This window comes from Chlorocebus sabaeus, chromosome 9, assembly GCF_047675955.1.
Source record: "Chlorocebus sabaeus isolate Y175 chromosome 9, mChlSab1.0.hap1, whole genome shotgun sequence".
NCBI lineage: Eukaryota > Metazoa > Chordata > Mammalia > Primates > Cercopithecidae > Chlorocebus > Chlorocebus sabaeus.
In genome coordinates, this window is record NC_132912.1 from 81,566,659 (window position 1) to 81,710,837 (window position 144,179).

Sequence of the window (144,179 nt, forward strand, 5' to 3'; positions counted from 1 at the left end):
CACAAGAGAAAGCAGGAAAGATCTAAAATTGACACACTAACATCACAATTAAAAGAACTAGAGAAGCAAGAGCAAACAAATTCAAAGGCTAGTAGAAGGCAAGAAATAACTAAGATCAGAGTAGAACTAAAGGAGATAGAGACACAAGAAAACCCTTCAAAAATCAATGAATCCAGGAGCTGGTTTTTTGAAAAGATCAACAAAATTGATAGATGACTAGCAAGACTAATAAAGAAGAACAGAGAGAAGAATCAAATAGATGCAATAAAAAAATGAAAAAGGGGATATCATCACCAATCCCACAGAAATACAAACTACCTTCAGAGAATACTATAAACACCTCTATGCAAATAAACTAGAAAATCTAGAAGAAATGGATAAATTCCTGGACACACACACCCTCCCAAGACTAAACTAGGAAGAAGTTGAATCTCTGAATAGACAGATAACAGACTCTTAAATTGATGCAATAATTAATAGCCTATCAACCAAAAAAAGTTCAAGACCAGACGGATTCGCAGCCAAATTCTACCAGAGGAACAAAAAGGAGCTGGTACCATTTCTCCTGAAACTATTCCAATGAACAGAAAAAGAGGGAATCCTCCCTAACTCATTTTATGAGGCCAGTATCATCCTGATACCAAAGTTTGATAGAGACACAACAAAAACAGAGAATTTTAGACTGACATCCCTGATGAACATCAATGCAAAAATCCTCAATAAAATACTGGCAAACTGAATCCAGCAGCACATCAAAAAGCGTATCCACCATGATCAAGTGGGCTTCATCCCTGGGATGCAAGGCTGGTTCAATATACACAAATCAATAAACGTAATGCAGCATATACACAGAACCAAAGACAAAAACCACATGATTATCTCAATAGATGCAGAAAAGGCCTTTGACAAAATTCAACAGCCATTCATGCTAAAAACTCTCAATAAACTAGGTATTGATGGAATATATCTCAAAATAATAAGAGCTATTTATGGCAAACCCACAGCCAATATCATACTGAAAGGGCAAAAACTGGAAGCATTCCCTTTGAAAACTGGCACAAAACAGGGATGCCCTCTCTCACCACTCCTACTCAACATAGTGTTGGAAGTTCTGGCCAGGGCAATCAGAAAAGAGAAAGAAATAAAGGATATTCAATTAGGAAAAGTGGAAGTCAAACTGTCCCTGTTTGCAGATGACATGATTGTATATCTAGAAAACCACATCATCTCAGCCCAAAATCTCCTTAAGCTGAAAAGCAACTTCAGCAAAGTCTCAGGATACAAAATCAATGTGCAAAAATCACAAGCATTCGTATACACCAATAACAGACAAACAGAGATTCAAATCATGAGTGAACACCCATTCACAATTGCTACAAAGAGAATAAAATACCTAAGAATCCAACTTATGAGGGATGTGAAGGACCTCTTCAAGGAGAACTACAAACCACTATTCAATGAAATAAAAGAGGACACAAACAAATGGAAGAACATTGCATGCTCATGGATAGGAAGAATCAATATCATGAAAATGGCCATACTGCCCAAGGAAACATGTAGATTCAATGCCATCCCCATCAAGCTACCAATGACTTTCTTTACAGAGTTGGAAAAAACTAGTTTAAAGTTCACATGGAACCAAAAAAAAGCCCACATTGCCAAGACAATCCTAAGCAAAAAGAACAGAGCTGGAGGCATCATGCTACCTGACTTCAAACTATACTACAAGGCTACAGTAACCAAAACAGCATGGTACTGGTACCAAAACAAAGATGTAGACCAATAGAACAGAACAGAGGCCTCAGAAATAACACCACACATCTAAAACCATCTGATCTTTGACAAACCTGACAAAAACAAGAAATGGGGAAAGGATTCCCTATTTATTAAATGGTGCAGGGAAAACTGGTTAGCCATATGTAGAAAGCTGAAACTGGATCCCTTCTTTACACCTTATACAAAAATTAAATTCAAGATGGATTAAAGACTTAAATGTTAGACCTAAAGCCGTAAAAACCTTAGTAGAAAACCTAGGCAATACCATTCAGGACATAGGCATGGGCAAGGTCTTCATGACTAAAACACCAAAAGCAATGGCAACAGAAGCCAAAATAGACAAATGGTATCTAATTAAACTAAAGAGCTTCAGCATAGCCAAAGAAACTACTATCAGAGTGAACAGGGAACCTACAGAATGGGAGAAAATTTTTGCAATCTACCCATCTGACAAAGGACTCATATCTGGAATCTATAAAGAACTTAAACAAATTTACAAGAAATAAAAACCAAACAACTCCATCAAAAAGTGGTCAAAGGATATGAACAGACACTTCTCAATAGAAGACATTTATGCAGCCAACAGATACATGGAAAAATGCTCATCATCACTGGTCATCAGAGAAATGCAAATCAAAACCACAATGAGATACCATCTCACACCAGTTAGAATGGCAATCATTAAAATATCAGGAAAAAACAGATGCTGGAGAGGATGTAGAGATATAGGAACACTTTTACACTGTTGGTGGAACTGTAAACTAGTTCAACCATTGTGAAACATAGTGTGGTGATTCCTCAAGGTTCTAGAACTAGAAATACCATTTGACCCAGTGATCTCATTTCTGGATATATACCCATAGGATTATAAATCATGCTACTATAACGACACATGTACACGTATGTTTATGGCAGCACTATTCACAATAGCAAAGACTTGGAACCAGCCAAAATGTCCATCCATGATAGACTGGATTAAGAAAATGTGGCATATATACACCATGTAATACTATGCAGCCATAAAGAAGGATGAGTTCATTTCCTTTGCAGGGACATGGATGCAGCTGGAAACCATTATTCTAAGCAAACCATCACAAGGACAGAAAACCAAACACTGCATGTTCTCACTCATAGATGGGAATTGAACAATGAGAACGCTTGGACATAGGGTGGGAAACATCACACCCCAGGACCTGTTGTGGGGTAGGGGACGGGGGAAGGATAGCATTAGGAGAAATACCTAATGTAAATGATGAGTTAATAGGTGCAGCAAACCAACATGGCACATGTATGCCTATGTAACAAACCTGCACATAGTGCATATGTACCCTAGAACTTGAAGTATAATTAAAAAAAGAAAGACATCAATAAAATCCAAAAAGTCAGTAAATAAACATATAAGAAATGAAACACTTAAAAAAAAAAAAGAAAAATATTTTTTTCGTGTACAATCGTGTACAATCTTGATTGGACAATCAGTCAAGCCTCTCTGCCCTTCTTTTCCTAAGGTTAAATAAATGGCTTAATTAGCAGTAGGAATTTCTCTCCAGGAATTTGAAACTTCAATGAAGTATCATAAACATAGGGAAAACAGTTGACTGATTTCAGTGGCAGTGACCTAAGGAAGCTGTCTATCTTCCTTTACCATGGGCTCTAGATCTACTTTCCTGGCCCAAGACTGCTATTCCAGCCCTCCTTTGAACTACCTGAAAGCCTTGCAATCAGTTAGCCAGACTTTCTGCTGCTGGCAACGTAAGCATGCTAACTGTTATAGGAGCAAATCCTCTAATTCTTTGGATGGCCCACAATGCAAAGCATTGTACTTGGCGCAAAGTAGGTGTTCATGAGTGATACTTTGAAGAACATAATGGAAAATTGAATGCTGACAAAAACAAAGACCAACTATGAAAGCATTTTGTAAATACATAAGAGGTATAAAAAATTCTAGTATAGAGGCCCAGGAATGTGACATTAGTGATAAAATGATTCAATAGTGACTCTACACAATCCTAACATCCACCCTAGCTACCTTTGCTTTGCTTATTAATTCTTTGAGACAGGAAAGCAGCACACTCTACTAAATCCCACTAAAATGCCCCAAACATGCTAGTTTTTTAAATTCTTACATCTAGAACTTATAGCACGTACTGGCCCAGAAGGCCCTCCCTTACCTCTTTTAAGGAATGATAAAGAAATTGATCTGAGCCAGGAAGAATGACACTCACTGGATCACACCACAGAGGTGTCCTGTTTTTCATTTTGAAATGGATTTAGCACAATCATGCAAATGTGTACTACCCAGGGTTGGAAAGAAATGAGGACAGAGCTCAGAGAAGTCAGGCAAAGGTCAAACATGAAACCAAAATAGAAAGTAATACCCACAGCAGTTGTACTGCTACACACATCAGGTAGGCAGCTGGACCGAATGACCTTTAAAGCCTCCTCCAGTTCAAGCATTCTTTGATTCTACTTCTTTTAGTTGTTCATGCTTATAACTGTCAGAATCAGCCCCACTAAGAAGCACTGGTAAGTGTAAAAAGACTGTTGAAAATGATGTTTCAACAGTTTTCTTTTAAAAAGAAAGAAACTTCATTAGTCTACGAGCTGAATTTTTCATTCATTAAACATTTACTAATGACATGTTATGCACAAATAACTGTGCTAGGAGGAAGGTGAGCAAAGACACAAACAAAATAATTACAGGTGCTGCCTTTAAATAGCTAATAATTTACTAAAAATAATGCTGGGCCACTTTGTGCTTTATGACTAAGACTAGTCATTGTAAACAGCAGCAATTTACAAATTCATCAGTGAAAAATGAAGAAGCCTTCTTACTCTCAAGGAGCTTTTTAGTTCTTTGTTCATTCACTGATTAATTCCACAGTCCTCACTGACTAAGCTCCATACCCTACACTATGTGTCATGGAGACCAATTACCAATATTAATAAGGTGTCTGCCTACAAAGAGCTCGAAAGGAAACGGGGTGACCTATGCCATCTACTTAGTTTTGTTATGCCAGTTCTTAGTCTTCTCCAAGTCTGTTCCTCCTGTAGTCACAGTGCCATTCTGATCAGGTCACACACACCCCCCACCGTACACACCCCTTATCCTTCCCCTGCTTAACACACTTTGTTGGCTTCCCTTGCTATATAACTCAAATCTGAATGGTCTTTAAATGGCAGGATGGCAACCTCTCATAATCTAATGCAGCCTAGCCTAGACAGATTGCAGTTGATGTAATAAGCAGGATGAAGTATTATCACCAAGCTTAGCACAAATACCCTGTGAGTATTCAGTCATCATCTCTACCCACACAATCCCCAAATCTGGCCAGAATATAGTGGAGATCCAGAATTGATGGCTGTGAATAAATAGATCACAGGCAGAAATTGAGACCAAATGATTTATGTTTTATTGCTCCAAGGCAAGCACTCTAGCCTCAGTCCAATAGATATGTGGATAGATGCAGACTTAAGAAAGGAGAAAACATGATATCCTAAAAAGATCGTTGTGGCAAGGATTTTTATCATGTTTCTAGACCTTTGAAGCATTCTCTGGATAGTTATTTGAGATGTTCTCAGGTCCTCTTAGGCCGCAATTGAAGACTGTGGAGAGATTTTGATCCTTTACAGGAGAGATGTGCTAGACCAAAAATATACTTTAAAGGGACCAACAATATTTATAAAATTCCTTAGAAAACTTATAATTCAGTAAAAATTAAGAACCACAATAGACAAACCAGCTCTATGGGCATAATTCCATTATTGAATTCCAGTTTTCTTTGCTAAGAAAGGCAAACTAGATTCCCAGGTGAGTATACAAGGCCAGTGGTCACTGAAATGCTAGCTTACTGAATAATGAAAAACTTTCTCTAAACCATGGTTTCCTTAGCTATAGTTGGGAATACAAATACTTATTTACAAGGTTATTATAAGGATTAAATAAAATAATGTGTGAAAAGCACTTGGCACAGTGCTTGAAACTTTGTAGACACCCAAAATGCTGTTCTTGCTGCTGTTATTTCTCTGTTTGTCACATGGAGTTAATGCCCATAACTTTACATTTTCCCACTGGGGTGCTACCACATGCCATTTCTATGCACCCCTTTTCCCTCTTGAAGAAGAACATTATTATACATCCTCAGATCTTTTGTAAAAATATAGAATATTAGTGCTGGAAAGAATTTTGGAGAAACTCTAAGAAATAGTATGCCAAGGCCAAAAACTTATTCAAGGTCTCCCAGCTAATTCGTGGTGTAACTATGTCTTGACCTAAGTCTTCCGTTTCCTAGTTCGGTGGCTTTTCAGCTGCATTATTATTATCCAAGTTACGAGGGGAACCTCAAATCAATACATTAATATAGTCTTATTGAGCACCTACCTAAAAGATGTAGAGCTGCACTGAAAACTTTGGACAATATAAAAGAAGTATGAGACACATTCTTGCTCCTCTCCTTGCAGACTTCTTTCCTCATTAATTTTATGTTAATTTTGAATGCTCCTTTTAATGCTCCTATCTTCAACTATAAGAATAAGAGAATGCAACTGTGTACACGAATTCTTAGCTAAGCAGTTTATGGCTGATTATTGCTACGTGGAAGTTCCATGGTTAGGGTCAGCCATGCATCCATTTACTTTACATACATTGTCCAGTTAAATTTCCCAACAATCCTATTTTATAGATGAAATGAAAAAAGAATGGAGACATGAAGTTACTTGCCCAAGTCTCTCTCTCGGATGCCAGACAAAGCCCCTGTTCCGGCCAAACAGACTCCTTTGAACTTTTTAACTTCAATATTAATCCTTTGAAGCAAAATAAATAAAAAAGGACAATACCCAAGTGGGATGCATATAAATTGCTTAATTAGTAGACATTTATTCCTCAAATATTTATTAGGTGCCAATTATTTACCAGACTATATCACAAGAGGGTAAAATCAGTGTCACGCAAACAGCCACAAATGGTGCTTTTGCACTTTGCCCATACCCTTGCCACAGGAGCTCTCACCCATGGGTCTTGCTGTGGTTGTGAGCTAGTCTTTCCAGCTGCCAAGGGCTCAGAGCTGTTGCTTCTTTTGCTGTTTCATCTTCTGGGTGATCAAGCTGGCTGCTCAGGCCACTGTGCCTTTGACCTTTTTAGGCTCTAGAAGTTGCCTCAAGGGGGAATGCTTAGTTCACCCAGAATTTAAGCCATTTAGAAAACCATGTGGACATGTGCTCTGAATGCGCAACCAAAGTGTGAGTGAAGGGCATTTCTCCTTCTTTTAATCTCATTTTGGGCCTTCCTCTAAGCCTGAGGCATGAGTCCCACAGTCTAGACCATGGAAAAGTTGAGTAGCAGATAAAGTGTGGTATTCAAACTCCTTCCTGAGCTTGGCCCATGGCCAGTAGTTGCTTGAACCTGGAAGAGTTCTTGCCTAAGAGACTCCTCAGGCCTTCTAATAATTAGGGGTGGCCCAGCTACAGAGACCTGTGGGTATGCCCAATCCTGAGAGTGAAGAATGTTTAAGTTCTCAAAGATTAATCCTGTTGCACTCTCCTATGGGATGTGGAAGTCCTGTGTATGCAAAAGAGAGTGGGACCCCATTCCCTCCAACAAGTTTTCCACTATTTTCACCTGCTAACTGAGGCTCCCAGATATCCCTTGGTTTTATCCACACATTAAACTCTTTCTCTAACTCCATGTCTGAAACAGTGATTCTGCATATTGTATGGCTGAGGAATCACCCTCTCTCTATCAAAACAACTTTCATTTGAAATAACATTAATTAGCCTATGGTGAACTGCAACTTAAAGCAAAATAACATATAATGAAACCAATTTTACCACAGGCTAATTGAAATAAACAAGAGTTAAATTCCTACAGCATATTTCTGGTCACAAAAACATCAGCAAACTTCTAAATAAGAACCAAAACATTTCTAGTCTAACACTGAAATAAATGTGAGCTATATATACATTGTCATGCACTTGTATGATTATCATTGAATCTACAAATTTTTACTTGATAATAATATTTATTTATTTATTCATTCATTCATTCATTTTCTATTCTGCTTTTTCTAGTTCAGGGTCACTGGTGGCCAGACCCTATCCTTGCAGCTCAGGCTTCAAGGCAGAAACCAGCTCTTGCCAGCACATTGTCCCATTACAGGGCATGCACACGCGTGTTCTCTCACATCCACACCCACACACAACATGCACCCACCCCCCACACACACATACACTCAGATTGGGACTATTTGGACATGCCAATGATACTAGGAGTCACATCTTTGGGATGTGGGAGAAAACTGGAGTAACTGTAGAAAACCCAGGCAGACATGGGGAGATCCTGTGAACTCCACAACGACTGTGGTCCCAGCGGGAACTGATTAAAACAATGTTATTTGAAGACCTGCTGTATATATCATTTAAACCTCAAAGGAGCATAATTGCTTAGGTATGAAAACGGAGGCTTCAAAAGGTTAAATAGTTGCCCTGAGGTCACCTAGGTCTTAGGTAAGAGAACTGGGAGCAGGATGAAAATCTGACCACAAAGACACTTTCCTGACAACTAAGCTACCTTGCCTTCCCTAAACTGCTTCTGTTTAATACTAACTGCTGAAATGCAAAATAGATAAAAGGATAACATAAGTAAGAGGAATACAAATGCATAATTAGCATGAATAAAGTGTACATTATCATTTTTTATGTCAAGCCCATTTCTGCGAATGTTCCATTATAAGAGCGTCTCAGTTGATAAAAATTCAAAGATGCACATTTGCTAGTTGAAGCAAGAAAATGTCAATAATCCCACTTTATTTTATTAATTTAGATATGGCTCAGGCAAGTACAGCTGGTACTGCTATTCTTAGAGCTGGAAGGAATGAGGGGGAAAATATTTCTGTTAACAGACAGACTCAATCAGATTCAGGAACTGACTCTACTCCCCCAAATCCCTAGTCATCCCACATCCTGCTCTGCCCCTAACAAATCATCCACTGCAAATTGCCAGAGAGATGAATGTGAGAATGAAATTAATCAAAATAAGATAAAAGACCAGCAGTCTATCCCAAGTGGCAGTTTGATTAATGAAAGCCAGAAAGCAACTAGTAGAATTTGGGAAATCAATGAGACCTAGGTGAAAGCAAAAACAACTGGAAAGCTCTAGTTTTCCCTAGGGGGAAAAATGCTTTGTATTTGTTTAGACCCTTTGACCTGAGGATGTCAAGGCATTTCACAAGCAATTTATTTTATTCTAGTTTCTGTTATGTGGAGAAATAAACACTGACATTAATGCAAGTTTTCCTCTGGGCTAACAGAGGAAACAGGAACAGAGAGAATAGAAAAGGAGTCACTGTACTCACAACTTTCCTTGTAATTGATGTCTCCATGAAAGATCAACCAGGCCTTTATGCAGTCATTTTGATTAATCTTGTAGTAGATATCTTTGGAGGCATCTGCCCAATTCAGAGTGGTCCTTCTCTGAGAACTATTCCCTTCACTCATAGAAGCAAATCCTATCTGCCATATCTGTTCTGAGTCCTTCCCTATCCCTATCCTGGCCATAGTGGATTGTATCAAGGGTGGACACCTGACCCACCTGGGGCCAATCATATTCTTTCTACAATAACTGGAATTGGGATTCAGAGAACCATTTAATATGGAAGTCAGCCACCATGAGTTGGGCAAGAGCAGAGGCAGTCTTCAAAGAGAAGAACGAAGCAGTTTAGAGAACTGAGCAGGTGTCTTGCTTGGTTCCTGATAGCTGTCCAGTTCCTGGTTCCAGCCCCCTGTGATGCCCAGTCACTTGGTCTGACTTTAGGTTGGGTTAAACACTCTTGAACACTGTTATTAGATTCTTCTCATCTACTTAAGTTAATTCAAGTGAGTTTCTGCTACTTGCAACTCGAAGTATCATCGTAAGTATTTCATTGCTGGATCTGCCAGGTTCACCTTTGTCTCAAAATATCTGCCTTGCAATCTCTTTCAGTTATTCTCCTTCCTGTCTATCAATTTCCATTCATTGTGCCTTTTGTTTCTGCTTGCTCATTAAATATAGGTATTCTCTAATGCTCTGTGCTCAATCTATTTCTTCTTCGCCTTCCTGGAGAATCTCATCTCCTCCATGGTTTCAGTTAATACCTATAAGCAACTAAATTCCACATCTGTATCTTCAGCCCATACCTCTTGGCTAATATTGCTAAGCCACTCTGGACAGACTTATGGGCTCCCCAAACTAAAAAAAAAATGTGAAATCACTCAATCATTTTTCCTTGAAAAATCTGCTCCTTCTCTCCTGATTTATATTAGAATATGGCATGGCACTCTTACCAGTCACTCAAGCTAGATGCCACAGAGTTATTTTCAAGTGTCTCTCTTATATTCCTTTTCATAGTTCTGTCTTCATCATCTCTCAATTGGACAATTTGCTGTAGTTTACTAAGAATTTTCCTCCTGTTACATAACTACCTCCAACCATTGCCAATCCATTCTCCATACTGTCAGAATTATGATTCTAAAACACAAACCAGCCAATGCCACTCATATGCTCAAAAAGAGTCAAAAGATCCATATTTTTAATAAAATAAAGGCCAAGATACTTTTTATGATACATAGGTCCTTTCTGAACTTGGCTTCAAATTCTTTTTAACTCCATTGCCTACTTGACTTTGTGCAACAATCACACTATTCTGTTATTTCTCAAACACTTTATGACATTCATGAACTTTTCCAACATTCATCAATCCATCCATCTGTTCATTAATTCAGTAAGAATTTACTGAGCACACCATAAATACTTTGCAAGGCACCAGGATTACAGGCACGACTTAGGCCTAGTATATGCTCTGAAGGCGCTGCCAGCCTAGGAAGAGACAGGTCATTTCAATTTAGTGAGCCTCCATACTATTATCCTATTATACTCTTTGTCTAGATATACTTCCTTAACTCCTAAACCCAAGAAAAGTCTACCCATCCTTCAAAACCCTAACTCAAATACCTGCTCAATCTCCTCGAGCCTGAATTACTCATTCACTATGTCCTCAGCACTTCTCAACGCCACTTTGTTGTAGTGTGGTCTGCATTAAAATTAGGTTAGTGTTATATCTATTTCTGTCTTTACTTGTGAGTTCATTGAGAGTAGTTTGTTGAAGAAATATTTGTTGAATCAATTTTTGTTAAATTTAGGACTAATTTATGACAAAAATTCCTTTTTGGATGTATCATGTTTGCTGAAAATTTCATTTTGAAGCCAATAATTTGCACTTTACCTATAGTCAAATTGGACATCTTAAGAGCAGGACCTGTCTCATAGTTTCCTGTGAGGATCAAATGAGTTAACAAATATAAAGCTATTAGAAAAAATAGCAGATACATAAAATAATTAGCTATCATTATTACTACTGTTGTGTCAGTGGTCAATATAACTAGAGAATTGCTCATTTCACTTTCCTAGGTTTTGAAACATGAAAATATAGAAAACCATGTGAGAATCAGTATAAAAGGGTTCCAATATTTCCACATTCTCATCAACATTTTTTATTATCTATCTTTTTTTAGTATAGCCATCCTAGTGTGTGTGAAGTCATATTTCATTATGGTTTTGATTTGCATTACCCTGATGGCTGATGATACTGATCAACCATAATACTGTGCTTGATTTCTGTGCTTATGGCCATTTGTATATCTTCTTCAGAGAAATTTCTTTTCAGATTATTTGCTCATTTTAAAATTGGATTATTTGTCTTTTTATTATTAAGGTATAGCTGTTCTTTATATATTCTACATATAAGTCCCTTGTCAGATATATAATTTGCCATTTTTTTCTCCTCTTCTATGGGTTGTCTTTTTACTTTCTTGATGGTATCATTAGAAAAAAACATATTTTTACTTTTGTTGAGGTCCAGTTTATCTATTTTTTGTTTTGTTGCTTATGCTTTTGGCATGATAGCTAAGGAACTATTGTCTAATTTAAGGTCATGAAGATTTACATCTATGTTTGCTTTAAGGAGTTTTGTAGTTTTTGTTCTTAGATTAAGTCTTTGATCAATTTTTCAGTTACTTTTGTGCAGAGTATGTGATATAGGTCCAACTTCACTCTTTTGCATGTGGATATCCAGTTGTCCTAGCACCACTTGTTGAGAAGTTTATTCTTTCCCCATTGAGTTATCTTGGTATCCTTGCCAAAAACCAATTGGTCTTAAATACGAGAGTTTGTTTCTACACTTAAACTTCCATTTCAGTAATCTATATATTTGTTCTTACAATAACACCATGCTATCTTGATTGCTATAGCTTTGTAGTACATTTTGAAATTGGTTGGAATTTGTGGGGATTTCCTTTAAAATGTAGATTTCCAGACTCCTTCTCTAGAAATTCTGATTTAATAATTCTGGGGCAGACTGTGGGAGCATGTATTGCAGGATTTAAAGAATGCCATAGAGTAATGGTGAAGAATGCAAGTTTTGGCCAGGCATGGTGGCTCCCGCCTGTAATCCCAACACTTTGGGAGGCCGAGCTGGGTGGATTGCTTGAGGCCAGAAGTTCAAGACCAGCCAGGGCAACATGATGAAACCCTGTCTCTACAAAAAACAAACAAACAGACAAACAAACAAACAAACAAACAGGCATGATGGTGCATGCTTGTAGTCCCAGCTATTCAGGAGGCTGAGGTAGGAGGACTGCTTGAGCCTGGGAGGTGGAAGTTGCAGAGAGCCAGGATAACTCCACTGCACTCAAGCCTGGGTGACAGAGTTAGACCCCATTAAAAAACAAAAGTGAGCCTGACTTACCAGACTTACCAAGATGGAATCTGACCTTACTTACAGGATGACTTGAGAATGACATTTACCTTCTGTAAAATAAGAATAATAATGAAACAGGAAAAGTTCCCTTGTCCCCCTCACAGGGCATGCGATGGGGATGTGGCTTGCTTCTTCCCTGCTCTGCTGCTCAGACCTCTAGGGGAGCATACGGTTGGGCAGGCTGTGGGGCTCCGGCCCCACGACACTGTCTAGGGGTGAATGTTTACAGCTGAAGCCTCAGTGGGCGTGTGTTACGGGGTGCTCTTTTAGTTCAGCCATCTGTAGGCAGCTTGTGTTAACTTGGCTTGTGTCAGTCAACTCAATTAGACTCCCTTCCTTATCTCAAGGACAGAAGGCTTTTTGTATCCTGGGATTTCTTGCCTTGATGTACCGGAAGAATTGGATCACTTGTGGGCTTGGGGAATGAGTGCAAGATTTTATTGAGTTGAAGTAGCTCTCAGCGGATGGGGGAGCCAGAAGGTAGATGGTTTTCCCATGGAGTCTGGCCACTCAGTGGCCCAGGCTCTCCTCCAACCTCTGCAGCCAAACTCTGCCTCCTTCTGCTGGCCACTGGTCGATGGCCTGCCGGCGTCTGTCCTGTGTCCTTCCCCTGGCATGCTCCCATAGACGTCCTCTCAATGTCCAGCCGCTCGTGTATTCCTTTTGACATCCAGCTGCTTGTGTCTCTGCCTACCAGGGTCTTGGGGTTTTTATAGGCACAGGATGGAGTCGTGGTGGGCTGGGATGGTCTTGGAAAATGCAACATTTGGACAGGAAGGCAGGAGTGCCTCTCATTATCTAGGTCAGTGGGCACAGGTCCGGGAGTGGAGCCCTCCCCAGGTACCACGCCCCCCTCTACCCAGCACTTCCCTGACCCCCTTCCATAGCAAAAACAGTAATACTTTTCACATAGAGGTTATGAGAACTAAATTCATCAATTCATGTAGGACAGAAGAGTGCCTGGAACTCAATAAATGTTAAGTAATTGGACTTCCTAACAGTTGGTCATAGGAGCAGAAAATGGGAAAATGCAGAAAGGGAGAAAAAAGTATGTGTCAATCTAATGAGATCAAAGAATTTTTCAGAGACTTTGAAAAATCTAGGAAAAAAGTTTTGAATAACAGGAAAAAAACACATGCCCTGATGAGTAGCTAATCTTTTCTTAAATTGTGGTAAAATACATATAGCATAAAATCACCATTTTAACCATTTTTAATAATTCAATGGCATTAATTACATTCATAATGTCCTGCAACTATCACCTGTATCTATTTCCAAAACTTTTCATCATCCCATATGGAAACTTTAACAATTACACAATAACTTGCCATTTTTCTCTCCTACCAGGCCGTGGCAACCTCTAACCCACTTTCTGTCTATATGAATATGCCTATTCTCAATATATCATATAAGTGAAATCATGCAATTTTTTTGTGTGTCTGGAATATTTCACTTAGTGTAATGTTTTTAAAGCTCATCCATATTGTATTGTATATACAATTTCATTCCTTTTTATTGTTGAATAATGTTCATTATATGCGTATACCACATTTTTAATACATGAAATTGCTGATAGACACTTGGGTTGTTTCTACCTTTTAACTATTGTGAATAGAGCTGCAATGAACACTAATATACCAATATTTTTGTGAGTCTCTGTTTTCAATACTTTGGGGTATACATCTAGGTGTTGAATTTGAGTAACTGACCTTTTACTAGAAATAAAATGGTGCTTTGGAGTAAAGAAAGCCCTTTGCTATCTCTCTCATAGCTTGTCCTTATACGAGGCTACTCTTGTCACTTCTTCCTTGACCTGCATGCCTTCAGCTCATTATAATTGCTGTCTGGGGCACAGAGATATGAATGCCTCTGGAACCAGGGCAGGCTAGGTAGGAAGTAAGTTAAGACAATTCCCAGATGACAGAAATTAGTGATAAGGCTCAAGGGAACCAGAGAGTCTGACCTGTAACCCTTCTTTGCCTCCTTCTCTGACACCTCTTGTTTTGACAGAATGTTTCTGCTCATCCAGAGAGACTAAGAGGTTATGTAAGAACTCAGAAAAGGGTGAAGAAGGACTGTATAATTGTGCACATCTCTTGACCCTGTCATCTGCCAAGGCTATCATTACAGCCAGCAGGAGCCATTTAGGGAAAAGAACAGGAGTAGGTGGGATGGGATCAGTGGGTCAAGGCAGCTATAGGTTGCTAAGGACGTTCCCAAATAGAAAGGAAGTCCCTGTCACAGTTGTCCTTTCTCATTACAGAAAGCCCACCTCAGACACTGTCCCAATGCTACTAGTTTTATCTTGACCCCAGACCTTGCACTGTGCCTCCTGGTGTTTCTCTGATTTCCCTGGCTCATAGTGACCTTTCCCCTTAGTTTGGGATGGGTGAATGGAGCGGGTAATGGTGTTATTGATCGTATCCTTATAGAGAAAGAGTGTTATTCTAGGCAATATGAATGAGAAATATACCTTATATTAGGTTCTATACATGAATGGCATAATTCATGTGGTTATCTACACTTAGAATACTTTATGACTTTTTTGGCATTATTAAATATATCAAGATGGTAGAATTAGGCAAAAATGAGCTAGTGAGTAAGAACAACAAACCTCACTACCCTATACTGGGTACACAGGCTTGATAAAGGAGAAGGAATTATACAGAAGTCATGAAGGGCTGTAGTAGGTTTCAGGGGAGTTGGTCCCTGTTACTAAAAACATTTGCACTGTGAATAAAAGATGATGCCTGAGTAACACATTTGAGACCTTCTTGGGCATCATCCTTGCCTGTTTTCCATTAGCTTAAGAAGAGGCATGAGTATAGTGATGTCTGTAATTGCCTGTCCTACCTGACATGGTCATTGAATGGCAGAATCCCTGGAATGGAGATGGGGAGCTGATTCTCCTGGTAGCTTGGGTCGCTGGCCTTCTTAGTAGCTTACTTACTTGAGTACTTGCCCTGCTTTTTGGTGGTGGCAGAAAGTCAAGCCCAGCTAGAAAGAGTTGGTCAAGAGACAAAAGGGAAAAATACAAACCAAGCAAATAAAATGTTTAAAAATGTTTTAAGAAATCATGATTTAATATTAACAGCATCCAGTACTTCATTGCCAAGTTTATTAAATGTTGTCAAAGACATTTAGCTGATGTAGATTAAAAGACCCTTAGGCCTCTGTTACTGTCTTCAATCCTATATTGTTAAAAGTGATCTACTTTTTTTAAAGTGATGCAGGATATACAAAAATGCTCAATCCCTGCTAGTACTTAGTTCATGTAGAGATGAACAGGCTCCATTTCTCCTAGACTGAGCTGCCATTACCTCCACACCCACTCTACCCTTTTTCATTTTTCCCTAATTCCCAACCTAAGGAAAGAGAGACTGCCCTACTTGGCCTCAAGTTTCCCCTTTTAAGCTTCAGGGAATTAAACATGAAGCATAAGGACATTGTATTTATCTCCCTGATTCTGAGGAACCAAATGTCCTATTCCACTCATAACATTTAAATTTTTTTCTTCATGTAGTTGTCTAAGGCATTTTACCTGACTTGATTTTAAGATGTCATTTATGTCTCAGAGAAGCAGAATAGTGAAATAGAAAGAACTAAGGTCTAGACTAGGGCAATTCTGGTCCCAAATCCAAGATCTATGTATAAGATATCTTCATCTCTCTAAGTCTCAGTTTCCTCCTATGTAAAATGAGATAATAATAGTTTCCAAGTTTTGGAGGAGCACTATGTAGGATAATAAATGTAAAGCACAAAAATAGGACAACATTAGGTTTCCACTCTTTTTCTTGTTTCCCCAGGGAAAGCTCAGCTTCCTCACATACTGAATATGTGATAAAGTCCATGTGGTCTCCTAAGATGAGGGTCATCTTACATATCCCAGAGTCCAGGTCATGTCTGCCCTGTTTTTCTGACATCAAAAGTTTATGCTCTTGTTGGGAGTCCACTGGAAATGATGTTTTCTTGAAGCGTATATAATGATATAAGAAAATGAACAGGCACTATTCATGAAAAAGTAAGATTGAAATTATGCAGTATAAATATAGTTTTTAGAAAATAATATATGTCCATACATTTATATATAGGACATTTGGTGGCATCACAATTTATCTCACCTGTGTAATATCAGGTAGTTGTTCAGGACGATACCAGACACTTTTCTTTTCTTGCTGACTTGCGGCATTTAAAATTGAAAAGAAAAGCAAAATTGCCTACATGTGGGAAATATTCAGAGGGAGAGAGGATTTAGCTAAAAGCTAAATAGAGAGCAGGAATTTTTAAAGCAAAATGCTGTGTGTTCTCTGAGGCTGTTTCTACCCTTTTCTCTCATCTGCTTGAAATTATCGGTAAAGTAGCAATTGCTCATCTGGTACAAATGATATAAGATGAGGGAGGGGAAAGCCACAGGCTGCTGATGGGCCCCAACTAAATCAAGAGGATTATAATCACATACTCATGCATGCACACACACATGTGCATTGAAAAAAAAAAGAAGGAAAAGACAAAGTTACCAACTTTGTGTAATGATATTCACTATTGAATTGCATTTTCCAAGTTTAAAAATGCTTCTTGGGCTTTATTTGACAAGCTGAAATAATAAACTGATCATGAGCCCCAAGAAAAACTAAAGCTGTCCTGGATTAGGGTTTTATTCTCTCCACTTCCCAGATCTTTGGTACTGACAGTGGATCCTCAATAGAAGAATAGGGTTATCAGATCTTGAGTTAACTTTTCAACACCCAGTCTTTTAAATCACATAACAATGTACTACACTAAGATGTCACTTTTCAGAGAGACTTACCAAAGGCCACACATAATTAGTGAAAAAACAACCTTGGAAGCCTTGACTCCATGTTACCTCTAGGTCTCTCTTCCTTCGTTGCTTTTATATGCATGAGCATTAAAAGAAAACAATGTGTGTTAATGCATATGTGAGTGTATGTGCATGTATGTGTGTGTGTGTAGAGATAAAGAGAAAAATAAGTGAGAGAAATTACATATATACACAGATACATACATGTATCTATATATTATATATATTTCTATATGTTTTTTATTTCTGAGGGTGCAATAGTCTTAATTTATACTTTACATTAAAGTGTAAATTAATTGTACTTTAATGCCAGAAATATCTCAAAACATCTGAACCTCTGTCAGGGTAATGACATGATGGAACTGTGACTTGGGAAGCCAACCAGGAAGATAGGCTCAAGAAGCAATTCTTAGGACTTAATGTTTCAAATAAAGGGCTTAATTATCATGTGAAACCCTCAGGGCCCAGGCCCAAGAAGAGCAAATTTCCTCTAAAGACTTCTGCTTGGTTTGGTTACTCTGTCAGGCACAGCTCCTAGTGTAGTCTCAGGCAGCCATTCTCTCTCATTTATAGCCCTGGATCTAGCCCCATTCTATGAGTAGACCAAGCTAGTTCCTTACATGACAAACTAGTTCCTTCCATTCAGTCCAGGGGGTGACTGAATGGGTTGGGGAAGGTCAATTTCTTAGTCTAACCCTCTTTCACTCCTGGGCCAATAGCTAGATCCAGTGCTCATTTCTCCTATTTTTGCTTCACCTGCCTAAAATTTCACCTTAGATTATATGGTGATCATCACTGGACACACCTCCAAGAGAAGGGTAGGGCCCTAGAAACCAAACTAACAAGAGTAATAGATCTGCCCTTCTAAAAATAGTGACTATCCTGTATTAATAAGTAAAGATCAGCAAAGGACAGATGCAAGTTTAACACCGGAATGGTCCTTAATTACAGATCCTCTAGACAGGAATTTCAAAATGCTTTCTGGTGCTCCATGCCTCTTTGGACTTGCTACAGATTTGTGAGTTGTTTTGTGAAAAGTCTTGGGCTCTCAGTGCTTTTGCGCAATTAGAAATCTTTCACATACTAAAGGGCTTTAGTTCTGTGTGCAACCTAATGCTCCTTTACAATTTCCAGATTATGTATGTTCTTGCCTTCCCTCTGGTTCAGGACACATTTCCGGTGCTGGAGCCGTATGGCATAATGGGAGGAGCATGGGCTTTGAAACTAAACAAGCTAGACTCCATTCTCAGGACTGCCACTCATTAACCTGTTGCTAGCAGCTCTGGGCATCAGTTTCCTCATCTATAAAAAAGTATGTTTTGGTGGGGGGCGGGGGGGAGATGTAAGGTAAGGATTAAGCAAGATTGGACAGTGCCTGCAATATGGTAAGAAATGTCTGCTACTACTACTATTATTATTATTTCTATTACTATTGACCCAAGTGTCTGAGCAAGATTGCTTTACATTGTCACCAGGAGGTGGAAAATTAATAGTTAATTTGACAGGCCTCAAAAAAGGAGTGACATGAAAAGGAATGAGAAAGATACTATAAATATCCACCCATAATCTTATTTTTAGTACTTCATTAACATTGTTATTATTATTTTTGGAGTCTCCCAACAATTTCTGCAGAATTTTTTTTTAAATTCATGGATCATAGGTTTCAAGCTGGCATAATTCTTGCTTTATTATAATTTGCCATATGTGGACATGTTCTCTATATTTAGCCTTTGAATATAAAAACTTTACCATCTTGCCGAAATGCCAGGAGTTTTGAAAATTTGAATATAGTCAAACTGTCTGGTTTGTAGAGGAAATAACAGGTCTACAAATTTTAACATACTTGCCAAAAAGCATCACAGAGCAGAATTTGGATTTTCTCATTTCTTAACAACTAGTTCATGGGAAACTAACATAAGACCCACAGAGCCTCAATTTTACTGAGATACACAAGAAGTGCATTTAATTGTGCTGTGAATTTGAAGCAGATACAACTTGAAAAGAATTGGAACTGTTCTTCACGTTGGCTGTATCATCCCAGTCCCACAGTCTCCTTTGAAGGACAACAGAAGAAGAAATAGCCTGAACAAGAATCCAGTACTTCTTTCCAAACTCCAGGCCAGGTTTTTCTTTTTGAATTGTGGATTTTAAAACAGAAAGAAAAAAAGGAAAATGAAGGGAAAAATCCCCTTTTTGTTATCTGATTTTCTCACAGTATTTTTCTAAGAATATCCCGTGGTTAGTCACTGTATATGGTGCTGTATTTATTTTCTCATATACCAAAAGGTTAGGAAGATCTTTTACATTTTAAAGATCTTTATATTTTTAGGAAGATCATTTATATTTTACAGATAATGTCTCAATAGCTACTTGGTTAAAACCTAGCTTCTGTTTTTAAAAGAGCTTACTTTTATTGGGATGATGGACTTGAGAGAGGGTTTTTAAAATTTTTTTCTTTTAGTATTGTTTTTATTGTTGTTGGTTGTTTGCTTGCAAGAAACAAGCTTATTTTTCCATAGAATCATCTTGATAATGTAGCTGTAGAAATATTTTAGGGATCTAGAGGAGACCTATGAAGAATGCTTTCTAAAAACAGTTCCTTATACTTTAGAAGATTGACACCACAGACATGTATGCGCGCGCGCACGTGCGCGCGCGCGCACACACACACACACACGATGACTCAGACAGCAAGTTACTGTTGTCAATAAACATGGCTAGGACCTTTTGCCTCATGCCTGGCCCCACCCACCTTTTGTCACTCTCCTTCTCTGGGCTCCTGATACCCATCTGCAGCCCAGTTATCTCCCTGGCTGACTCCCTGCTGCCAGAGCTCTCCAGGTGACACAGAATCACGGCATGTATCCTGCTAGTGTGTTTCTAACTATGAGCCACAGTTTAGTTGCAGAGTTCATTTGTTTCTGAGTTCATTTCTAACTCCTGACATAGTTCCAGGACCTGCACCCTATTTTGGTCCCCTGTGCCACAGTCTTTTTGCTTATAATCTATACTGCACAGCAGGTTTACCAGGATGGAGGCTCATTTTTATTCCTGTCAAACTAACCTAAGAACTAGAGTATTACCCCACATCTGGGATTTTGTTTCAAACCTTCCCAACAGCAGCTCCTAGACTGTTAGCCTGGATCACTTCCCATTACTTGCTCCTAGGCTTATTGCTGTTAATCCTGCCCTGCAATGTACTAAGCACTGATTATGTACCAGACATCATAATTGGAATTTACCTTACTATGGCTAATGTGCAATATTGTGGTTAAGAATACTTACTCTGAATGCCAGGTAAATTGTAGCTCCACCTTTTACTATGATTTACAGCAAGATGCTTAATGTTTCTATGCCCCAGTCCCTTATCTATAAACAACATAAAAACATCACCCACTCTTTAGGGTTCAGTAAGAATCAAGTGAAGTAATAAATATAAATCATGTCAACATGCTGAGCACTCAGTGAATGTTAGTTATGATTATCATATACTCAAGTCCATAGAAATTTCAGAACTTTATTCCATAGACATTTTATACCCATTTCATGTATAATTTTACTTAGAGATAAGTAACTTACCCAAGGCCAAGTAATAGAGCTAGGATTTGAAACCAGGTCTGTCTGACTCCAAATTCATTCATTCAACAAATGTTTGTTGACTATTCATTGCTGGCTTTGACAAAAGATGGCCTTTAATAAGCCAAGGAATCATTGATCATCAGAGAAATGCAAATTAAAACTACAATGAGATATTATCTCATCCCAGTTAAAATGGCTTTTATCCAAAAGATAGGCAATAACAAATGTTGGTGAGGATGTGGAGAAAAGGGAACCCTGTACACCTTTGGTAGGAATGTAAATTAGTACAACCACTATGGAGAACAGTTTGGAGGTTCATCAAAAAAACTAAAAATTGAGCTACCAAATGATCCAGCAATACCACTGCCAGGTATATACCAAAAAGAATCAGTACATGGAAGAGATAGCTACACTCCTATGTTTGTTACAACAGTGTTTACAGTTGCTAAAATTTGGAAGCAAGCTAAGCGTCCATCAACAGATGAATGGATACAGAAAATGTGGCACATATACACGATGGAGTACTATTCAGCCATAAAAAAGAGTAAGATCCTGTCACTTGTAACAACATGGATGGAATGGAAGATCATTATGTTAAGTGAAATAAGCCAGGCACAGAAAGACAAACATCACATGTTCTTACTTATTTGTGGGACCTAAAAATCAAATCAATTGAAGTCATGGACATAGAGAATAGAAGGATGGTTACCAGAGTCTGGGAAGGGTAGTGGGGATTGTGGAGGAGTTGGGGATGCTTAATGGGTACAAAAAAATTTAGAAGGAATGAATAAGACCTACTATTTGATAGCATAATAGAGTGACTACATTCAATAATAACTTAATTGTATATTTTAAAATAACTTAAAGAGTATAATTGGATTGTTTGTAATTAAAAGGACAAATGCTTGAGGGAATGGATACCCCATTCTCCATGATGTGCTTATTTCACATTATGTGCCTGTATCAAAACACCTCATATACCCCATAAGTATATACACCTACTATGTACCCACGGAACTAATTTAAAAACAATGAAAGAAAATAAAGTCAAGGAATATAGGTAGCCTCTAGAAGCTGGAAAAGGCAAGAAAATGGATTATTCCTCAGAGGCTCCAGAAGGGAATACATCCCTGCTAACACCTTGATTTTAGCCCAGTGAGACTCATTTTAGTCTTCTGACTTCCAGAACTGTAAGAAAATTAATTCATGGTATTTTAAGCCACTATGTCTGTGGTAATTTCTTACACTAGCAATAGGAAATCAATACAGGTGCCCATGTTATGTGTCAAACAACTTGTATTTCCATAATCATAGCATATCTCTGTGCCCTTACTTAATAACTTATATAGCATGTGCTTAATAAATATGAGTTGAGTTATTCCAGCTTCCTTCATTTCTATCTAACCATGAATATATCACGTTGGACATTGATAAAATGATCTCCAAAATCAGTTCCATCTCTGGTTATCTCTGGCTCACAGTCACATAAATAGATTTTTAATACCATCTTTTCTAGGACCACTTCTGGGAACACAGTGGCTGCTTAGTATGTAGTTGCAGAAGGGAAGAATGGGATGAATGACTCATTGTCACAAAGCAGTCTTTATTTATTTGTTTGCTTGCCAACAACCAAACACCCAACTACAGTAACTTTCAGTGGACTAGAGGAGGGGGCTAGAAAATCCAAAATAGAAGACTATGTCTCCAAAAGTATTATTTTAGTTTCAGAATATCTTTCTGTTATCAGCAGATCCACAATTATTTTAAAATAACTATTGGGGTTGTGCCCTTATGGTACAAGCTTTACATTATATATCTGATTTACTTCTCTAAATTAAATTTAGAATAAGTTGGTTTTTATAAAGATATTTATAATCCCTGATCACTGATACTTTCTTAGTCCACTGTGTTGGTTGGCGGAAAAGGAAGGAATAAAGGGAAAAGGTAAAAATAAGTCAGGGGTCATTGGCCGACAGTCCAGGGAAGCCTCAGGGACCACTGTGACTTTGGGTGGTGTCAGGGATAGCTATTGTTTCAGCTTTCTGCCTAGGCTCCATTGTTCCTTGATCTGATATCAGTACTGCTGCTATCTAGTTGGAAACTACCCCTCCCCCATTCTTCATCCTTAGGGGCTAGGAGGGTCCATCCCACTCTCCAGTTGCAGTGTAGTCCTATGATCCAAGTCTCTGCCCAATTATCACATTCTATTTTCCTGATCCCAGTGATTAGTTTGGGCTTAGCCACTTGATCCAAGTCAAGGCAATTAGATATTGGTCCAGGATTTTGATGAAACTGTTGGAAATAGAGATTTTCTCTTTTCTCGTTGGAATGTCTTAGAATTTAAGACTGATTTAGATCTACTGACAACCATTTTGTCATGACAAAGGAAAACCTGAATAAAAACAGGGCTAATAGAGGATAAAGCGGAGACTAGCAATAGAGAATACAGCATCTGCAATGGAATTATTCAAACTCCTGGATCCTGCTTGCCTAAACGTAGTACCACCTAGAACTTTTAAGTGAGCTAATCAGTTTCTGCATCTGCTTAAGCAAGTTTAAGTTGTATTTCTGTCTTGTGAAAACCAATTTTTTTTTTGGCTAATACAAGGAGTCATCACAGTCTTGCAGACACACAAACTTAAAACTGAGGTCTTTAGAAATGGTCAGACCCAGAGGAACTGACTTACAGTAACTGAATTTAAAAGAGACTGAGGTGTAATACAGAATAACTACTTCAATAGACATTTACAGATATCTACAGTATTAACATCTTCTACCTAGGACACCTACTTTCCAAAAGCATTTGACTTGAGAAGCCAAATCGGCAAACAAAAGATAGCCTCAAGATTCAGAATCAAAGAAGCTTGGCTAAATTGGACCTATTTTATCTGGACCAAGATGAAGACTTATGATCCACAATGCTGCCTACAAGAACACCTGAATTAGAATCTACTAGATTTGGTACATCCTTTCTCTGGACACTATTACATAATTCTCAGACTGCCTTTTTATGCTTCAAATTGGCTATCCTGCTTCTGCTCACAGAAGCTAATCCATTATATTGACTCTCTTCTTTCTCCAAATATTAAATTAAATTCCATTTCCCAAGTTGCAATCACGTTCTCTTTCTGCTTTCATGATCTATGTCCTGACCACCTTTGGCAACAGTACAGCTGTTTTAATGCTTTCCAGACTCACATGCATGGAAATTTCTTGGTCTGCACTAACAAGTAGCCAATTTTACCCACTGGTAATTTTCAGTAGTTTAACTCACAGAGGGCAACGGGAGAAGAGCACCTCATTGTTGTCCCAAATACTGTCTAGAAGGGAAAGTCTAACTGGGACCATGGAAGTTGCTGTATATTTGGACTGCCAACATTCCAAGTACCTGAGGCCCTTTTTTTTTTTATATTGAGGTAAAATTTCTAACAGCATAGCAACATATCAAGTCTTAGGTGCATAATTCAATGCATTTTAACAAGTGTATATAACTGTGCAGCCAATACCCAAATGAAGATATTCATAACTGCAGGAAGTTCACAGGTTTATTTATTTATTTATTTATTTTGAGATAGAGTCTTGCTCTGTCACCCAGGCTGGAGTGCAGTGGCACGATGTTGGCTCACTGCAACCTCTGACTCCCAGGTTCAAGCGATTCTCCTGCTTCAGCCTCCCAAGTGGCTGGGACTACAGGTGCGTGCTACCACGCCTGGCTAATTTTTGTAGTTTTAGTAGAGACAGGGTTTCACCATGTTGGCCAGGCTGGTCTCAAACTCCTGACCTCAAGTGATCCACCCATCTCAGCCTCCCAAAGTACTGGGATTACAGGAATGAGCTTGATACTCAAAGTTTCACAGACACCAAGCAATACTAGTTGTACTTTCAGTATCCATTGATTGATAAAATACATACAGTATTGACAGAAATATAATACCAATTCTGTAATGTTGTTATGTAATTATTTGTTTTAATAGCCACAATTGTATTGAAATATTTGAAAAATAGAACTGTTTAGAATAGAATGTTTGAGATATTACTTAATTTGTGAACAAATAATGCTTAGTGTCCATAAGGATTCAAATGCTTTTAGAAATAACCTTTCAACCACCACCATAGAGGCCTGTGTCTCACAGATTAATAGAGTCTGCTTTGGCTAATCCAAAATGTATATGGCCATGGGCATTTGGGTATGTAGCAAAGTACAAAAAATTTTCTAATATCATCATGACCATTGGCATAAACAGTTCACAGATGGGTAAAAGTAAAAACATGGGGGCTATGTATTCAGGGCAACCTGAATCTATGTCTCCCAGGCTGAAGTCCTCAATCTTGGCCCAAATTAATTATCTACTTATATTTTTTTTTTCCAAAAAAAGCATGATCCATCTCTGTCATTTATGACTTAGGTACAAGGGAAAAAAGCTAATTCTTTTTAAATCTTAGTTTTTTTCCTTCTATTAAATTACAACGATGACTTACCTTTTAGGGTTTTTGTGAGGATAAAGTGAGATAATGTGGGAGAATCTTGAAAACTCTAACTTTCATTCTTATTGCTACTCATTAACAGATAAACTGTTTGAAGGGATACTTACTGAAGTATTCCATTCATTGTTGTTTCATCTGGCAAGTAACATGCTAACTTATGTGGGTAGAATCCCCTAGCACAGTGCAAAATGTTTCTCCGGTTAGAAAGAAATGTTAATGGAATTTAATTCCAGTCAAAAAGTCTCAACTTAATCACATTAGACTTTCAGGATCTCAATTAGATAATCTTAGAACTGGACTATAATCTTAGCACTGGACTGTATATTCTATGGAGATACGTCTGAATTTTTCCAGTGAGGGGAAAAGACCAAAACCAGTAAGTGTAAACCATTACAATAGAGTGAGAACCCAAATTCAGTTCTCCTGACTCTTACTTTAGTACTTTTTTGCTGCTACTGATTAGTGAATAAATGATTTGAAAGGAAATGTTTTACTAAAACATTTTTCACTAGATCACTGAACACAACAAAAACTAAAACTTCTCAAATCCTTCTTTGATATGTGGAAGCATATCCCTACTTAAGGAAATATATCTGTGTAAAATTGCCTCTCTGACAGTTTCCATTCTTCTGGTATTTCTGTCTCAGGAGTATTTTAATTTCCCAAGAGTCTAAAACATTTATTCTCTCTTCATCTCTGTAATTCATTTGCAGGACAGAGTCCGCCCAGGATTAGTTGGGCAGCTAACCATCTCCAAAGGGCATCTCAACTTCACAAGTTCTGCCATTGCCACTCCCCACCTGTGAGTGAACCCGTTAAAATCACAGCTGTGCTCCACCTCTGAAGTCCAGGGTTTTAGTAACCACCTAACATACTGTGGAGTTCCCAGGGGAAATATTAAACTGGATGATTTCACAGTAACCAGAGTTGAATTGCGGTTGAAGCAACGTGCCTAGTTAAGTCATAAAACACACCTTCAGAGGTACCACAAGGAACAAGACATTTGGCTTTCTCTGTCTTCAAATCCACAGTGGTAGAAATGAGAGGGAGCATAAATGGAAGTCAATTTTATATTTCCAGCATTCAATTCATTTCTAGCCCTAAGGCTTGATGTGAAGGCAGCAGGGTTAGTAATTAAGCTGAGATGGAAATGAACAATGCTGCCAAGCTGGCCCCAGTGTCATTCGATATTCTATAATACCTGTCAAAGGGCAGATGGACAGATCTGATGGCTCCTAGGTGAGGCAAATGTACTTTTCATTAACCCAGGAAGGCCAGCAATATTCAAGTAACTTGGAAGAGATTCTGTTGGACAAACTTGACTACTAGAAATGCAATCAATAGCTGCAAGCTCAATGCCACTCATGATCATTCTATTTGGAGCTGCTCAAGATGATTAATAATAAAACTTACCAGATCCATTTGTACAGTATATTTTTACCCATGCTCTCAATATGACTGCAAATTGCATCAATTAAAACCTACAAATTACAAATTTAATTAAGCCCTGTGTAAGAGATTAAGTTCTGACTCACATTCCTATAAGTAAATTCTATCTAATAAAAATAGCTTCTATTTTTTGAGCACTTATTTGTCAGACAACAAAAAAATGAAAAAATGTATTCCGTATAGCGTATTATTCTTTACAAAACTCTGTAGTGTTAGTATTATCAACAGCATAAAGCTGAGCAAACTGAGGCTCAAGAAGGCTAAATAAAATTGCACACAGTTTCTAAGCTGGTAAGTGGTGGAGCCAAGGATAGGACCTGGGTGTAGCTGATACTAAACCCGGCCTTCTTTCAACCATATATAATAGCATTTGGCTACATGGGTATATGTTTCTATACCAGTCACTTATCTTTCAAAGGCTACCTCTAGTCCAGCCATTTCCATGAAAGCTTCTTTGAATATTCTCCCCTATTTCCTATACAAATCATAGGTTTCAGGCTGGGCAAGTTGGCTCTTGCCTGTAATCCAAGCTCTTTGGGATGCCAAGGCAAAAGGATCACCTGAGGTCAGAAGTTCGAGACCAGCCTGACCAATATGGTAAAACCCCTTCTCTACTAAAATTACAAAATTAGCCAGGTGTGGTGGTGTGTGCCTGTAGTCCCAGCTACTCACAAGGCTGAGGCAGGAGAATCGCTTGAACCCGGAAGGTGGATATTGAAGTGAGCAGAGATTGCACCACTGCACTCCAGCCTGGGTGACAGAGCGAGACTCCATCTCAAAAAAACAAAGGTTTTTGAGGTTTCAGAGTCTATCAGGCCTGGTTTGAGGACCCCAGCTCTGCTATTTGTTTACCATTTGACCTTGGATGATTCATTTAATCTCTCTGAACCTCACTTTCCTCACTATAAAATGGGGATAATAATACTACATCATGGAACTTTTCAGAGGATACAGGCAGATGCCAAAGAAGCATTCATGTAGTGTTTGGCAATTGCTAGTAGGTAGTTTTTGTTGAGGAGTTTGCACCAGACATTGTGCTAAGTGCTTCCCACTCCTTATCTCATTTAATCCTCACAACAACTCTATCATTTCCATTTCATAGATGGGGCAATGCAGCTTCACAATGTTAGATGCAACCACCAGCAAGTGGCAGAGCCATCCCAGCAGTTCTGACTCCAGAACCCATTCTCCTCTTCACGATAGGGTGATCTTTAGGCCCATTAGAAAGTCATAAGATCAAATTAGTTGTTCATTATCAGAATTATTTAATGAAATAGAAGTAAATGTATAAAATAGATTAGAATAGAAATTATCAGTAGGCTTCATACAGTAAAGATAAATATGAAAATTTATTTCATGTAATATAGAAACGTGTTTTAGGTATGTGTATATGTGTGTACTGGGTCATGATATAGTGTATTTCTTATTTTAACTTATGAAAATTCATATACCCTGCATTATACTCTCTCTAAATTATAGGTTATCCAAAATAGTTATCTTCCCTTACCAAGCATTATGTCACACTGTTTCATCCTTAAAGTCAAGCATAATGTTACTGTGGTCATTTTTAGTTTCACCAGGTCACATTTACTTTGATAACTGGTTATTATTCCATTCTAATATTCAGTGACAGTGACTTTAACTTGAGCTATTTCTTTCATTTATTTGTTGGTATATTTAATAATTATTATTAAATAATAGATGCATACTATGTCCCAGATATTAAATTAGGCCCAGGAAATTAAATGGTAAACAAAAACCACAGTTCTTGCCTCAAAAGAGCTTCCAATCCAGGAAGGAAACCAGGCATTAAACACACAATATAGGTAATGCTGTAAGTTCTCCACCAGAGTATGCAAGGGGTTCTGTAGGATCTTAGAACTTAGTACATAGGATAAAAGCAAAACAATACCATAGGTGAAGGTACCAAAAAAAAAAAAAAACATTGAATTAGTTCAGGGGTAGCATAAGAACTTCAAGGAGAAAAGATCATTTAAACTTGGATTTGAAGGCAGAGCAAGATTTATCCTGGAGAAGGGGAAAAGGAGATGAGTAAATATGCTGGGTAGAAGAAAAGAAGGAAAGAATGTCTAAAGGCCTATAAGTAAAAGAAAGAAGACTAAGCCCCAGGTACTGAAAATCCATCATGGTTGGAGTATACGGTATGAGGGAGCTGGAGAGAGTCCAGGATGTCTTTGGCTCCAGGTATTGTCAAGCCATCAGTAAGGAAATAAGCCACTGCTAACCACAAATTGCTGCAAAGATGCTCACCTTAGGGCATCCAAGTCCAAGACCCAGTCTTTTTTTATTTTCTCCTGGCCCATTGCCCCTGAATGGTCTGAAACCAGCAAATAGGAAGTGGCCTTGCCTTGTTCTCTCTCTCACCAACTCTTCACTTTAGGGGTTCTTTAAAAATCCATAAAATAATAGAATATGGAAATTTTTCCTTCTCTCTTTCCAACGTCTCTGTAGCTTTTGGAAGCTTGGTCTCTGGATTGAGACAGACCTTGCTCTTCACTCTGAATAGGTTGTTTGGTCTCTGTGGCCCTCAATTTTTTCACTTATAAAATGAGTAAAGCTGGGTGAGACGGCATGTGACTATCGTCCCAACTATTCAGGAGGCTGAAGTGGGAGGAGCTTGAAGCCAGAAGTTCAAGGATGCAGTATGCTATGATCACGCCTGTGAATAGCCACTGCACTCCAGCCTGGGCAACAAAGCAAGCTCCCATCACTAAAAATAAATAAAACAAAATAAAAAAAGAAGAAGAAGAAAGAAAGGAAAACAAAAGAAAACTGAGGGGACTAATTGTTCCTGTCTCAGGTACTGAGACCAAATGAGGTAACATATGTATAATAAAACGCTTGGCACATAGGATGTGCTCAATATACTTGAAGTGTTATTTTTAAAAACTTACTGAAAGTTTCTGCATATACTTTGGGGGGGATTTCATTTTATTATAAAGACTTTAATTTCAGGCTTTTTTTACTCTTATGCAAAGTTCACTGAGGAACAGCTACCTCATTCTGTTATATATATTTGGTTATATATTAAGCAGCACAAAGAGACACAAAAATCAAGGATGAGTCAAGTCCAATTAAGCTAAGGAAGTCAGTTTCATCTTTATCAATGGGTTGCAATACTGTATTGCTGTTCCCCTATTTACCTTACATACAAATCTTCCCACTTGCTGCTTTTTCTGGGATGTTGGAATGATGTATGATGAAGGTTTCTCAAGTACTAGTGAGACTGAAGCAATTTTCTACATAATGTACCACAAACAGATTTAGAAATGTCGATTTTAGATGCTATGATGCATACTCAAATTTTCCATGCAGTAGGTTAGATAGTAGCATGACTAAGTTGAAGGGCCAGTGATCTAAAATGTCTCATTGGTCTCTCATATACTGAAATATTAACAAAGTAGAGAATCAAAATGAGAGCAATTTAGGGATTCTCATGTCCCCCGATTACAGGCTCATTTCTGTGGGTCCAATTTCAGACAAAGAAAAGAGCGATAATGGAAAGGAACACAGTCGGGAGAACAAGAATGACAAAAAGCACAGAAAAAAGGGAATTGAAGCAAAATCACAGGGTCATCATCAAAAGACCCCATCTCCATAAAACAATACTATTACAATCCTCCCTCTTCGCAAAATCCTCAGCTGGGCTGCTGGGCTGCTCTATCAAAAAACTGGCAACCCTTGTATACTGCAGTGCATCAAGCACTATTTATTGCCAGTTGAAAAGAAAGCTTCAGTTTGCATTTTAGAACACTCTGGTCTGAGATGAATTTTCAGTGCTGTCTGAGAGCCAAGATCCCTAGGAGAATCACAGGGTCTCTCTTATCTCCACCTTTTCTTGGACCTGTTCAGTGGCGGAGACTGCCTTGTGCCTAAAAGTCTGCTGGTTTGCAAGAGAAAACGTCCAGAAAGTGTCCTGCTCCACACTGTGAGGGTCCATAAGAAAGTGAGGCTGTGGCAGTTTTGCTGTGAGAGGGTGGAATGTGGAAAGAAATAATGCAAAGATGTTGGTAAATTCCACTGGAGGCTGAAGGACAAAAGAACAACTCTGTATTAATTAGGTTTTGTTTGTTTTTGTTTTTCGAGACACGGTCTCACTCTGTCGCCTAGGCTGGAGTGCAGTGGCGCAATCTCGGCTCACTGCGACCTCTGCCTCTCAGGCTCAAGCAATTCTCTTGCCTCGGCCTCCCAGGTAACTGAGACCATGGGCACGTGCCACCACAGCTGGCTAATTTTTGTATTTTTAGTGGAGACGGGTTTCACCATGTTGCCTGGGCTGGTCTCGAACTCCTGACCACATGATCCACTAGCCTCTGCCTCCCAAAGTGCTGGGCCAGTTAGGCTTTTTTAATGGTGCCAGTAACAACACCATAGTTCAAGCCTGTAAGCAACAAAGGAAACTTGATTGACTCACATAACTCAAAAGTTAGACTCAGGAATATTTAGATCAGATGTTCAAATTTGTTTCTTTGGACTCTATCTCTATTTGCTGGGCAGCGGTCCCCTGTGCTGACTTATTCTTAGGCAGGCTCTCTCCAGTAATGGCAAAAGTGATCACAAGCCAAACCGACTTCTAACCAGTTTCAAAACCTCATCTGGAGGAGTTCACTTCCTTCCCAATAATTCCAGCAGCAATTTGGGGACTAGGTCTGGGCCACGTGCCTAGCAATGGGTATGGACGATTCTCTAAAGGAAAATTGAGGTCTTGTTACCAGAAGAAGGAGAGATGGACTTGGGACTGTTAAAACCAACTAAACAACTTACCCACTGGGCTCTTCGGATACTCCATTTTAATTATCAGCTAGAAGCAGAAGTTTTACAGTTGAAGATAGCCCTTTATTTATCTCTTTACACATTGACTCATAATCATCTACGATTTCTCCTCAGGAAACTATCAAAGACTATAATACACCAGGGCAGCTGAGTGTTGTGCCATTTTGAAGCTTAGACAGAATACCAGTAGAAATGACAAGTTCTTCCTGTGAGTTTGCTGACACGGGGTTCTTTAACACCCACGCCAAATCAAGCAACTAAATCAAGAGCTATTTCCCATAGCTCCAAGGTAAAGCAAGGATGTGTCAGCCAATTTCCTGAAAGAAATTGATAACTTTGGGTAGAGATCTCTCGCTTGTGTGTGTGTGTGTGCGTGTGTGTAAGTGCCTTCATATTTCGGACCCCTTTCATGTTTCTTTCCATTTTGCTGACCACAGGGAACCACCGTTATTTACATTAGCAATTCCTAGTTGTTTTTAAAAAGTGAGAATTCCTTTCTAACATAAGAATTCATAAATGTCTCATGATAGTAAAATCTCTTGCCTATATTTACATATTGAATAAGAAAATACATACTGTCAAATAAATTTGGTTAATGTTATTAAAACCATTTGTATCATATTGATTATAACACCTACTTACATGTGAAAAATGAATAGTATATGTATGTATAAGATGTATTATTGTTTTCTATCTACATAGGGATATGTAGATGTCTTGCAATAATTACATAAACCTTTTCTGTAACAGGGTCAAGGAATTGGGGTCAGGTGACAGAATGATTCTTTTGTAGCTCCAGTGTTTGTTTTAACCCAGAAGGCCAAGGCCTGCAGATGTTAGGTCAGAGACCTTCATTCTGCCTCATTTTTTGCTCTGTGTTTCCATGTCCTTCAAATAACCAACTCAAGGTCAAATTTTAACAGAAAGTGCACTGACCAGCAGCCAAGGGAGTTGACACGTGATTCGTGAGTCAGGAGACTTGAAGATGGTGACTTAACACAGCTTCCAGATGCTGAAAGCGAAAGTGACTCAAGGCATAGACTCCAGGTTGAAGGCATATGCCAAAAAGAGAAAAGTGGGAAGTGTGATTTGGGGCCTATCTTCCAAAGGGTAGTGATGAATCTCATCAGAGGCATAGCATTTCACTTTCAATCAGGATACAAAGATAGCAGGAAACATTTATACCAAAAGGGAAATTTGTTCAAAAAGTAGAAATTTATGCAAAGATAATTTTTTGAGGTGGCATTTTTGACAGTGGAGCTGGCAACTGTGTTTAGAGGTCATTCTCACACTCTGGGTACCACTCGTGACTGTCATGCTCTGATGAGCTCCCAATCTCTCTCCTAAATCCTTCCTCCCTCCAGCTTCACAGATGAGATAGAGTGGAGATGAAGAAACAGTCTCAAAATTATAACTGTGAACCATAGAATTGCCTCTGATCTTTTGGGTGCAAAAGGTAATAAAAATAAAATAATAAAAAATAAGAGAGAGAAATTTAAAAATTGAATTTCCCCTCCAAATCGCAATCTTTTATAGTTAGAAAATTTTAGTACTAATTTGTAGACAAGTGTCTAACATTTGGTAATCAGTATGTTAATACAGATATGGGTCAAAAATGGTACATTTAGCTGAAAAATTATGTAAAAAGAGAGTGTTGTGAAAGGATAGGGATGATTATATTTCTTATATCTGAACAGTATTAGTGTGTTTCAATGATCGCTTTATTCTCAGTGTAACCTCAGCCACTGGAGAATGCTGATACCTAAAAGTTATGATGATTAAGAATGTGGGCTTTGAGGTCGGGCACAGTGGCTCATGCCTGTAATCCTAGCACTTTGGGAGGTGGAGGTGGGAAGATCACTTGAGGCCGAGAGTTCAAGACCAGCCTGGCCAACATGGTGAAGCTGCATCTCTACTAAAAATACAAAAATGAACCAGGTGTGGTGGTGCGAACCTGTAATCACAGCTACATGGGTGTCTGAGGAAGGAGAACTGCTTGAACCCGGGGGATCAGAGGTTGCAGTAAGCCAAGATCGTGCCACTGCACTCCAGCCTGGGCGACAGAGGAAGACCCTATCTCAATAAAAAAAAAAAAAAAAAAAAAAAAAAAAAAGAAAGAAAGAAAGAAAAGAAAAGAAAAGAAAGTGGGCTTTGGAAAGAATCTGAGGCTGAGAAGTCCTAGTTCTGCTGTTTACCAGCCATGTAACCTTGGGCAAGTCACTCAGCTTCTCTAAAGTACACCTTCCTTATTCATACGGTGATATTACAAATTTGTGAGATAAAATTAGTTATTATGACATAATTTATGTAAAAACACTTAGCAAAATGAATGCAACGTGTTAACTACTAATAAATGTTAGCTTTTACTGTTAATTGTGACAGTATTAAGGGACAAAATCTCTTAACATGGCTGTAATTTGAGACTCCTGCCCGAACTCCACCTAATAAGAGGACTTGGTCTTTGTCTACTCAGATTCTTCATTTGCCCTTGCTTTCCTTCTAAGAGAATTTTGCCAAACTAATTCCTAAGCTTTTTGTAAGAATAGGCAGACCATGTTAAAGAAAACAAAACAAAAGGACAGAAAAAAACAAGGCAAAAGCAAACAAAAACGGTGAGGCAGTGTAGACCTGCAAACTGAAGAAGTTGGGTGAAGAACAAAAGCCCACATGGGACACAGGTTCTGTGAGAAAGTGTTGTAGGATTTGACATGTGAGAGTCTCTGGAGCAGCTTTGGAGTCTGAGAAACAAGAAAGGAAGCAAAGGCAGTTTGGGAGCCAGGGCATGGTGGCACATGCCTGTAATCTCAGCACTTTCCGAGGCTGAGGTGGGAGGATTGCTTGAAACCAAGAGTTTGCAGTTGCAGTGAGCTACAATCATGCCACTGCATTCCAGCCTGAGCAACAGAGTGCAACCCTGTCTCTAAAAAAAAAAAGGTGTTGAAAGGTGTTTTACCATGGATTGTAAATGGATCTACTATCATGATTTTTAAGAGATCAAAGAGCAGGTTTCAGTTGTAATGACTTTGGTTTCTGGACTGTGCTTTTTTATGGAGCATTATGTTGAGGTTGGGTCATGTGGGGCCTCGGTTTATACATGGTTTATGCAAGCACAGCTCCTGACTTATCAAGTGGCACTTCTCTAACAGTGCTGTGTCAGATTTGCCTGCTATGATCACTCCTTTTTCTGGCTTCTGTACTATTGGGTGAAGTATACTTTAAACTTAAACAAGTGAGTCTTTATTTTTCTTCCTTCACCACCAGGCTCTTCGCCACTAGCAACTCTTTAGAAAATGGCAGTAGCCTCAGCAAAGGAACATATAGTAATCAGTAGTGCAGTTACAAATGCTTAATCTTTATTGCCACCACCCCAGACCCTAAATCAATCCTTAGCCAGGTTGGGGGAAGCAAGCAGAGAAGGCAGATTATTACAACTGTTCCTCAGACATCAGATTTCTTCTACAACAATGAAGTGTTCAAGTAATTCCTGGCACCATTGTTTTAGGGTTCACTTCCCAAAAAATACAGTCAGGCTTTCTCTTTGGAAACATGCATTACAACTCTTCTTTATGGATCTGTTCCAGGTAATAACACTGTTTTACTCAGGACACAGCATCACCCGTTAAAGAACTTTGGTACTACTGAACACCTTACATTTATGTTGTAACCAACAACAGTATCAGGGATTACAGGGGGAACAGATCCCTTTCACATATTCTAAATACACAACTGAACAATCAACACAATTCCAATGTTGCAATCATTTCATTTATTCCTGCCCTGACCCATCTTTCAAATAGCAGACTCAAAACAGGTGGTTATTACATCAGCCTCTAAATCACTTTTGTATAATCAATTAACCTCATCACATTGAGGTATTCAAACAGTTTCCACCAACGGACAATTTTATCATGACCAACACAATTTGTTTTGTCTTACTAGCCTCACAAATGGCCTCCTGAAACTAATGCTTAGGGAACTATTGGAAAATTTCCTGTGCTGTCTCAGGGCTGTATACATTTGCCACACAGCAGCAAAATGATTCTATGTTATTACATATGAAGGCTTGGGATTATGCCTTTCCATTTGAAATGCATAAGCAAAACAACCCAAACCACCCCAGCCTACACAGAGAACTTCAAGTATCTAAGTACCCACTCTATTTTCCAAACAAATAATATCTATACAGGCTCCTAACACCAAGGACTTCATTAGGTTTGTTGTAAATAAGTCAGTGGATAATCATAAAACACTTCTTGGCAGTAACTAAATCAAGGAGATCAGTGACGGCTGGACTAAACCAGCTATAAATTTTATGGCAATTTTTTAATGAGGCAGAGGAAGGGAGCTTATCAGCATTTTGGTTTTCAGGGTCAAATGAAAGAAAGCAGGAGAGAGCAAGAGAAAGGAATCTAGGGTACCTGGTGCTAAGAGAAGGAAATGGGAAAAGAGTGAGTAAAAAAGGAAGAGAAAAATCCCCAACTGAGCAGAAGGCAAGAAGCTAGAGGCTTATACAGCCTTTAGCTTAAGGGCAGAAAGTTGTAGTTTGGTGTTTTCCTCAAGGGATGCCTGCAGAAAGATTTCTGTGCCAATGTGACCTTGGAAACTAAAAATGGATCACAGCTTTGGTGTTTGGGCTGAAATATACAAGAGAAAAGTGGGAAACAGATAAGAAGTAGATTGAGTAGAAATACCAAGTAGCAGAAGACAAACCATACCTAAAAGATAAAAACCAGGGCAGGTCGTCGTGATTATTAAGACCCATGTTTCTTTCACCAGTCCTCACCACTACAGGACCTTCTCTGGAAACAGGGTTTTTTGTTGTTGTTATTGGGGGGTAGGGCTTGAGGGGAGTGTCTGAGATGGAGTCTCATTCTGTCGACAGGCTGGAGTGCAGTGGCGCAATCTTGGCTAACTGCAACCTCTGCCTTCCTGGTTCAAGTGAGTCTCCTGCCTCAGCCTCCCTAGTAGCTGGGATTACAAGCACATGCCACCACACCCAGCTAATTTTTTGTGTTTTTAGTAGAGACAGGGTTTCCCCGTGTTGGTCAGGATGGTCTCGATCTCCTGACCTCGTGATCTGCCGGCCTCAGCCTTCCAAGGTGCTGGGATTACAGGTGTGAGCCACCATGCCTGGCTGGAAACAGGTTTTCATACTTCTTTGGAAATGGAAATGTTTTGCCAACTTAGTGGAGAAGGCTGGCATTTCCATAGGGACTATGAAAATTTATTCTGATTTAATAAAAACCTGAACAAGCCAAAGTGAAACAGAAGCTCAATGTTCCAAACTAAATTAAACATTTTATTAATCCAGTTAGAGGTCATTGGCCAGCTGAAATTCAGAATAGTGATTTGGAAAAAAGAAGAAGTGGGGAGGGGTAAAATACCCTGAGAATCTGACCTTCATCTGCAGCTGGGCCAGGTAGATGGGAACCTTGACAAAGGAATGATGCAGGTAGCTGGGCTGGGTGTGTTTAGTGAGTTAACAAGTAATCTTAAAGCAAGAATCAATGTCCGTACAGAAAGCAACTAGCCTCTACACAGCAAGACTCTGGCTGGCATCAAGCCTTGGTGTTCAGTTGGTTTGACCTTTGATGCGAAACTGAGCTCTGTTCCTCAAGATATCCCCACTAGCTTTTACGTGTGTTCTCACAGATGTTTCACGTCTTTGACTTTTGCCTTTACCGATGGCTTTAACTTTATTATTTAAGATCTTGTCTTGTCACTTTCGTTGTCTCAAAAAAAGGAGGTCACAGAAACCTTGTCTTTTCTAAAGAAATTTAATTAAAAAATCTGCAAACTTGTCACTGTTACCTAAGAGGCCCTTTTTGAATTTTCCATTATATGCCAGTGGGAAAAACCTAAGAAAACCTGAAGGAAGCCCAGAGTTTAATTTTTTAAATTAATCATCCATAAAATAAAGTAGATTGGTTTACTATAGAAACAAGGATTCCAGTCATATTTAACTGCAGTGTCGGGTGAGAGAAGAATGTTCAAAGTAGTGACGAAGGTGGTTAGGGATGGGGTAATGTACATATTGAGCTGTCATTTTTCCAGCATTCTATAGAAAAGATAAGAAATCAGAGATTTTGGATAATTATTAATGTCATAAGTCAGACAAAACTTAGGAGAAACAAAGCAAAAAAAATACCCTGTTATTTAGTCCCTGAAAATTTTTTACTTACCAAAAAAAAAAAAGATACCAAAGACAAGAAAAAGAAATAGCTAAATGAAGAGACAGATAATTCAAGCAATTTATTGTAAAGAAGAACAATCAATTTTCACAAAGAAAAATATCATAGAGATATAACTGGACATTGCAAACACTTTATGTATGGGTTCTAATTTAGAATTTACTTGCTTGAACCCAAATTCTCATGCTTCTATGTGCCCCGTGAAGAATGATAAGTTCTTCCCTCTATAAGTCAGATCCCAAGTCTGCCGTATTATTTCTGGTTCAGATTTTCTTCCTATAGGTCTGTCAAAAGCAAAAATAAAGAAGAATCACTGGAGTGGGAACTAGAGGCCTTAGGTTCTTGCCCTGCTTCTTGAACTAGCAGTTAACAAATATACCAGGTTACATTTTTGGGTAAAGGTTAGCCTGACAGATGAATCTTCTGAAGTGATATCCTTGGACAAATTGCCTAAATCTGGGCCAGCTTCATGGGCATAAAATCTGTGCGGTCACACAGAGTCCCATACTTAAAAGGGATTTGTGCTTAGTTTAATGCCCTGCTGTCACCATCTTAGTAATTTTTTAACAAGGGACTCCACAGTTTTGTTTTGTGTCCGGCCCATTAACTTATGCAGCTGGTCCTGCCTTAACACTGCGCAGTCTCTGCTTCCTTTTCTTTAAAATCAGAATTGGAAGAGCCCCAGGATCATTTCTGCTTTAGGAAGTGATGATACAAACCCTTCAGGGTTGTCTAGCATTTAGACAGCACAATGCCACAATCACAGTGAGGAGACTTTTCCGGAATCTGTTTCCAGGACATAGTTTCATTCTTAAATTGGCCACCATACCCCATGATGGAAACTGCAAGACCTACCATGCCAGGGATTATCCTGCTCCCTCTTTCTCCTCTCAGTGACCAACCTCTCATTATAGCACCACTGACTAGCCGAGTGTTGCCACAAGAATGCTGCAAACAACCACCCTCATAACTAAGAGGGTTAAAACAGCAGCCATTCTTACTGTTCTCAAGTTCACAGTTAGCTGGTGGGTTCTATTGATCTGGGTCAGGCCTGGCTGAGCATTTCTTTGACCATAGCCATCTCTCTCTCCCATGTTTCAGATGGCCTCAGCTGGCACACCTCAGCTCTGTGCCTGTGGTCTCTGTCCCTTCGGCAGGCTGGTCAGGGCTAATAGAAGCAAAGGTCAAGAGACGGAGCAGAAGCAAGCACGGCTTTCAAGGCATAGGCCTGGGACTGCATAGCATCACATCTGCTGCATTCTACCAACCAAAGCAAGTCTCAAAGCCAGCCCAGGTTTGGAGGTAGAGGAAGTAGACCTCAATGAGACCTCTTGAATAGACTTCTTGATGGGAGGAGCTACAAAGTTACATCCCATGGTGCTTGGATAGAGAGAAGAAAAGAATCAGAGCCCCTGTTGCAATAAATCTGCCACTCACATTAATCAAAAGTTCTACTAGCTGTATATATTCATCCCAACAATGTATCACTGTGTGAGCCTAAGAAAATCACTTGAGGTCTCCTTCCATTGCCGCATCTATAAAATGAGGGGAACCAAATTCACTCTAAAGCCCCTTCTGCTCTGACATTTTCCTAGTCCACAGGCTCAGTTCTCACTCCAACCAGTTTCCAACCTCCCCTTCCTCTTCTGAACCAGACACCTGTCTCTACATCCTATATAGGGCATTTAATCATAGACTGGTGAAAGTAGTCAATTTAACTTACTTTAATCTTTAGAGCTTTGTCAGGTCCTGTAATTCCTGTAATTCTCAGGGGAAGAAGTTTAAGTTTTGCTCAGCCATGCCAGAAACCCCCTTTCTAAAACTGAACGAGTAGCAAAAGGTGTATTTCCCAGATCCACGTCTACGTCTCGGTGGCTCCTTTGTCTCTACAGAGCAAAATCCTTTTTGATTTCAACGTTCTCCGCGCCACCCCCACCCTCACATCAGACTGCATCAAACACTCACAGTCCAGCCAAACCACATTGGCATGGCTCACTGCAGGCCTTTGAGCAGGGCAGCATTCTTTTAAATAAATGAGAGGGACAGTGTGTTCTTGCTGAAGCCTGCAAGGTCCTGTCAGCTTTACGCTTGCTGATTTACATGGCTTTTAAAAGACATAACCATAAAATTTCACTCCAAAATTCACTCTGTCCAGTCAGATCTTTGCCTAGGCCTGGCAATTTTAATTTATCAAAGTAACGAGATAATAGTTTAATTTTTCCCCTTGTTGGATGCCCCTATAATGTTCATAATTCATAATACAGCTGTTTCTCCCAGTAAGCTCTTTGATGGGAGTCTACGATCTAGATCTTGTTTTATTTTTTTCTTAAGAAATCATTAAAGTGAAGAAGCTATTCCTATAAGGATCTGTAATCCTAACGTGTAGAACCAGTAAATCAGCACAGAGTGGGATAGTGAAGTAAACATGCTGCATGTGGTTTTCTGGGCACATGCACTAGCTGCTTTTGCCACTGGTTCAGGGAACAGGAGCTAAATTTGGTCTGTATTATTGTGTTTTAAGCTGAAAACTGATTCTTGGCTGGCAGATATGCCTTTTCTTTTCTTTCTTCCTTTTCTTTTCTTTTCTTTTTTTTTTTTTTTTGAGATGGAGTCTTGTTCTGTCACCAGGCTGGAGTGCAGTAGTGCAATCTCGGCTCACTGCAACCTCCGCCTCTCGGGTTCAAGCGATTCTCCTGCCTCAGCCTCATGAGTAGCTGGGACTACAGGCGTGTGCCACCATGCCCAGCTAATTTTTGTATTTTTAGTAGAGACAGGATTTCACCATGTTGGCCAGGATGGTCTTGATCTCTTGAGCTCGTAATCCGCCCACCTCGGCCTCCCAAAGTGCTGGGATTATAGGCCTGAGCCACTGTGCCTAGCCAGATATGCCTTTTCTTTGCACATTCATTTGTGTTTCATTGTCTCAAAAATTAACTTGTCTTTTCAAATTAGGAAATCTTCCACTAAGCCAACAACAAAAAAAAAGAGAGGTGATAACAGAGGACCCGCCAGTCTGTCTCCTGTTTCTTCTGCAGTGGTTTTTGTCATTTTGCTGCATGTGTCCATGTTGGCATCAGGTTGGAGCAACACAGCAGGTTCTTTGGCTCTCAAGGTGGTCTTTAAAAGTGACTGATATTTGGTCCTTGATCACCTTGCCTACCCTTCAGTTGCTTTTCTCTATGAAATCTAGTGCTCTGTGCATTGTAGTGCTTTCTCCAATAATTAGAAAAGAAAAACAGAATCTCCAAGTTCCTAGATCAGGGTCTGTTAGGTGGGTATGGAGGGAGAAAAGGGGCAAAGACGGTTACAGCCAGCCTCACATTTACAAAAGTCTTCACATTTTCACTTTTCTTCCTTATAAATTAGTTTATATATATGAAACCACAAAGATACAGAATTAAAAGCAGGCATTTACCTTATGCCCCATTCTGGTTCCAATGTACTTTAATATTTATAAAATGATAATTATCTTTAAAATAATACTCTCTTACAACATACCTACTGTGACAAAAGTTTTCATTTGTTTAATGAAAATATTTAAAATATTCTGTAAACGTCATCACTTTATTCTGGCCTATTTTGTCTTTTAAATAAACCATGAGACTCAAATACTCAAGGTTGTTGGAACTTCTCTTAACTTCTGAAGGGCCCTGCTTTGGACAAATTAGTTTTGTTTCATTGTGCATTATTAACCTCTTCTAAAGAAAACCATAGAGTAGAAGAAATGTGGCTCACATGTTTGGGGTAGAAGAAAGAGGTGGGCACTAAATCAAGTAAAATATAATCAAGAGCTTAGGTCCTAGACAGGAGCTGGTATAGTCAGTTATAGAAAGATCAAGGCTGAGAACACACCATCTTGAGATGGAACCCTCTGAGCTCCCTCTGGATTTCCTTCCACAGGTCACTTTAGCTTTCAGAATGTTGTGTCAACACCTTGGCTTGACACACAAGAATCTTTACAACTTGGCCACTGACCACTGTCCAGTTCTTTCTCTCTCTCCACTCTTCTTCCCAGACCCTTTGCTTTGGTCCTATCACAACAATCTTAAAAATGCTATTGAACACTCCCAGGTCTTCATACATGCCCTTCCTCCTGCCCAAACTGCCCTTAAACTCTTATCCATTCATCATAAAGCAATCCATCTGTATCTTATGCCTCTGGGCCCCGATAGAACCCTGGGAATATTTCCACCACTTACGATTCTGTATTTTAATCTTTACTTTACCTGTCTGTTATATTTTTTGAAAGAAAGCCTATATTTTCAAAATTGTTTTATTCCTCGTTTATAGTAAAATATATGGTACATGACAGAGTCAATAGTGAACAAATGCATAAATGCATGAATAAACAAAGTAGACCAGAAACCTATTAGAAATACAGAATCTCAGGCCCCACCCCCAGATCTACGAAATCAGAATCTGCATTCTAACAAGCTCCCCAGAGAATTTGATTGCACATTCAAGTTTGAAAAGCACTGATCCAGCTTACTCTGCTCTCTCACTTCTGTAAACATCTGGAGTACTGATTGTCTAAGGTTCTGGGTTTGGTAATTGTTAATGTACCTGTGTTGCACTCTGCTTAACTGATTTGTGTGAGTGTGTGATTGTGTATGTTACTGTATGCTCACACACTTCCTTTCTTGTCTCCTCACCCAGAAGGCTGCATGGGGGGCACTCTTGACATTCCATCACTACTCCTCTCAGCACCCAGAACTAGGTACTACCCAGAATATTTTTAATCTTCCTGGAAAAATATCCCATAAAAAGATAAAATCTGCTACCCAAGCAATGGGCGAAGTGTTGGGGATGAGTGATAGACATGGAAAAGAGCACTAGCTTTTACTGAGATTCTACTAGTAGGAAGTACTGTTGACACTGTATGTACTATATCTCATTTAACCTTATGTAATGAATTAGGAATCATAACCCCGATTTTACCAATGAGGAAAACTAGGCTCCTAAGTATCCTCAGTCTCACACAGATAGTCATGGAACTGGCATTTGAACATTTCTTATTCTTCTTTTTTGAAATTGTCGTAAAGAACGCACAACATGACATTTACCATCTTAACCATTTTTAAGGGTAGAGTTCAGTATTGTTAAATAGTGATATATTTGCATTGTCGTGCAACAGATCTCGAGAACATTTTCACCTTGCAAAACTGAAACTCTATACTTTTGAATACCAGCTCCCATTTTCCCGTATCCCCACCACTTATTTTTATAACCTAGTCAGAGGTGTTATTTTGCTCATCCTTCCTTATCTTTCTTCCACCTTCTCCCCATTCTCATAGTACCAAATTTTACACAGCTCTGGCTTATCCCAATAGCAATGAAAGCAACCTGAAGATCCTAAGGTCTCAGGATGTTACCTTCCCTGTGGAGTCTGTGGAGTAAACAATAGAGTTTGCTGATGGAAGAAAATCAGAGGAAAGTGATTTGATTCTTGTAATCTTGGAAATTAATCTGTATTCTTTCTCTATGTTAAGGGAAGCTTTGAATACAGACCATTATTTCATTGAAAAAATCAGTCATGCCTGTCTAAAATGATCACTTTGCCATCAAGCCACATTCCTGAGGCCAGGATTCTAGTACTGTAGCCTTAGTGACAGCATCCTTCTGAAGCACCATGAGGGTAACACACATTCCCAGTCCAGAAAAACTCTGTCTGGTTGCCTTGCCTGCTGAATGGGATTGCTGCTGACACCAGACATACACTCCCTGAAGGTGAGGTAGAATGAGATAGAACTGTGGCCCAGGGTGCAGGTTTGCACATCTTTGAATTGCAGTGTTGTTATCTTATTCTGTCTGATATAATGTTTGTAACTCTGGCTTGTGTGATTTTTGCATAATTCAATTTAAATACATTTTTTATTAGAGATTCAAAAGCAGGAAAATATTTACATTGCATATTAGAAAGCAATATTGGCCTACAGAGAGCAGGTATAAATGCCAAGAGAGGAAAGAGATTTCCCCCAGAGCCTCCTGTCTCCAGAGTCCTGTGTCACTGAGGGCACATCATGCAGTGATGGGCTTGTACTAGGCAGCTGGCATCCCCATACTCCAACCTGTGGGAACACAAAGGTCATGTTTCCCCATTTTTTTGGATTTCATGTTACCAAAGATGACAGACTAACTAACTGTAGCAAGGGTCCACCAACCCTAAGTCACTTATTTTAGATCCTGCAGCTCCGTTGTCTGATTTTAGTGAGAGCAGGAATTTCCTGTCTGAATTCCAAAGCCTCAAGGGAATGCCTAAGTCAGCAGACCTGGGTTTAAACCTAACTTTACAAGCAATAGCTCAATGACCTTGAGTGACATAACTATTCTGTGATTCGGTTTATTAAATGAGATAAGTTGAAGGAAGCAAATATATTTCCTGAATCGCTTAATAAGTGTTAGCTATTGGTATTTTTATTATCTTATTATTGCCATTTTTAATAAGAAAGCCTGGACTAGAACTTATACTAAGGACTGAAAGCTATAGCCAGTGTGCCAAATCAGGCCTACCTGTTGTATAAATCGAGTTTCATTGGAATACATACATACCCATTTGTCTATATGTACTCTGTGGCTATTTTCAAGCTACAATGGCAGAATTGAGGAGCTGTGTGACACAAATCAGATTTAGAAGTCTAGACTTTGGAGTAAAAAGATAAAGGTTAAAGATTCACCTTGCTCTTCCCTAGCTAGATAACATTGCGTAAATCATTGCAACCTGAACTTAAATTTCTTTATTTGTAAAATGACGTTAATAAGAATATCCACATTACATATTAGTAGTGAGGACTAAATTAAACAACTCATATTTAAGCTGTATATAAGTACTTAAGTCCTATAAGAATTCATTCATTCATTCATGTGACAGACACTGGACCAGACACAGAAAATTCAAAATGAAAAAAATCAGAGAGAGTCTGTGACCATCAGGAGCTTATCTTCTGGGAGGGAAAATAGGCTGCTTGATACAAGGTATATTTCCTTATTCATCAATCTCATTATCATTAATTTGTAAGATGGTCAGTTTGAATTGTGAAAGCACATACTACAGGGAAATGCTTATACTTTATAATTCTGCCTTTGGCTCAGCCTGGGTCAGAGATATTAACTTGTACATTTTTCAGTATTTAAGTTGTTTATTTGCTTTTCTTCAAACAATGAATCAGCCAAGTCCTTCAAAAGAAACATATACACAGAGTTAGACAAGTTGCCTGGTGAATGTGACACATGCAGAGATGCCCACAAGATGATTTAAGCCTTTGTACACTTATAAAACTAAGTTCAACCAAGCAAAATGGTGCTCTGCAAGAAAAATGCACAGACCAAATATAAATACACATGAATCCAGCACAGACTCAAAAAAAAAAAAAAAAACAGCTGAGAAAAGAATATGCCATCGATTTTTTTTTTTTCTGTCGTTTTTTCATTTAGAGAACATTAGTTTCTGGAAAATTACAAAGAATAAGCAGGCAAAAATAACTTTGATTGAAAATGTTCACCTCTAAATAATGTTTCAGTTGAATGACAAAGAACTGCTTATTTGTTCTAATTCTAGGCCAATGTCCCATGACACTTTTATGTGTCAATTTACCTAGTATAAATATGCATTAAGAACACATCACTCTTCACTAATTTTATTAATAAGTTTCTTCTCCTTGAATTTTCACTACACTGGAGAAAGACTAATAGTGTGTTAAAGATTTATAATCTAATAAGAGATCTACCAATTTTTCTAATAAAAGAGTAACACTCTCTTAAAAGAAAAAAAAAAGGGCTCTCAGATGCTGATCAGTCTACAGGCGGGTCTCCCAAGTCAGTCATCTGACCATGATTTTTACGCCCTGTGCACAAAAGGGATATTTAGTATGAAAGCAGTAAACGAAAACTAGGGGCTGTTGTCAAAGTGTCAGCCATTGTGCTCATATTAATAACCACTGCAGCTGTCTGAGGCTCAAATTAGAATCTTTGAAACAAGTTAAACACTTCCAGCACTATTTAGAGCCATTTTAAAGAGAACAACAAAATTTTATGTTGAGATCTTTTACTAGGTGGCCTTTAAAATAAAAAATCTCTTTAAAAACCAAAACTAAACTTTTTGAGATGCCATTATCTGAGAAATCCTCATTTCCTATTAACTAAATATCCCAAAAGCTGGATTCAAAAGCATATTAATTTATGCACATGTGCTCACATGAACTCACGTAAATTCTTAGAATCTAAAAATAGAAAAGCACTTTCCCTGGGACTGGTATGCTTCTCCCATACAAAACATCCCAAACAGAGTAGTGTTATTCCCGGCTACCTATTCTGGCATTGGAAGAGAACAACCATTTTTAGCAAAGACAGTCATTCATGTTGGAGCCAGGTGACTGTGTGTCTCTGAACCTCCTGGGTTGAGGAAGAGGACCAGCATCCTTTCAAAGGAACTGTTCCAAATGCACATCAACTACAAAAAAATGCACCCATCTTGGGATTGAAGAAAACCTGTGACCTAATGCAGATGAGCTGGCAATGTGTAAGTCACTCACTCTGTCAGCTGCTTCAGAGGGACAGCATGAACTTCAAATCATACTGCTTAGGTTATTCAGATGGCCTCTAGGGACTTATAAGGGGAAAACGTTCTGTGTTAAAGTTCTGAAATAAACGTTTTGAATTGCACAGTGATAAGACACAGCCCAATACCTGGGAGCAAATAAACTGATTTCCCAAACATGGAGAGACAACTGAGTGTTTTATTCGAATGACAAGTCCATTCCCCACCCTCTGACAATTTCAGTCTAACTCGTTGAAGTCCAAACTAAGTAGATGAATGTGCTATTCCATTGTTCCCTTTAAATTTACACTATTGTGAAGCACCAGAGCTACTACTGGGGAGTCAGAAATCCTTGGTTCTACTGGTTTTGCCCTTACCCTTGTCTACCTTACGGGTATTAGAAGAACAAATGGATACTATATATAAAAGCATTTTGAAAAGTATAAAGTAATGATCTATTTATTAGATAAACATAGATTAACTCCCTACTAAGTACCAAGCATAACTGCAGATGTCATTCCATCCATCCTTAAAACAATGCTGCAAGATAAATATTATGACTCCACTTTTACAGATGAAGAAAATGAGCCTCAAAGAAGCTATGTAACTTGCCCCACATCATACAGCTATGACACGAAAAGCTGAGATTCAAATTCAGGGCTTTTCAGTCCAAATGTAGGTCTACTTGCTCCTATGTCAAGTCCCTTCTAAATTTACACTAATAAGTGAAAGAATGCTAAGATTTAACTGTCTTATATAAAACTCCAAGTTAGCAGGTGACCTATATACTTGAATTCAGGGTACCCTAACCTTCTAGTGTGGGAGAAGCTTCTTTTCCTTTCCTTGAAACCTGAAAGAATGGTGCTTACAGGGAGCTGGTCAGTACAAGTGAGAGAGAGGGCAGTGCTGTTCCTGCATGACCTGCCCCTGGCACTTTCAACCAGGAAATATGGTGCAGCAATGAAGATATTGCAGGTAATCAGCTTGGAGATCTGCCATGTAAGCTACAAAGTACACTGGTAACCTTGCATCTCTTAATCAAGGATCTCTGCCCTTTTGCAAGGAAGTGCAGGATGTAAGAATTTTATGGAGTCCTGGGGGAGAAGTTTGGGGAAGGAGCTTTTCTTGGGACCCCTTAAATCTCAAGATATACAAAATGCCCAGTAATGCCAACACAGTTGCCACCTAAAACTTTTGAGTATATTCATCCCATAAGCTATACAGGTATGACTTAAGTACAGGATACTTAGTTTTATATTTTCCCCAGTTCCTGCATAGCTTAACAACTCTCTTTCTTATTTTGAGCAGACAATGACATTTTAGACTCATATGCACAACCCTAAGGCCATAGAATGTATTAGTTTGTTCTCATGTTGCTATAAAGGACTACCTGAGACTGGGTAATCTATGAAGAAAACAGGTTTAATTGACTCACAGTTCTGTAGGCTTAACAGGAGGCATGACAGGGAGGCCTCAGTAAACTTAGAATCATGGTAGATGGTGAAAGGAAAGCAGGGAACTTCTTCACACGGTAGCAGGAGAAAAAGAGTAAAGGGGGAACTGTCACACACTTTTAAACCATCAGATATCATGAGAACTTACTATCATGAAAACAGCAAGAGGAAATCCTCCCCTATAAACCAATCACCTCCCACCAGGCCACTCCTCCAATTTGAGATTTGGGCAGGAACACAAATCCAAACCATATCATTCCACCCCAGCTCCTCCCAAATCTCATATCATTCTCACACCGCAAAATACAATTAACCCTTTCTCAACAATCCCCTAGTCTTAACTCACTTCATCATTAACTCAAAACTCCACAGTGCAAACTATCATCTGAGATAAGTAAATTCCTTTGGCCTATGAGCCTGTAAAATCAAAAACAAATTAGTTACTTCCAAAATACAGTGGGGATACAGGCATTGGGTAAATGCTCCCATTCCAAATAGGAGAAATTGGCTAAAACAAAGGGGCTACAGGCCCCATGAAAAAAAAAAAAAAAAAAAACAAAAACCAAGAGGGCAGTCATCAAATTTTAAAGCTCCCAAATAATCTTCTTTGATTCCATGTCTTACATCTAGAGCATGCTGACCCAAGAGGTGGGCTCCCAAGGCCTTGGGCAGCTCTGCCTCTGTGGCTCTGCAGGGTACAACACCTGCAGCTGTTTTCATGGGCTAGAGATGAGTACTTGTGGCTTTTCCAGGTGAATAGTGCAAGTTGTTGGTGGATCTACCATTCTGGGGTCTGGAGGACAGTGGCCCTCTACTCACATCTCCACTAGACAGTGCTTCAGTGGGGGCTCCAACCCCACATTTCCCCTCCACACTGCCCTAGTAGATGTTCTCCATGAGGGCTCTTCCCCTGCTGTAGATTTCTGCCTGAACATCCAGGTATTAGCATACATCCTCTGAAAGGTAGGTAGAGGTTCCCAAAATCTCAATTCTTGCCTTCTGCATATTCACAGGCCCAATATCATGTATAAACTGACAATGCTTGGGGCTTGCATCCTCTGAAGCCATAGCCAAGCTGTACCTTGGCCCATTTTAGCCATGGCTGGAGCTGGAGTAGTTGGGACACAGGGCACAATGTCCCAAGGGTGCACAAAGCAGCTGGGTCCTGGGCCTCACCCACTAAACCATTTTTCCCTGCTGGGCCTCTAGGCCTTTAATGGGAGGGGCTGCTGCAAAGGTCTCTGAAATGCCCTGGAGACATTTTCCCTATTGCCTTGGTTATTAACATCCAGGTCCTCTTTACTTACGCAAATTTCTGCAGCAGGTTTGAATTTCTTTTCTACCACATGGTTGAGCTGCACATTTTCCAAACTTTTACACTCTGTTTCCCTTTTAAATATAAGTTCCAATTTCAGATCATCTCTTTGTGAATGCATATGACTGTATGCTGTTAGGAGCAGTCAGGTCGTATCTTAAACACTTCAATGCATTAGAAATTTCTTCTGTCAGATGCCATAAATCATCTCTCTCAAGTTCCATGTTCCACAGATCTCAGGAGCAGGGGCACAATGCTGCCAGTCTGCTTGCTAAAGCACAGCAACCGTGACCTTTGCTCCAGTTCCCAATAAGTTCCTCATCTCCATCTGAGACCACCTCAGCCTAGATTTCATTGTCTATATCACTATCAGCATTTTGGTCAAACCCATTCAACAAGTCTCTAGGAAGTTCCAGACTTTCCCACATCTTCCTGTCTTCTTCTGAACCCTCTAAACTGTTCTAAACTCTGCTTGTTACCCAGTTCCAAAGTTGATTCCACAATTTTAGGTATTTTTATAGCAGTGCCTCACTCTTCTGGTACATTTTCTGCATTCTCTTCTGGTTCTAATCCGCTTTTATCCTGCTCTAAAGAACTACCTGAGACTAGGTAATTTATGAAGAAAACAGGCTTAATTGACTCACAGTTCCATAGGCTTAACAAGAAGCATGACTGGGAGGCCTCAGGAAACTTACAATCATGGTGGAAGGTGAAGAAGAAGCAAGGACCTTCTTCACATAGTAGCAGGAGAGAGAGACAGCACTTTTAAATCATCAGATCTCATGAAAACTCATTCAGTATCACAAGAACAGCAAGGGGGAAATCCACCCTTGTGATTCAATCATCTCCTATTGGGCACCTCCTCCAATTTGATGAGATTTGGGCAGGGACCCAGGACACAAATCCAAACCATATCATAGATGAATATGAGTCAAGCAATTCTGTTTAGCAGCATGAGTTGGCCTCAGAAACTAGCTTTCCTGAAGGCTTCTGTGTGCATGTGTATGATCACATGTGCATACACACACACCCACACCCACATACACACACCCCTGTATATCCACTGCACAACCTACCTTCTAGCCTCTCAAAGACATAATTGAGGACTGCAGAATCACCTGACATAGGCTCAGGATAAATTGCAGAACCAAGTGTACTGGGGGCTTCCAAGTCTATTCCAAGTTGCAGCTTCTTCTCAGGCAGCTGCTATGGCTCCCAAGCCGATATCAGAGGGCCCCATTACCACCATCAGCACAGAGTCCCTGATCCAGGCAATGGCCCTGAGGACTTCTTAGCAGTTGATATGTCCTGTCACTGGGAGGGAAAAAGCTGCCTTGTAAAATGGCTCCTTTCATTTATAACATTGACTCCACAGCCAGAATCAGAATCTGTTTGGATTTCCTTCACTCTTCAGCAAGTCAGTGAAATGCTTTTCATTTTCTCTCATCTCCAGGGAACTTCCTTTACAACATTTATCAATGAGAAAACAAAATAACTCTGGACTCACACCTGTAGGATGGAGCTGGAAGGTGATAAAATAGCATCCATTCATTCTGAAACAGAAGAATTTTACACATTGTATGGAGTTAATGTGTTTAGACTGCAAAAAGCAAAGGAACTAAAGTCCTGAAGACTTTTTCCCCTCTCCTTGCCCCTTCCCTTAAATATGGAAACAAAATCCACAGTGTCCATATGAGAGTTCCCTTAAATGAACTGCTTGAGTAAAACTTTGCTGCTGTGGGAAGCACCTTTGAGCAGATATCACCAGGACCAAGCAGGTCTGGGAGACACTAGGAATTCTCAGGGACGATTATCTGCCTTGATCCAATTTAGAGCCTTCAGCATCCCCAACCCTTCTGATTTTGATATCTGTTGCTCCTGACATCATTCCTCCTTATTACCTGCTTATTACCTCTACTTCTTTCCTCTCTATATCCTTATCCCTGTGATCCTGATCCTGGACTCTGCCAACCTGATTCTAAAGATCGTCTTCATTAACAACTAGGAATTAGAGCTGTCTACTTAAAATGCATTATGCCTGCAATTTCCAATGGAAATCAAAACTCATTGAGTAAGAACTCAGTCTATTCCTAGTCACTGACCAAATGGCAAAGATGTTTCTTTCTTTTGAGCATTTACAAGGACTTAAAAGCAATTGGCTTGACACTTGATTTGGGGAGTTCTTTCACAACAATTTGTTTTAACAGGCAAAAAAAAAAAAAAAAAGATCAAAATGTTCATGAGAGGCCACTTTGTCTTTCTGGAATTCTGTGCTTTCACATATTAATGTTCAGGTCCTGTGGACAAAACAAACTGATGTAAAGACAAATAACTTCTTATGGTCAAATAAGTATTCTAATATATGGGCAGGAAAAAGAGCTCTAAAATGAGGAACTGTCTTCACACGTACATTGATTGCTACTTTTGTTTTTCTCTCTCTCTACACACTGGCTCTTTGCTCCCAGGGCATCTGTCTTGTCAGTGTAATTTAATGCCTATCAGTGTAGTGATGGAGAAAGTAATGCTGTGTCACCATCCCTTCTGTCTTAGCCATACTTTTGCCAAAGTGGAAGTACTGCTCTAGAATCATTTATAGGTCTGTAAATGAAGAGGTAGGAAAAAATGGGTCTTTAAGGTGTGGCTGCTGCTGGTCTTCTGGGCAAAAACAACTTTAAGCAAAATGAAAGTAGCTTTGAACAAACTGTCGGTAAAGGTTGAATTGTGTCCCCCACACAGATATTTTGAAGTTGTTGGAACTCAGAACAAGAAGACCCGAAGTATGGCACTTTGGCATGCTGAGTACTTTAAACTTTAGGACACTGGAAGGGCCTCAGAAGCAAGGTCTCTCTGACCTTCTCCTGCCCTTCTGTTTACAGCCCCTCTTTCACTTCTGAAGCAAGTCATAGAAACTAGAATTTCTCCTCTCCAAGGTGGTTCATAAAAACTAGAACCCTTTTATCCTAAAGCAAACCATAAAACCTAGAAAGGTCTCTCTCTTCTCTTTTCTTCCTTGAAGACTTTCATTTTAGAGGGATTCTGCCCCATACCTGGGTAGAAAGAGAATGCTACGCAGAGAGGCTGAGAAGAATCTGGAAAGGCCTTGCTAGGTTCTCCACCTGAGTTTATTACCATTAGATCATACCCTTTTGCCCAATCACATTTCTGTGTGGCTGTCCATTCTTCATCAAAACTAAGCATAAAAACAGATTTCCCTGGGTCTTTTGGTTATAATTGCAGCAATCTCTTTTGTTGTGTAAAACTTTGATGAAATGCATTTGTTATGCATTTTTTTGTTGTTAATCTGCCTTTTGTTAAAGGAATGTCAACTATGACCCTTATAATGGGTGAGGAAAGTTACCACTCCTTCCTGCCCCTACAAAATCCTAAGTTTGGTACCTGTGAATTCAACTTTTGGAAATAGGATCTTTGAAGATGTCATGAAATTAGGATGAAACCATACCAGATTATGGTGGACTCTAAATCCAATGATTAGTGTCACTGATGAGTTTCATTCTAAATGACTAACTCAGGTACATTTGCATTGAAAAGTGAATACAGTTAGGTTTTGATTTTCACATAAAGCCCCCAATTTCATAGGTTGTTTATGCAAAATCCAAGCAGCCTATTCTTCTACATAGTCTGAGTCTCCTTGACAATGATCCCTCTGTCCCATCACCCTTCGCCAGTTGGCACCAATCCCTCTCTTTTCTGTCATTAATTGTATTGTTAATGTATCTCCTAATAGATCAGAACTTTCCAACGTCAAGTGTGCATACAACTCAGCTCAGAAGTGTGTAAACTGCAAACTTTTAGTCCTATGCTCAAAGATTCTGGAGTGAGTTTGAAGTGAAGAATTCAGCATTTCCCTTTTAATTTCTCTCCCCATTTATTTTTCATTCTGTTTCAGACTTTTCCTCCAATGATTCTCTCTCTCTCCCTTTGCCTCTTTCTCCATCTTAAGCCTAGTGAGAGACCCAAATGAATTTGAGGAATAGCAGGACTAAAACTCACAAACACCAAACATTTCTACTCACCAACATTATTGAGTATTAAAAACAAGTAAATAAAAAGTTATCGGAAGAGCACAGTCCCATGCTTCTCAGAACTGCTGCACAGAAGAATCACTTGGGGAAACATTTAGCAAACACCAATGCCTGGTCCCACCCTAGGACATTTAGATTAGAACTACCTAGTGGAGGAGGCTAAATGCTGGCAAATCTTACCACTAACCCGAGTGATTCCCCGTGGGCAGACAGCGTTGAGAATCCTTAGTGTAGTCAACAGATATAGCTGCACAAATATGGATTCACAGTGTTCCCTCTCTCTTCCTCACAGGGATGCCTCCAGGGTGGTCACAGTAGTGAGGGGTGAGGAATCTGCCAAAGCTAAGAAGTTCCTAAAAAGAGCTCCCAGACTTTTACTTCTGCCCCTCATCCCACTCATATCAGCACCCAGAAGTATCTTAGGCCAGCAGGTGAGGCAAACATAGTGTTACTCAGTAAGCCATGGCCCCAAGACCTACTTCCTGGAGTCCTGGATCTGACGTTTTGCTACAGCATACCAAGGCAGTCACTCTCATTCTACATCTGGGTCACAGTCATGCAGCCTCTTGCACAAATTGAATCTAGGGACTTTCCACTTATGTCCCCTTAAAGATTTTCCAGAGACATGCCTATCCATAACATACTTTTCTGAATAACTATCTTTTATGTCCTCTCTTTTTCACTTTCAGTGATGTACATTAAAGGGCAGCCACAATCTATTCACTCTGCCTGTCTAAAATTTAGTGAATTATCCTTCTATTGAATTATTCTTTATTATGATGAATCTAACTGGAGAGAGAAGTCACCACTCATAGTACCTTTCATCCTCCTGACAACTTTTTGAGATTTTGCCTAAAAGAAAGGAGACCTTGCAGCTATGCTATGGTCAAAACAAAGCTAATGTTTAAAACTCGTTACTTTTAAATTTTAACAGCTGCACAGTATTTTATTACATGCACACACCAAGTTTAATTAACCAGTACTATACTGATGAATATTTAGATTGCTTCAATCTTTTACCACTATAAACAATCATGAAATGAATGTTTCTACATATTTTGTATCCATATGCACTAGTATATGTGTAGGACAAATTCTTAGAAGTGGAATCTTTGAGATAAAGGGAATATGCATTTATAATTTTGAGAAACATTGCAAATTATCTTCCAAAGAATTATATTGTTCACTATTTCATCCCTGATGTCTAAAATGGACTACTCCTCATATCCTCACTAATACAATGCAATATGAAACTATTTTATCTTGTCATTCTGATATGTGGATATGAACTATCACTACAGTTTTAATTTGCATTTCTATTGTAATGAGACTGGACTTTTTCATATGTTTAAAAATTCTGTATCTTCCTATGAATTATTTCTTCATTATTTTCCAATTTTTCTATTGAACTTCTTATATTTTCTTATATCTAATAAATTAGGAAAATGAGTCTGTTCTGTATTATATATAATGTGAATACTTTTTCTTAGATGCCCATTTAACATTATTTGTTTTTTTTTCCTGAAGATTAAAACATTATTTAAATAAATGTATTGATAGCTTTTATAGTCACTGGATTTTACATCATACTTAGCAAGGCCTTCCACTCTCTACAGTGTATAAAAGCTGGGCGCAGTGGCTTATGCCTGTAGTCACAGCTACATGGGAGGACTGCTTGAAGCCAGCAGTTCAAAACCAGCCTGGGAAACATAGCAAGATCCCATCTGTGAAAAAAAAAAAAAATTAACCAGGCATGGTGTTATGGTGCCTGCAGTTCCGGATACTCAGAAGGCTAAGGCGGGAGGATGACTTGAGCCCAAGAGTTTGAGACCAGCCTGGGCATTATAGGAAAACTCTCTCTCTCTCTGTCTCTCTCTCTCTCCATAAACACACACACACGTTTTCTTCTAGCACTTTTCTGATTTCTTTCCTTTTCTTTCTCTACTTTTTAAAAAATGTTTACTGAACAATCCATTTTATGCCACTGATCAGCAATGTCACTTTTTTAGTAGACTAAATATGTGTATATCTGGATGTATTTCTGGACTGAATTGTAGTCCATTAATTTGTCTGTCTATTGATATGCTAGTACCACACTATTTTAATGTCTACCTTTTCATAATTTATTATTATCCAATGTGACTATATCTCATTCAATACTTTTCTATTTCACAGTTTCCCTGACCATTATTTCTTCCTAGTTTTTACATATGAACTTTCTATCAGTTTATCTAGCTCTATTAAAAAAAAATCCTGAGTCCCAGCATGATGGCCCATGCCCGTAATCCCAGCACTTTGGGAGGCTGAAGTGGATGGATCACCTGAGGTCAGAAGTTCAAGACCAGCCTGGCCAACATGGTGAAACTCCGTCTCTACTAACAAATATAAATATTAGCTCGGCATGGTGGTGCATGCCTGTAGTCTCAGCCACTCAGGAGGCTGAGGCAGGAGAATCGCTTGAACTTAAGAGACAGAGGTTGCAGTGAGCCAAGACAGTGCCACTGCACTCTAGCCTGAGCCACATAGCATGACTCTGTCTCAAAAAAATAAAAAAATTTATCCTGGTACTCTTTTAATTACAATTATATTAACTGCCTACATTAAATTAAGGAAAACTGACATATTTATGAGTCTTTCTTTTTTTTTTTTTTTTTTGAGACGGAGTCTCGCTCTGTCGCCCAGGCTGGAGTGCAGTGGCGCAATCTCGGCTCACTGCAAGCTCCGCCTCCCGGGTTCACGCCATTCTCCTACCTCAGCCTCCCGAGTAGCTGGGACTACAGGCGCCCGCCACTGCGCCCGGCTAATTTTTTTTTTCTATTTTTTAGTAGAGACGGGGTTTCACCATGGTCTCGATCTCCTGACCTTGTGATCCGCCCGCCTCGGCCTCCCAAAGTGCTGGGATTACAGGCGTGAGCCACCGCGCCCGGCCATATTTATGAGTCTTTCTAAAAATAAAGTATGTTTTCACTTGGTCAATTCATATTTTGAATCTCTCATTAACATTTAAAAACGTTCTTTACACAAATCTTGCCCATTTGTTGTTTAAGACTAGTTTTTAGTTATTTCATGTTTTTTCTCTGATGGTTGCAGAAAGATCTTTTCTTCCATTATAAAATTTAACTTGTTGAGATTCATATGTATGAGTGTTATTGATTTGTGCGTGTTATATCTGTATTCAGTATTCTCTTTCCCAGGAAAGACCAATGGGTGGCCCCAAGATAAAGCAGTATAGAAAGTCACAAGGGGAGTAGGAGGAAAGGATACAGACACTTTTGCCAATTTAAGAATATCAGGTTTCTCCTTCAGACCCTGAATCTTAAAAGGTATTTTTTTAGGACCAAGGCAAAAAAAAATTTAGACAGTAACCTTATTTGACAAACTAAAAATATAAATTGATTCCAAAGGGTTTAGACAGAATCACAGATTATAGCTCAATATAGAAAAAAGTGATGTAATGTGTTTTGCCTGGCACTTGAAGTGTTCTCTTGGAACACTTCCTAATACACTCCGGCTTCCCTGCATCACCTCCCATGCCAGTCATGGTGGTCTCCTTCCTGTGCCTGATCCCTGCTACCACTGTTCGGTGTGTCCTCAAAGCTGCACTTGTGTACAATTGCTGGTAGTATCTCACCAGGACAGGGTCCTTCTAAGTCTCCTCTATGATGCATTTGTGCACCCTTACTATTCATAGTCTTCTCCCTGAGACGACTCAGTAATTGTAGCATTGGTGTCTAAATAATTACCAGATTTTGGAGTTGAACATTCCAATCTTCAAGTTCCATCTATACAAATTACTGGATAAGTTCAGCTTAGATAAGTTCTTTAGCTCCTCAGAGCTTTGGTTTTCTCCTATGTAGAGTGAGGGTAATATGTAGCCTACCTCTCACCCATGGTCATTGTCAGGATTAAGTATTCTTTAAAATGTATCTAAACCATAAAGTGGTATCCAAATATCAAGTGTCAGGAATAACCCACAGACTAAAAATCACTCTACAAAGAGAAAGGAACAGAGCTCTTTTCCCTCTTAGTCTGGGATGGATTCAGAAAGGTGACAGAGGAGAGGAGTAATTGTTCTTTTGTTATTCAACTTATAGGGTCAGGCAGGCCATGGGCGGCATTCTTCTGCCAAGAATAGTAAATAGGCATTGTCACGAGTGCCAATGCTAAACCTATTATGAATGCCTGCTTGAACGCTATGTTAGGGGTCTGAAGACCCATCTGAGTAGAGAGGGCAGATGGCTGCGATCAGTTAGTAATGCTGCATGAGAACAACAAGGAGAGATGGCAGAACTAATGTCACATGTCTGCTTTTCTGTCCTCAGTTTTGGGTTCCCATCATGGGAAAGCAGTAGTTGAACTGCTACCACTATTGATCTTGTGACATTTTTCCAGTTTTCTCCATTGCCATAGCCTGAGTGTGTCTTAATACAGATTTCAGTTTCATTTGTTCCTTCAGTCTTTGACTAGAAATATAGGCCACCCCTGTGGGGAATTCATGTCAATGGGCACATTTCAGTCACATCAGCAATGATCTATTGTTCTTACAATGTTCAGGACACTCTGTGCTGGGGGCATGGGAAAACCAATGGCATTTATTGATACCTCCTACATGCCAGGCACTGTATCTGGTGCTCCATGAGTTTTTTGGGTTTTTTTTCCCCCCTCACCCCCAAAAACTTCTACAAAGCAAGTCTTATTTTGGCCATTTTACAAATAAGGAAACTAAAATTATTGAGATCAAATATGTTAGCCTTCAAATGCAGAACTCTTTTCACTACAGTGAAAAGTGAAATTTGGCTCATCCTCAAGGGGCGTCTGACTGTGCTATACACAGTCCTCCACAGAAAAACCTAGAGGAGCTTATTGAGTAATGAGTCAGCTGACATACAAGTCCTCTCCCTGCAAATACTGGAGTAATCTCAAAGCCTGCACCAGGCCTTCCAGTTAGGAGACTCAGTAATCTTTCTGTTGTCTTCGCATAGCAGAGAGAGGCTAACCCACAGCAAGCCTTGGGGCCTTTGCAAGATTTCCTGATGATCTAAATTTATACTGCAGGAGCCCCAAGCAGCTTTTTATTTACAGCACTCTGGATCTCAATCTCTTAGTTATGTTACTCCCAATTAAGCTGATGTATGCTCACAAAGCATCATTATGTGATTTAATCACAGAGCATTTTGAATTAATTATATGCAGACATTTTATAACATATTCTAGGTGCTTCACTAAAATTGGCACTGCTTTTAATAGATACATAAATAAGTATGACTGTGGTATTCAAGTTCCAATCCTGAGAAATATCCCCTACTGAGGGTAAGATGTGCATGTTTCCACATGTATGTTTGTAAAATTCCATGATTTAACACTTACTTACTTGCTCTCAGTAAACATTTAACTGGACAGATAAGCCCTCATGTCTCTACCTCATGAAGCTGAGTAGCCTGAATAAATTAAAGCATATTCATACATTTATTAATTACTTTCCCTTTGCTGGTTATTGGTGATGGATAGGGTTAAAGGTAGGTCATCATTTCACAATAGCCACAACTACATTTGAGTAAGGGAGGTAATTAAAGTTTTCAAAAAAACCCAGAGGGGTTTATATTTTAGCTGGAGTTAATTCCATGGTGAATCAAGTGAGAAAAATACTCATCTCTCCCTGAGGCAAACGAGGTTACTATGACCTCTTCCAAGTCACTAAGTGGTTCATGGAAGTATAATTTTATGTAACATTTTATTGTATTTTACTCCCAGAGTGCTTCTCTTTCCTAAGACTATTAAGCAGGCTTCCTACGCCTATTTTGCTCCTTTTCAGAGTCTAATCCTATATCTCGGTTTTTATTGCTCCCACACTGGCCACTTCCACTTCCCAATCCTCTCACCCTCTGCCCAACCCCCAGCTTCTCTATTCTTCACCCTCACACCCTAACCCCCTGGACCCCCATTCCCTTTCCCACAAGTAGTCCCTTGAGGCTTGACCTTCCTGCATCCTAACCCCACCATCAAAACTCGTCTGTCCTGTATCCTATTCTTCCCAGATTCTCCTCGCTAACAGAAAAATCTGACCAATGAGTTAATGCTAGTGTAGGTCATTGGTGATAGATCAATGTGTTACATTTCAACAAATAATTTTTTTTTTTTTGAGACGGAGTCTCGCTCTGTCAGCCAGGCTGGAGTGCAGTGGCACAATCTTGGCTCACTGCAAGCTCTGCCTCCTGGGTTCATGTCATTCTCCTGCCTCAGCCTCCCGAGTAGCTGGGACTACAGGCGTCCACCACCACGCCCAGCTAATTTTTTGTATTTTTAGTAGAGACGGGGTTTCACCATGTTAGCCAGAATGGTCTCGATCTCCTGACCTTGTGATTCGCCTGCCTCGGCCTCCTCCTAAAGGGCTGGGATTACAGGCGTGAGCCACAGCGCCAGGCCTCAACAAATAATTTTACATTAAAACAACCCTACTGATTGACTATGTAAAACAAAATATTTGTTGCTACAGGAAAGCAAGATGAATGAGAGGTCATCTTGACTTTCTCATTTTTTTTTTCTAGTCAAAATAACAAAATGACATCATGCATTGTGATCATCCATTTGGTCTTGACTTCAAATGAACTTGAATATCCAAAATTACATCTACCTTGGATGATCAGCTGCTACCAGTGGAGTTACTTGAAAGAACATGCTGCCAATCCTGAAAGGAAATTCTAAAAGAGATAATCACTTGAGTTGAAATAACACAGGCTTTGTCACATCTGGACAGATGGGCTGAAATCTAAGTTTGCTAGATGGCTAATATTAAGTGACTCAAAATATTTCTAAGTCTCGGATTTCTCATCTGCATACAGGGAATAAAATTACCTACCTCATAGATTAACTATAAAAGGTTTAACAGCAGATAGAAGTGTCTCAATTAATGGCCTTTCTTCTTAACAAAATATTTCAAGCAAGACAGCATCTTAAGTATAGTTTCTTGAGTTGACCTTCTTTTTTATAAGTATGTCCTTGTAACTTTGTTTAAACAATAATTTTTCTACGTTGCCCAGGCTGAGCTCAAACTCTTGGAATCAAGGAATCTCTCCAACCTTGGCATCCTGAGTAGCCGGGACTACAAGCACATACCACTGCATCTGGCTTACAGAACAGCTTTTAAAAGGCGATATTTCTTTGTAGTTATGCCTCCTACAAGTGGCCAAAAACCCATATGTTGTCAATCTACCATTAAACTACACATTCAAAAAATCACTAACTGATCTGAAAGCTCCCCACAAAGCAGAACGGCTGAAATTCTTTGAGCCCCTGAATATTGGGACTGAAAGGTAGGAGTAAAATATCAAGCCTGCATCCCAGCTCTCCCCTGGGTGAATCTAGGTATGAGCAGTTATCTGCTTATAAGTTAAGGTCAAGGTCAGGTTGGTGAAATCCGCGCTTGTTGTGGGTGAAGAATTTGGGTTTGGAGCTTTTAGATACATCCTTAGTGACCACATGAGGGCTAATACCTTTTAAAGATTTAATGAAGGGCAAGGGAACTGCTTTTTCAGGGCATAGTCCTGTTGTGTTTTGGCACTATCTGGAGAGCTTACCAGTGATAGGTGGAAAATTCCATTTCAGCCTCTAACTATCTTGGGGTAAGTTGCTGAAAATTCTCAAGGCTCAGCTTTCACATTGGGAGAGTAATAACTTCATAAGACTGTTATGAGAAATGACAGCGTGATTGGTTGGTTTATTAAAGCGCGGGTCCCCAACTCCCGGGCCACGAACTGGTACCTGTCCGTGGCCGATTAGGATCCAGGTGGCACAGCAGGAAGTGAGCGTCAGGCCCGCGGAATTACCACCTGAGCTCCACCTCCCGTTAGATCGGTGGCAGCATTGGATTCTCACAGGAGTGCCTCCCCCATTTTGTGAACTGCGCATGCGAGGGATCGAGGTTGCCCGCTCCTTATGAGACTCTAACGCCTGATCGTCTGAGCTGAAACAGTTTCATCCTGAAACCATCCCCACCTCCCAGTCTGTGGAAAAATTGTCTTCCACAAAATTGGTCTCTGGTGCCAGAAAGGTTGGGGACTGCTACATTAGAGGACAGAACAAACCTGTTTAAAGCAGGGAGGATAGCCCCTGGCACATAATAACTGCTCAGCAAACCCTGGTTTCCTTTTTTCATCTAGCCCTAATCTCACATTCAAGATCAATTTCACTTCTAGCCAAATAATTTGCATTCACTGATATAATTTTATAGGTAATAGAAAATTCCCAGAAAAACAAACAATCTACCAAATCATGGCTGATTTGCTAATTCTTTCCATCAGAGTCACTCACCTGACTCACTCCTTTATTTCATTTAAGATTCTGTGATTATGGCCTCCTCCTCAGAGACATCTTCCCTGCCCACCCTGTCTAAGATAAGTCCACTCCATATCACTCTTTATCTCCTTATCCTGCTTATTTTGTTCACAGCATTTATGGCTACCTGAAATTAACATACATATATTTGTTTATTTCCTACCTTCCTCCGCTAATATATAGGCTCAGCAATGGCAAAAATGTTGTCCATCTTGTTCATGACTGTTCTCCTAGCACAATATTCAAAACAGTCTAGAGGCCAGACGTGGGGCTTACACCTGTAATCTTAACCCTTTAGGAGGCCAAGGAGGGAGGATCGCTTGAGCCCAGGAGCTTGAGACCAGCACCAGCAACATGATGACAGCTATCTCTACCAAAAAAAAAAAAAAAAAAAAAAAGCAAAACACATGATACATGCCTTTAGTCCCAGCTACTCAGGAAGCTGAGGCAAGAGGATTGCTTGAGCCCAGGAAGTCAAAGCTGCAGTGAGCGGCGAGTGCACTACTGCACTCTATCCTTGGCAACAGAGTGAGACCCTGCCTCAAAAAAATAAATAAATAATAAAATGAAGCAGTGCCTGAACACATTTATAGGTGCTTAATAAGTATTTGTTGAATAAACAAGTTATTTTTTTAAAAAATTTATTAAAATTGTATTTGAAGATGTAAATTGTGATGTTTTGATATATTAATACATATGCATAGGAAATTACTGCGGTCAAGCTAATTAACATTTTATGTGTGTAGTAAGAACACTTAAATCTACTTTCTTTGCAAATTTCTAGAATACAATACTAACTATACTCCCCATGCAATACATTAGCTCTCTAGAACTTACGCATCCTACATACTAACTTTGTACTTTTTGACTAATATCTTCCCATTTCCCCCATCTTTCACCTCTGGTAAGCACCATTCTACTCTGCTTCTGTGAAATTGAATTTTTTAGATTTCACCTATCAGTGAAAGCATGCACTATTTTTCTTTCTGGGTAGGGCTTATTTCACTTAACATAATGTCCCCCAGCTTGATTCATGTTGTTGCAAGAGGCAGAATTTCCTTTTTTAAAAAAACTAAATAATATCCCTGTGTGTGTGTGTGTGTGTGTGTGTGTGTGTGTGGCGCGCACGCATATATCAATTTCTTTATCCACTCATCTATCAGCAGACACTTCGTTGTTTTCATATCTTGGTTATTATGAATAGTGCTACAACAAACATGGGAATGCAGACATTAATATCTCTTTGACATTAATGATTTCATTTACTTTGGATATATACCCAGAAGTGAGATTGCTGGATCATATGATGAAAATAGTTTTATTTTTAATTTTTTGAGGAACAGCTATACTGTTTTCCATAATGACTACATACGTGTTATCTTACGACTTTTTGATAACAGCCATCCTAACAAGTGTGAGGTGATATCTCATTGTGGTTTTGATTTGCATTTGATGATTAATGATGTTAAGCACCTTCTCATATATCTATTTGGTCAAGACCTGGAACCATAAAACTCCTAAAAGAAACAAAAAGAACAAGTTTTCTCTCTCTCTCTCTTTTTTTTTTTTTTCCTTGAGGCAGAGTCTCATTCTATCACCAAGGCTGGAGTGCAGTGTTGCAATCACAGCTTGCTGAAGCCCCAACTTCCCTGGCTGGAGTTCATGCAACGGCATGAATATGACTTGCTGAAGCCTTGACCTCCTAGGCTCAAGCCATCTCCCACCTCTGCCTCTGTGTAGCTGGGACTATGGTGGGTGTCACCACACCCAGCTAATTTTTTGCTGTTTTTGTAGAGATGGGGCCTCGCCATGTTTCCCAGGCTGGTCTTGAACTCCTGGGCTCAAGTGATCCCCCACCTCAGCTTCCCAAAGTACTGGGATTACAAGCATGAGTAACCATTCCCAGCCAAGAACAAGCTCCTTGACACTGGTCTTGGCAATGAGTTTTTTGGATATGACACCAAAAGTACTAGCAACAACAGCAAAAATAAACAAGTGGGACTGTATCAAACTAAAAAGCTCTGTACAGCAAAGGAAACAATCCTGTGAGAGAAGGCAACCTATGGAATGGGATAAAATATTTGTAAACTATATATCTGATAAGGGGTTAAGATCCCAAATATATAAGGAACTCAGTCAACTCAACAGCAAAAAATAAATAACCTGATTTTAAAAATAGGTAAATGACTTGAATAAACATTTTTCCAAACAAGTGATGTTTCAAATTCTACAATTAGCCATAATTTCCTTCTCTTAATGCTTTATTTTTAACAGGAACCATAATATATCCAGCGCTTACTTGATCTCTTACCACTTTATGTGGATAATTAATTTAATCTTCTGGACACCTTGACAAGGAGTCTCTTTTTGAGCTAACTCTAGGCTCCTCTAAACCCTGTAGCCTCAACCTTCAGTATTCATCTTGGCATTGCCTAATTTTAAAACTGCTAAGTCAATTTAGTGAGAATCTTCCACCCTTAATATCTGATCATCCTTGATATCTGATCAAATTCCTTATCTCCCACTATCCCCAACTGATATTTGATCACCTTGATCTGTGTTCAGTAAGAATGCTCTTCGGTCATTTAGCCAGAATCCTCCCTTACTCCTGGCAATAAAAAAAGAGTCAAACTCGGTGAAATATTTTAAGGGATTTATTCTGAGCCAAATACAAGTGACCAAGGCTCAAGGCATAGTCTCAACAGGTCCCAAGGACATGTGCCCATGGTGGTTGGGTTACACCTTGATTTTATACACTTCAGGGGGACAGAAACTACAAGCAGAGTTGTAAACCAATAATGTAAGGTATATATTGATCCAGCCTGGAAAGGTGAGACATCTCAAAGCAGGGGCTTCCACATCATAGGTGGATTTAAAGGTTTCTCTGGTGGCAATTGGTTTAAAAAGTTCTGCCTGAAGAATTGAGGCCAGCAGAAAGAAAAGTTTGTGGCTGATACAGGGGGATTATCAGCCAAGGTTCTTGTCATGTAGATGTAGCCTCCAGATTAGCAGACTTCAGGGAATAGGTGGTACATATCTCTTGCTAGACCCTTAAAGGTGCTACACTCAGTTAACTCTCTCCTGGATCAGGAAAAGACATGGAAAGGGAAGGGGATTCTCTACAGAATGTAGGTTTTCCCCACAAGAGATAGCTTTGCAGGGCCATTTCAAAATATGTCAAATAAATATATGTGGGGGCCGGGCACAGTGGCTCGTGCCTGTAACCCCAGCACTTTGGGAGGCCAACGTGGGTGGATTACCTAAAGTCAGAAGCTTGAGACCAGCCTGGTTAACATGGTGAAACCCTGTCTCTACTAAAAATACAAAAATTAACTGGGCATAGTGGCAGGTGCCTGTAATCTCAGCTACTTGGGAGGCTGAGGCAGGGAGAACTACTTGAACCCAGGAGGTGGAGGTTGCAGTGAGCTGAGGTCACAGCACTGCACTCCAGCCTGGGTGACAGAGCAAGACTCCATCTCAAAAAAAAAAAAAAATGGAATAAAATGTTTCTATTTCTTTCAGGGCTTGCTACCTGTCATGTGATGCTATATTAGATTCAGATTAGAATTTGGTATCTTATTGTTACACAGAGCTCTGTTTTAATGTTAATGCTGATAAGTTGTGTCTGGATTACAAAGGGAGGAGGGTGTAAAAATGAGGTATGTCTGATCCTCCGTTCCTATCACGGCCTGAACTCATTTCTCAGGTTTACTTTGGAATGCCTTTGGTCAAGAGAGGGTTCCATTCAATTGGTTGAGGGGCTTAGAATTTTATTTTTGGCTTACCCCCTGATGTTTACTCTTAGTGATTGTTTATCTGTTGACTCCCACCCTGCTCTTTGTCTATAAATCTTCACCTGTGCTTGCTGTATTCAGAATTGAACCTAGTGCTATACTAAACTAGACACATTTTCCCCTACTGTAATAGTTCCTAATTAAAATCTGCTTTTACCACTTTAATTACTATGCAGCTCTAGTTTTTCTTTGGCAGCCTTTTATGAGATAGGAACAATTATGATCCCATAATACAAGTGAGAAAACTAAGGTTTAGAGAGATTAAGTCTCTCCCAAAGACAGATGTGCAGAGGCAATTAATCCTAGGTTACTGGACTATATAATCATCTGCACCTCTAATTTCCCCCCACCCCTTCCTGATTCTACACTTAAATTCTACTGTAGTTTAAATTACATCTCTATTTCATGTCAAAATGAAAATGTCTTTGAGAATGAGTAGCAATGTAAACTGTTGTCATTCATTTACTCTTTTTGGTACATGTCAACTTGTAAATAGGGTTGGGGAGAAGGAGACAGAGTTTAGAGGTCTGAATACCTGAGATGGAAAATCTTAGAATCAGGACGATAGCATATAAGCCTAAGGAGATATTGCAGCATTTTGCCAAAGGATGCTGCACCCTCTAATCATTCCACAGCCAGAGCTCTCTTCCTCCTTAATGCTGAGATGTTTTCTCTTTGCAATTTAGCATCTCCAAGACAGTGTAGTTCTGGGGGATTGGTGGTTTGACAATACTTTCCTTGGATATAAAAGAGGTCAGTCAGACACAGGATAAGAAATTGCCAGAGGTTGTTTTGCTGTTGTTGTTGTTGTTGACTCCAGTGTTACTTCTTCCTGCATTAGTGAAAGTCGAGAAAAAGTGTTAGATGATTGAATTTGGATATCACCTGTGCAGTCACAGCGCTCAGCAGGACAGACCACAGCCAGCATGTCACTATGATCACAGTGAATAGGACATGATGTTTAGCAAAGGAAAGCATAAGAATAACAAGGCACCAGGTTGGCTCTATATGTAAGTAGGAAGGAAGATGACTTCCATGTTTTAATTTGAGAGGTACTACAGATTGCCGGTTTCAAACAATCAGTCTTAAATCTTAGTTTGAGCTTTTCCCATTAATGTCATTTCACTTCCAGGAAGAGATTGTCATCTCCTAAAGTCTCCCTTGCTGGAGACGGTAGGAAGGGCACATAAAGCGTGGATTAGCTCACTGTTGCCATAGAAACTAGAAGCAAGGCCCTGGGGGGATGAAACATTGTGCAGGTAAATTTTCGTGAGGAGGAAAATGGACAGAGTGAGAAGTTAGACAAGGTGGCACCATAATTGGTAGCCCAGGACAGCCACAGGGCAGGCATCTAAAAAACAAAAAGGTTCTTTTCATTTTAGTCAGGTACAATCTTAAATTTCTCATCACCAAGTTAGGCATTGCAACCTTGAAATGGCTGGCTGTTGTTCTCTTTAACAATGCATGGGTTAAAAAAAAATCTCAGGTTCTTCATCCTCTAGTCCATTTCCAAGACAAATGTAATTTAAGTTCCCTGAGCAACAACAAAAAAATTGGAATCAGCCTCCAGCCTTGTATACGGAATACAAAGACAATTGACCATACCAGGATCTTTCTTATTGTGTTCCCAGATACTCATCTAGCACAATAGATTGTAGGAGGGAATAAACAGATTGTGGTTCTAAATAAATAAATACATGAAATTTTAAGAAAGTCATGATCTTTCAAATGAAGGTTTCCAATGCAAAATTAAATCTTATACACATAACGTCATAGAGCACGGAGGAACCTTAAAGGTCTTCTAATTCTATCCCCTCCTTTTACAGAAAAGAGGACTGAGAGCCAGAGAGGTTAATTATGTCCTCTAGCCACCTAATCACTCTGTCATTTCTAATTATTGCTAGGAAAAAATCCAGAGATTCCCAGTGCCCTCCATTTGTGTGCACTGAAAAAAATCAGTTTGCCTATCAGCAGGAAATGTCAGCATCAAGGCCAAGAATGTTCAATTTGTTAATAATAAAAATAATAAGAGCTGACATGTATTGAACACTTACCATGTGCCAGGCATGGGGCTAAATGCTTTACAACTTGTGTCTCACTTAACTCCCAAATAGTCCTGTATGGTTGCTTACCCCATTTTACAGATAAAGCATCAGAGCTCAGAGAAACTAAGTAACTTGTTTATAGTCAAACAAGTACAAAGGACAGACTGAGGATTTGACTCACAGTTATTGCTTCTTACCACAACTCTAAACCCTATTTATTTGATGGCTATTTCCATGTATCTCTTTCCTGTAAGAGAACCAGGGATCAATAATTAACTGCATTCATGAGTTTAATACCTCCCTTGGACAGCTAAAGGCACATCCAAGGAAAGTCATGTAACTCTAGCCATCTCATCATACTCCCTGAGAACGTTTTGAGAAATTACTTTTTTCTGATTACAAATGTAAATCGTATTCAGTACACAAAATTTTAAAACACAGACAAGCATAAAGAAGAAAATTAAAATTTCCTGTAATTACACCAAGAATCACATGCAAGAAAATCTGTATTTCATACTTCTCTCTCAAAGACCACTATATTCTTTGCAAAATTTAGCAATAGACTTTAGTATTTTCTACATGGGTTACTTTCCTCGGGGATATTCATTTAGTGAACCATCATTATCAAACATTATTTACTTTAGTTCATTCATTTATTCAATGAAGATCAATTGCTTGAATGTCTACTCTGTGGCAGGCACACTGCTAGTTACTAGAACTCATTGATGGTGACAGATACACCCTCGTCCTGGCCTCATGGAACCTACAGACTACTTCTCTGAAATAAGTTTTCAGTGAATTTCACCTTAATTAGCCTCAAAAGATACAGATGCTTTTAGTCCATATGTCGAGCTGAAGTAATTATTTCCCTCAATGTGATAGATGAAGGCTGATATGAAGACAAATCTTATGGTGTCTTAACTGACACAGAGCAATTAGAAATTATTTTAAATTGGGCTGGGTACAGTGACTCATGCCTGTAATCTCAGTGCTTTGGGAGGCCAAAGTGGGTGACTTGCTTGAGACAGGAGTTTGAAACCAGCCTGAGCAACATAGTGAGACGCTGTCTCCACAAAAAAATTAAAAACCAGCCAGGCCTGATGGCACACATCTGCAGCCCCAGCTACTGAGGAGGCTGCGGTGAAAGGATTGCTCGAGCTCAGGAGTTGGAGGTTGCAGCGAACTGTCATCACAACACTGTACTCCAGCCTAAGTGATAGAGGGAGATGAAAGAAAAAATAAATAAAAAGGAAAATGAAGAAAGAAAAAAAGAACTTAAAATTGCAGGTCTTATGATTTCTTATCAAGGGAGAAAAAAGTAAGGCTGAGATTTTAGGAATTTCCTACCTTAAAAGTTCTTCCTGTCTTCTCTTGATACTAAATTGGCAGCCTTATGTGTCGAGGGATTAGGAAGGGGTCTTTGTGTTTGGAATTCCTGTAGCATGGACAAAATTTGCCATTAGTCAAGCTGCTGAGGTGATTGAAATGTGTGACTAAAACTCATTCTAAACTACACATGACAGGGCCTGCTTTCCTATGAACAGGTGTTTATCGGGGTATGGTCACTAGGAGCCTAAAGGCTATGGGGATGGAGAAGAGGCTTTATAAGTCAGAGATGAATGTCTTCATTTTCTATGGCTTCTATAATTGCCACAAACTTAGTAGCTTAAAGCAACACAAATTTATTTTCTTATGGTTCTAGAGATCAGAAGTCTAAAACGGGTCTATAGGACTGTGTACCTTCTGGGGGCTCTAGGGGAGGATCTGGCCTTGTCTTTACCAGCTTCTACAGCAGGAGTCCCCAGCCCCTGGGCCATGGACCAGTACCAGTCCATGGCCTGTTAGGAACTGGGCTGTGCAGCAGGAAGTGAGCGCCAGGCAAGTGAGCATTACCACCTAAGCTCCGCCTCCTGTCAGATCAGCAGCAGCATTAGATTCTTACCTGAGTGTGAGCTCTATTGTGAAATGCACATGCAAGAGATCTAGGTTGTGTGGCCCTTATGACAGTCTAATGCCTGATGATCTGAGGTGGAACAGTTTCATCCCAAACTACTGTCTCCCTGCCAAGTCCATGAAAAAATTGTCTTCCACAAAACTGGTCCCTGGTGCCAAAAACATTGGGGACCACAGCTCTAGAGGCTGCCTGCATTCTTTGTCTCATGGCCCCATGTTATTGACTGCTGCTTTTATTATCACATCTCCTTTGCTGGCTGTGACCTTCCTGCTTCCTTCTTATGAGAACCACTGTGATTGCATTAGGCCCACTTAGATAATCCAGGATATTTTAACTATCTTGAATGTCTTAATCACATCCATAAAGTCCCTTTCATGGTGTACAAGGACCAGAGATTAGGAATTGAACATCTTTGATTGGGGACATGATCCAGCCTACCACATTCTGTAAAGGCTAATGAGTATTTCACATTTTTGGTGAGCTGGGGCTGTCTGCAACAGGGGCTTGAATCCTTCCAACATTCTCTCCCCTCTCCACAATTCCTCTCCTGTCCTTCCACTCAGCAATTTATCAGGATTCAAGTCATTCTTACTGGGCTTATCCTTCCTCCCATAGGCAACAAGACATTGGCGTCAGAGTTCTGCTCCCAGATACACTTCCAGTTTCATTACACCATAACTATTATCACCACTTGAGATGCCCAAACGTCTATTTGGAAATTGGATTTAGACTCAAAGCTACTTATATCAGGGTCTTGAAAGGAGACTTAGTCACTGAACATTTATTTTCACCATACAATTGCGAATTTCTGATTGTAAATTTGGAGAGGATAAACCTAAAAATTAAGGTCTGCTCTCTCTGGCATAACTTCTGTAGGCATTTTGGTAAGTGAGGCAAGCAGTGGAAAGTATTCCAATGCCCCTTGAATCGTAAACTTAGCCAATTCCAAAGGACCTACAAAAAATATGATTGATGAACTGTTTTGCCATCCCTTTTAAGGTGAAAGCTCTTTAACAGAAGAGGCTAAAAGACTTGGAGTCTAATGCATAGATTGTTAAATGGATGTCAGTGGTGGTGATACACCTACAGAAGGAAAAGCATCTCAAAGCAGAAATTCCAAATAGGAGGCACACATGCTGCCTTTACCATTACACACCCAAGACAGACATCACTAATCAATCAAGTATTGTTCCACCAGAGCCTGGTTCTGGCCTTAAAGCCCTTCCTGAGTGCTCCAGGTAGCCATTACCACTCAAGCAGAGTTGGCAAGCAAATTGAGCTCTATTAGATGTCCCTGCATTAGAAACAGAGTCAATGCCCTCCTGATTCCAGACATTAAGGAAAATTCCTCCTACTGCAACCTAGCAATAAAAATGATCTAATGTCTAGAACACCACTTAAGCTCAATTTCTGGAGCTGGCAAAACCCTTGGAGAGACTTAATCAACAGTGAAGCAGATTCCTCAGTTTTCCTATTTTCTATCTGAAGACCTTGTGTGGGGATCCTATCTGGTCTGTGCCTCCAGCTCCTCCTCTGGAGGTACTGGATAGTGGGGGCTTCTCCCCCTTTTTCTTCAACAGGACTTCTACACTTTGAATTCTTGCATTAAATGTGCAGCCCCACTCCCCAATTTCTGCTCTTTCTTCCTTAATTATGTAGCTCTCCTCTGCTTTCCTCAAACCAGAATCCTCCTAGGTCCCCAAGAGCACCCTCCCCAGGGAGCACTTGATGACAGTATTGTCAAATTCTTCAAAGGCAAGGAGGAGTAAGAAACACAAGCTCATCCATCCCTGTCTCTTTTTTTCACCTTGTGATTTCCACTCACAATAAGCAGCCTTAGAGGTTATCAAACACCCCACTGTGCTTTGACAGTTATTCATTCATTAAGCCTCTGATCGCCTGAATTCTGGACTGTACTCCGACTCCATAAACATGGCTCCTCCACTGCTCTCAGGCACTGTGGCTTGCTTTACACCTAAGCTTGCGAAGGAGGAGGAAAACCCAGCTCGTTCAAACAGCTCAGCCACAGGTGAGCCAGCCACATCAGAACATGGGAGGGGGAGAAACCAGCACGCGCTCGCTTTTTATTAAAAGAAAAATGATTTACGCAGCTGATTCCCTCAAATTTTAGATAGAATCTCAGGGAGATTTTTCACTTTGGACCAAAGCCATCTGGAGCTTGCAAAATCCTGGAAGAGACCGAATCAAAAGAGCAGATCTCTTCAGTCTCCCTATTTCATTTCAACGCCTCTCTCAGTCCCAGTCAATAACCCAGCTGTAAGCTCTGCAGCGAAGCACATTCATCTCGCTTTGTGTCTGGATCGCAGGCTTCAGAGGGGGCTTTTCAGCTTGAATACAAATCGACTGATTGCCTTCCTGCAAGGTTCCCGCACCGGAACGCCCACCTGAGCCCTTGCTCTTCAGCCGCAAGTGCAGGAGCTTGCCTGGGTCAAGCCGAGTACACAGGGGCCTGAGCCTGCCTGCAGGAACGCACCGCGCTGTGTCACTACCCACTAGGCCAGCGGGCAGGGACAGAGAGAGCAGCCTGCCACCGCGGAGGGAGGAGCCGAGAGCCTCTGAGTAGGGGAGCTGTGAACCTGGGGACAGAGGAGGTTACAGGGATGCTGAGAAGGCATACAACTCTCCAGGCAGGGCATCTGTGACTCAGCAGAGTTTAATAGCAGTTCCCTGAGGTGTGTGAGTCCAGCGCCTTTGACAGAATTATTATGGCATGTATGCATTCGGGCTTTAACATTAGAAAACCCGAGGTGCTAGATCTTTATTTTTTAAATTATTTTTGTTTTGAGAATTTATTTTTCAAAAAAATAGAAAGCACAAAACAATATACATCTGTGCATACCTTCCAGTCAGAAGATACTACTAACATTGTGCAACGTTTGTTTCAAGTCTTGTTTTGAAGCCATAAATGAAGGAAAGCACAACACAAGAAGGTGGACCCCACTTTGCTCCCTTTATCCTCCCTCCCTAGTCCCTTCCCCCGGCCCAGAAGACACCACTTGTGAGACCTGAACTCACTTCCTTCTAATCCACTTTTAGACTTCTACCCAAATAATCACTATAGCAATATAGAGAATATGTGATTTGGGGGCATGTATTTAATAATTTGTATCATTCTGAGCTTCTTTTATGCAGACTTGTTTTTTTCCATTCCATATTGTGATGCTTTGCTGATTCCACATTATTCTATCTACAGAGATCTAGTTCACTCATTTTAACCATTATATGACATTGGGTCCCATGATTTCTAAGTCCCCACCTGGCCTTAATACTATGCCAGTGGTCCTTAAGCTGCATATTAGAATCACCTGGGGTACCCAGGTGGTGTTTAAAATGCAGGCGCCCAGGCTCTGTTCTCAGAGAGTCTGATGGCACTGGTGTAGAGTTAGGCTGGGCATTGCTTTTGTTAGAAATCTTCTTAGGTCTTAATATGCAACTAGGATTGAGAACCCTACCCCCTACGGATTCTGTGATTCCAGGAAGGAGAATTGCCAATACCCATTTTGCCTCCCCTGGGTACAAGCAGTTTTACATCTTCCAACAGATTTACATCAACCAATATGAATTTGCTAGGGTTACTCCATGAAATCTGCTGATAGCTGTGTCCGAGGGGTGGCAAAATTCTCTCTCCCTTTATCTTACTGCTAAACAAAAGGTGCCTCTGGGCCCTAGTAAGTGGCATACCTTTACCTCTGTTCCCTGGAAGAAATGGAGATGTTCCTGTTGATGAGACTATCAGGTAAGAAAGAAAACCTGGGAGAGTAGAATGTGAAGGGAATCTGAATTACTCTCTTTTTTCATTGTGTTGCAGCATGAGAAGAAACTACTGCCAGGCAATTCTGCAGAAAACCGTTTCTGCGTTCCTCCTTCCCTCTCCCTCATTTTTTTGGTGCTAGGCTTAGCCTCTCCACAGAAAGACGTTTATTAAACTCCTATTTTTAGCTTTCCTAGAGCAAAGAATCATGAAAACCTGGACCCTCTCACTGTGAGGGACAGAGTTCAGGCACCAGGTGGCTTGATGATATTTTATATCCTTGTTCTTTCTGTCTTCTTTTGTCTTTATGCTAGCCACAGAGGAAATTACCTGGAAAGAATCACATAATAAGGTGTAGCTTAACTCCCTGTCCTTCTTTAATGCATTCAACAAATATTTACTGAGTGCTTAGTAGATGCTAGCCACTGTCCTAGGTCATTGGGACCCCATGGACCCAACGATCACAGACTTTGCCCTCCAGTTTGGGATATAGGCTAGTACGCAGATAGAGAAACAATATATAGAAAACGTGCTGCAGCAGAGGGAAACACAAGAGAAAAAAGCAGAAGAGACTAGAGAGAGGAAAATAAAGTTAGTTTTGGGGTCTCAGGAACACTTCCTACAGGGGCAGTTCTCAAACTTGAGTGTGCTGAGGATCACCCGGAAGACTTGTTAACACACATCCTACTGGCCCTGACCCTAGAGTTTCTGATTCAATATGTATGGTTTGAGACCTGAGAGTTTGCATTTCTAGCAAGTTCCCAGGCCATACTAATGCTGCAGGTCTGGAGATCACGCTTTGAGAACCACTGTCTTAGAGCTACTGAAGTCTCAGCATTTGCTACTCAAAGTATGGTCTGCAGATAAGCAATATCACAGCATGAGCCTCACCTAGGAGCTTATTAGAAATGCAGAATTTCAAGTCTTATCCTAGATGTACCAAGTTAGAATCTGCATCAAGATTACCAGGTAATACTTATACACAGTAAAATACTGGTTCTCAACTTGCTTGCACATTGAAATCACTTGGGGAGTTTAATCAAATCCCCATCCCTGGATTCCGTTCCCAGAGATTCTGATTTCATTGGTACAGGGGATGAAAAGCTCTCTGAGACGTTTCTAATGTGTGGTATACTTTAAGAACCACTGACCTGAGCTAAATGCATCCTGAGTAAGAGCGCCACAAAGAAAGGCAGGAAGAGTGTTACAGGCAACAGAACATGCAAAGGCTCAGTGGTAAGAGAGAACAAAGTGGTTTAGTGAAAGGAGAGGGGTGCAGTGAGCTCAGAGTGTACAGTTAGAGAGAGGGAAAGGGTTTTGAGGCTAGAGGTTTTTCCCGGATGATCAAACACACTCAGATTTGCATTTTAAAAATGAACAGTTTGTTGGTCATGTGGAAATAAGCTTGGGGGTGTGGAAACAGTGTGCCTGGTGTTAAGTTCGAAATTTTGACTGTAAAGAAACATGTATTGTTGCTCTTACTGAGAATTATCCATTTCTGGGAACAGTGCTCTTTAAACTAAAGAGCTAAAGGATGGGGTGGAGGCAAAGAAAAGCAGTGCTGAAGGGTAGCAGAGTATGCCACCCCAAAATATGCCACTTTAACATAAGGATTATTTTGAGCTGAAGCTTCATTGAGAAGAAGCAGATACAAGTAAAGCTCTCTGCCTAAAAGCAGGACATAAATTTGTAAAGGTGTTCCCCTTCCCCTCTCTACCTGAAAGGACAGAAATTAATCACTGAAGACAACTCTAGACCTTTGTCAGTCCAGAGGCAGACCTTGCTGAAAACAACCCTTATTTTCCATTAGTTCTCACAATATATTTACCTTTCCACAATTTACCAGTGCCTAGAAGCTCTAAGTCCTTTTCCCTTGTCTTGTCCCTTCTCTCCAAATTCATTGTTCTCAAGATGCTATAGAAACCCCAATTCTAACTACCCCTTTAAGTTACTCACTACTGAGTACCCCCATGGCCATGGGCATTGAATATACTAATAAACTTCTGTTTTGTTTTGTTTTGTTTTGTTTCTAGTTAATCTGACTTTTGTCAGTCTAATTTACAGGCCCACAGAAGGAGAACCAGATGGTAGAGGAAGATGTTGTTTCCTCCCCTATGCTACCAACCAATCTATAAGGCTTCACTTTGGCACTTTGGCTTTCATTGTTTGGTTTAACCAATATTTACTGAGCATTATGTACCAAGCCCACTGCTGTGGAAGCCGAATCCAGATCCCTGATGCCCTCCCTTAGCAAAGAGTTGAAAGTTGGGGGAACTCAGACAACAAGTGATTTTTCTAAAGAGCATTGGTTTGAGTCTGGTTGAAAATTTGACAGTGCCATTTAAAGGGAGGATTCTGTGCCATCCAACTCCACTTAAGCCCTCAGCTAAGCCATCAAATGGCCCCATTCATGCTGCAGCTGCAGGATTCCTGAGGCCATGCCAGTGGGCCCCAGGAATGCAAACGAGGGCTCCGTCTTGGCTTCTGACACCCTGTGAGCTTTGAGGAAGAACAAGTAGGCATTTGTTAGGGGAAGGCCCACAAAGGCACCACAGGAGAGGGATTGAATGCCCCATGGGATTCCAGGCCAAATGCAAAAGGCTGGTGTAATCTCTGCCACCACAGCTTGTGTGACCTCACTTGCTCGCTGGCCGTGGGGGCAGCTGATGGCCCAGCCTGCTGAGGCAGGGTCCCTAAACAGAGCAGGGGTGGCAGCTCTTCAGGAATACAGTCTGTACTCTATTACCCACCAGGTGAGGACTATGTGAAGCCAAGCCATGTAAAGGAAGCAAAGACTTTGAAAGGCAAGGAGAGGATAAAAATATTTTTTTTCCTGGACTCTCTGGGCCATTCCTCCCAATCTGTACCCAAGAGGGAGGTAGTGAAATAAGAACATGGGTTGCAGGTAGAACAACCTTAAAATGACTACAGAAAGCAGCAGAAAATCAAACCATTTCTAGATCATTCTTTGTGAAATTCAGTTCTCCCAGTAACTCAGATATTGTCAATTTGCTCTTGAAGTTCGATTTTGCTATAGTTACAGTGACATGGTTGCTTATACTACCCAAAGGCTGTGTTCCGACACCATGGAACAGCACCCCCAATGGCACTCTGGGTATTAGCACTTTCACATATTATATGTTGACTTAGACCATGTATATAGAACAGAATTACTCAGCCTCTGCACTGTTAACACTTTGGACCTCATGATTCTTTGTTGTGGGGGCTGCTCTGTGCATTTTATGTGTTTAGTAGCATCCCAGGCCTCTACTCAGCAGATGCCAATAGTGCCCCTCCCAGTCATGCTGTTGAAAATATCTCCAGGCATTGCCACCTGTCCTCTGGGGACAAAATTGCCCTCAGTTAGGAACTATTGGGATAGAAGAAAGGTGGGAGAAGGTCTTGTTTTGAAATCCTTCAAGAGAACAAAAGAGGAATTGTTAGTCTTTGTTGCTTACAATTAGTAGTTTCTCTACAGGAATGAAGTCTTCAATACCCACAGAGCTGCATAGAATTTTTACCTTCAACATAAAATAGAAGTCCTACGTAATAAGAAAACAGCAAGCCACAGTTATCATTGGTTGATTCAGTCAAATCAGCCCAACAGTTTGTTGATATTCACTGGACATTGTCTTCGCTTTGACTACATGCTTTGACTACATGCTTACTATTGTTCCAGATGCTCATACAGTTCACACACTGTCAGAATAATTTGATTAAACAATAATGCCCAAAAGATTGCCTTTGGGAGGGTTTTAATGGTGTTATACAGAAAAATAATGGAGCTGTAGAATACACAAGTTATTTTCAGCTGCACCCTGAGGTGGAAATGACTTTTTCCATGCCCCAAAGTTTCAAAGTACTTTTCTCATTGTCATAGTGCACAAAATATGGCTGATCGCACAGAGAAAACATAACTGTGAAACTGAACCCATATATAAGTATTTAGGAGCCGGGAGAGACCAAAAAACGGAAAGACAGATCTATAATAACAAGCAGCCAACTTGATTAAGAAGAATATCAAGCAATCTGCTTTTTAAAAAACAGAAAACAAAATCCTATAGAAGCAAGAGATGAAGGCTTGGTCTTTTGAACAACTTGAAAAATTATATTAGCAAAAATGTAAGAATATTCTTTGAAATGTAAACTCTATAAGGGCAGAGATTCTTTATTCTCTTTTGTTCACATCTTTACCTAGGCCTTTCTCCTTAGTGTCTAAAACAATGTCTGGTGCTGGTAGGTACTCAATAAATATTTGTTAAATGAATTCTGCAATTATTAATAATGGACCTGAAATAAGAAACAGACACCTAAGTGCGGTCTATACTCTATGGGATCCACAGAGAAGAACTAGACTAGATTAGCACTAAGATTATTACCTCAAAATGCTCAAAGACCAGTAGGCATATGTCTATATAACTCACAAGACAGCTTGTAGGGGATCCTAATGACTAATTTTAAACAAATGGAGGGGGCAAATGAAAATATTGGATAAAAACTAATCCATAAGTTCACAGTGATAAGAATAAAAAAGAGGAAACAAAATAAAGAGAAAGCTTTTTTTTTTCTTTATAAAAGAATGCCAGATAGTAAATATAAACAGGATGATAGAATTAGAAAAATCTCCACTTTCAAGTATCAGTGTAATCATTGATTCAGACATGGATTCTCAGTGTTTCTAATGCTATTGGGCAAAATTTATTGGGGATAAGCACACTTAGATATTCTCAAACATCACCCCATGTATTTATTATGAAGGAGAAAAGTAAACTTGTGGTGGAGAGACCTGGTAGAGTCTAACCTAACCAAATGATCAAACTTAGCACTTCCAATAGTGGAATATGATGCCTGTTGTCATTCAGTGGGAAGTATATGATGTCATTATATTAGTTATCTGATGTTGCATAATAAATACCCCAAGAACCTGATGGCTTAAAACAATAGTAATCATTTATTATTAAGGTTTTGGCTAGGAAGTTCTAGCTTGAAGTCTCCCATGAGATTGTAATCAGAGGTCAGTGAGGACTACAGTAATCTGAAGGCCTGATTGGGGATGGCTTACTGACTTTCAAAATGCCAGATGGCTGAACATTTGGTCTGGGAAAGTTGCTTCTTCTCCACTTGGGCCTCTCCCCAGGGCTGCCTGAGTGCCTTTACAGCATCACAGCTGGCTTCGCCTAGAGCTGGTGAACCAAGAGCTCAGAGCAAAAGCCACGATGTCTTTATATCTAGATTTGGAAATCACAAATCATCATATCCACAGTGTTCTATTGGTCACACAGGCCAGACCTGTTTTAATGTGGCATTGAAGTGATATCATTGTCTGGGGTAAATACCTGGGGTTCATCATCTCACACCAAGAAGATTAAAAACAGAGACTCTTGGGTGGGTTAAGGAGCAGAAAGTTTAATAGGCAGAAGAAAGGAGAGAGGAGAGGAACTCTCTCTCTTCTGTGAGAGAAAGGAGAGGAACTCTCTCTCTTCTGTGAGAGAGAGGCAACCAAAAGGGAAAAGCTGGCCTGTGGCAGACCACAGCAGATTTTATAGGCAGGCTTGAGGAGGTGGGGTCTGATTTACATAAGGCCCACAGATTGGTTCAACCAGGTGTGATGTTTACATAGCAGGCAGGGAACGCTGCTTGCCCCACCCTAATCTTATTATGCAAATAGACTTTCCACTTGGCCAGCACCATCTTGTCTGCTCCTTATTGTACACATAGCTGGCAAAGAGAAGGGAAGATGGAGCCACCATTTTGATCATGTCTAATTCCAGGTAGCCTTTTCCTATTGGCATAACTGCCAGCATTCACCTGTGCAAGCTTCCAGCTTGCTTATCTATGTCTGCAGCTCGATTTCACAGGTTGCTCTTTGTTAGAAAAGAAAATAATTTGGGGGCTGCTTTCCATTAAAAGGAAAACCTTACCAAGAACTTCCTCACCCTAACTATCTGCCTAAATAATTTCTTTTTAACTCCTATATCAGCATGGCCATGTTACCATAAAGGCATGACCACTAGGATGTGAAGATAATTGGGAACCATTTAGAGGCTGCCTTTGAAATCAATCATCTTGGTTTTTTTAACAAAAACGTTCAAACTCAATCTAATCACAAGGAAATAATGGACAAACCCAGAATGAAGACAATTCCACAAGACAATCTTCTCAAACTGTAAAAGAAAAAGTCATGAGAGATATTTTTTAAAAGCAGGATTGTTGTTAATTAAAGGACACCAAAGAGAAAGGACAGCCAAATATAATGCATGACACTTAATTTGATCCTGGAATGAAAAAAAAAAGACAAGCTGGGGACAATTGGCATAATTTAAATATGAACTATGTATTAGGCAATATTACTGTATTAATATGTCCACAAACCTTTGTTCAAGAATGTTCATAAGCGCCAAAAACTCAAAACAGCCAGAGGAGATGAATAACAAACTGAGCTATATTTAGATAATATAACAATAATCAGCAATAAAAAGGAATGAACTAATACACTCTATTTCTGAGAAAAAGGAATCTCAGAAATATTATGACAGGAAGAATGCTTAACTATAATATACACAATGTATGACTCCAGTTATATGAAGTTCTAGAAGAGGCAAAATGAATTCGTGGTGATGGAAATCAGATCAGTGGTTGCTACTGGGAGTAAAGAGGGGTTGACTGGAAAGGTGTATGAGGGAATCTTCTGGGACGATGGAGATGCCCTTTGGCTTGATAGGAGCATGGATTATACAAGTATATTCATTGGTTAAAACTGATTGAACTGTACACTTATAATTGGTATATTTCACTGTATATGAATTATATCTTAAAAATCTGTTTAAAATTATATCAATGTTAAATTCCTTGGATATAATAATAATCCAATGTGCCCTAAATATTGATAGGTGAAGCATTATTATGTCTGAAATTTATTCTAAATGGTTCTGGAGGAAAGAAGTAGATATAAAGAGAGAGAAAAAGCATGGAAGGCAACATTTAAAAATTGGTATATCTAGGGGAAGGATAATAGTTTTTATAAGCTTTTCTGTAGGTCCGAAAATTTTCAAAGAAGAGAAGGTAAAAAATCATCAAAACAGTAAAAACAAAAACAAAAAACTATTCTCTTAGCTGTCATTTCCTCAATAAGAGGAATGGGAAATTTAAATCAATAATACATTCTACTTATTCTGTCACATGTAAGAATATCCAGTTCCTCCATAGATTCCTTATTATAAAACGTGTTTAGCTATTCATTTCATTCTTTTGAAAGGGCAAAAAATAATTTAAAATTATCTCAGAAGAACACTGGTCAAAGGTAGCAGCTTACTGGGCTACTGCTTTGATTTAACCAGGTCCCATCTAACATTTACCAGAAATACATAAACTTCCATTTACCTAAAATTGTACTACTTTTAAAGTCTTTTCAACTGCCTGGAAATACCCATTTCCCAAGGCTTCTGCACAAGCTAATTGGTAGCTCAAATGATTTGCCAAATGATCAACATTTGATCTGATTTGCACTCCAGGATGATCAAGCATAAACTGGGTCTAGAAGCTTCATTGATGGAGTGCCTGCCATAAATGTCACAGGTGAGAAAGGACAGGTGCCTGGCCTATTCTTGGATAACTTCCCATGGAGGCAAAAGGCAAAGCAGCTTTAACTCACTGTGTAAATTACACCGTCTCTCAGGATGTCAGAGGGGTGAGAAAGTAGAGATGTGAATTTATAGTGTAAATGTGTGAAAAGAAAAGGGTATGCCAGGTTCAAGAGAGATTTACTACAAAGATTTGTTTCAAAGGAAATGCATTCAGAAATTGCAGCCACCAAATTTTGGTACTCTTGGCTCAAAAGGCAATATGGGAAAAACATTTTTCTGTTACATGGTGTACATGACAGATAAAAAAGTAGGGATACCAGATGAAGTTTCTGTCAAGGAATTAGCAAGATAGTCAAGGAGGCTGCAGGAAAGTTTTGGGATAACAGACAAACATCTTCTGGAAAAATACTATAAGAACAACCCTAAATGGCTGGCTAATAATGAGAAACAGTTCTTTCCTGAACTACCTTCTGCTTCTGGGTAACCTTAGTAGAAGAAGGTTGTCTGACACCTTAAGGATGGTGTAAAAAATGTGTTTTTCCATGAAGATGGTGATTCTCTTAGAAAACCTAGAGGCACAGCTGGTTTTATGCACAGGTTGAACAGGTAGCCACCAGGGCATGGATTTTAAGAATGCCTAAGAATTCTCCATCCATGGCTTTAGATTTCCACTACAGCATCACTCTTATGGACTACTAACAATGCATTGTATTTACAAAGTGCTTTAAGTTTATCAAGCACTTTCACATACCCTTCCATATCTGGACCTCATGACTCTGTAAGGTATAAACAGTGGGAATTTAAACCTGTTTTATAATGAGGATCTTAAAGCTTAAAGCCCATGGTCACATAGCCAAGACTCAAGTTCTATCTTCCAATTCCTCTTTCCATTACGCTGCTTGATAGACAGGTAGGTACAATGGCTAGGTAGGGAAAGTTGGCTCTGAGTGTGCCTTTTAGACTCCCCTTAGCATAGTAACTTGGATAGGTTTAGCAGATTAGATAGCTAGAGACTTACTGACAAAAAAAAAAAAAAAAAAAAAAAAAAAAAAAAAAAAAAAAAATCTGTCCTTAAAGGACAAAAGAAAAAAGGATGTATATTTTCTATGGTAGTGTCTATTTATTTTTGCCAGAAGAGGAAGATCAGGCATGGGTAGGGAATTCTGATAGGCACACGAGGTCTAGAATTGTGTGTGTATGAAGCAGATGGACCAAAAAAAAATAAGCTGAGACTATGACCAATCTTAGAGAAAGGAGTGTATCCAGCACGTGATACCGAAGACTGTGTCCATTAGATCTTTCAGCCAAGGGTAATCTGAGGATACCATTTCACTGTTTCTTCTCAAGGGAATTGATTTTCCTAAAAGGATCCATTTCAGCAAGCTAAGAAATTCCTGGGCATTCAAGTAGATTGTTATTTCTTTATTCACCTTGCTTCTCCTGCTTGCTTTAATATGCAGTGTAGAGGAAATTAGATCTCATCGGTAATTAGAGGTGGATTCAACTCACTGCCCTGGTAGGTCTGTGACACAGCTACCATGTGACCTTCAGCGTTCTGAGTTTGCTTCAATTATCTGGGAACTGAGGGAGACTTCTTAAAATAAGTGTCTCCTAGCTCTAACATTTTCTGCTTTGGTGGAACGAGATATAGAAAATGGTTCTCCTTGGTTTCCTCTATAGCTGGCCTTTTGAAGTCATCTGGCAGATACATGTGCTCCCATTTTGTCTATCTAAAAGCTCCTGGGCATGTGCAGAGGAAATTCCATTGTCCTGATGATCATAGTTCCATTTGGAAAGTGCTGTGAATCTTCATTGATATTCATTTCTACTCCTTCTTTCCCTTCCCCTTAGCATTCCAGTGACAATAGTCACTGCTCTGAAGTTCATTATTTTTCAGATAGCCAAAGAACCTTTTAGGCTCCTTTTTGGAATCTTTCCTTGGACCTCTTGGAAGCTGTGATCTGTCCTTACTAACATGGGATATACCAGAGATTTTTTTCACTACTACTACTTTATGTGTTAGTTGGCTAATAGTTCACTTTCTATATAGAATGGAAACAATTTTATTTTGTGAATGGAGAAGAAAGAGGGTAGAGTTTAATTAATGCACTGAGAGTTGTCCTGGGAGCCAGTGGTTATGTGTAATGTGTAGGAAAGTCGTCTCTCCTGTTTCTTCCAGAGGAAAAACAGTTTCATGACACATAGCACCATCCATGATTGTCTCCTATGGTAGGCATTGCAGGCCAGGAAAGTGTGAAGTGTGGTGTGGGGGAGCATTTTGACCCACTGATGAGTTGGGCTGGCTCTAAGCACTCTGATTCTAGTTGAAATGGGTTCTAGGTGAAGCAATCTGGCCAACCTACTGTTGAGTCCTTATTTTTTATCATCTCTAATTTATTTTGTTGCCTAGGGGTGGGGGCATGGCCGAGTTATTAAAATAAATAATCTCATGAATTTTATGTGTGAGTATGTACAAAACTGTAACAATATGATTATATCTGGAGCATAAATATTTATGAACACTAATAAAACTGTCTACAACTCTGGCCTCACATCTCCAAATAGATCCTCATTATATTTATTGTAACCTACAGTTAGATATATGATTAGATCAAGCAAGGAGATGGCTAAAAAACATTATAAATGCCTGGCCTCTGTATTCTGCTAAACTGCAGCCAGGTCCCTGAAAATAAACAGTTCTTGATTTGTTTTTTCCTTCTTCTTCTTCTTCTTTTTTTTTTTTTTTTTTTGGCTGGGTGCTATATATGTTACTACAAGCCAAATGAAAAATTCCCAGTAGCCCCAAATTATCTCTAATTTCTCACACACAGAAATACATTATGTAAATGTGCTTAGCTTTACATAAAGGCAGTAAAGAAAAGAGTCATTGATTCTCGATTTTACATGCTTTGAGAAATATCTAGGTACATAATACTGTTCTGGGCATTTAAAATAAAACTGGGCAGGGAGACAGTGTGTGAACTAGTCATGTGAGTTCACAGATACAACTTTGTCTACCTTCAACTTCATGGCTACTGTAAGATATTCAGTAGATTACAGACCTACCCTCGCTTTTAAAATTAAGTAATTGCTTGTCTTCAGACTGTAATTCTTTAAAACGTAATACCTGTCTTGGTTTTACAGCCAGAAAATCCATAATGGCATGTTATTTGTTCCCTCTACTAAGTGGAAACACTCTGGGAGCTAATTCATAGTGTCATTTGCTAAGCAGCCATGCTACTGAAGAGCCCAGATATTCAGAGAAAGACGATTGCTTAATTGATAGGGAACCATGATGAATGAGTGTTTGGTAGACAACATAAGGGGTGGCACAGGCCTCTTCAGCCAGTTCCATGTTTCTTTCGGTTCACAGTGTTGCCAATTCTTGCACTGGAAGTGGCAATCCCAGTGTATGACACACAGAAAGCTAGCTCTGATTACTGTTAAGGAGAATAAATTAAATGGTACACAGATGTGAGAGACGCTGTTGTGTCACTGACAGGTTACTTGCCACCATATTGAGTGTTGGCTAGTGAAGGATAGATAATTAATCCCCAAAATGCAATGAATATTCTTTTGATCTAAACTAATCAAAGCTAATATTGATGATCATGTTCTGCTCATCCACTTTTTTGGGGCTCAGAACACAGTACTCCAAAGTATGGTACCTTGGCACACTGTACTCCAGTCCTTTGAACTAAATGAAGGACATTGGAAGGGTCTCAGAGGCAAGTTCTCTCTGACCTCCTCCTGACTTCCTTTCTCCTATCCCTCTTGCTCCCCAAAAGAAAGACGTAGAAACCAGAATCCCTCTTCCCTAAGGTGAGTTATAGGAACTAGACTCTTTCTCTTCCCAAAGCAAGCCATAAAACCTAGAAAAGTTATTCTTTCCCTTCTCCCTTTGTTACTGGTGGCAAATCCATATCCATACAGGTCTATAGCAATCTCAATTCTTGTCTCCTCAGAAGAAAGAGTTCAACCAAGGGGCATAAGGCAGAAGACAAGACCGAGGCAAGTTTTAGAGCAAGAGTGAACATTAATTAAAAAGGTTTAGATCAGAAATTAAAGGAAGTAAAGTACACTTGGAAGAGGGCCAAGCAGGTGACTTGAGAGATCAAGTGTACAGTTTGACCTTTTGACTTGGGGTTTTATACATTGGCATACTTCTGGTGTCTTGCATTACTTCTCCCCTGATTCTTCAGAGCAGGCTGCCAACATGTGCAGCAGCCTGATAGCACCTGCAAGGGGAACATGCGCAGTGTGTTTACTGGAGTTGTAGGCATGTTTACTTGAGGTATTCTTCCATTACCAGTCTAGCATTCCTAGAAGAAGGTCATATACCAGTTAAACTCTGCCATTTTGCCTCTTAATGTGCATGTTTGAGCCCACTCACCAAACTCCTGAAATCTTATTGAGAAGCTGCCACTCACCGGTTTCAGATTTTTTCCATTTGTTGGGAAACTACCCCTCCCTGGTGCCAGTTGTGACAAATTATTATTTTATAGAGAGAGTTAACAATTGTCTGACCATCACCTGATGGTCACTTGACATTCCATTCCTCATGTGTGTATGTGGGGAAGGGTGAACCCTCTCCTGCCCTGCTCATGCCTGACTAGCTACCTACTGAAACACCCTGAAGACCCTCATTCCAAAGGGGTCCTGCCCCATACCTGGGAAGAAGGAATGCTGCACAGAGAGGCCAAGAAGAATCTGAACAGACAGGCCTTGCTGGGTTCTCCACCTGAGTCTGTTACCATTAGATCATACCCTTTTGTTCAATCACATTTCTACATGGCTGTCTATTCTTCAATAAACCTAAGCATAAAAACAGTTTTCTCTGGGTCTTTGGGTCTTCATTTCTAAAGCCTCCTATAATGTAAAACTTTGATTAAATATATTTATTATTATTTTCTCTTGTTAATCTGTCTTTTGTTATAGGAGTGTTGACCATGACCCTTATGATGAATGAGGAAAGCTATCACACGTTTTTTCTTCTACAACTTCCCAGTCAAAATGAGCCTATTCTCTCTTTTACTGTTGTACCAGGCTGCTGCTGCTTTTTTTTTTTCCTCTGTCACCAGGCTGGAGTGTAATGGCGAGATCTCAGTTCACTGCAACTTCTGCCTCCCGAGCTCAAGGGATTCTCCTCCCTCAGCCTCCCGAGTATCTGGGACTACAGTCACGTACCATCATGCCCAGCTAATTTTTGTATTTTTAGTAGAGATGGGGTTTCACCATGTTGGGCAGCGTTACAGGCTTCTTTACTCACCAAGATGCCTGCTAACTAATCTGATAAAAATCAGCCTTATCAACAACATCATGGAGAAATCAAGAATTCTATGAAATCAGCGTTCTCCTTTGCATGGTCGATAGCCCCCATGAGATCTGGTTTCCTCATCTCGTATCACTCCCTGCCTGGTCCAATGCCATAGTCATTCCAGCTTCTTTTATCTCCTGCACTGCTCTTTCCCCTCTCTCTCCCTATGCAGCTTCACAACTGCTGTTTCTTCTGCCTGAACCACTTCTCTCCCCAACTAATTTCCTGTCTACTAAGCCAGCCCTCACTCATTCTCATACATCCAGTACTTCATGAGAAAGTTATTCCTGTCACTCCTCCTCCAGCACCGATGTTACATTGTCTAGTATGTACTTCTCAGTAGACTTGCATCACAGTGACAACTACTTGTTCAGTGGCTGTCTCATTCCTCTGGGGGATGAGAATCCTGAGTGCAGAGACTGTCTCTTTTGTTTATCTCTGTATCCCCAGCACTGAGTCCAGACCTGGAACACACTGAACATCAGACAAATTGTTGTTGAATGAATTAATCAGAGTTAGTGAGAGAAGAAATGCATGGTTTGCCCCAATGGATATATTGCCTTTCCAAGCACAGTTTAAAATATGGTAATTGGGCAAGTACGGAGTTTCTCATCAAGTTTAATAAAAACAGAGAACTTTGCCTAGGAGTACATGAGCCTACTGGTTAGAACAACACTTTTTTTTTTTTCTTTAGTTTTTTTTAATGATCATTAAATTGTACCTACCTTGACAATGTGACCAGTGTCATAGTGTGGTATCAATTTCAGACTATAATGCTAGTCTGCCATCTACTGGTGCTATGGGGTAGTACTGTGAAACCTCTGACAAGCATTTTCATTTTCTCTGGAATCTTCTGGGTTCCAGAAGCTAGGAGGGGCATCGATTCTAACAAGCCCAACCATTTCATTTTACCCAAGGGGAAACCATTTCCCACAGGGCATAAATGACCACCCTGGGCCATACAGCTATTCGGTGGAGGGTCTGGACTCTAACCTAGGCCTCCTGACAAAATCAGCCTCTTGGTTCTTATTCTTAATTGTAATTCTGGATGCTAACTGCAGTACATCTGGTCAACAGTGTTGACCTTGACTTTTTCCAAAAGGAAATGGAACAATTGAGACTTGTTCAAGTTTACACGCCAGGAATCTCTTACCCCCTTGTATAAAGCTCATCACATCCCAGAAAGCGTATCTGCTTTCTGTCCAAGGATTTCCTGGATCTGAAAACAGCTGTACAGGGTTGTGTGGGAAAGACTAGATTTACAAATCTTGGAATTTCGCACCAGAAAGTTAGGCAAAGATGTGGCGCAAGACGTGCACTGCCTGCCATTAAATTGTATGCCATCAGCAAGATCCTGAGGGATTCGAAACACATCAGACGTTTGTGTTCTGGAAAGTCATGATCTTTAATGGAAAAACTGACAAACCATAATGGAAAGAGCTAGGAACTGCCATCCTAATAAGAATTGACAGGATCATTGTAGAGCCTTCCAGAAAGGCCTCCTCTGTTAATCTGGCAGAATCGGCTACAGAAGCACTAGATTCTCCAATAAGTACCTTAAAAGAAATTTTTTTTAGCTACCCCTAGGGACTAGATTTAACCATAGTCATCTTTTTATTGTGTGGTTTGCATGGAAACACGCCTGTTAACATTCCTGAGATCAATGCAGAGTCAAAACAAACCAAACATCCCAGTACCTGCCAGAAGAATTTCATCTTTCTTAACAATTCTCAGAACAGAGCACTTTAGGGACTGAACTTCTAAAACAAAGGAAAGAAAGAAGATGTGGCTGCCTGGAAGTTCTCACTGGCTACTTCAAAAAAATTTCTCTGGAACTCTTTGGCTCTGAATGTGTTTTTAAAATTTTTCTTTACTCAAAACAGTACTGCCAGCTAATGAACAGGTCCAGGCTGGTCGTTTGGTTCCATAATTTGGAAAAGTAACACCTTTACTTCATGTCTCTGGGACCATTGTTGCCCAGCGATCTGACAAAGGAAAAATACCGTCAGGACCCAAGGGGTTTCGGATCAACTGGGGTACTATTTTAGTACCTTCACGGTTATAATAAAAACATGTTTCCTCTTGGACAAAAATAAGAGCTAGCTAATATAAATATTAAAATTTATTCAATTAAACCCTTCTCACGATCGTCTCCCTTCAAGTCTCAACCTCTAGGAGACTGAGACCATTGCTCACAGACATGATCTGGAATGTCAGTGGTTTACACCTGAATCCCTGTGTACCCTTTCCATCTCAACACAGTCCCCATGGACAATGGCACCATCTGGACATCAGAATTACAGAGGACTGCATCAAGGTAATAGAGACCTTTGCCACTCAGTGACAGAAAAAAATGAGAATGTTCATGTTTACTCAGAATTTTAGTGTGTGGTTTAAATGAGGACTGGGAGATCCAAATGAAGCACCCAAGGCCAGATGAAGGTTCTTGTGATTTGGACATTACTACTGCTCCCTTTTCTCTCCTAGGAAAGAACTCAGAGTTCTTGGAAATTCTGGACTCTAATTTGTGCTCTGGCTGTCCCCTGATGGCTTAGAGACACTGCTCAGTGCAAGTGACAATTCTCCCATTGCAAAACGCATCAAGGAGATGCAGGTGACTGGAGCCCACGGTTTCCCCTCACTACGCCCCTCATCAATCCACATCTGCCAATATATTTCCTTTTATTTCCACCTACTTCTACTATTAGCTGCTGCACTTACTCTGAATTCATTTGCATCTCTTCCCTGACTCATCCTGTTATTTCTTAGTCATCTATCAAGATCAAACAGTCCAAAATAGCCTGGTAGATTTGACTTGAGACACAGCTCAATAAAGTTGTTGACTGGCCTTTATCCCCTTGCCTGGCCCTACAAGTAGGGTATGATGGTTGTGGGATTTTCGTGCTGAAAATAGCATAAACACTACAGTTTTGAGAATTTTCACATTTACTCCAAAATTTTGTCTTGCACCGAGCCTGACTTAATTTAGGTTTAGTTTAAATTATTTCAAAATAAATTCATATCTTGAGTTTGTTCATATGGGCAACCTGATACAGTTGTTTCAAACCAAACAAACTTAAAAAAAAAACATAGTAAGCACATAATAGTGTTTAAGTGTGGGCTCTGGCCCCAGACTGCTTGAATTCACATTCGCCACTTCTGAGATGAATGGCCTGTTCAAGTTATTTAACGCTTCCAAAATCCAGCTTCTTTATTTATAAATGCAGATAATAATAGTACCTGCCCCATCAGACCATTAGGATTAAATGAGATAATACACAAAATACACTTAGCATAATGTCTTGTGCATTGTTGATTGTATTGTTTTTAAATATATAAAACTACCATTATATATATATGAGACATTTCAACATACATGCTCTCATTTAACCCCGATAACCCAAAAGTATAGGTATTATCCCCATTTTGTAGGATGTTGGCTCACCTGTAGACATAACTTTCTGTCCAGCTTTTTCAAGGAGCGTTTGCTCAATCACATACTGTAGAATATGGAAGCAGTGTTCTCCTTATTCCATTGCCAACTCCAGACTATCACTCCAGACTGTTGCTCCTGCATTCTCTTGCAAAAACCCCTACTCCATTGGGACTCATGCTTTTGGCTCTACCATCCTCAATTCCTCTTTGCCACTGTTGTCTACAAAATCTTGGGCTTCTACCCAGATTCTAATATCAATATCCTATGTGACTTTATTATCCATGGTAATACCCAACATCCTGGCTGCTCACTTCCTTGAACTCTTCATCTCCAGTGCTCTTCTCCTCTACTCCAAATTTTGGTCATGTGTTTTCATTGCCCTTCTTTGGGCCTTGATAGCACCCAGAACCATTGTCCTACCTTCAAAATCAATCACTCAGACACTTCCAAATTCTTATCATTTTAGATGGCCCATTGAGTTATTTCAATTAAACCAGCTCTTTGAATTCATTTGACTACCATTACAATTTCTCACTTATCTCACTGACTCAGAATATCAGTGTCCTCCTTCCTTCACTTCCTTCCCCATCCTATTTATATCCAAATCCTATTACTCCAACCACTCTTTTATTAATTTCTTCAATTCCTCTGCCCACTATCCTTTCATCACATTTACTTGGCCTCTCTCGGTGAACCCAACTATTGACCAAAGTTGCTGAGCATCACTGCAGAAAATGCAGCAGGGCAGAGTGTTGCCATGATGTGTTCATGTCAGCATCCTCAATAGGATGTAAAACACTGCCAAGAAATTTACAGAGTTTTCATCAGCTCTCCTATTCTCCATGGTGAGGATTCCATACTTTTTCACTATCTTCAATCCTCCAACTTCCTCACACTCAAGGCAGATGGCATCAACTCCTACTTCACAGAGAAAATAGAGACATTCTGAGAGGAGATCCTCCAACTTCCCACCACCACATTTACAAACCCATGCACTTACACAGCTACTCTTCCATCTTGCCTCCTGCCGCTGCAGAAGAGGGGCCTTTCTTTCTAATCAAGACTCACCCCCCCCCCATCGGTCCCCTGCCATACTTCATTGGGAAGAGATCTTGGTTTACAAATTATCCCTTCTCTCCTGTCTTAAATCTCTTGCTTTATATTGGCTCTTTCTCATCAGTTTTCTAATATACTAATGCCTTTTTCATCACTTAAAGCTGAAAATCATATTTGCCTATTTCTGCTTCACAGATGAGAAAATAGAGGCTCTTAAAGATTCAGGAGGAAGGAGAATAGGGTTTGATCCCAGGACATTGCGGCCATACATAGTACCCTTCGTTAAAGTGCCACACTATGTTCTGCAGCAGCTTGCCCTGCCTAAATATTAAGATACTTTCATCTGTGGGCTGTGAGCACACTATTTTAGGTATCTTCACTAGAGGATAGGGTTGATTTCTTGGCAAGCCAATCTGCTGATCAATGCTCCAATATTATTACCTCCCCTATGGCCCCAAATGATAAAGGGAAATAGCTGGAAAGACCTACTCTCTACTTTGGTTGCTCCATCTGCAAAGTGTAACTGATAATACATCTTCTTCCCACCTTCTAGTATCATTCTCCTCCTACTCCCCACCTCCATTTCTCATCAGCAATGTAATAAAGATGGCAAATCTCCCCCTATGGAAGGTTTTCAATTGTTGAGGGGGAAGGTGCTACATAAATGCTCAATATAGCCATCTTTTTTGGGAAACTCATTCTCTGCGTGTGCTGACAGATAACTGTGATGTGGATGAAGCTGAGCACATTTTCTTCGGAAAGGAAAAAATAGATCAAGGAGGAGGAAAATTCATTAAGCATCTGGGGGAAAGACTCAGAGAAGACCCAAGCAAAAACGTGGCCAAGCATCTAAATCAACATCCACTGCTACAGCTATTTGTGTCTGCCCTTTGTTAGTATTAGACCCAGGAGGCACGTAGAGTGTGAGATGTTATTAAAAGAAAGAGAACTAGAAGCAGAGGGGAAGTAAGGGGAGGGTGAGCTTTACGAGAAAGAGAACAAGAACGAGATTTTCAAAAAGAAACATAGTTCAACAAAGCTAATCTCTCTTTGTCAAAATCTCTCTATGTGGGGCATAGAAAGAGACTGCATATCCATGTTTTGTCCATAGACATTATTTTTCCAGCAAAAATAGTAAAACTACTAAAGTGTGGGTCTAAGCCAAAAACACCAACAGACTGAAAAGCAAAACTGATTTTGCTTTTAACAAAGGAATCGTTGAAATGCTTGAGATAAGTTTGAAACCAAATAGATACAAAATCTAAAGCTTAAAAGTATGGACAGAAGTGATATCAGGGTCAAATCCTAGGTTTTTGGCTAAGTAGCTATGTGATGTTGGGCAAGTCATACTTCACCTATCTGGGTGTTAGTTACCTAGTTCTTAACATTAAGGAAATTGACTAGATCAATTATTGTGAAACTATAGGTTATGTTCCATTAAGAATCACTTAATTTAATGAAAGATATTACTAAGAAAGATTAACTGAGCATAAGAACAGTATGGAAAGAGGACAAAAGCTTGAGCAATATTGGATTTTCTCAAATTTTTTTTCTATGAGATATCAAATGGCAGGGCACAGTGGCTCATGCCTATAATCCCAGCACTTTGGGAGGCCGAGGCAGGCAGATCACGAGGTCTGGACCATCCTGGTCAACACGGTGAAACCCCGTCTCTACTAAAAATACAAAAAAATGAGCCACGCATGGTGGCATGTGCCTCTGTAGTCCCAGATACTCGGGAGGCTGAGGAAGGAGAATCGCTTGAACCCAGGAGGCAGAGGTTGCAGTGAGCCCAGATCACGCCACTGCACTCCAGCCTGGCAACAGAGTGAGACTCTGTTACAAAAAAAAAAAAAAAAGAAAATAAATCAAATCAGATAATTTACAGAACTGACTCAGGATTAATTTTATTTTTATAAATTCATATAACTAGGTCAATTGAAGGGATTATATGCAGAATCTGTCATATATTGTTTAATGTGCACTTAACTGAAAATTAAATATAAACGAAAGGATGGGAATAGCTGGCAGAAACAGAGACTTGGTAGAATCCATAAGAAGTTAAAGTCCCTTTTATCTTAGTGTGTGTCTTCAGATAAATAGAAAGAGGAGACAAATAGCTTCTTAATTACTGTTGTGCGGCGGTTAACTTTTCTGGGGTTGGGGCACCACTGAGAGTAATGAAAAGTAATTAGTCCTCAGTCACTCTTTTTATCAATGAACCATAGAGACCAGAAACTGGCTCCAGTCCCAAAATAGCAGAGCACTGGTAAGGAAGTCAATCCAAACTGGAACAGAGAAGTCAGAACCTAGCTCCTGAGAGTGGCAGACACACAGGGCCTTCCATCCATGCTGTGGTCCTTGTCTACCATAAGAGCCATCCGTGCCTGCAGTAGGTTTCAAATAGTCACCCTCCAAAGATACCCATACCCTAATCCCCAGAACCTGTGAATATGTTATCTGGCATGGCAAAAGAGATTTTGCAGATGTGATTAAGGGTATAGACATTGATATAGGGAGATTATCTTGGATTATCCAGGTAAGCTCAACTTAATCATATGAATCATCAAAAGTGGAGAGACTTTCCCAGTTCTGGTGAAAGAAAGAGATGCTATATGGTGGCTTTGAAGATGAAAGGAGGGGGCCACTGGCCAAGAAATGTGGGCAGTCTCTAGGAGCTGGAAAACACAAGGGAGCAGATTCTCCCCTAGAGCCTCCAGAACAGAATGCCGCCTCACCACACCTTCTTTTAGCTCAGAGAGACCCCTGTCAACTTCTGAGCCCCAGAACTATACAATAATAACTTTGTGCTGTTTTAAGCTACTAAGTGTGGGTACTTTGTTGTTCAAGGACTAGAAAACAAATGCACTGTCTACCCTTTGTTCTACTTACATTCTATGAAGACACCTTATAGAGCAGCTAGGTTTCCTGCTTTTGTGACTTGGGCCACATTGCTTCCTCTACACATAATGTCTTTCCTAGTCTCTTTTCTCTCATCTTATCCCTCAGGCAACCTGAAGCTAACCATTCTTTTATAACGACTTAGTTCAAGCATCTCTTCCTCTAGAGAGTTTTTTCTAAATACCCAAATTAATCTCTCTCTTCCCCAAACCTAGGGTAGACTCCATCGCTCCCATCTCTATGCTCCCATCACACCGTGTGCAGATGTCCGTTTCAGCACTGTATTGAAAGTGTCTGTCTATAGACTGTCCCTACTTCTTGGTATGGATGCCCCTCAAGGACTGGACTCCTACTGAGGTGCCCATCAGTGGGTCTTTGATGAAAATATGACATGAACAAAGGTTTGGGGCAACACACATCTTTAGTTATATTCCCAAACCAAATGGGATAACAAATATGAAATATCCCAATTTACTAGCAATATTACATTTTATTAATGGGACATTTTTATTTGTATTTTTTTACTTTTCAAAACACTTGTTCCATACAGCCCTATAGTAGTCTATCTTAACAATAGGGGATATGCTCCAAGACCCTCAGTGGATACCTGAAACTATGGACAGACAAAACCCTACAAATGTTATGCTTTTTCTTAAACATACATACTTATGATCAAATTTAATACATCAATTAGATATATTAAGAGATTAACAATAGTATATAATAAAGAAGGACAGTTATAACAATATATTGTTAATAAAAGTTATATGAATATGGTCTCTCTCTCTCCCCTTCAATATATCTTCTTGTACTGAACTCTTCTTGTGATAATGTGAGATGATAAAATGCCTGTGTGATGAGATAAAGTGAGATTATGACGCAGCATTTAAAACTTATACTTTTTTATTTCTGGAATTTTCCATTTAGTGTTTTCAGAACTGCAGGTGACTATGGGTAACTGAAACCATAAAAAGGTGAAACTGCAGATAAACGGAAACTATGGTATTTGGCTTTGAACTCCATTAAGAGACAAGATATCACCACCCTCTACATCTGGAGGCATCTGAGAACTCACAGAACACTCTTATGACCAGATGTTTTCCTAGAGTTTATTTTGAAATCCAAAGTTAGAGAAGAATTAAACTTAGCTACTTTGTTTCCCAGAGAAATTTCTTCACTTTCTCCCAATTCTGATAGCTACCAATGATCTTCTTTTCAGTGCAGACTCTCTTCTCCATTCAATGTTTCAGACTCCCAGGGTGTATTCACCAGACTCTCTGACCCACACCACCTAGGATTTACTGATGCTATTGACTCTTGAAATGACTGACTTGACCCTGTACTTGGGGAAATTCTCTGGCTTTCTGCCCACACTCAGTACCCTTAGGATTTAGGACAGATTCCTGGCTGTACATCCACCAACCACATTGAGAATCTATCTCCAGACTTATCTCCTTCATATGTGTTAGACAGCTTTTGACTTGATGATGCTCGATCATACATACTGAACGGGAATGTAAAACCAAACCTTCTTAATACAGGTTGTATGAGCAGCAACAACAACAACAGCAACAATAACAACAATGAAAAAAAAACTGGCAGAAACAGAAGGAACAGTATGGCTTACAAGAAGAGGGTTCAAGGAAAAGGAACTACTGCTTCTCTGTGCCTGAGGCTCAAGAAAGGTAACAGAGATTAGGACAAAGAACAAAGAGGGAGAAAAGGAGAGAGAAAAATACTTTGGCAAAATGTTTACATGGGTCTTTTTCTGCCATTAACACGTTTTATTACCAGATTCCTTACAACGTGCATATTCTGTTCAGCACTTGTCTAATACATGATATGCTGTGAAGGTTTTTTCATTTCCACTCCTCAATAGACACAGGGAGGGCAGAGAGAGCTGAACACCCTGCTATCTCATGTTCTAGAATAAGGGGTTCCATGGTCAGAAAAAAATTAAGAAAAGGAAACACTGGGTTAAACAAAGCAAAATTAATAAGGTTTCTTTGCTTCAAGACTTAGGAACTTTATCATCTTAATATGTGCTAAGATTCAAAGAAAGAGTTTATGTCGCAAGTTCATTTGGCCAAAAACAATTTTATCAAAGGAACATCTTTTAATATCTTGATGCTCAGCTTGAAAAATACTCCCCTAAACATTACCCCAAAGCATATCATACCTGAAATGTAGTAGGCTTTCAATAAATGTTTTACTGGTGAATGAGAGCCAAAATTCTCAAAATGACCCAACAAATCCTTTACCACAGTGTTTCTCTATCAGAAAATGCAAATAGATTTCATGAACCTACTTTTCTCAGGTCAATAAAATGTTTACAGGCAGTAAATAGACTACTTTGTTCCAAAATCTAGTGCCAACTAGTCAAAAAGAGGCCATGCATTTTCTAACATCAATTATACCCAACCCAACACTCTTTACGTTTTCAATTGGCTTGTTGTTTTCATCTCAGGGAGGAGGAGAAAATGATGTCAAACGGAAGGCATTTGAGGAGGTACTAGTAAGAACCCAGCAGCAGCCCCACAGAAAGTCTTAACATGTGACAAGAGGAATGTCATCCAAAATAATCCTAGACAAAAATGCAACAAAAGTCTGGCAGAGGCGAATTAATCAAGAGAAAAATCACAGACAGCACTCAAGGTCTTTGGCCCTAGTTCTAGTCTTACTTTTGGGACTTTCAAATTATTTGTTTGAAACTAATCCCTGTGAATGACTATTGAAACTTCCCCAATTTTCTGAAGACAGGAGATTCTTTCCTACTTTGTCAAACTTTGTCAAAAAACAAAATTGTGATTAAGCAACAAGCTTGATGCATTCTTCTACCATTGCATCATCTGGTTGTCTAACCGCATTGGTTCGTTGGTTTGGTTTCCTATCAATATAGCTTGAGTAACATGAACGGTCAATGTTTTCCCCTCTGAGTATTTTCCCAAGTTTTTCTAACTGTGTTACTATGTTTCTTTATAGTTCAAAATTGTTTCTGCTCTGTTCTTTCCTAGGTGGTCATAATGAAAACAATACCCATTTAATGTCTTCCCCTACTTCAGAAAACTTTGTTTTCCTCTGTGATTTTGCTCCACATACTTGGACGTTTATATCAACAATATAATAGCATAATTATATGCTACCTTGTTTTGTGTTCTAACAGTTATTACTCTAGTCTCCCCAGCATGTCTGATTGTCCTGTAGTGCCTTCAGGATGAAATGCGCATGGCTTTGTTCCAATATGGGGGCCTGGATGTTGTCATCTTAATACTCCATCTTGATAACAGGTCAGTTTTATCCCTAACACTGGTAGATTGTATCCTAGTACTCAGGAGACTTGGCATGAAAGGAGAGTCAGTAGGAAGAACAAAACCAAAAGCCAAGTTGCAGAAACTGGGACACATAGGAGTTGGGATAGCTAGGACTCTGGATCAATATGAGAGTACATTTGTCATCACTGGGCAGCACGACCACATATCTGAGAAAGTGGCAAAGCTGTCTTTCCTCTCCCTACTTCCTAGAATCTCTCCACCCTCATCCCATACTCTTCCCTTAGTTGTTCTCTGTGCCCATGCCTCAGCTCACTGCAACCTCTGCTTCTCAGATTCAAGCGATTCTCCTGCCTCAGCCTCCTGAATAACTGGGACTACATACATGCACCACCACACCCAGCTTATTTTTGTATTTTTAGTAGAGACAGGGCTTCACTATGTTGGCCATGCCGGTCTCGAACTCCTGACCTCAAAAGATCCACCTGCCTTGGCCTCCCAAAGTGCTGGCATTACAGGCGTGAGCCACCGCACCCAGCCCAGGTGAGGTTAGTTCAAACTGGTGTAGACAAAAGCACAATTGACTCAACTTAGGAATCTAGAGATCACACCTGAAGGAAATAAGACAGAGGGCAGCTCAGAGATTACCGTTCCTTACCACCCCCTGCCTCATGCACCTATGCCTGCTACACCAGGCTGCTCACCCTGACCTTAATATACCATACTCACTTAAGATGAGCCTTTTAAGGCCGGGCGCGGTGGCTCACGCCTGTAATCCCAGCACTTTGGGAGGCCGAGGCGGGCGGATCACAAGGTCAGGAGATCGAGACCATGGTGAAACCCCGTCTCTACTAAAAATAGAAAAAATTAGCCGGGCGCAGTGGCGGGCGCCTGTAGTCCCAGCTACTCGGGAGGCTGAGGCAGGAGAATGGCGTGAACCCGGGAGGCGGAGCTTGCAGTGAGCCGAGATTGCGCCACAGCACTCCAGCCTGGGCGACAGAGCGAGACTCCGTCTCAAAAAAAAAAAAAAAAAAAAAAAAAAAAAAAAAAAAAAAAGATGAGCCTTTTGCTCTTCTTATTTTCCCTTCCTAGAATGCCAGTGCCTCTTCCTTTTCTCTTTCTGGCAGGTTCTCCTACCTAATATTAGAGACTCAACTCAAATGTACCTTCTCTACAAAGCTGCCCAGATTTCTTCTAACAAATCAATTACGTGCAACCAAAACAAAATCCTTATGCCCCTACAGTGGTGCCTTGCCCATTTTATTGTAATTTGTCTTTGCTTGCAAGTCTGCCACTCCCATTCAAGTTTTGAGGATGAGGACCTTGTCTTACTCTTCTTTGTATACTTAGCATTTAACAGACTAGTGGGTTAAAAAAGAAGACTTTGGTAGAAGAACTTGGGTAAGAATGATGCTGATTTTCTTTCACATTTACGAAACCATCTGGCTCTGAAATTTTCTTTTTTTTTTTTGGTGTCAGGAGTGTCCAAATTTTCTATTTCTTTTTATCAAGGAATATTTCATAAAAATTTGTATGCTTTATCCACGTTGTGAAATTTCACAGCAAAAAGTTGTCATTGTATTCTTTTATTATTTTTAAATGTCTGTAGGTTCTGTATTGATATCCCCCTTTGTATTTCTCATATTAAACACTTGTGTGTTCTCTTGATCAGTCTTGCTGGAGTTGTATTAATTTTATTAATCTTTCCACAGAACCAATTTTTAACTCTGTTAATTTTTTCATATTATTTATTTGTTTATTATTAATTGATATCTAGTCTCATCCTTCCTATTTACTTCTTTTCACTTTTCTTAAAGGGTTTTTTTTTTTTTAATTTTGGTTTTGTTTCTTCCTGAGATATTTGCTTAGATGATTGAGTTTCAGCATATCTTCTGTTCTGAGACAGGCATTTAAGAATCTTAATATATATATTTTCATTGTTATTTGGTTAAAATATTTTATATCTGTGACTTCTTTGACCCATGGGTTTTTAGCGTATTACTTAATTTCCTAAGTCTAATCATTTTTTTACTAGTTATTTTTCTGTTTCTGATTTCAAGCTTAATTTCACTCCTGTTTGAATCCATAGTATCAAATATTTGCCTTTTTGAAATTTATTAAGAATTTCTTTATAACTTCATATATGTCTATTTTGGCAAGTATCTCATGTGTGCTTGAAAAATATTTTTTTCTTTTTTTTTTTAGTTTTGTGGTGGACTATTCTATATAGCTCAATTAGTTCATATTTGTTAATATGTTGTTCATATTGTCTATATCCTTATTTACTTTTGTTTTGCATTTTGGGGTATTTTTGTTTATTTTTTATCTGCTTATTCTATTTATTATTGAGACTATTGAGTTAAAATCTCCAGCTGTGTGGGTGTTTTTGTTTGTTTGTTTGTTTTTTGTTTTTTGTTTTGAGACAGAGTCTTGCTCTCTCACCCAGGGTGGAGTGCAGTGGTGTAATCTTGGGTCACTGCAACCTCTGCTTCCCAGGTACAAGCAATTCTTATGCCTCAGCCTCCCAGGTAGAGTAGCTGGCACTACAGGCACGTGCCACCATGCCCAGCTAATTTTTTGTATTTTTGGTAGAGATCGCCATGTTGGCCAAGCTGGTCTCAAACTCCTGGCCTCAAGTGATCTGCCCACCTCAGCCTCCCAAAGTGCTGGGATTACAGGCCTGAGCCACCAACCCTGGCCTCCAAATGTGATTTTGAATTTGCCAATTTCTTCTTTTAATTGTTCTTTACTTTAAATAACATGTGTCCATCTTCTTACAAAATATCTATTTCTAGCAATGCTGTTGCCTTAAGGTTTACTTTGTTTTACATTAGAATAATTATATTGGCTTTCTTGTGGTTAGTGTGGCAGGATACAGTCTTTTCTATATTTTTACTCTGGCCCTCTGTGCTTTACATTTAAAGCTTAAACTTTGTAAGGAACATATAGTTGGATATGCTTTTTCTGTATATGCTCTAAAAATATTTGCTTTTTAATTGGAGTCTCTAGTTCCTTTATATTTATGTAATTATGAATGCATTTGGGCTTAAATGTATTATCTGATTATTTATTTTCTGTTTATCATATATATTTTTAAATTTTTATTTATCTTGCCTTTTGAATTAATCAAGTATTTTAAAAATTATTTTTCTATTTTCTCCCTTAATGGTGATTTTAGTGGTTATCTTAGACATTTCAAGATGCATTTGTAATGTATGAGTCTTGCTAACATTAGTTTTTTCACTGCTTCCCAGGCAATTTGACAGCATTTCAATTCTTTTTACCATTCCCTATTACCTTCTATGCTATTTTTCTGTTGTATTATAACTCTCTTTATATTTTTAAACCACAAAAGATGTTGTAATTGTTATTCTCAATCATCAAAGTTTATTTAGATTTCCTCACTCTCCCTCCTCCACAGTGATCTTCAGTCCTTCCTGCATTATTTTGTTTCCATTTAAGGTCTTTTCTCTCTTTTTCTGCATAAAATGTTCCTTTTAATATTTTTTTTTAGTGCAAGTCTCCTGGAAACAAATTCTCTCATTTTTTGTTTGTCTAAATCTGTCTTTATGTTCCTGTATTTTATGAGGATATTGTCACTATATATAGAATTCTAAATTGGCCAACATCTCCTTCCAACTCTTTGAAGATATTAATCATCTTGTTTAATTCTGGCATTCAACATTTCTGTTGAAAAGTCAACTATCAATCTCATTGTTTTGAAGGAGGGTGTCCTTTTTCTGGCTACTTTAAAGGTTTTTCTCTTTGTAGTTTGATTTTGTCAGTTTGAATACATTGTATTTAGATGTGGTCCTCTTTGTGTTAATCCTGCTTGGGGTTTATAGCACTTCTTGACTCTGTAAGCTTGATATCTCCTAACTTTTGAAAAAGCCCTGGCCAATATTCCTTCAGGTGTATCGTTTCTGTTTCCTTCTGTCTCTTCTTTTCCTGGAACTCCAGTTACATATACTAATACTTTTCATCATCTACTATATATTACTTACAGTCATTCTATATTTCCTGTCCTTTTGTCCTCTGTATGATTAGAAATGAATATTTTCTACTAACCTATATTTCAGTTTAGTGATTCATTCTTATTCCATTTTTAATCTGCCGAATTAATATCTGATGTTGTATTTTTAAGTTTTAAGATTTCCATTTGATTCTACTCTTCTTTATAGATACCAGTTTTCTGGCAAAGCTCCCCATCTTTTAAAAAAAATTTGTTGATTATACTAATGATGATTTTAAATTCCCTAAATAATAAATCTAACATTTGGTCCTGCTTTTATTGTTTACTTTTTCTTGGCTTTTGGACATTTGGGCCTATTTTTAAGCATTTCTAATAATTTTTCATTGCACAGAAAGCATTGTACATGAACAACTTGTAGGGTCTTCATAAATAATAATGTTTTGTGATCCTAAGTTTCTCATAATGGAGTCACTTATGATAAGTGACTCAGCCTACAGTGAAATTGTTGACCCTTCAAAGTGATAAACATATGTATGGTGGACTGCAGTGATAGGATACCTCCAGCTGTGATCAGGCACCCCCAAGACCTAATAAGAAATTGAAGCCAAAAGTCAGCTGAGATCATGACTATGGATCCTCCTGCAGAGGGTCATAAAAACTGCAAAGACACTGGCCATGGCCAAGATGCTTGCAGAAGCTCTGCCCATGACAACTCTGAGACCTCTTTTTCTTAGGCAGCAGCTGCTGGAAGCACTGCTGGGGGACAAGTGGCAACATCCTCTGCCACGTTGGGAAAGCCAGACCTGCCCAGTTGGTCAGCCAGCGTGCTGGTCTCCTGAGCTACTCACTGTGGTTAAGGTCTCCCTCTCTCTTAATACTGCCCGTGGGTATTGAATATATTTGCACGACTGTTGTTGGGTGAAAGCCTCATAATAAACCATGTATTTGAAGGCATTTAATCAGTCAAAAAGTCGTTGTGAAACATCCTGGCACTCAGTCCAAGTTAGCACAACGAAGCTCATTTGAACCTGACACGAGTGGTCTGTGGATGAAGTAACATTTCTTCCTGGAAGATTAAATTATTTTTCTGACAGGCAAATAGACTATGTGAAAATCCGCTTCATCCAGTTGAAGCTGGACTTAAAAGCTTTGGGAGAGCTAGTTTGAGGCATAATAAAGATAACCTCAAATTCTTTGACGTTCCTTTCGTTGAGTTGCTCCTCCTCTTACAACTGAGTGGGCTCTGGGACTCCTTTGACCAATCTAATATGGCAGAAGCGTTACTGCACCAGGAACTCCGAGTTCTTTGGCTCTTGGCTAAGCAAAAATTAACACCAGGCCAAAGAGAAATTTTCTCAGGCTAGGTTTGTGCTTGAGCTTCCCAGGGGAGCAGCATACTGGAAAGGGCTCCTGGTGCTAGCTCCTGCAGGAGCCAGGCTCTTCTCATTTTAAGGAAGCTGACATGGGAAAATAGTCACCCGCTGGCCTGATTAGATGGGGCTTTCCCTGTGCCTGCGCAGGGGGGCGTCCTCCCCTGACAGGCCCATGTACAGAAAATGGCGGATAAGCCGCGCCTTGGGAAGAGATGTTAGTATTACAATGAGATTATAGTGAGAAGAAAGTCACGAAAGGTCAGTGGCGGATTTCATCTTGTCTTCAGCCAGCTGGATCTGGTCCAATTCCTCTGAGGAATACCACAGTCCTGATTCAGCAACCTTGGAAGATATTACTCAAGGAGTTAAATGGTTAGGTTCTTTCTTTTATGGTTTGAATTTCAGCCTAATTAGCTAAATTAGGAGAGACTCTGTGATTTTGGTAGCAGGAAGGCTGCGGAGGTGGGAGGGAATATATCCAAGACATGTGAGGCCCATTGGGATCTTGGCTACCAAGTTTCTTGTCTGCCAAGATAGTCTCTTCTCCATACTGTCCCAGAAGTGATGCTGTGCCAATTTGTGGTCCAGGTCTTAAGAGACTGGCCTTGTATTTTGAAATGCCCACTCTGGAGGAAACTAGTCACCATATGAGAAGCACAACTACACTGAGACTTCCGTGCCGTGAGGAAGCCCAAACCAGTCATGTGGAAAAGACTCCTATAGAGATAAATGCTTGACAACTCCCCAGCTATTTCAAACCTCCTAGCCCAGGCTCTAGGCACTTGAGCGAAAAAACTTTCAAACAACTGCAGTCTCAATATCTGGTTGCACATGAAGATCACTGAACCACCCAGCTGAGTCTGTCAACTCCCAAAATTATGAAAGATAGTAAGTTTTCCTCTTAAATGTCTAAATTTTGAGATGGTTTACAAAACAGTAACATATCATGGGAACATGGTCTGCTAGAGAACAGCTTTTAATGCAGTGGCTTAGCCCTTAGTTAATTCCCCATCTGGAGTCTCAGCTGAAAGCATGAGGGTATTTCACAGAGCTTCTCCACTTTCTTGGACCATGAACTCCAACTTTTGCCTACCCAGTGCTAGATGACTGTCAAAAATCCCTGCTCAGCTACTTAGCCCCCCAGTTGCTACAGCCTGCGATTTTCGTTAGAGATTTGTCTGATTTTGCCTCATAAAATCACAGCTAGGAGTTAGTGGATGCCTCAAGGGGAAGTTTCAAGCTGAATTTTGGGCTTAGTTTTCCAAGTTTCCCTCCTTTCCGGGTGTGTTTTAATTGTTGCCATCATTGAAAGATAGGAAGGGCAGTAGCAAAAAAGAAATCAGAAGGGCAAATGAAGAAGGAGAAAAGATTGACAATTATAGAGATAAAAGGGAGAGAAGTTGGCAGGTTTAGAAACAAGTACATGTTCAAATTTTTATCTCAAAGCTTTCTATATTTCCTGCATGTCAGTTTCTCACTACTAATTACATAGGTTTTTGCTTAATCAACATTTATTTGCCTAGATTCTATAAATTGCTTCCCTATTTCCATGTCCATCTTGACCCCACAGCCATGTCTTTCTGGCATGCCCTGTATTTGATCTTTAACTGCTTTGAGAGGCTAGAGATAAGAAAAAATTTTATGCAAACTTTGCATTTCACAAATTGATTAGTTCTTTTTTTTTTTTTTTTTTTTTTAGTTTATCATCTGCTTTCTATACCTTGTCATATTCATCAGGCAGCAGCTAATTGACACTTTCATTCTTGTGCCTAGCGATCTTCTTAGCCAAATTCAAATATTCATTAGGGACATGTTCCATCCTCCAAGGTGCCACAAATAACAGTTTGCTAGTCACTTCATTACTATACAACATGGATTGCCAGTTTTCCAGCCTCCCCTTAAAATTTCCTCACCATTTTTCTAGGCTTAGCCTTTAAAGTCTGTAGTCACTACTCCTACACAAAACTAATGCCACATATTTTAGGATTTTGTTTTAGGCATCAATTTCTGTATCAGTTAGTAATTGCTGTGCAATACACCATCCCAAAACTTAGCAGCTCAGAATAGCAGTGTCTATTGTTGTCTCTCATGGGTCTACAGGTTGACTAAGCAGTTTTGCTGATCTGGACCAGATCTGACCTTTCTTCTTTGTGATCCTTCATGTATCTATGACCAGGTAGGGGCCAGCCAAGGGCTCTATTTCTAAGGGTTGGCTCATCTCTCCTCTATATGCTTCCTTACCATGCTGTCAACCAGCCTTGTTCTCATGGGAGAGGCAAGGCTCCAAAAGACCAGAAGTCACAAGATCTCTGGAGGTCCAGCCTGAAAGTAGGGACAGCATCACTCCTCCCACCCTCTGTTGGCCAGAGAAATTCACAGGCAGCTCATACTCAAGGATGTGGTGAGGTGGGGGTGCGGGAAGAATACATACAACCTCCTGATGGGGCTGCAAAGTAATGCAGCAAAGTGTGTGGATGTAGAAATAGATGAAAAGTTGGGGGCAACTTTTTATTTTTTACAGTCTACCACAAGGTATGACAGAAATCAGCACAGATTGAGTGGAGAGCAATAAGCCAAAAGCATTGCAGGTAAGGAAGCCTTTAAGACAAGGTGGTATCTGAGCTAAGTTTTATTTATTTTATTTATTTATTTTTTTATTTTTTTATCTTTTTTGGAGACAGAGTCTTGCTCTGTCGCCCAGGCTGGAGTGCAGTGGCGCGATCTCAGCTCACTGCAAGCTCCGCCTCCCGGGTTCACGCCATTCTCCTGTCTCAGCCCCCAGAGTAGCTGGGACTACAGGCACCCACCACCAAGCCTGGCTAATTTTTTTTTTTTTTTTTTTTTTTTGTATTTTTGTTAGAGACGAGGTTTCATCGTGTTAGCCAGGATGGTCTCAATCTTCTGACTTCGTGGTCTGCCTGCCTCGGCCTCCCAAAGTGCTGGGATTATAGGCGTGAGCCCCCACGCCTGGCCCTGAGCTAAGTTTTTTAGGATGAATAGGAGCTAGTCAAAATAATAAAAGGCAGAAAGAATACCAGGTAGAGAAACCAGCATGTATAAAGACATGAAGATGTGAGAAATCACATTTGGTTCTGGAAACTGGGGTCCACAACAGTTTCCTGACGTTGAGTGCCCCTCTCATCCTGTCCTCAGACTTATATTCTTCTTTGCTTAGAAAAATGTTAAACCTTCTGTAGGAAATCCTTAATTCATCTGTTCCCTCTTCTAATCTATCAGCGTAACCTCTTGTGGCTTTGTCACTGGAGCCAAAATGGCTGGGTTTCCAATTCTATTTTTTGCACTTTCCATCTGAACAACCTGTCTGTGACTTAGTTTCCCCATCTGTAAAATAGTGATAATGTTGGAACCTAGTTTTTAGATTCCTTCCTGGGCAGGGGTCGTCGCAAGAGACCACTCGACACGGAAGTCACAGTGGAGAGATTTATTGCTAGCGCGCTAGGGTCCTATGTCCGAAGTTGGCCACAGGACCCCGAATGCTTGTTACAGACAGTTAATAAAGGCAAAAACTACAAAAATTTACAAAGCTTGAGGCGCAAGATGATTGGAGCAGGTTATGGCCTGAGCAAGATATCTTACTCTAATTGGTTGGTTTGAACCTGGTTTGAACCCGCGCGGGGTATTTCCCGGACTTGTTCTTCTGTTTGAGTTCTAGGAATATGGGTGGGTGTTTTAGATAGCCACATGGGCATCAGGCGGGTGCTTTAGATGGCCACCTGGTCGTTGGGTGGGTGCTTTTAGATAGCCACCTGGTGTGGCTTTTCTAAGCTTCTAAGTTTCTAAGTCTCTAAGTCTCTGAGCTTCTAAGTCTATAAGTTTCTAAGCTTCTAAGTCTATAAGTTTCTAAGCTTCTAAGTCTAAAGGTTTCTAAGTTTCTAAATCTATTTTCAATAACAACTTATAGGGATATTGAAATAATTAGTTAAAATAATCGCAGACACTGGAACAGGGTGGGGGTTATAGGACCCTGGGACGTGGGTAAGAGTGGAACAGAGCTTACTAGTGGCTGCAGAATGTGGGCCAAAAGCAGATCAAGGAGCCCTCATGTGAGATGAATCAGGACTGGGATCAAAGTGTTATTATCAAGAGGCCTACTTGAGATGTGTCAGAGTAGGAACTGCTGTCGTTAGGGTAGAGCAAATGGATTTGGAAAAAAAGACAGCAGGCTGAGCCTGAAGAGATCTCCTCTATAACTATAAGACAGGCTCAAGGACTCAATGAAAATAAAACATCTTTGAAGAGATGGTCCACGGTCTCTAAGTCGTGTATGTGGTCCCTAAGTTTATAGGGCAAAGTATACAGACGTTTCCTAGTCATTGAGGGTGATTTATTAAAGGTATTACCCATATTGTCTCTTTTTTTTTCCTTCACACTGAACGTATCATATGGTGTTCAGTGCCTGGAACACTCAACATCATACCTTTTTTACTCCCTCCTGATTACTGCATACCCATGCCAGATTTTTTCTTCTTAAATGCCAGTTTTATCATTTTTTACTTCCAAACCATCAGTCACTTTCAGTGACTAATGGACAAATGATCCGCGCTTAGTCTGTCAGTCAGACACCTCTGCAAACTGGTCTCAAACTGTTTCCAGCTCTGCTCCTTATACATGCCAATCACTCCTATGAAGTAGATTTCTAATAGCCAGTCTCAGAGCATGACATGTATGGCCTCTGAAACCATCCCCGGGCAATTGCACAATCTCCACTTTTTCCCATCATTCAACCCTCTAGCATTCTACCCCAAGGTTCATTTTTTTCAGAAAGTGTTTACTGCATACCTACTATGTACTGGTCCTCCACTTGGCATTACAACAATGAAGGAGAGGAACAAGATCCCTGCACTCCAAGGAATTGTATACCTGTAGGTGTTTTTCTCCCCACTTCTCTACCTGTCAAGATCCTATATATCCTTCTGCAGGTTTTACAAAAATTTCCATCTCCTGTGAAGCTAAATGAACTATACAACAAATATTAGAAACCACTTTTATGCATTGCTCTATCCTCAGTGTCTTGTCTATTGCTTCATGCATAGAAGGTGCTCAGTAACTGGTATTCATTCATTCATTCATTCTGTGGTAAGGTTAAAAAATATATATATTTGGTTCTCTGGTTCCTGGCACAGAGTTCCAAAATCCCTTGGAGTCTCCTAAGTGATTAGTTTCCTTTGTATGCTAATGAGATGATTTTTGGCAGAAGGGGTCTAGACAGCTTCAAATGGAGGCTGGCCACTAGAAAGACCAACCCATGATTGGAAGTTTGGAACTTTCAGCCCCATCCCGCTACCTCGAAGATAGGATGGAGACTGAGTTCAGTCAACAGGCAATGATTTCTGTAGTTATTCCTAAGTAATGAGCCCTCCATAAGAACTTTTAAACAATGGGGTTTGGAGAGTTTTCAAATTTGTGAGCCCACTGAGGTGCCAGGAGGGTGATGCCCTCCAACTCCACAAGAACAGAGGCTCCCGCACTAGGGACCCTTTCAAACCTCATTCTATGTACCTCTTCAACTGGTTTTTATTGGTATCATTTATGATAAATTGTAATAGTAAATATAGCATTTTTCTGTAAATTACTGAACACAACAAAAGAGGAGTCATGGGAACTCCCGCATTTGTAGCCAAGTTAGACAGAATTATAAGCATGCACACTCAGTTGTGGCTGACTTCTGAAGGAGGAGCAGTCTTGTGGAACTGAGCCTTCAGTTGAATTGAATTGAATTGAATTGAATTGAATTGATAGACACCCAGTTTGTGTCAGAAAATAGAGAGTCAGAGACATTCATTTACTTATCCATTTATTCATGATGCTCAACACTTTACTCAGACTTTCTGTTTTAAACTCTAGGTGAATCCTCCTCCTACCCCCAAATTAGTCTCTGACTTGGCCAAACAAAATTTGAGTCAGAAGATGTCAAACATTTATCTGGTTAAAAAGTTGACTTTATCATTTCTCTTCCCAAATCATCTATTTCATGCCACTAGTCACTTCATAGCCTTCCATGTTTCTCACCATAGGCATCTGCTTTCTTTCCCTTCCCAGTCAGAGAAGTTAGTGAGCATAGAGTTCCTAACAACCAACTCAGACATTTCACGATGAATTGCCACAGTCTGGCAGATTTGGAGTTATAAGCCTACTCCCTTTCTTGAACAAAAGACTGGGACTCTTGCTCTAATCTGCAGACCACAAACATTCTTAAGTAGCAGAAGCTACTTAGGAAACAATTAATCAACCCCCAATATAACTAAAACACATTTCCCAAATAACCAGTTTTAAGGCCTGTGATTCTATTCAACATTGTTTGTTTTTCTCAAGAGTAAATTAGTTACTATGAACAGGGAGATCCAGAATCCAACATTGCCATTTAATTTACTTGTGGAAATGTGGAGTTTTTGACAAATATTTTAGGCCTTCAATCATGAATCAAGATTATTATAAATAAAGTTAATGTCCAATTATTAAGGAATGGTTAATTAAATTGTAGTGCATAAAGGTTACATTATGCAAGTATTAAATTTATGTTTGTAAAAAAATTTCAATAGCAATGGGAAGTGCTTACAATCTAAGGAGCAGGCGAGAAAAAGACAATATTCAGAGCAGTTTATAAAATACAATGCCACAAACATGTATGTATACACAAAGAAAATAGGCTGGAAGCACAGGCATCAAAATTTTAACAATTATATTAATTTTCCTTTTCAAGTTTGTGTATTTTTGAAAGTTTTCTATGTCAACATCTGCTCGCCTCCTAAAGTTGGTTAAATTTTTTTTCTTTAAGAACCACCAAACAAAATGCAAAGCTCGAGAAGTTGGCTATGACACTTCAAAATTTGCTCATCAAATTGTCACCTATCAGAATAATAACAAGCTGTCCATTCGTTTCATAATGAGTTATTTCATTTTTCCCTAAGATGAGCAAAATCTTAAATATATCTTAATCAGTTTTCTCAAATTAAGATACCGCAAAACCTACTTTCCCCTGGCTCGTTATAGGTGTTATCAGCTAGTCTCTACTGAGAAATACAATTTAACAAATTGCGAAGGACAGGATGCCTGAGCAGTAAGAACTGTTTGGCTCCCATGAGCTCCCAAAACCCACAATAGGATTTTCTAGAATCACACTCCTATGTCTTCCATTAGAAGTCAACCAATAGGCTCATGCATGACAATGAGGCCTCACCTCCCTAGAAACAGCACCAGACAGATTTTTAACACATTTAATTTTTCTTCTGTTATCTGAGACCATAATGCTACTCCCAGTTGTACTCAGCAAAAGCTAAATGGCAAATGAAGTAAAAAAGAAAATTCCTTTGATGGGAAAAGCATTTCTTGGGTGGATATGATGAACAATATAGCCCAAGATTCAACGTTTAGGAAAAGGTTAAAGTCTGAGGGAAAAGCAAAAGGCAATATAATACTGTGATGATAACCAAATTGCCTTCACATTCCCCCTTGCTGGTTTCATAACAATTGCTGCATAAGTGTGAGAGATTAAATTGTTTTTTTGGGTTGTTGTTTTTTTTTTTTTTTTTCCTTTTTTACGCCAACCTTCAAAGCAGCCCAGAATATTTTCACATTCAGCCAGGAGCACAAGATGAAAAAAATATTCTTTCCTCTTTGATTCTAAATATAACTAAGTAGTTTTTAAAAAATGAGGCAGAAGGACAGATGTAAACTGAAAGTACCCAGCATCAGGGCCACACATAGAGGTTTCAATACAATATTTGAAAGAAGAGATCCACATAGCCATGCAGGGGTCTACTGCCACGTACTAGCTGCTGAATGCAATTACATTAGGAACTTCACGATTCAAAGAGCAAAGCATTTGCTAAATGAATTGCATATGTGGCCAGAATATTAATGACTATCATCATACTCAGCCTGTAATAATCTCCAAGTGAGTCATTTCACAAAAATTGTCATTTATAAAAAATCAACTAATCAGTGAGAGGTAGGCTCATTTTCAAAGCTAGATTTTTCCCCTTTATATTTTAGCAAATTCTATTTTTCCTTAGAATGTCTGCATTGATGAAATTCAATGCCTGTACTAGTTTTCAGCTACAGAGTAACCATAAACACATAAAATTCTCAGAGATTATCTTACTTGGGATTTTTAAAGGAGTGTTCTAGTGACCCCTTTTCATGATCTGCATTAGAATCATGAAAAGATACTTACTTAAAAACACAGGTTTTGGAGACTCACCTCAAAGTTAATTATACACAATCTCAAGGTAGGTGGTCAAGAATTTCCACTTTTAAAAATTTCTTCTCTGGTTGATTTTTGTGACCACTAAAATCTGAATGAATATTAGTGCTCTAAATTTTCAAAAAAAGAAATTCCATAAAAACAAAATGATGATGAGCAAATTATAAAATTCAGTACTAGAAAAGCTAACTTGCCCCAACTCATCCACTGTCAGTGGATTTTCCTGAAGGTCTATCTTAAATGAAAAGGGTCATATCCAAGGTATTCCTGGAGAGGTGCTCAAGGATATATTTGGCCCCATTAACTTAGAAGTGACAAGGACACATTGAAGTTTCATTTATGGATCTCTTAAATTAAATATCAGATTTTTACATTCTATATTTGTCCTTTCAATAAATATGCCTGCCTAAAATCTAAAGCCATATCTAAATTTGTAGGTGCTGGTAAAGAATAGCATAGACAGAAGGACCATAAGTGAAATACCTGCCCAGCTGCCCGTAGGCTGCCAATACACACACCAGAAAGCTACTCAGATGAATTCAAAGAAATGTGAGTGAGCCTGGGGTTTAGATTCAGGTTCCACAGCCAACTTGAATCTAAGACAGAAGGAGAATTATGTTCCTCAGATAAGTAAGAGAGGATGACATAGAAGAGTGGTTTCCAAACTTGGTTGTATAATATGTTTGAATCACCTAGAGAACTTTAAAAAAAAAAAAACACTCGTTTCCAAGCCTCAACTCAGTATTATTGAAACAATGCAGAGAGCTGCAGTTTAAAAATGCGTAGCTGATTCTCAAATGCAACAATACTTTGAAAATAAAGGCTTAGCACAGCCTGATCATAATTACTAGAAAAATAATTTAAAATTTATCTTATTACTGTTGACTTTGAAGCATTGTCTTTACAAGTAGAAAGTATACAAATCTTTTATTATAATTTAATATTTACTTTTTAATTTTCAGATTTTTTTCATGATCCTAAATGCCATAGATGTCATCTCCGAATATACGGCATATCATCGCTCTATTAGCCATGGAATACAACAGGCTTGGAGAATATGTACATATATATGAGATAATATATTCACACACACATTATATAGATACACATATATGTATAGGTACATATATAGATATGTATCTATGCATATATATGTGTATACATATGCACATATATGTATATATACATATCTATGCATATATGCATAGATGTGTATACAGTGTAGTGTGTATGTGTATATATATTCTTTTTTTTTCTTTTGAGATGGAGTCTCGCTCTCTCGCTCCGTCGCCCAGGCTGGAGTGCAATGGCTCAATCTCAGCTCACTGCAACCTCCGCCGCCCGGGTTCAAACAATTTTCCTGCCTCAGCCTCCCGGGTTCAAGCAATTCTCCTTCCTCAGCCTCCTGAGTAGCTGGGACTACAGGTGACCGCCACCACGCCCAGCTAATTTTTTCTATTTTTAGTAGAGATGGGCTGTCACCATGTTGGCCAGGATGGTCTCGATCTCCTGACCTTGTGATCCGCCTGCCTTGGCCTCCCAAATATATGTATATTCTTAAAGCTATATTATTTGGTACATGCAGATTTACAATTGTGATACCTTCCTTTGATTCCTTTGACATGCAAAGTGTCCCTCTTTATCTCTAATAATCCTCTTTAGGGTACAGTTTTTGCATGGTATACTTTTCTTGTTTTGTTTGTTTTTTCTCAGATTTCACAGATATTTCTTGTTAGCAGTAATACTGATCATGTAATTTTTTAACTTATCTTGAAATAATTTTAGACTTACAGAAAAGTTAGAAGAATAGTACAGAGTCCCTGTATACCCATCTCACAGCTTCTCTTCATCTTAACATCTTGTATAACCATAATACAATTATCAAAACTAACCAATTAGTATTAGTAGATTTCAATTATTTAAACTCCAGGCTTTTCAGATTTCACCAGCTTTTCCAACAATGTCCTTTTCCTATTCCAGGATTCAGTCCAAGAGCCCACATTTCACTTAGTTGTCACATCTCCTTAATCTCCTCTGGGCTGTGTCAATTCCTCAGTCTTTTCTTGTCTTTTATAACCTTGACAATTTTTTGTATGGTTTGGGTATTTCTCCACCCAAATTTTATCTTGAATTGTAGCTCCCATAATTCCCATGTGTCGTGGGAGGGACCTGGTGGAGATAATTGAATCGTGGGAATGGTTCCCCCATACTGTTCTCATGGCAGTAAAGAAGTCTCATGAGATCTGATGGTTTTATAAGGGGAAACCCCATTCGCTTGGATCTCATTCTCTCTCTTTTTTGCTGCCATGTTAAGACATGCCTTTCACCTCTACTGTGATTGTGAGGCCTCCCCAGCCATGTGGAACTTTAAGTCCATTAAACCTCTTTTTCTTTTTAAAGTACCCAGCTTCAGGTATGTCTTTTTAGCAGTGTGAGAATGAACTAATATACTTTTGGAAAAACACTGAGCAACTAGTTTGTAGAATTTCCCTCAATTTTGGTTTGCCTGATGTCTTCTCATGGTTAGATTGATGCTAGGCACTTTTGGTGAAAAAATACACAGATGATATTCCCTTCTTGGTACATTATATCAGGCAGTATGTAATGTTTCTGTGTTTTATTCCTAGTGATGTTACCCTTGATCACATGATTATGATGGTGTCTTCTGGTTTTTTCCATTATGAAGTTATTATCTCTCCCTTTGTAATTAATAAATATTATGGAGGAGATACTTTGAGTGTGTGAAAATATCCTGTGTCTCCTCAGACTTATGCCTACTAAATATACCATCCATGGGGGGATCGTGCCTAAAATAATTATTACAGTGTCATTATCATGATGATTTCCTATTTCCCTCATTTCTTCTACATTTATTCATTGGAATTCTATGAGATAGAGCTTCCCTTTCCCTCATTTATTTATTCAGTTAATTATTTATATCAGTATGATTTGGGTTATTATATTATATAATATTATCATTATGAATTTCATTGTACAAATTTTTCCAGTTTGGGCCATTGAGAGCTTTTTCAGGTTGGCTCTTTTGGTGTTTGACATGCCCTCAATTTTTTTTTTTTTAATCACTTCTTTACTTTTTGGCTGCATAATGATAATCTTCTACATCTTTTCCCAGCTCTGCAATCAACAACTTTTCTCCAAGGAATTCTGATTGTAAAATAGCATTTAGAAAGTAAGACCTGGGTACTAGGTGTGCTCATTGCTATTGATTTGCCATCATCCTCTCAGAAGTCGAAACAAGAAATATACGTATGTATGCTAGGCCATGATTACATATACATCTACGCTTATTTCTGTATTTATCTGTGTGTGTATGTGTGTGCATTCAGATTGATACCTGTGATTCCAGTAACAACATGGGTTTACTCTAGATGTTCCACTTTCCTTATTTATAACTTTTTTCGCCACAGTGAAAAACCTGGATCTCATTATCTGCAATATTTTTACTTATTTGTTCAAGTCTAGTATATACCAATAAAGTTTCATAATTGCTAACCTGTGCTCATATGAAAAACAATTTTCAAGCTAGACTCAGTGTTTACATATAGTTCTTTTTGTCCTCAGTCTTATAGAATCCAGTCCAAAAATGCTGTTTTCTGAAGTAATTTGAGTTGTTTTCTTCTTCATTCCTTTCAGAGTGGTTATGTTATTCATTTGTAACACAGGCTCACTTGTAATATTTATATTCCATTTTGGTTTTCCATCAAATACTGGTTGATTTTAAAAATATTTACCTACAGTAAAACTCACTCTTTAAGGTAATATACAGCGTTTGACAAATGCATAGCACTGTATATCCACCACGACAGCCATAACAGAGAACACTTCCATCACTGCAATTTCTTTGAACTGTCCCTATGTAGTCAACCTTTCCACCTGCCCGTTACCCAAGCAAACCACTGATGTGTTTGACATTTCTATCGTTTTGCCTTTTCCAGAATGTCATATAAACAGAATAATCTAGCATACAGCCTTTTAGATTTGGCTTCTTTTAATTAGCTTGGTGCATTTAAGAATCATACATGTTGTTATATGAATCAATAATTTATTGATTTTTATTATTGAATAGTATTTCATTGTATGGATGTACAGTAAGTAGTTTATTTGTTCACTGATTAAAGGGGACTGGGCTGTTTCCAAAGTAGGGCAAGTATGAACAAATCTTCTGTGAGTATTCTTGTACAGGTTTTTGCATGAAAGTAAGTATTCATTTCTCTTGGGCAAATATATTAGTCAGGGTTATACAGAGAAACAGAATGTGTATATATAGAAAGAGATATCCAGTAGGATGTGTATATTGAGAGAGATAGATGATGCAGGTTGTCAAGTCCAAACTACAGGATAGGCTGGCAGGATGGAGTTGATGTTGCAGCTCAAATCCATCAAGCCACCTGCTTCAGGTTGGTGGGGAACATGGAAAGATTAGTGAATTTCAACAGTATGCATCTATTACTGCACTTTATTTGTTATGAAGTGAGTCCCTTGATCAGAAGTAGTGCTGTGTGGAATACTATGATGGTAGTATCTCACTTCTGGTACCAAAATCTTATTAGTCATGCTTCTCTGGAGAAATAGAATGAATAGGAATGGGACAGGAACAGATTTATTATAAGGAATTGGCTCATGTGATTTTGGAAGCTGCCATGTACAGAATCTACATGTACATGGGGTAGGCCAGCAGGACAGAGGCCCAGGGAAGAGTTGATGCTGCAGCTTTAATCCAAAGGCAGTCTACAGGCAGAATTCCCTCCTCCTCCAGAGATTTTAATTTTCTCTTAAGACTTTCAACTGATTGGATGGGGCCCATCCACATTAGAGAGGGCAATCTGCTTTACTCCAAGTCTATTGACATAAATGTTAATCTCAACTTTAAAAAGCACCTTTGTGGGCTGGGCAAGGTGGCTTACGCCTGTAATCTCAGCTCTTTGGGAGCCCGAGGTGGGCAGATCATGAGGTCAGGAGATTGAGACCAGCCTGGCTAACACGGTGAAACCCCGTCTCTACTAAAAGTACAAAAAATTACCCAGGCGTGGTGGCACATGCCTGTAGTTCCAGATACTCAGGAGGCTGAGGCAGGAGAATCGCTTGAACCCGGGAGGCGGAGATTGCATTGAGCCAGGAGGTTGAGATCGTGCCGCTGCACTCCAGCCTGGGACACAGAGTGAGACTCTGTCTCAACCCAAAAAAAAAAAAAAAAAAAAAAAAAGGGCCTTAGCAACAACATCTAGGCTGGTATTTGACCAAATATCTGAGTACCATGGATTAGCCAAGTTGACATATGAAATTATCCATCATAATAAGTTTCTAGGAGTGGGATTTCAGAGTCAAATGATAAACATATGTTTAATTTTATTAGAAGCTGCCAAAATATTTTCCACAGTGGCTGTGCCATTTTTCATCCCCATCAGCAAGGTATAAGAGTTCCAGTAGCATGGTCACTTTTTTTTTATTGTTTTTAGCCATTCTAATGTGCATCTAGGGTGTCTCATTATGATATTAAAATGTATTTTTAAGACTAATGATGTTGGGCACCATTCTATATGATTATTTTTCATCCATATATCTTGTTTGATGAAATGCTTGTTTAGATTTTTGGCATTTTTTAAAAAAATTGATTGCTGCTTATCTTATTTTTGAGTTTTATGAATTATTTACGTATTCTGGATATAAGGCCTTTGTCTGAAATGTTATTTGTAGATATTTTTTCCACACTGGAGCTTGTCCCTTTGTGCATTTAACAGTGCATCTTGCAGACCAAAAACTTCCAAACTGAATAATGTCCAACTTAGCAATATTTCTTTTGTGAATGTTTTTGGTGTTGCAATCTAAAAATCTTTTTTCTAACTTAAGATAACAAAGGGTTTCTCCTCAATTTTCCTTTAGAAGTTTTATGTTTTATGTTTTCATTTATGTCTATAGTACATTTTGAGTTAACAGTTGTGTAAGATACAAGATATGGGTTTGAGGTGGATCTTTTTGTTTGAATTTTTGCTTGTTTGGTTGATTGGTTGGTGCCTTCCAACATGATAGGAAGCTTTCTGAGGCCTCCCAGAAGAGGGTGCCACATGAAAACCACAATAATTAATCTAGAAATGATGATATTGACACTGACAGGTGAAGATAGATGGTGGTCATTCATAAGAATTGATTCTTGAACATTTTTTTTGCCCAATTTTTGTATTAATTTGTCATATTACTGAGTTATAAAAATTTGTTATATATTCTGGATAAGTCATTTATTTGCTATGTATTTTTAATATTCAATTCAAGTATGTGACTTGTCTTTTCATTGTCCTGGTGATGTTTTTTGAAAAGCAGACATTTTAAATTTTGATGAAGTACAACTTACCAATTTTTGTTTATGGATCATACTTTTAGTGTGTATCTATGACACTTTTGCCTAACCCCAGGCCACAGAGCTTTTATCCAATGTTTTCTTCTGGAGGTTTTATAGTTTTAGTTTTTATATTTAGGTTTATGATTCATTTTCAGCTGATTTTTTATGTTTGGTGCAAGGTATAAATCAAAGTTGATATAATTTTTAAATATGAATATTCAATTGTTCCTGCACCATTTGTTGAAAAGACTCTTCCTTCTCTGCTGCTTTGTCTTCGCACCTTTGTCAAATATCACATTGATTTGTTTCTGGACTCTATTCTATGCTGTCAACCTATTTTTCTATCCTTGTACCAATACTCTGTATTAATGCTTAGTATTTTTAAATGAAGGTAAAAATGACTATAAACTAACTTTAAATATTTTTCACATGCATGCTTTGAAATTAATCATTTATTGGTTTACAAACTCTTCAGGTTTAAAAATTTAAATGAGTAAAATGTTGTTTAAGTTGCTAAATTTAAAACTCTGAACACCCATAAGCAAATTCTAACAACACAGGAAAGAAAGACATTCAAGATGAAAATAAAACTCCATGATGATACAGAATTGCAGAGCACTCTGGAGAAAGCTAGTGAAATTGAGAAAAAGGGAGAACTTATGAAACATTTACCAGAGTTTGCCATATTAGGTGCACAGGAGATCATTGGATAAATTGTTTAGGGTATCAATGCCTGATCCCCACCCCTAAATATATACTGTTTTGGGACAAGGCCTGTTTGAGAATCAAATAGATATTCCAGATATAAATAATCAACAAGCTTAATCATTGTGAAGAGGACAAAAGAAAACATATATGTAACACAGAGATGAGGACTGCACTGCTGTAAGATATTAAGGAATGAGCTAAATATCACAGAAATACACCTTTATTTTTAATAATTATTAAGAAGTATACAATTATATGCATTTATTCAGATACAGAAAATTGATATGAAAAGATTTGACCTTCTCTTGAGAGTTATAAAAAGTTATTATATATTAATAACTGCCACCCTTTAAACATCTCCACTTGGGATCCCCCAGAAGCAGATCCTGAGACAGTGATTCAATGCAATTATTTTCAGGGGAAAACCCCTGAAACAAGGCACCCAATAAAGGAGATGTCATGTAGCTAGCTACCACTGTGATTGGCTGGACCTTAATCCTACAGAGAAGTTCTGGGAAGGGTGTAAAACACATCTCAGTATTATCCTGAGGAGCAAGAGCACTGGGATATTTAGGCACCAACACTTGAGAGTCAGAGTTTGAGGCCTTCTGGGAAGGCAGTGTTATCTCTCAGGTACTTCTGTCCTTCCAAGTCTTCAGAAATAGCCCGCAGGAAAAGAGTGGCATACATTGAAAGTTGGAAGTCCACCAGAGTACACGCAATTGATAAAGAATGAGGCACAGGCAGATTATGCCTCGATGCACTAGGGGATTTTGAGATCCACTTAATGCATTATTTATAAGCTTCACAAATACTGCAAAGAGGTTTTTTTTTTTTTTCTTTAAAAAGAAAGAAACCAAGACACATCCAATAAATAATTATTGTGTGCCTTTTATGGCCCAGGCACTGCTCCAGACACTAGGGATAGAGTGGTGAACAAAAACAGATTATGCCCATATGGAGTTTACACTGTGATGGAAGAGACTGGCAGACGTGTAAGCCAATATAGCATCAGATGTAGATAAGAACTGAGAGGAAAAATAAAGCAAAATGAGGGAATCAAGAATGACAAGGGGTGCTTTTTCAGACCATTAGTTTAGGGAAGCCTGCTCTTAAAAGATGAATTTGAGAAGAGAACTGAATGCAGGGAATAAGCAAGCCCAGTGAAGACTTCAGGCTAAGGAAACAATAAGTCTACGGCCCTGAGGTGTATGCATGTTTGGTATATGTAAAGAACAACAAGGAAGCTGGTGTGGCTGGAAGAGAATGAGGAAGAAGGGAGATTAATCAGGAATAAGGCGAGAGACGTAGACCCTCATAGTCCATAGTGAGGAATTAGTAATTCATGTTAGATGTAATTGTAAGTGTGGCAGGTAACAGTGGATAAAGAAAAACAAGCTAGGAATCTAGTGTACTAATTCAGGAAAAACAAAGGTATTAAATGATTCTCCTAATGAGATAAAATTAACTGCTCCATCTGCACTTCAAACTTAAATCTGTCTTCCTTCCAAGCTGATGATCTCTGCTCTGTGACATGCTGCTTGTCCCTTACAGCTTGACATTTTCATTTCTCTGGAGCTCTTTAGGAATATGAGTCATCAGTGATGTCTCTTTGCCAAATCAAAACAGGAAAAACAAGGAAAATCCCCCCAAATTGATAAATCAAAAAGAAATTCCACTGAATTTAATAAGCTTGTGGCTGTCCTATTTTTTCAAACCCTGGGAAGTAAGAACATTTTAAACTTGCGGCACTGATACTTCACTAGTATCTTTGACTGCCGACTTTCAGCATTATCTTGTGAGACTCCAAGACTCACTGAAATTTCAAATTGCTGCTTTTCTGCCTGCTGAGTGCTGTGAGTTGAAAAGAAACAAGTCATTTGTTTCCTCCACAAGCCTGAGGTATTTCGTGAATCCACATTTATTTCAAGGATGCTTTCTTTCCCTCATGGGAGACTTTTAAGTCCCATAGGTCAACAGAAAGCCTTGGAATATGACGCCTTTTTCATCTTGCTAACAGCAGGGAAAGAAAAGAACGAAAGAGCCTAACAGTAAGAGAACATGAGGAATAAAAGAAACAACAAGGTAATTTCATTTACCTTTTGCAAGCAAAGAAAGGAAACAAGAATAGCCCTAGCACAGAAATAATTACCTGGTTAGCATTCTGCAACCTTGCTGGATTTCTCATGCTGCAGGAATATCGACGAGTCTGACTGCTAACTTTAGTCAACGAATGACAGGTTCATGACTCCTCTCAAACAGCAGGCTGGCTTTTATAGACTTTCTGAGTCACTTCTCACCAATGCTAGCAGCCCTCCTGAAGTTCCATTCAGGTATGAGTAATAGGAAGGTGGCCATTTCTTCCTCTGTTCCGTCTTCTTTCAGAGAAACAATTATCTTCTTTTGTTGTCTAAATCAATAACAAATCTCTCCACCATTATCAGAACACTTGAAGAACACTGGTGGGTTGGTCCTGGATAATAATCCAAGGACAAATGCACAAATAAACAAGGCAAATGCATGGTTTGCGCATGGGTGTCAAAGATGAGAGAGACATCCAAGTGGAGCCATACTGCCTGAGTTCAAATCCTAGCTCCTCCACTTATAAATCACGTGGGCATAGCTCAGTTTCCAAAACTTCAGTTCTCTGATCTAAAACTGCAGATGAAAATAGTAGTATTTACCCTAGAATTGTAGTGCATTAATATAGAAAACAATTTCCGAAATCACTTTCCCCCATGATAATGCATATTCACATACAACCTGATTAATTCCCACCCTCTACCCAGCACACATCCCAGAATTCTACTGACTCTGTATCCCAGGACTATGCAGGAGAAAGGAGTGCCACCTAATTAAGAGATCCCTGGAATCATTCATGCTGACCTAGAAGTCCGGGCTAGGCTTTCAGGATTCAGAATGGCTCTTCCCAGATGGCATCAATCCATAGCCAGAAGAAGAATGGATTAGAATTATCCCAGGGAATTCCTAGCTGGTTAACAATAACTTTTCGATAATGATTCAACAGAATTTAAAATTATTTATACCTCAATAATTGCATTAGATAGTGCTTTTGAAGTATAAATCAAACATTTAGAACACTGCCTGGGCAGAACAGTGCTGCATATAGAACTATTGGGTTTTTATTTATTTATTTATATTTTTAGTGTCTCAGAAATCAGTAAAACTTAATTCACTTCCATTCTTTCGCCATTAACAGAAAACTGGAGAAGGCAAAAATGTTTTGTATTTACAAAGATAAATGGCCTCTTTTCCCAGGGACTGAAACCTCAAACAACAAGCGTGAAAATGAAAATGCCCTCCCCCACATCCCCTGAGCTGAGCCTTGTCATCACAGACAAAGCCTTCAGTCCGCTGGCTGGGGACCGTGTATATGAGCAATTCGAGATGAGGGCAAAAAAATCAGACCCATCTGTTCCCATGATATAAAGTTGAACAGAAGCTACACCAAGGGTCTAATGTCTGTTTTCTACAGGACTCTGGTGGCTACTTATTCAAAAACATCAAGATTCATGTCAGGCAAACTTTTTAATTTTGTTTTTTTTTGTTCATTTTGTTTTTAAATCAGTAAAAGAAACTGGGTCCTAGAAGCTGCAGTGATCTAAGCAATGGCATTTGTGCATTCATATTTTCACTGTTGGGATTGTTGCTACTCGTCTTCCAGCATGAAGGGAGACAATGTTGAGTCTAATACTCACAACTTATATATGTTCATCTCATTGCAACAATAGAATACAAACAAATAACTATTTTGTAATGTTAATACTGAAAAATAACTCCTCTATCTATAAAATAAGAGCAAAAGATGACTATGTAAATTGTCACAGTTGAACTAGTTGTGTGGTGTGGAGAATTGAAAAGTAATTGGAGTTTGTAAGATGATTTGTAAAAGTTTACATCTTAACTGAAATTTACATCCCATAGAAAATGCATTTTTACCATGATCATCCTTCCATCTTTTTTCCTTTTTTTTTTTAGACGGAATCTTGCTCCGTCATCCAGGCTGGAGTGCAGCAGCGCGATCTCGGCTCACTACAAGGTCTGCCTCCTGGTTCACACTGATCTCCTGCCTCAGCCTCCCTAGTAGCTGGGACTACAGGCGCCCGCCACCACGCCCGGCTAATTTTTTGTATTTTTTCGTAGATACAGGGTTTCACTGTGTTAGCCAGGATGGTCTCGATCTCATGACCTTGTGATCTGCCCTCCTCGGCCTCCTAAAGTGCTGGGATTACAGGCGTGAACCACCGCGCCCGACCCATCCTTCCATCTTACCTCCTCTGGGCCAATAGTATATCTCCAATGGTATCTCCAGTGATAACTCCAATGGTATCAGTAAAGGAATTCACGTTTTTGTTTGCTTGCTTTCTTTGCTATGATTATTCTTATCACGTTTTTGTGGCTGAGCTTTTTAGCATTAAATATTTAAGACGTTCGTAGAAAAAGAGCTGACAAAAAAGGAGTATCAGAGAGAGTGCCTGACAGTCTCCCAAGTGATATTTTTGCTCCTTGAATACAGGAACCTCATTTTCCCAGTCTGTGTGTCTTCATATGAAAATGAGGATGCTATTACCTGCCTGTGGAGTTACTGTAGGCTAAATATCCTACTGCTTGGTGTTCAAAAGATATAGTTGGTTTCCTTCCTCAGATCTGTAAATCAAACTTAGAAAATGATAACATCACTGGCACAGATACTTCACAGTGAACTGTAATCCCAGCAAGGTGAGGCAAGAGGTGGGATCAAAGCCTCCTAAATCCAAAGAAAAGATTGATTTCCATAAGTGTAGAAAGCACATAATGCACTTAGTGAAGCTTGAATGATATGAACAGCTTCATCACATCAAAGATAAGCAGGGCTTTTGCCCATTGGAACTCAGGTATCTTACTTTGTACTGGTTTAGGACAAATAATTAGTATTTCCTGGCATTTGTTGGATGATTGGCCTTCTAACTCAAAACCATGATTTTCATGTTTTTAATCCTCATTACCATAAGCCAATATCATGTAATTTTTCATCCTAACGTTTCCTGTCATTCAGGGCAGCAGCTTTTTCATTACTTATGTATCACAAGCAACTCGTGTCCATTAGCCTATGCATTTAAATATATTTTAAACATAAACATGTTTAATATATTCCCATCCAACCTTGTACCTCTGGGTATGCTGTCCAAATCTTAGGAAACAGTAGTGCAGCTTGAAAATTCAGGAGTTTAGGAAAAGAGAAAACTAGCTTATTAGTGGGCAGAAGGGAAGTCAGGGAAAAAAACAAAGAGCTTTCTTTTCAAGGGAAAGAATGAAGTGATGGCTTCAACATTTAGCCTAAGCTATTACATCTAAATTTAAAGAAGTTTGAATCTGTGTTTCTGAAACTTTTGGTATTCAGCCCCAAATGTAGACTACCAATTCTAGCTACACATATACTTTTTTACTTTTTCTTTTTCTTGAGACAGAGTCTCACTCTGTCGCCCAGGCTGGAGTGCAATGGCATGATCTCGGCTCACTGCAACCTCCACCTGCTGGGTTCAAGTGATTCTCCTGCCTCAGCCTCCTGGGTAGCTGGGATTACAGGTGCCTGCCACCACACCCAGCATTTTTTTTTTTTTTTTGTATTTGTGGTAGAGATGGCATTTCACCAGGTTGGCCAGGTTGGTCTCGAACTCCTGACCTCAGGTGAGCCACCTGTCTGGGCCTCCCAAAGTGCTGGGATTACAGGCATGAGCCACTGTACCCAGCCCACATATACTTTTATATTTTATTTTTTTCAGACACAGTCTCACTTCTCCTGCCTCAGCCTACTGAGTAGGTGGGACTACAGGCACACGCTACCACGCCTAGCTAATTTTTGTATTTTTAGTAGAGACAGGGTTTCACCATATTGGCCAGGCAGGTCTCAAACTCCCGACCTCAGGCCCTCAGATCTGCCTGCCTCTGCCTCCCAAAGTGCTGGGATTGCAGGCATGAGCCACCATGCTTGACCCACATACACATTTTTAAGTCAGGATTTTAAGTAAAATAGTTCAAGATTTTCTGAAACTAGTTTTTCCAGTAGATACCTATCTTGTTAGTTTTATTTTAATAGTAATATTCATTAATAATTTATACAGTATAGAGGAAGATACTATAAACAGTCTTCCCCCAACGTGTCTTAGGTATGTGCGCAGAGAAAACAGCAGAATAACACAGAGCTGAAGGGCATATTTTAGAGGCAGTATCTAAGTTCAGATCTTAGCTCTGCCACTTACTTAGTATGTTATTTACCTTCTTTATTCCTGTCTTCTCATTGACAAAATTTATTTAAAAAGTAGTACCTACTGCACAGTGTTATTATAAAGACTAAATTCAATATATGTGGAAAAATGCTTGGTATAAAACAAGTACTTGATACACATCACTCATTATTATAAGAGGCTCAGAAGGCACAGCAGTAAAATGATCTTCTAATTTTTGGCAAATTTGATGGTCTCAGAGATTGCATTTACTGCCTTTCTTATTTCAGTGAAGTAAAATCAATTTTAGACCCAATTTGTACTTAAGTGTGCTTTGCTTTCTAGTTAGACTTAACCCAAAACAACATGAAAACATGTTCAACCTTACCAATATTTAAGCAAATTGAAAAAGTAAAATCCTCCCTTCATCTCTCAAATTAACAAATGTGAAAGGAATGCTAAAATCTCATTAATGTGTGATGTACTGTGGGAGAGGGTCCTCGTCAACTGTTGGCAGGAGTCTAAACTGGCACAAACTTTCTGAAAGGCAATTTGGCAGTATACGTGCAAACAAACTGTTAAAATGTATATTCCCTTTGATCCAGAAATTTAACATACAAAAATTAATTCTAAGGAAGCATTAGGCAAAGGGGTAAAGATGGTAAACAAGGATGGTTACCACAGTATTATTTGTAAGAGCCTCAAATTGGAAATTACTTAGAAATGAGTACGAAGTGGTGATACTGGGCCATGTCCATAATCAATGGAACCATGCAGGAGAATGATAATTTCGATATAGAAGGATGCACAAGTGAAAATAGCATTATTATGGTTTAATTCAATATTTTATAATATGCATATATGTGTACATTTATAGGAAAAGTCTGAAACACTGTACACCAAAATATTAGAAATACAAGTGATTTATTTTATACTTTTTTGTAAATTATATGTATTTTGAAAAGAAAACATCTTGTTTTAGTAATAATAGAAATACCAGTGAAACTAATTAGTAAAACTTTAACTCAGAGAAACCTCTAACTCTACAGAAAGACATCATGGTGTTAAACTATTAGCCAAAAGAGAGGCATTGGAAAATACGACTTTATATGGTCTTTAGTTTTTTAATTCCCCTAACCAAATGGTCTTCAATATGGGTAAAACAACCTGATGGAATTTCAGTCATGGAGGTTCTTTGGACCTGAACCTGGAATAGAGTTGTGGCTTTTTGTTTTTTCTCCCCTATACTAGCCATATTCTTGGGGCACTTTATTTCAGTTAATGCTTTTTCAATCTGGCTGCTGGCTATAATTTGGAATTCATTGAATTGTTGACATGGTTGACCTGGGTCAGTGTGATTCAAGGTTAACAGGACTAAAAGTCAAAATGAAAAAGAAGTTCTCTGGCACACCAGAAAGGCAATCACAGAGGAGCTATTCCAGAAGAGTGGAGTTAATGAAAAGCTATCTGTCTTTTGTCAGTAGCACCAAAATTCCAAAGATTCATATATTTAACCAGTCCTAAATGATGGTTAAAGTTGAGATGGGAGGAAGTTTTATAAAAAGATATGAACAGACAAAAACCAATGATTCAAACTTTATGATTGGTAAGGAAGAATGGTCAGGGGTAGGCAATTGTTTAAATAAAGGAATATTTTAGTTTTGATAACTTGAAAAATATGAAACTTCTGATATTAGTTAATATAGAACCCCAATTTAAAAAGTTATCTAAAGTTTCCAGAATCAAAAACTACATTTAGAGTTATTTGTGAGGAGTACACTATTGTTTAAAAAAAAAAAAAAAAAAAAAAAAAAGCCATATGTAGCTCCTTGCATATTACTTGGTGTGTGATTACATTATGGTAGCACTTTTCAAAAAATATCCTAATAAAAATTTATTTGGAACACTGATATTTGGAAGACCAAGTTAGAATGTGTGAAGATTAACGTTTGACAGACTCATCCCAGTGGTGTTGTCTATGTGTGAGGGCAGAAGCTACTGACAGTGAGTTGAAAAGAAAGGAGAAACATTTAGTATGTAGAGGAGAAAGTAAAGACAGAAAAGATAAATTAACCCAAGAGTTAAGGACTCTAAGTTCTTCTCCCATCTCTGTGATGATCTCCAGACCTCTTAGTCTCTCATTTGTCATCATAAATAAAAGATGGACTCTATGATGTCCAAACGTCTTTTTTTATTCTCTGCTTCTGTGAGCTGCCATCTCATTAGGGGTGGCAAGCTTTCAAAATGGAAAATTTTAGTCCAAGTTTGCAGAAATAGGCCATTCACAAAAGCTCATTTCTCTTTAGTAGACAACGAGACTATCTACACTACTGCGACACAGAGAAATAGGAGTCTCAACAAGGAGATTTAAGTAAATAAGTGAGATGCAACAACCAAGCAGCAGAAAGACTTCTGCCACCTCCCCATTGAGAAAAACCTATCTCAAAGTGTAACAATCATAAAGATGTTATAGCAGTTTACAGGTTAGAATCCAGATACTACCACTTGCAGATGATCAAAAATTTTAAGTGGTTGAGATTAAATAATACTCCAATTTGTGCCTCCTCATGGCATTTCTTTTAAGTCATGTTCCATCTTTTCTCAGTTTAATAAGTATTAAAAGAATAAAGGGCGACATTCCAATTTTTTAAAAAGTATACTTAGGCACAGACATGCACATTTTGGTGTCTGTTGGTACATTTCACACCTGAAATAATTTGAAATGGAAAATATATTCTACACAAAAAAAAACAGAACCTTGTGCCAGATGTCTCTTAACCGAACCCCACGAATCTTGCCTAAGCAGAACTAACTAACCACTAAAGGATATATCGTCTACGTGTAAAATATCACATTATGACCAACACACAGTCACACATGAGAAAAGTCAGCAGGAGCTTGACTGAGTTCATGTTGTGCCTTACTTTTCTTTGCCTCCTTCCTTCCTTCCTTCCTTCCTTCCTTCCTTCCTTCCTTCCTTCCTTCCTTCCTTCCTTCCTTCCTCCTTCCTTCCTTCTTCTTTCCATCCTTGCATCTTTCCATCTTTCCTTTACTTTTTTTCCTTTAAGCAAAATCTGCTGTTAAGTTTCTGGACATTTTAAAAGGAATATAAATTACATATTCTATAGAACATGCAAACCTGGAGAGTTGATTTAGTAGGGTGCATATTTTTAACATCTAATAAAGAACCAATTTGACTGATAAAATAATGCCCAAAAATTGTTTTAGACATTGACTATTCTAAATTTCAGTAGGCCCTTTTATGCTTGACCCCAGAGAAGTTTAGTGAAAATGCTTAAAAAGAAATAATAATGACTACATCACAAAAGAGCTCACTGGCATTGCAGAGGGATGATAATTATAAATAGAAAGGTACCCAGTCAGTGAGAACGATCTGAAGTGGGACAAAGATGGATGCTATGAACCATTTCCTGTCACATCTTTATAGATGAGCTGTGAGATACAGAAGAAATAAAGAAAACACATTAATTTTATCCTCAAATTTTATAGGACTAAACATCATCATAAAGTCTACAACACCTAAAGGAAAAATACAGAGAAATATTAAAACACACTGAAAGATTTATCCTGGTGACTGGAGATCCCTGAAACTCATGGTGTAGGGACAGAAGTAAATGTTTGTTTAAGCTGGGAACCACACATGACTACCTCCAGTGCTTAGAAATATTCAATGGTTGCTTGTTTCTTACCATAGCAAACCCTCCACTCTTCTTTAACATATTCTGCCAGGTTCTGGTTGAATCTATTTCCTCTCTGTCCACAAGCTCACCAGGCCTCCAATCTAGTTGACCTCTCACACCCTATGTCTTCCCCATCACTTCTCCAGGGCCATCCATTCTGCTCTGAATTCTCCTCTCTGCTCATCTAAACTCAACCCTAACCCCACTTGTTCCTGGAAGCCTTCATGACCATTTCAGCATATCTCCATAGTATCTAGACTAAAGAACACTTGGTGTGATCACTTGTCTTCTTCTCTTATTGTTTCTGCTGTGAGTCTAGTCTCCTTAATTATAGACTCCACTAAACAGCTTGTCTTTAAAGGAAGGTATTAAAAATTTCATGTTCATTTTTTATTATTCCACAATGATAAGCATGTGAATTTATTGTTGCTGGTTAACTTTATAAGTATTTTACTTTCATGTCATGTGCATATCTGAGATTTTTGTCATATTGAAGGTCAATTTTCACAATCATTTAATCAACAAACATTTATTAAGCACCTTCTACGTTCTAGGAACTTTGCGAGTTGACTGAGGAACAGAGTTAATATGACTCAGTCCCAGAACTTAATAGATAAGTGGCATCCAGGACATTTATATAAATAATATTTTATGAATTGCTTACAAAACAATGTGAAATGTTTAATTTAATACTTTCAGTAATTCTTTATCAATGACATTGAGTGGAAGTTAGTAATACACTAACCGCTCTCCAGAAGTCACTATCCTATCAATACTATCACCCCATCAGTGAACCCAGTTCTATAACAGCAACTCCTATCATCAGCCACAACCTACAGAGAGAGTTGTCACTAAGCATTTAATCAATGCCGGTCCCCTCTCACTGGTGCCTTTCTTATCTCATTGATAAGTAAAGTGTCTTCTGGGCTTTCCAACAGAACATAGTGGGCTGGTGGGTTTTCCTAAATGACATGGTATAGCTACTCTCACAGGTCCAGTTCACATAGTTTCTTTGCTGTTATCTGCCATGGCAGGTATGGCATCTTTAGTGTTGTCTTCTTCCTAACTTCTAAGAGCCATCATCAAGACCAATCACAGGCAGCATCACAGACAGCAGCAATACTGTCTCATAGAGTCTTTTCCAGGGTGCTAAACAATTTATTATTCCAAAGTGCTCCTGTATAAGCTCTCCTTATCTACTTTTACGTTCTTTCCTGCTTGAGCCAGCAGCCTCAGGATCCAGTCCTATATGTGTTCTCCCAACTCCTGCTGGTCCACGTTGGCTAGGTAGGACCTGCAACTTTCCAGTGTGTAACATTTTCCTTTCTTTTCAGTCCCAGCAATTCCATACTTGGAATGAATTGTGACCTAAGCCTAGTTACAGGCCTGGTAACCAAGAAAGGAATTGAAGGTAGTTCCTTCTGGGAAACCACATTATCTTGCAAGGCAGAGGACTCTACATAATCTTCAAGCAAATGGAGACAACTAAAACTTAACAGAGAGAATTAGGCCACCTTTTCAGGCCCAGGAGGTTAAAGAGCATCGGAGGATTCAATATTTTTGAGATCATCAACCCAGATTTCTCCAGATGCCAGGTCTCTAGGGCCCTACCTCTCCAAATATAGCCCTTTCCTTGGCCAAATTTGAGAATTAAACCTCCTCTATAGCGTGCCACTTTTATAATGAAGTTCTGAGACCTGATCCTCAGCTTTCAGGAGACGAGAGTCTCTTTATATGCTGCCAAGAAGAGCCTCTGGCTTTCACATTCTCTTTTTAACTTGTGATTAAGCATCCTCAGTTTGTATTATTTTCCTCTAACATGTTGATTGTATCTAGTAATAGTCATCCCATTTCATCATTGTTATAATGATTATTTCTTCCAAGCTCTGTTATCTAGTACTGCATTAAAAAAAAATTACTAGTAAAAAACAACAACAAATTTAAGGACATATTTATAGATTTTTTTTTTTTTGGTCAGACTAAGTCTCTCTCTGTTGCCTGGGCTGGAGTGCAGTGACGCAGTCTTGACTCACTGCAACTTCCACCAGGTTTCGAGCAATTCTCGTGCCTGAGCCTCCTGAGTAGCTGGGATTACAGGAGCGTGCCACCATGCCTGGATAATTTTTGCATTTTTAGTAGAGACGGAATTTCACCATGTTGGCCAGGCTGGTCTCGAACTCCCGACCTCAAGTGATCTGTCAGCCTTGGCCTCCCAAACTACTGAGATTACAGGCATGAGCCATCGCACCGGCCATATTTATAGATTTTGCAGAACACGGATTTGGACATAGCACAGCAGGGAGGAATTGCTTTCTCTGGTTCACGATGGTCTGGGATATAAGCTGGGATGACCCAAATGTCTTTAGGGTTACTCACAGGACTGAGGGCTGAATTTATCTTAAGAAATAGTTCCTAAAAGGAGTTGTTTTGCCGCCAAGGGACATTTGGTAATGTCTGAGACATTTTTGTTTCTCATAAGTTGAAGAAGGGAGTGCTACAGGATCTAGTGGACAGAGGCCAGAGATGCTGCAAAACATTCTACAATGCACAAAACAGCTCCCCACGATGAAGAATCATCTGGCCCAAAATGTGGATTGTACTGAGGTTCAGAAACCTTGATCTGGAGGTTTCTTCTACCAACTATAGAGTGCATGGAGTAGGATGGCGCAAAAGCTGGGCTTAGCTGGGACCTCTCTATATGACTTGGGCTTCCTCATAGAATGGCAGTCTCAAGGTAGTAGACTTCTACATGATTTTTTAAAGGTGATTTTTTTTTTACAATGCTTTAATAGTGAACAAGGCTGTGTCTGAACAGTACATGTGGAAATGGTTAAAATGGTAGAAATAATAGTAATCTATTATTTGAGAGAAAAAGGGTAAAAAAGTCTAGAAAAAGCTGCATTGCCTTTTATGACATATCCTCGGAAGTCCCATAGGGTCACTTCCACCATAGTCTATTGATCAAAGCAGTTACAAGCTCATTTAGATTCACGGATAGTGGACATAGTTCTTTCCTATTAATGGAAGGAATATTTTTTTAAAATGCAGCCATCTGTTATAGACACCACATCCCATATCTCTTACACACCTGAGATAATGCACCTCTCAGAGCATTTTTTTTTTTTCTACCAGCATCACATCCCAGTTCCCCACATATGAAAATGCTGCTAGTTGCATTCCTATAAAATGCCAGGAGGTATCCATCCTCCACCAAATACTAGTGATGGTGTTCTCATTTCCTTCCACTGGTGGGTTATCCAACTTCAAAATCTTATTTTAGGATTTGCTCCTAGGATCACTTCTGGCTCCAACTGTTGCAGATTAGAGTTCTCAGGAAATACTGAAATTCTGAAAATTGCATTTGAGACATTTTTTGAAGAATGCTTTCAGGAACAATGCCTGTGAAGGTGCTAGGTAAGAAGGATGGGGCAGAGGAAAAAGGTCAAACTGTAATGCAATTGTGATACTCACAGTGGATCCTGCAGGAAACTCTGAAGATGGGATGCCTTTAGAGATGCCTATAATAGAAGCAAGAGGTTCAGTCTGGCTTTTGTATTCCTGCATTGGCCAGTTACTGAAAGCAGGTCGTTTGCTCCCTTGGAATGGATGTAACTTTGGGCAAGGCAGTAACAGTAGACAGATGGCAATTCCCAAAACAGGGACATAGTTATGAGCCTTCAGCAGCTAACACTTCTGCCAGCTAGAGTAACAAATGCGATGAGGGGATCTGGTTGGTGTACCATAAAACTACAAGTCTTGGTATATTTTACTAAAGAAAGATTTTTATGATCCACATTTAATTTACTAGAAAAAAAATTGCCATTTACCCTTTACATTTTACTAAATGTAAATTTTTTTTTTTACATTTACTTTTTTTTTACTTTACTAAATGTAAAAAATTACATTTAGTGTTTGCCCTACAATTGCCATTTGTTGTATTTTCAAGTTCATTGTATTTGAGGTGTGCCATTTAGGTTATCATAAATGGCTTATCTCTATTGGGAATACAATAGATATTGCAAACAGCTTATAGCATGAATGTATATAATTCTACTCACAGACCACAAGATTCAAATATTTTAAGCAATTCATTGGGTAAAATATTTTTCCTTGTTTTTCTGTTCTGGAAAAATAGCTGACCCTCTACCCACAAGATATTTTATTCTTCACCTTTGGATGAGAGTTCAAATTTGTGTGGTTTATTGGAGCTCAGCTCAGAAAATAACTCCATGGGCTACTAATATTTATTTCAATATAAGAGGAAACAAAATTAATGGCAAATGCCTGAATTGTCTATTACTGTTAACTAACCTTTACTAAAGTGAAATAAAGCCTGTGATTGATCCTTACTATTATTAATTTTAGGGTTCCTTTAGGAAGACTATGTATTATAGCTTCATAAGAAATGCAATAGCGGACACGTTTTTAGAACTCTTGTGGACTTTCATACTGGAAATAGCAATATTAGTGGTAGACACAGCATTAAAAATCAAGTAATAGAAGGTGAAAGGAAGTCGAAACAAAGGAAATTGTCTCCCAGGAGCAGAACCAGAAATAGAAGGAGAGAAATGAGGGGTCTATGATGTAAAATTTAACGAGGCATTCACTACTAGGTGCCCACCCTTCCCTGGCACAACCTTGAAGTTGAGCCCTTCCTAAAATTCTGCACCCAAACCTCTCTCACCTAGTCCCAGCCTTGCTCGGGAGTACATCTGAACAAGAATCAGATATGAATTAGATAGAACAGGTTTGTGCCTACACGGAGTGTTATTTAACAGTTCATTCTAAGCACCTGTTACTTTTATAATATTATTTTCAGTGGTTCTTCACCCAAAAGTCACCCAATTTTGTACCATAGGTCCCAGCTAACTTGGTCATAACCAATTTGACAAGGGATTGATGTATGAACTAGAGGCATTCTCTATGGTATATGATATTTTTTTCCTTTTTTTTTTTTTTTTTTTTTTTTTTTTTTGAGACAGGATCTCACTTTGTCACCCAGGCTGGAGTACAGTGGTGCAATCATAGCTCACTGTAACACTGAATTCCGGGGTCAAGGTATCCTCTGGTCTTAGCCTCCCAATAGCTAGGACTACAGATGTGCATCACCTCCCAAATAGCTAGGACTATAGATGCACACCACCATGCTAATGTTTTTTTTCTGTTTGTTTGTGTTTTTTTTGTTTGTTTGTTTTTTCTCACTCTCTGGCACAGACTGGTCTTGAACTTCTGGCCTCAAGTGATCCTTCTGCCTCAGCCTGCTAAAGTGCTGTTAGTACAGGTGTAAGCCACTACTCCCAGTCTGGTCTGTGACCCTGGGGTGTTTTACTTTGAGACTTCTCCTAAGCAGGAACATTTCATACCAGATGATTGCAGTTCAACCCAGTCTAATACTCTTTTGGGGATTTTAATAAGATTTACAGCAAAAGTAAGCAGAGAGGAAAGTAGCATCAAACAGGAAATCTGAGAGAGGGAAGGTAGCAAGTAGAGAGTAGAGAGGAAAAGAATTAGGAGAGTTAGTTGGTAGCAGGGTAGTAAGTAGAAAGAAGCCCATGGGGAGTGGCAGAAGAGGGAAGAGCTAACTCTAGAGCATCAAAGACCATTTGGATCTTAGATCACCTCACTGGCATCAGACTCTTGGGGCTACTCCTGCATCTAAGTTGTGAAGATTAATGTTTCTGTTTTTCTTGACTCCTGAATGTGCAGTACTGAAATTCTGCCCATTTTCTTTTTTCTTCTACCAAACAGCAATTAACAGAAATAAACTGTGCATTTTCTTCTATATTTCAGGTGTATGATTCCAGAGGCTCTAGATAATAGTGTTTTGCCCTAAAATATCTTCCCCAGCTGCTGACCATAGTTTCTAAAATTTCATGACAGGTGATTCCTTTGTTTGGGTCCTGAAGGTATTTCAAGCTTGGTGAATCCCCTATTAAAATGCCACTACACCTGGAAAGGGAACATTTTGAACTGCTGCCAAACAACCTCTTATTTTGTTTCAGTTGTCAGAGACATCCATGAGAATGTGGTGGAGAAGAGGTCCTAATAGAAGAATTATTTGATGGGAAAGAGAAAGAATTCTCCTAGATCAGCTCCATTATGTGAACTTTTGCCTCACTAAATGCCATGTCTGGGCCCACTTGTATGTTGGATTTTCATCTAGCTTGCACAATTTGGCTTGAAATGCATTCCACTCTTCTGAGAATTAACAACTAAGCTTACAAAATAATGTATGGGAGTGAATGTTGACCAAACCAGAACCGAGTTGTCACGCTGGTGCCCTGACATATGCAGAGCACAGGGTTTAGAGCCAGTCAGCCTGAGTTTACATCCTGTTTCTGCTCTTTACATGCCAGAGAACCTTTGGATGATAAACTATTATTTATTTATTTTTTATTTTCCTGGAGACAGAATCTCACTCTGTCACCCAGGCTGGAGTTCAGTGCGTAATCTCAGCTCACTGCAACCTCTGCCTCCAGGGTTCAAGTGATTCTCCTGCCTCAGCCTCCTGAGTAGTTGGGACTACAGATGCATGCCACCATGCCCGGCTAATTTTTGTATTTTTAGTAGAGACAGGGTTTCACTATTTTGGCCAGGCTGGTCTCCAACTCCTGACCTCAGGTGATCCACCCACCTCGGCCTCCCAAAGTGTTGGGATTACAGGTGTGCGCCACCGCTCCTGGCCGTGGTCCACCCTTTGTATGATGGCTGTGGCATGCTGTAAGCTCGGGTGTAGTCCTCAGGCTAATTGTTTCTTCCTCAGACGTAGCAGGGATAGAACTATTGCTGTGGTAGTGGCAGAGGGGCTGCCAGATGCCTCTGAGAGCCTCTCCCTAGGGAAACTCTGTGGGTATGCCCAGCTGTAGGTATGCAAATGTTCTGCATTCATGAGATAGGAGCCCTGTCTGGTGAAAAGTGGAGGGCGGAGGTTCTCAGGGAAAGGGGCTGGACTCTTCTCCATATGTTGGTATGCTGTGCTGGAGGTGCCAGTGTAATGAATAGGCCTTTTGTTCTTTCTCCAGCCCAAGGGATCTTAGGGTGGTACCACTGTAACTGTAGTGGCAGAGGATTTGTGGGTTGACTCTGGGATTTCTTCCTTGGAGAAATGCTAGGCTGTACCTGATTGTGGTGATCAGGTAGAGGCAGGGTGGTTGTGCCGGAGTCTGAGGTCAAGTGGCCCTGCCCAGTGAGAAGTAAGGACCAGCATCTGTATGGAGAAGAGTCTGGCAGCTTTTCTGTGAGGTGATTGCTCTGTGCTCTGGGTCCAGGCCAGACCCTGGTCCCTGCAGACTCTCCAGAGCCTGGAGACAGCAAGGCCAAGGGCTGAAAGGCAACAGAGATAGCAACTCCCCCTCCCACTGGGAGCTCTGTCCCAGGGAGTTGCAGAGCTGCTACTGGCTTGATAGCTCCAGCAGAGGGTGGCAGGATACCCAGGCCTGGAGGACCCACTCAGTGAGGAGATATTGGAATGGGCACCCACATAACATGCAATCTGACCACTTTTCTAATGGCTGCTGCAATATGGTGGGGGTCCATCCCAGTCCCTAGTCACCTTAGATTTTCCAGTACTGGACAGTATTAACAGTGAAGTCTGTGAAACAGAAAGATGGCAACCTGCCCCTCCCTCTGGAAGCTTCATTTTAGGGAGGTAAGGACCTGCTGCCAGCCTGAATGCACCTGCAGGAGATGGCTAGAGACCCTGGTTGGGAGATCCTGCCCAGTGAAGAGGAATGGGATTGGGGATTCATGTAAAAAAGCGGTCTGGCCACATTTTTTGTAGAGCAGCTGTGCTGTGCTGGTGGTCTGCTCCAGCCCTCAGTCACTTCAGACTCCAAAGCCCGAAGGCAAGAAGAGCAAAGACGGTCAAACAGTAAAGATGGCGGCCCGCCCTTTCCTCTAGGGAGCTCATTCCCAGGGAGGCTTGAAACTGCTGTTGGCAAGAAAATACTGGCAGGGGCCACTGGAGACCCCAGTCAGGAGATTCTGCTCAGTGACGAGAAATGGGATTTGGGGTCTGTGTGAATAAGCAGTTTGCCTGCTTCTTTATAGAGCTGCTGGGCTGTGCTGGGGGACCAATCCAGTCACTAGTCACCTTGAACTCCCTAGAGCCCTAAGGCAACAAATGGCTAAAGCTGTGAAACAGCAAAGATGGTGGCCTGCCCTTACCCTGGGAGCTCCATCTCTGGGAGGTGTAACGCTGCTACTGGTGGCTGGCTGGAGTTCCATGCCAGTGTGTCTTATCCTGCAAGGTGCTGTGAAAGCAGATCCTGCAGACAGTTGCTGCTCAGCCTCCTGGATTCAGTCCGTTTCTTAGGAGTATGTATGGAGGTCTCACCTCCTGCTTTTCCAGAGTTGCTGCTGTTTCTACCAGGAAGCCTGAGTACCTAAAGCTCCCTGGGCTTCATGTGTGGCTGAGGGGCTGCTCTGCTGAGACTCCATGTAGCTCCGCATGTCAGACTTAAGGCCCTGGTGGAGTGGGTTTGTGATGGGATCTCCTGACCTGAGGATTGCAAAGATCCGTGAAAGAAGTGTGGATTCTCAGGATTGCTCACTCATTCACCACTTGCCTGGGCAGTGGAGGTTCCCCTGGCTCCATGTTGCTCCCAAGTTACAGTCATCCTGCTTTGCTTTTCTCTATTCTCCATGGGTTGAGTTGTTTCCTTGATTAGTCTGAAAGTGTGTACCTGGATGTTTCAGTTGAAGACGCTCTATGTACTTGCCCCTTCCATTCCTCTCCATGAGGGCTGCACACACTAGCTGCTTCCAGTTGGCCATCTTGGCCAACTCCCCTCTTCTTTATTATAAGATTTGTTGGTATTAAATGTCTTTCTTTTATGAAATAATGGTGACGGTTGTTTTACTAATGTCTTCATTTAGAAACCTAAAAATGTGACAACCTTTTAATATATACCAAATTAGTTTTGGAAATATTACTTACCTGTAAAATCCAAAATTTCTAGAAGTCACTCATCTTTCCCAATTTCATTTTACAGATGAAAAAAATGGAGGCCCAGGGAGAAGAAGAGTCAGCCCAGGTTCCCCCTAGTGTAATGCCTCAATGCTTTGAAACTTATAAGAAATTAAAGTTTAATTTTGCCTTTTAATCTACATTTGACTGTTATCAATAATGTAGGAGAAAACAACATGATTGGAAAAAATAAAGTGGAAGGATGAAAAAACTAACTCACAGGCTCTGGAATAGTGACACAGCAGATTCCAAATAGAAATTCTGGAACTGTAAAATACAATAACCTAAATTAACAATTCAATGAATAGTCACAATTGCAGATTAGTTATCAATGAAAAGAAAATTAGACAACTGGAAAACAGATCAGAAGAAAATACCCAAATAATGTAAGGGTTGGCAAAAAGCTGTAAAATATAGAAGAGTGAAAGACATAAAGCATAGAGAGAAACAGTCCATGAAAGAGATAATATAATGAAGAAGAGGCAGCATTAGTAGAGAGTCTTCACAGAATTTTCCAGAACTATTGAAAGATACTATGCCACAGCTTCAGGAAGCTAAGCAAATAAATAAGAAGAAAATGTATCTGAGCCCATTACGCTGCAAAATAAACAAATCTTTAAAAGTTAGAAGAGATTGTCTTCAAAGGAGTGACAGAGTAGCAGTGACTTTTTCATAACAATGATGAAGGCCAAAAGACAATGGATACACATATTCAATATGCTGAAAAGAAAGTAAGAGGCAACCTATAGTTTAATACCCAGGAAAATGAAAGCAAAAAGAACATATTTTCAGACAAACAAATACTGCAAAACAGACTGTTAGAGCTCTTAACCTTTTCTTGCACCATGGCCCCTTTGGCACTTTAATGCGACCTATGAACACCGTCTCAGAATAAGGTTATTAAATATACAAAAAAATATGTAAAACGACAAAGGAAGCTAATTTTATTCAAATACAAATTATTTTAAAAATCAAATTCATTATACAGTGTTATGTTTACTACATGCTAAGTAACAAGATCTACATAATTTTACATAATTTCTAAGTATTCAAAGTTTGTAAAAGTTTATCTTTTTCAGTTAGTCAGAAAGATAAGTAGGCTAAGAGTACTGTCAGGCAGCAAGAAGGTGAAAGAAGACAATCAGCATGACAGCTTATGCCTCACTAAGGTGCTATTAGCTTGGTTATACACATCCAAGAGTCAGGGACCGGGTCAACCATATTGTAAAGTAGATGGTGCAGACCCTTAATAAAAAAATAATATACAGTCAATCAATGCTTGCTGCATTAAAAAATATGGGTTATACATCAGTGCGCCATCTCTATTTTTAAGATATCTTGACAAAGGAATGACATCTTTCAACATTTTCTCCTAGAAAATATATATGCAACAAAGCCAATCTTTACATAAATACCCCATGCTTCCTTTCATTTCATTTAAAGAGAAAAAGACCCCGCCTTTCATTTCCAAGTGCTGTGGTTTTCTTTGCATAAGAGTGTCTTCAAAAGTAGTTAGTTTCTGCTTATAAGGATTTCACTTTTAAGTAATTAATGTTGTTTGTGAGACGGCATGTTGTTGGTATTGTTGTTCAGATTGGATGGGAGAAAAACACATATTGTATCATGATGTGTTAGTCCATTTTTGCATTGCTTTAAAGGAATATCTGAGACTGGGTAATTTATAAAGAAAAGATGTTTAATTGGCCCACGGTTCTGCAGGCTATACAGGAAGCATGGTGCTGGCATCTGCTCGACTTCCAGTGAGTCCTCAGGAAGCTTTCAGTCATGGTGAAAGGCAAAGAGGGAGTCAGTGTGTTACATGGTAAGAGTGGGGGCAAGATTGGAGGAGAACCATTCACCTTTAAACAAACAGTCTCCTTTTAACTAAACCAGAGCTTTAGTTAGCTCTCATGTGAACTAACAGAGCAAGAACTCACTTATTACCATGGAGAGGCCACCAAGACACTCATGAGGGATCTGCTCCCATGACCCTCCCGCCAGGTCCCACTTCCAGTATTGGGGACCACATTTCAACATGAAATTTGAAGGAGACAGACATCAAAACCATATCACATGGCAAAGGGACACTAGTTATTTAAAGTACTCCAGAGTACTTTAACAGAGCTTTCCTAATATGCTATAGTAATAGCCTATCTGTGGGCTGTATTTAGCTCCTGGTACTTCTTCCCATCAGCACAAACATTAACAAGAAAAATTGATGTTTGGATGAGTACTTGGGGATGTTGAATAATTTGAAACGCTTTTAAATCTTTGAAACATTGAGTTTATTATCTTGCCAGTAATAGAAATTGAAATCCCATCTATTTGTGCTTATAGCTTTACCTTGAGCCCTTGTTCAAACAATGGGGCCAATGTGATCATCACTCATGGACACATGTTTCAGGACAGGCATTCTCTCCTGGTGCTGCTTGCCTAGCTGATCTTCCTCCCCCAATGAAACCACATGGAACAAAATAATAGACTTCTCAATTTTGCTGGTCCAAATATACACTGTGTGTTCCTCCTCACCTGCTTCCAGGTGTTATATCCAAGTGGCAGATTAGAAACAGAAAAACAGTCCTTTGTTTCCTTGGCTCCTTTGTTTCTTCAATCCAATCCTCAGAACATTTTAAGAGCCCCATAAATCCAATATTAAAATGTCCAAATTATAACTTCCAAAGTACCTTTGTGCCAGGAGGCAGAGTAAAAATCAGATGGGCTTTGATTGCTTCAAGAAGAAACCCCTATGCCAGGCTTAGCGGTTTACATTTATAATCCCAGTACTTTGGGAGACTGAGGTGGGAGGATTACCTGAGGCCAGAAGTTCAAGACCTGCCTGGGCAACATAGTGAGTCCTCATCTCTACAAAAAATAAAAAAAAATATAAAATATCTGGGCAGCGTGGCATATTCCTGTAGACCCAGCCACTCAGGAGGCTGAGGTGGGAGGATCCCTTGAGCCCAGGAGTTTGAGGTTGCAGTGAGCTATAACTGTGCTGTACTTTAGACTGAGCAACAGAGTGAGACCCTATCTCTAAAAAATAAAAATAAAAAAGAAGTAGCCACAGCTATAATACTATTATTTATTGTGGCTTGTGATGACTCCAACTAGGAAGGCTGTGCCACTTCCCCTCACAGCAAGTGTGCCGGTTTCTTCTGTGGCTTCATCAACCCGATGGAGCCTGACAGATGGGAAGAGGATGTCGATTTCATGACCAGACTTCCAAAGAAATTCCAGGTTGTTTCAGATCAATCTTTCAAACCCTTAAAATGGGAGTACCATTCTCATTTCTTAAATTTTACCTTATATGACCTGTGAGATTTGAATTTATTTTGAAGCTTTGAACAAACAGAATCATGTAAATAGATTTGAATAAGTATTTTTTTTTGAAATGGAGTCTCGCTCTGTCGCCCAGGCTGGAGTGCAGTGGTGCATTCTCGGCTCACTGCAAGCTCCGCCTCCCAGGTTCACGCCATTCTCCTGCCTCAGCCTCCTGAGTAGCTGGGACTACAGGTGCCTGCCACCATACCCAGCTAATTTTTTGTGTTTTTAGTAGACACGGGGTTTCACCTGTTAGCCAGGATTATCTCCATCTCCTGAACTCGTGATCCACCCACCTTGGCCTCCCAAAGTGCTGGGATTACAGGCATGAGCCACGGCGCCCAGACGTAATTTTTTTTTTATATTTCAGTTTATCTCAGAATAATGTGTAGCTATTAGAGGTACATACCCACAGAGATTTATGCAGAACTTATTGCTGAAATGCTCAGGTGCATTTCAAAATGTACTCTTCCCATTTGTGAGAAAAAAGATTTATAACAATTACCTTGTTCATGCACCCACCTTGTCTCCAGGGGTGTCCTTCTATTCAGCAATGACATCAGACAGGACCAGGGTGGCAACACTATGGGTTATCTGCATTGAGGCTGACTGTTTTGTCCATTCTCACACTGCTGTAAAGAAATACCTAGGACTGGGTAATTTATAAAGAAAAGAGGTTTAATTGGCTCACATTTCTGCAGACTGTACAGGAAATATGATTCTGGCACCTGCTTGGCTTCTGGGGAGGCCTCAGGAACTTACAATCATGGCAGAAGGCAAAGGGGAAGCAGGCGCCTCTTGCATGGCCAGAGCAGGAAGAAGGGGTGGAGCGTGCCACACACTTTTAAACAACCAGATCTTATGAGAACTCACTATCACCATGACAACACCAAGTGGGAGAGTGTTAAACCATGAGAAATAACCCATATGATTCAATCACCTCCCACCAGGCCCAACCTCCAACATTGGGGGTTACAATTTGACATGAGATTTGGATGGGGCCACATAAATGAACTGTATCACTGGTCAAAGCTAACGGAAGATATAAAAAAGTCTGCCTCAGTGAGAGGTTTCTGAACAGGCAACCCCAGTGTCATGCTTGTTATTCACAATGAGTTCCTTGTCTCCTGTCTCATTGTTTCCAGCCACACAATCTTCCCCCAAGGTAGCACTAAGCTAGATCACCTGTTGCCCCACTGCTAATTACCATTTACTTTGTTTGCATGTGTTATGAGGTTCCTGTAACCAAGGCAACCAGGAGTGATACTTGTACCATCAATGGAACAATCTTTTCTCCATCTGGTCAGACTGCAAGGCATTCTCGCTCACTGCCCCTCACTCTCATGGCAGCAGAAAATACATGTTCGGCAGAATCCTTCTGTGTCATCAGTTTCTCCACAAGGTCTCAGGAACTGTACACTTTACTCTAGATTTATCAGGTAACTTAACTGATTTATGTTTTCCTCCTCCAAGCAAGCTGGTACACTTGACGTATTTCAAAATCAGCAGAAAAGAATGCAAACATAGACTTGCACATAAGCACACACCTGTTTTGGATCCCTGCCAGTGAATGTGTGGGGAAGAAACAAACAAACAAAAAATCTTTGAAGGATGCTCATTTTTTGAGCGTTGTCCCTTGAAAAGGAACAGACTGCCATGCCAATGAGACATTTTCATCATAATGGGACAGAAACCACAAAAACACCTGGATACATAGGGCTACTGTTCACATCCCTCCTTTTCTTTTTATCCATACTCTTATTCTTTTTGTGACTTCATTCATGCACCCATCTTGAAACGACTTACATACTGAGGATTCTCATATTTGTATATGCAGCCTAGAACACTCCCCTGCATTTCAGATTTATAAACTCACCTGTCTTCCTGGCAATTATATCTGAATATTAGAAATCCCAACATGAATATGTTCAAAGAAACTGAGCTAATGATCTCACTCCCAGACTTGTTGTACCCTCAGCCATTAACTGAAATGCTAACATTTCAGTTGATGCCAACAGCATTCTTCCAGTTTCTCATGCAAAATTCTTTCTTTTCCATTTTTTTCTTTTCACTGTGTCCTAGAAGTTTATCATGCAACAGTCTTGAATTCATCATCAATGTCTCTCTTTCTCTCATCGCCACACATCAAATCAGTCATTAAATCTTGCAACATTTATTTTCAAAATATATCCGGAATCCAAACACTTCTTTAATGTCAACTGCTGCTAACCTGATCTGAGTCACCATCATCTCTTGCCTGAATTATTGCGACTGGCTCCCACTCTGTACCTCTCTTAGTTGCTCACAGTGTATTCTCAAGATATCTGCTACTGTGGGCTTCTAAAAACTGGAGGATAAATCTGTTCAACACATCCTCCAGTGGCTTCCCATCTCACTCAGAGTGAAGACCAAAGCCTTTCCATAGCTTACAAGGGCCTAGCTGATGGGATTCACACTCTAACTTCATCTTTTCTATCCTCTTGCCTTCACTCAATTCATCCCAGACATGCCATGCTCCTCTATAAGGCTCTAAATTTGCTATGTCCCCTTTTGGAAAGTCTTTTCACCAGATATCCATATGGCTGGCTCCCTTGCCCCATCTGGGCCTTTACTGGAAGAAGAAGAAGAAAGAAATAAACAAGAAAGAGGAAGGGAGAGTGAGCAAAACATTGTGTAATGTTACAAAAACATTGTGTAATTATTTATTTAGTACAATAAAGTCAGACAGTTATATCATTGCATAGGAGAATATTGGTAATATACAAAACCCAGAGAAATAAAAGAGACTAGAGGAACAAAAATGGAAGTAGAGTGAAATTTAGGAGAAAGAATGGAAATAGGATACGGGCAGTTTTCTCTGCTGAGATTTTATCACCAAGTCCTTGGTGAGGTATAGGTGGCATAACCTCCGAAGTTTCTTTCCTGTCCAGATGAACATGAAGTTGAACTCTGCCAAGGTAGCCTCTCTATAGTTTAAACTAAGTTCAGCCTGGGTAAATTTTTTATTAGGTTGGAACTGTGGACAATCAAACAGAAAAATATGATCCCAAAGAAAAACCAGAAAGCAGTGATTCAAAAGGTTAAGCTAAGAATTAGAATATTTAAAACACCCAGGAGGGTTTGAAATATTTTTTCCAAAGAAACATTTAAAAGACAAGAAGAAAGTTCTTTTCTAATGTAAAAGTAGTGACTGTAGAAATATTTATTAGTTCACAGAGTTCTGCTGGCTTGTAAGGAAGTTATTCCAAAATGAAATCCAAGTACTTATTCTCTTCCTCTTCACCGATCCTAACTCAGAATATTCTGGAAATTAGGCTACAAGACCACTTTTATCCAAATATTTATCTTAGTAGAGTGTCTTTAACTGTAATAATTCAACTATGCTTTAAAATTGTTTGACAAAATCATAAACATGTATACTCTCAAGGTCTTATTCAATTGTATTATTATTTTTGTTAAAAGGGACCTGTGGTGAATGAACATTTAAATTATCAAAGCTAGAAGCTACTCCCTTGAATGTTGTCAGCAAAATTTTTATTGTGCAGTAAAAGCTAGTATTAGTCTTTCAGAAAGGCCATTTGGGCAGGCGCTTTTAGTTACACAGATAAAACACAAGTACACACCCATTTCTCTTGGAGAACCCCACTTCCAACTAGATTAAAGGTTCAGTTTAGTAATATAAACTAGATATGTGCTTGTATCTTTACAGATTGAGATTTTTTTTCTTTCACTAGACATTCCTGTCTACCAAACAGTATTGTAGTATTCTTATGAGGGCCATGTGTGTGGGGGTGTGGGTGTATGCACACACATATTATGTCCAAGAACAACCCACAACAAAATTGGAAGCTGCCACTGGTTGATGGCAGAAAAGATGAGGCAGCAAATCTGGCATGTCTTCACCTTGTGCTAGAGGCTGCCTCATTAAGCAGACTGGATAGGATTTGCCAGAGACCACTCTCTGCTGATCTTCTTCCCTTCTCCCTTCCTGGAAAAAGTGGCATAATTCTGATTGAAGTAACTGGTCAAATATTTCATTTGCCTTATCCCATGCCTCAAGCTCCAGAGGTCACATCCTGTAAACAAAAGTGGAACTTTCCCACCTAGAGAATCTGTTTCTTTTCTGTGAATCATCTGAAGATAGAAAAATGGTGTGGGCCGTAGCCCTGAGGAGGGAATGACACCCTAGGGCTGTGAGCAGGTGAGTCTGGATACCGGGAACTTCTGCTGAAAGGCATGGTCAGGGAGAAGGGGTAGGCTTAGCTCTGGGACATGGTGGCAGGTCAACTGCAAGGAAAGAATCCTGTGGAGGGGCATTTCCAAGGGCTCTAGAAGGAGTAACACCTATACCCAGTTCCAAACTTTCTTTTCCATATTGTAGTTCTCTTCTCAGGTGACAAACAACCAGAGCCAAATTTTATAATATTTAAGTGTTCCTTGGAAATTCCCATGAAACACTTAGAAAAAGGAACCCATTTGGGGAAAAAAAAAAAAAAAAAAAAAAGACTTCCCAGTGTTCGACAGATGGAAATTTGGAATAGTGGCATGTGGGAAAGATTCCTTCTGAAGACTAGAGAACCTATGGAAATCTGGGGCACTCTTAAGTATGTGAAGGTTGCCAAGTTTAGAGCCCTGAAGTTCCACAGCAT

The 144,179-nt window shown here is 39.4% G+C and overlaps 1 long non-coding RNA gene across 3 annotated transcripts; it reads right to left on the bottom strand.

The window, feature by feature from the left end:
- Positions 1–37,916: 37,916 nt before the first annotated feature.
- On the bottom strand, positions 37,917–120,052 carry LOC103216163 (uncharacterized). 3 transcript variants are annotated; one of them, XR_012093991.1, is made up of 5 exons: positions 119,469–120,052; positions 68,743–68,830; positions 65,886–66,182; positions 50,259–50,735; positions 37,917–38,164 (listed from the first exon to the last, which is right to left on the bottom strand). It is a non-coding gene; the product is annotated as an uncharacterized lncRNA (long non-coding RNA). The 3 variants fall into 3 exon arrangements; XR_012093992.1 differs by lacking the exon at positions 50,259–50,735 and having other exon boundaries at positions 119,469–119,595; XR_490458.3 differs by lacking the exons at positions 37,917–38,164; positions 50,259–50,735 and having other exon boundaries at positions 64,193–66,182; positions 119,469–119,595.
- Positions 120,053–144,179: the final 24,127 nt, after the last annotated feature.